Source organism: Histomonas meleagridis (assembly GCF_020186115.1).
Source record: "Histomonas meleagridis strain 2922-C6/04-10x chromosome Unknown contig_51, whole genome shotgun sequence".
Taxonomy (NCBI): domain Eukaryota; phylum Parabasalia; order Tritrichomonadida; family Dientamoebidae; genus Histomonas; species Histomonas meleagridis.
The window spans coordinates 992,317-1,134,510 of record NW_027150894.1 but is presented as its reverse complement, the minus strand read 5'-3'; the positions used below and the strand labels follow the sequence as shown (position 1 = coordinate 1,134,510).

At 30.1% G+C, this 142,194-nt stretch overlaps 45 protein-coding genes across 45 annotated transcripts; 25 read left to right on the top strand and 20 right to left on the bottom strand.

The window, feature by feature from the left end:
- Positions 1 to 3,814: 3,814 nt before the first annotated feature.
- Positions 3,815 to 6,791, bottom strand: GO595_007253 (uncharacterized protein; the record flags this gene model as incomplete). Its single annotated transcript, XM_067920697.1, has 2 exons — positions 3,815 to 4,802; positions 6,109 to 6,791. The coding sequence occupies 2 exons, from the start codon at positions 6,789 to 6,791 to the stop codon at positions 3,815 to 3,817; spliced, it is 1,671 nt and encodes a 556-aa protein (XP_067772772.1).
- A 2,171-nt stretch (positions 6,792 to 8,962) lies between these two features.
- GO595_007252 (uncharacterized protein) lies at positions 8,963 to 10,384 on the top strand (the record flags this gene model as incomplete). Its single annotated transcript, XM_067920696.1, has 1 exon — positions 8,963 to 10,384. The coding sequence occupies one exon, from the start codon at positions 8,963 to 8,965 to the stop codon at positions 10,382 to 10,384; it is 1,422 nt and encodes a 473-aa protein (XP_067772771.1).
- Positions 10,385 to 11,048: 664 nt separating this feature from the next.
- Positions 11,049 to 12,116, top strand: GO595_007251 (RNA ligase, Rnl2 family; the record flags this gene model as incomplete). The annotated part of the gene is made up of 1 exon (XM_067920695.1): positions 11,049 to 12,116. The coding sequence occupies one exon, from the start codon at positions 11,049 to 11,051 to the stop codon at positions 12,114 to 12,116; it is 1,068 nt and encodes a 355-aa protein (XP_067772770.1).
- Positions 12,117 to 13,378: 1,262 nt separating this feature from the next.
- On the bottom strand, positions 13,379 to 19,585 carry GO595_007250 (putative beta-1,4-mannosyl-glycoprotein beta-1,4-N-acetylglucosaminyltransferase; the record flags this gene model as incomplete). The annotated part of the gene is made up of 2 exons (XM_067920693.1): positions 13,379 to 14,502; positions 15,076 to 19,585. 2 exons carry the CDS (start codon positions 19,583 to 19,585, stop codon positions 13,379 to 13,381), a joined length of 5,634 nt encoding a protein of 1,877 aa, XP_067772769.1.
- Positions 19,586 to 22,317: 2,732 nt separating this feature from the next.
- Positions 22,318 to 26,184, bottom strand: GO595_007249 (DNA repair protein rad50; the record flags this gene model as incomplete). Its single annotated transcript, XM_067920692.1, has 1 exon — positions 22,318 to 26,184. One exon carries the CDS (start codon positions 26,182 to 26,184, stop codon positions 22,318 to 22,320), a length of 3,867 nt encoding a protein of 1,288 aa, XP_067772768.1.
- Positions 26,185 to 26,366: 182 nt separating this feature from the next.
- Positions 26,367 to 27,110, bottom strand: GO595_007248 (PSP1 C-terminal conserved region family protein; the record flags this gene model as incomplete). The annotated part of the gene is made up of 1 exon (XM_067920691.1): positions 26,367 to 27,110. One exon carries the CDS (start codon positions 27,108 to 27,110, stop codon positions 26,367 to 26,369), a length of 744 nt encoding a protein of 247 aa, XP_067772767.1.
- A 2,115-nt stretch (positions 27,111 to 29,225) lies between these two features.
- On the bottom strand, positions 29,226 to 30,731 carry GO595_007247 (uncharacterized protein; the record flags this gene model as incomplete). Its single annotated transcript, XM_067920690.1, has 1 exon — positions 29,226 to 30,731. One exon carries the CDS (start codon positions 30,729 to 30,731, stop codon positions 29,226 to 29,228), a length of 1,506 nt encoding a protein of 501 aa, XP_067772766.1.
- Positions 30,732 to 31,050: 319 nt separating this feature from the next.
- On the top strand, positions 31,051 to 31,707 carry GO595_007246 (Leucine Rich Repeat family protein; the record flags this gene model as incomplete). The annotated part of the gene is made up of 1 exon (XM_067920689.1): positions 31,051 to 31,707. One exon carries the CDS (start codon positions 31,051 to 31,053, stop codon positions 31,705 to 31,707), a length of 657 nt encoding a protein of 218 aa, XP_067772765.1.
- Positions 31,708 to 35,066: 3,359 nt separating this feature from the next.
- Positions 35,067 to 35,759, top strand: GO595_007245 (uncharacterized protein; the record flags this gene model as incomplete). Its single annotated transcript, XM_067920688.1, has 1 exon — positions 35,067 to 35,759. The coding sequence occupies one exon, from the start codon at positions 35,067 to 35,069 to the stop codon at positions 35,757 to 35,759; it is 693 nt and encodes a 230-aa protein (XP_067772764.1).
- An 8,690-nt stretch (positions 35,760 to 44,449) lies between these two features.
- Positions 44,450 to 44,980, top strand: GO595_007244 (actin; the record flags this gene model as incomplete). The annotated part of the gene is made up of 1 exon (XM_067920687.1): positions 44,450 to 44,980. The coding sequence occupies one exon, from the start codon at positions 44,450 to 44,452 to the stop codon at positions 44,978 to 44,980; it is 531 nt and encodes a 176-aa protein (XP_067772763.1).
- Positions 44,981 to 45,597: 617 nt separating this feature from the next.
- On the top strand, positions 45,598 to 46,305 carry GO595_007243 (secreted nuclease; the record flags this gene model as incomplete). The annotated part of the gene is made up of 1 exon (XM_067920686.1): positions 45,598 to 46,305. The coding sequence occupies one exon, from the start codon at positions 45,598 to 45,600 to the stop codon at positions 46,303 to 46,305; it is 708 nt and encodes a 235-aa protein (XP_067772762.1).
- A 222-nt stretch (positions 46,306 to 46,527) lies between these two features.
- GO595_007242 (CMGC family protein kinase) lies at positions 46,528 to 47,475 on the top strand (the record flags this gene model as incomplete). The annotated part of the gene is made up of 1 exon (XM_067920685.1): positions 46,528 to 47,475. The coding sequence occupies one exon, from the start codon at positions 46,528 to 46,530 to the stop codon at positions 47,473 to 47,475; it is 948 nt and encodes a 315-aa protein (XP_067772761.1).
- Positions 47,476 to 47,667: 192 nt separating this feature from the next.
- GO595_007241 (uncharacterized protein) lies at positions 47,668 to 48,210 on the bottom strand (the record flags this gene model as incomplete). Its single annotated transcript, XM_067920684.1, has 1 exon — positions 47,668 to 48,210. The coding sequence occupies one exon, from the start codon at positions 48,208 to 48,210 to the stop codon at positions 47,668 to 47,670; it is 543 nt and encodes a 180-aa protein (XP_067772760.1).
- A 394-nt stretch (positions 48,211 to 48,604) lies between these two features.
- On the top strand, positions 48,605 to 49,294 carry GO595_007240 (SET domain-containing protein; the record flags this gene model as incomplete). The annotated part of the gene is made up of 1 exon (XM_067920682.1): positions 48,605 to 49,294. One exon carries the CDS (start codon positions 48,605 to 48,607, stop codon positions 49,292 to 49,294), a length of 690 nt encoding a protein of 229 aa, XP_067772759.1.
- A 3,192-nt stretch (positions 49,295 to 52,486) lies between these two features.
- On the top strand, positions 52,487 to 53,173 carry GO595_007239 (33 kDa inner dynein arm light chain, axonemal; the record flags this gene model as incomplete). Its single annotated transcript, XM_067920681.1, has 1 exon — positions 52,487 to 53,173. The coding sequence occupies one exon, from the start codon at positions 52,487 to 52,489 to the stop codon at positions 53,171 to 53,173; it is 687 nt and encodes a 228-aa protein (XP_067772758.1).
- An 83-nt stretch (positions 53,174 to 53,256) lies between these two features.
- GO595_007238 (uncharacterized protein) lies at positions 53,257 to 54,780 on the top strand (the record flags this gene model as incomplete). The annotated part of the gene is made up of 1 exon (XM_067920680.1): positions 53,257 to 54,780. One exon carries the CDS (start codon positions 53,257 to 53,259, stop codon positions 54,778 to 54,780), a length of 1,524 nt encoding a protein of 507 aa, XP_067772757.1.
- A 282-nt stretch (positions 54,781 to 55,062) lies between these two features.
- On the top strand, positions 55,063 to 56,885 carry GO595_007237 (uncharacterized protein; the record flags this gene model as incomplete). Its single annotated transcript, XM_067920679.1, has 2 exons — positions 55,063 to 56,108; positions 56,873 to 56,885. The coding sequence occupies 2 exons, from the start codon at positions 55,063 to 55,065 to the stop codon at positions 56,883 to 56,885; spliced, it is 1,059 nt and encodes a 352-aa protein (XP_067772756.1).
- A 1,470-nt stretch (positions 56,886 to 58,355) lies between these two features.
- Positions 58,356 to 60,188, bottom strand: GO595_007236 (leucine-rich repeat-containing protein 74A; the record flags this gene model as incomplete). The annotated part of the gene is made up of 1 exon (XM_067920678.1): positions 58,356 to 60,188. The coding sequence occupies one exon, from the start codon at positions 60,186 to 60,188 to the stop codon at positions 58,356 to 58,358; it is 1,833 nt and encodes a 610-aa protein (XP_067772755.1).
- A 7,235-nt stretch (positions 60,189 to 67,423) lies between these two features.
- Positions 67,424 to 68,059, bottom strand: GO595_007235 (Pre-mRNA-splicing factor CWC24; the record flags this gene model as incomplete). The annotated part of the gene is made up of 1 exon (XM_067920677.1): positions 67,424 to 68,059. One exon carries the CDS (start codon positions 68,057 to 68,059, stop codon positions 67,424 to 67,426), a length of 636 nt encoding a protein of 211 aa, XP_067772754.1.
- A 1,272-nt stretch (positions 68,060 to 69,331) lies between these two features.
- On the top strand, positions 69,332 to 70,597 carry GO595_007234 (Clan SC, family S9, unassigned serine peptidase; the record flags this gene model as incomplete). Its single annotated transcript, XM_067920676.1, has 1 exon — positions 69,332 to 70,597. The coding sequence occupies one exon, from the start codon at positions 69,332 to 69,334 to the stop codon at positions 70,595 to 70,597; it is 1,266 nt and encodes a 421-aa protein (XP_067772753.1).
- Positions 70,598 to 78,835: 8,238 nt separating this feature from the next.
- GO595_007233 (CAMK family protein kinase) lies at positions 78,836 to 80,719 on the top strand (the record flags this gene model as incomplete). The annotated part of the gene is made up of 1 exon (XM_067920675.1): positions 78,836 to 80,719. One exon carries the CDS (start codon positions 78,836 to 78,838, stop codon positions 80,717 to 80,719), a length of 1,884 nt encoding a protein of 627 aa, XP_067772752.1.
- Positions 80,720 to 83,690: 2,971 nt separating this feature from the next.
- On the bottom strand, positions 83,691 to 85,064 carry GO595_007232 (uncharacterized protein; the record flags this gene model as incomplete). Its single annotated transcript, XM_067920674.1, has 1 exon — positions 83,691 to 85,064. One exon carries the CDS (start codon positions 85,062 to 85,064, stop codon positions 83,691 to 83,693), a length of 1,374 nt encoding a protein of 457 aa, XP_067772751.1.
- A 7,641-nt stretch (positions 85,065 to 92,705) lies between these two features.
- Positions 92,706 to 93,332, bottom strand: GO595_007231 (uncharacterized protein; the record flags this gene model as incomplete). Its single annotated transcript, XM_067920673.1, has 1 exon — positions 92,706 to 93,332. The coding sequence occupies one exon, from the start codon at positions 93,330 to 93,332 to the stop codon at positions 92,706 to 92,708; it is 627 nt and encodes a 208-aa protein (XP_067772750.1).
- Positions 93,333 to 93,826: 494 nt separating this feature from the next.
- GO595_007230 (coiled-coil domain-containing protein 42) lies at positions 93,827 to 94,777 on the top strand (the record flags this gene model as incomplete). The annotated part of the gene is made up of 1 exon (XM_067920671.1): positions 93,827 to 94,777. The coding sequence occupies one exon, from the start codon at positions 93,827 to 93,829 to the stop codon at positions 94,775 to 94,777; it is 951 nt and encodes a 316-aa protein (XP_067772749.1).
- A 2,652-nt stretch (positions 94,778 to 97,429) lies between these two features.
- GO595_007229 (small GTP-binding protein) lies at positions 97,430 to 97,987 on the top strand (the record flags this gene model as incomplete). The annotated part of the gene is made up of 1 exon (XM_067920670.1): positions 97,430 to 97,987. One exon carries the CDS (start codon positions 97,430 to 97,432, stop codon positions 97,985 to 97,987), a length of 558 nt encoding a protein of 185 aa, XP_067772748.1.
- A 460-nt stretch (positions 97,988 to 98,447) lies between these two features.
- GO595_007228 (Act1p) lies at positions 98,448 to 99,566 on the bottom strand (the record flags this gene model as incomplete). The annotated part of the gene is made up of 1 exon (XM_067920669.1): positions 98,448 to 99,566. The coding sequence occupies one exon, from the start codon at positions 99,564 to 99,566 to the stop codon at positions 98,448 to 98,450; it is 1,119 nt and encodes a 372-aa protein (XP_067772747.1).
- Positions 99,567 to 100,604: 1,038 nt separating this feature from the next.
- On the top strand, positions 100,605 to 102,248 carry GO595_007227 (Ser/Thr protein phosphatase; the record flags this gene model as incomplete). Its single annotated transcript, XM_067920668.1, has 1 exon — positions 100,605 to 102,248. The coding sequence occupies one exon, from the start codon at positions 100,605 to 100,607 to the stop codon at positions 102,246 to 102,248; it is 1,644 nt and encodes a 547-aa protein (XP_067772746.1).
- A 368-nt stretch (positions 102,249 to 102,616) lies between these two features.
- GO595_007226 (uncharacterized protein) lies at positions 102,617 to 103,783 on the bottom strand (the record flags this gene model as incomplete). Its single annotated transcript, XM_067920667.1, has 1 exon — positions 102,617 to 103,783. One exon carries the CDS (start codon positions 103,781 to 103,783, stop codon positions 102,617 to 102,619), a length of 1,167 nt encoding a protein of 388 aa, XP_067772745.1.
- A 2,282-nt stretch (positions 103,784 to 106,065) lies between these two features.
- GO595_007225 (coiled-coil domain-containing protein) lies at positions 106,066 to 107,691 on the bottom strand (the record flags this gene model as incomplete). Its single annotated transcript, XM_067920666.1, has 1 exon — positions 106,066 to 107,691. The coding sequence occupies one exon, from the start codon at positions 107,689 to 107,691 to the stop codon at positions 106,066 to 106,068; it is 1,626 nt and encodes a 541-aa protein (XP_067772744.1).
- A 93-nt stretch (positions 107,692 to 107,784) lies between these two features.
- GO595_007224 (Bromodomain containing protein) lies at positions 107,785 to 108,234 on the top strand (the record flags this gene model as incomplete). Its single annotated transcript, XM_067920665.1, has 1 exon — positions 107,785 to 108,234. One exon carries the CDS (start codon positions 107,785 to 107,787, stop codon positions 108,232 to 108,234), a length of 450 nt encoding a protein of 149 aa, XP_067772743.1.
- Positions 108,235 to 108,588: 354 nt separating this feature from the next.
- GO595_007223 (uncharacterized protein) lies at positions 108,589 to 108,984 on the bottom strand (the record flags this gene model as incomplete). Its single annotated transcript, XM_067920664.1, has 1 exon — positions 108,589 to 108,984. One exon carries the CDS (start codon positions 108,982 to 108,984, stop codon positions 108,589 to 108,591), a length of 396 nt encoding a protein of 131 aa, XP_067772742.1.
- Positions 108,985 to 110,088: 1,104 nt separating this feature from the next.
- GO595_007222 (uncharacterized protein) lies at positions 110,089 to 111,573 on the top strand (the record flags this gene model as incomplete). Its single annotated transcript, XM_067920663.1, has 1 exon — positions 110,089 to 111,573. The coding sequence occupies one exon, from the start codon at positions 110,089 to 110,091 to the stop codon at positions 111,571 to 111,573; it is 1,485 nt and encodes a 494-aa protein (XP_067772741.1).
- Positions 111,574 to 112,819: 1,246 nt separating this feature from the next.
- GO595_007221 (uncharacterized protein) lies at positions 112,820 to 113,701 on the top strand (the record flags this gene model as incomplete). The annotated part of the gene is made up of 2 exons (XM_067920662.1): positions 112,820 to 113,015; positions 113,100 to 113,701. The coding sequence occupies 2 exons, from the start codon at positions 112,820 to 112,822 to the stop codon at positions 113,699 to 113,701; spliced, it is 798 nt and encodes a 265-aa protein (XP_067772740.1).
- A 413-nt stretch (positions 113,702 to 114,114) lies between these two features.
- Positions 114,115 to 115,293, bottom strand: GO595_007220 (Actin family protein; the record flags this gene model as incomplete). Its single annotated transcript, XM_067920660.1, has 1 exon — positions 114,115 to 115,293. The coding sequence occupies one exon, from the start codon at positions 115,291 to 115,293 to the stop codon at positions 114,115 to 114,117; it is 1,179 nt and encodes a 392-aa protein (XP_067772739.1).
- A 515-nt stretch (positions 115,294 to 115,808) lies between these two features.
- Positions 115,809 to 116,201, top strand: GO595_007219 (dihydrolipoamide acyltransferase; the record flags this gene model as incomplete). Its single annotated transcript, XM_067920659.1, has 1 exon — positions 115,809 to 116,201. The coding sequence occupies one exon, from the start codon at positions 115,809 to 115,811 to the stop codon at positions 116,199 to 116,201; it is 393 nt and encodes a 130-aa protein (XP_067772738.1).
- Positions 116,202 to 116,596: 395 nt separating this feature from the next.
- Positions 116,597 to 118,336, top strand: GO595_007218 (F-box only protein 11; the record flags this gene model as incomplete). The annotated part of the gene is made up of 1 exon (XM_067920658.1): positions 116,597 to 118,336. The coding sequence occupies one exon, from the start codon at positions 116,597 to 116,599 to the stop codon at positions 118,334 to 118,336; it is 1,740 nt and encodes a 579-aa protein (XP_067772737.1).
- A 673-nt stretch (positions 118,337 to 119,009) lies between these two features.
- GO595_007217 (uncharacterized protein) lies at positions 119,010 to 121,379 on the top strand (the record flags this gene model as incomplete). Its single annotated transcript, XM_067920657.1, has 1 exon — positions 119,010 to 121,379. The coding sequence occupies one exon, from the start codon at positions 119,010 to 119,012 to the stop codon at positions 121,377 to 121,379; it is 2,370 nt and encodes a 789-aa protein (XP_067772736.1).
- Positions 121,380 to 122,000: 621 nt separating this feature from the next.
- GO595_007216 (Transcriptional repressor tup12-related protein) lies at positions 122,001 to 123,272 on the bottom strand (the record flags this gene model as incomplete). Its single annotated transcript, XM_067920656.1, has 1 exon — positions 122,001 to 123,272. The coding sequence occupies one exon, from the start codon at positions 123,270 to 123,272 to the stop codon at positions 122,001 to 122,003; it is 1,272 nt and encodes a 423-aa protein (XP_067772735.1).
- A 987-nt stretch (positions 123,273 to 124,259) lies between these two features.
- GO595_007215 (uncharacterized protein) lies at positions 124,260 to 124,607 on the top strand (the record flags this gene model as incomplete). The annotated part of the gene is made up of 1 exon (XM_067920655.1): positions 124,260 to 124,607. One exon carries the CDS (start codon positions 124,260 to 124,262, stop codon positions 124,605 to 124,607), a length of 348 nt encoding a protein of 115 aa, XP_067772734.1.
- A 211-nt stretch (positions 124,608 to 124,818) lies between these two features.
- GO595_007214 (60S ribosomal protein L18) lies at positions 124,819 to 125,379 on the top strand (the record flags this gene model as incomplete). Its single annotated transcript, XM_067920654.1, has 1 exon — positions 124,819 to 125,379. The coding sequence occupies one exon, from the start codon at positions 124,819 to 124,821 to the stop codon at positions 125,377 to 125,379; it is 561 nt and encodes a 186-aa protein (XP_067772733.1).
- Positions 125,380 to 125,708: 329 nt separating this feature from the next.
- On the top strand, positions 125,709 to 126,158 carry GO595_007213 (cupin domain-containing protein; the record flags this gene model as incomplete). Its single annotated transcript, XM_067920653.1, has 1 exon — positions 125,709 to 126,158. One exon carries the CDS (start codon positions 125,709 to 125,711, stop codon positions 126,156 to 126,158), a length of 450 nt encoding a protein of 149 aa, XP_067772732.1.
- A 248-nt stretch (positions 126,159 to 126,406) lies between these two features.
- On the bottom strand, positions 126,407 to 127,561 carry GO595_007212 (pecanex-like protein 3; the record flags this gene model as incomplete). Its single annotated transcript, XM_067920652.1, has 1 exon — positions 126,407 to 127,561. One exon carries the CDS (start codon positions 127,559 to 127,561, stop codon positions 126,407 to 126,409), a length of 1,155 nt encoding a protein of 384 aa, XP_067772731.1.
- A 2,367-nt stretch (positions 127,562 to 129,928) lies between these two features.
- GO595_007211 (ribosomal protein L21e) lies at positions 129,929 to 130,414 on the bottom strand (the record flags this gene model as incomplete). Its single annotated transcript, XM_067920651.1, has 1 exon — positions 129,929 to 130,414. One exon carries the CDS (start codon positions 130,412 to 130,414, stop codon positions 129,929 to 129,931), a length of 486 nt encoding a protein of 161 aa, XP_067772730.1.
- A 2,111-nt stretch (positions 130,415 to 132,525) lies between these two features.
- On the bottom strand, positions 132,526 to 133,281 carry GO595_007210 (40S ribosomal protein S3a; the record flags this gene model as incomplete). The annotated part of the gene is made up of 1 exon (XM_067920649.1): positions 132,526 to 133,281. One exon carries the CDS (start codon positions 133,279 to 133,281, stop codon positions 132,526 to 132,528), a length of 756 nt encoding a protein of 251 aa, XP_067772729.1.
- A 664-nt stretch (positions 133,282 to 133,945) lies between these two features.
- Positions 133,946 to 140,057, bottom strand: GO595_007209 (AGC family protein kinase; the record flags this gene model as incomplete). The annotated part of the gene is made up of 2 exons (XM_067920648.1): positions 133,946 to 135,240; positions 136,907 to 140,057. 2 exons carry the CDS (start codon positions 140,055 to 140,057, stop codon positions 133,946 to 133,948), a joined length of 4,446 nt encoding a protein of 1,481 aa, XP_067772728.1.
- Between the last annotated feature and the right edge of the window lie 2,137 nt (positions 140,058 to 142,194).

The window sequence follows — 142,194 nt, the reverse complement described above, 5'->3', positions numbered from 1 at the left end:
TCTAAAATTTCATCTTTACCATTAGTTTTTACGGATAATAATAAATTCTTTAATTCTGGTGTCTCTGCTATAGCTGGTGGAGGTAAATGTCTAATTAAAATCAAAACAGAATTTAATGTGTTTTGGAATCGATTTTCAATTGATAAATTTAAGAACCATAAAATAATTACAAATATTAATACTGTCAAAAGTATTAAAATGAAAGTTAATCGAATAGTAGTTATATAATTATTAAAATAATTTGATAACATCGAAGCAGAACTTGTAAAACCTCGATGAAGTTCAGCTATAGCTAAATGTAATAGACTTATATAATTTTGTGTTAAGAAATTAGAAGTATCATCATTAATAATAATTTTAGCATAAGATAAATATAAATCAAATAAATGTTCAAGTGAATTACAAGTGAAATATAAATGAATATTATCTGAATCAGTAGAACTACATTGGAAATCTAAATGTAAACTTTCGATTTCTGATACAATCGAATAAATTCCACTTGAAAATTTGGAATGAAATTCAGTAAATTGATTTGAATAATCATTAACTAAATTAATTAAATCTTCATCAGTAACTGTTGAAAATGATATCGAATTTATTTTATTATACATTTTAATTTGGACAAAACTTAATATTTCAGTAATTATTGATTCTCGATAAGATCCATATATCGCTAAGTTAATGATATTCATAGATTTGTTTAATTCACTTCGAGTAATTATTACAGTAATTACAAATAATACAAAGAATAATGCAAAGATAATACCAAATGCTATCATATAACCAATTAAATTACCTCTGTTCTTACTAATTCGTGATTTGTTTTTAGTATTCGATTCATCATTTTCATAACATATTGGTTTAGATGCAGAATCTTTATATTCTGTTGATAATGTATCAATAGCATTAAAGAATTTCTTTGTTGCACTATAAACTATATAAAACTGGATTAAACAAACAGGTAAAGCTATAAGATAAGCATAACATCCTAATATAATTATTATAATGTTTGAATAACTTGATAATTCCCTATTATACATTTCAGGCGCACTCATTAAATCATCAATAATATAAATAGTTTCTCGATTCATACTTTCTTGTGAAGTTAATATTACTTCGAAATTATAATCATCAACAATATCTAATTGATATACATTAGTATAATCCCAAAATATATTTAAGAATGCATTCCGTAATGATATATTTACTCCTACTTTAGATATATTATTTAAAGTTAAAGCATCTAATACACCAAATAAATCATCGCCTTCTAAAAAGTATTTTGTTAATGAAGAATATATTAAATTATTATTATTAATAATTATATCACTCCAATATTCATAAGATGATTTATAATCATTTAAATCAATTGCTAAATTATCTTCATTTATTGCTTCTTCTGTTAATAAATTAACATAATCATCCATTGTAAATAATATATTTGTTAAATTTGCATTCTTCAAATATATTATATTCTTTAAATATGATAAACCTGTTTTAATATTAGCTATAGCATCATTTCGTTCATAAGAACCTATCATACCTTTTAATATTGTAGTTGCTACGAATATTAATACTATACAAACTATGATCCATACTATGAATATAATAATTTTTAATATCTTAAAGATATTATAATAATTTGGTGTATAATTCTTTGTAGCCTTTTCTAAATTATAACGTAATCGTGGCATTGAAAATAACTTAGAAGCTATAGTTAATGATTCACCATTACCAATTTCTTCTGCTAATTTTTGTTGTACACTTTCCATAAAAGTTGTATGTGTAGTCGATGTAGACATTATTGTAGATAATATACTATCAACATCAGCTTTCTCTAATAAGTTCCCATTTTTATCAACAATTTTCTCATAATAAATACGTGGATTTAAGATAACAAATGAATGGAATAATTCATCATTACCTCCACGATAACCTTTGTTAAGTAATTTACTTTTCATGTTCCAATAGACACCTTTTTCATATTTACCCAAACATTCAATTAAAAATCGTGAATACATTTGAGCTAATCGTGGATCACTTGGATAATGTTTAAGGATTTCTTTCCATTTAATTTTAAGACTTTTTAAGTTCGTATATAAAAATGTTAATGTGGATGGATTTAATATGTTTTCTCCATCTGCAATTTCTTTCCAAAATTGTCGTACAATATCAATTGAATTATTAGTTTCGATTTCCATTTCATTTATAAGTTGTGTCATTCCAACTGTTTCAAATGTTTCACGATTTTGTTGGATATGAATTAAACGATTCCGTAATAACTTTAATAATAATCCAGGAGATGCATTAATCGATAATGCGTCAATACATTCTTGTAATTGGATTCGATTCGATGGTATAATAGCAATTAATGCGGCTGATTTGGCCCATAACATATCATTCTTCATTTGCTTACAGATTTGGATGGGTATAATACCATTAATAACTTTCATGTGTAAATTAGAAAATCCAACATGAATAATGGAATTGGCTTGAAATAAAGACGTAACTTTAATGTTCTCTTCTTCTTCATTTAATAAGTTTAATATCTTTTGTGACTTTTTCCCAAAAAAGATTCGATAGAATATGAACGATACATTAGCAATAAAAAATGCAATGATTATTTTGATGTAATCCGGAATGTGCACATACAAAGCAATGATATTGATGACATTATACCCAATAATCGATGTCGGAATTGACGCAAATAATGAATTGTTAAAAAGGCTCAGAAATGGAAATGAGAGAACATAATACAAAGAAATGATCGCCCCAAAGTCTTGGAAGATGATTATGATGATTTTGAACCAACTTTCAAAAAATACTGAAAATCCATTTCCTAATATAACAATGCCAGAACAAATATATAGGTAAGTAAAACATGAGCTGTCATAAGGATTAAGATGTGAACTGGGTGTAAGTGACCCATTGAATATTTGTGTGGTATAATATACTAATAAGATACTGATGACTAAACATGGAATAAAAATTATAAAAAATGCTATGGCAATTGGGTTTTTCTCGGGTAATGATGAGAATGTGGAAGTGAACGCAAATGTTAATGGAATTACTTGGAATAATAAAACAATGTGACAAAAGAATTTAAGAAAAAAACTCATTATTGGCTTCAACGTGCCTTTAAGTTTCACCCAAAAATATATAAATATTATGTATACTAACATTACAATAAAAATACAAAATGGAACTAATAGTCTTACAATGCTAAGGTTGTTTTCAGGGCCATATTGATAAAGTGCAAAAAAATCAAAATAGAACAAAATTCGACCAATTATATTATCTGAACTGAAAAAACCTGGAAAAGTTGCCCAAGGTATTAAAGGAATAAATTGTAAGATAACAACTATAGCTTTTAAGATCATAAGATATTTGTCTTCAGCACTTGGTGCAACCAGTTGATCAAATAATAACGATAATGTAAAAAAGGAATCCTTCTTTTGTGTAGTTTCAAGGTCAACTTCACTTATCAATGTGTTCATTTCTGAGAATGAAGTCTGTGCTAGAATAGAACCTTCTGGTGATTGAACCTTCATTGAGTTACAATAACGTTTTTTCGTAATTTTACAGTTTTTCCATACAAAAATTTGTGATAAAGGTACTTTTCAATGGAATTGTTTGTGGGCTCATGATCGATCAATCTTGTGGTCTGGCTGCAATATTATAAAAACAAATCATTACATGTAATTTTCTATTAAATGATAACATATTTTTGAATTTAAAAATGAGATATAGTTTTGATCAGAAAAGATTAAATTTTAACGAAAAAAAATACTTGTAAAGTTAAAAAAATGTTTAATTAAACTTGTGCGTACATCATTAAAAGCTCAGAATCTTGTCTCCTCCTTTGACAGAAGAACTTGAATAAAATAACAGCTAACAAAATAATAACAACAACAACAAGGATCACAACAATGATAGTTGTCGCAGAAGAACCACTTTTTTCAGGAGTAGAACTTGATGATGATTCATCAGATGAAGATGAAGAAGATGACGACGAAGATGATGATTCGGGTTCTGGAGTTGGCGTTGACGTTGGCATCAGCTGCCAGCAAAATTCAGATGGTCGATTCTCGATATCCAATGTTTCATCGCCATTTTCGAAAACGCAGTTACTGTTTATATACACATATGTGGGGAAAGTGTAATCAGTTCTCTTGTGGCTGAACTTGCAATTTGCAAACATTGCATATTTATTGATAACATTCTTCGAGTTATCGTTAACAAAATAACAATAAGTGAAATCACTTTCTGTGTTACCGACATACAGAAGGTATTCGGTACCTTCGTTCTTGACGAAGTTAATTTTGGTGATTGCATCTGTAGATTTATAAATACAAAAAATGTTCTTGCATTTGCATTGTGAAAAAATCGAAAAGCTGATGGAATTTATGGTGTTTCCTTCAAAAATATGTTTTGCATTTGGAAGATTAATGTATGAATAATTACAAAATCTAACTTTGAGATTAGAACTTGAAAAATAGGTAACGGAATCACTGTCTTGAGAAACAGAGTTTGAGAAGTAAACATTTTCAACTGTTGCAGCGTTATTCAATGTTGTTTGGCGATAATATCCAAATGAGTGCGAGCTAGCACTACAACCATCAACACATGAAAGTGTAAGCTCAAAGTTAGTGCATTGGATATAGAATGAGCCACCAAGACCTTCTGATTGACAATTTGTAAATCCGGATTTATCAATGTAAACGGAATAAGATGCTGAATTAACTTCAACAGCTCCACCATTAGCAGCAGAACGACAATTTATGAATAGGCATTTGGAAATACTAAGTGTACTAGTTAAATCGCGAAAAGATTTTCGTTCAGAAATTAATTGCCCTTCAATGTTTTCACTATCAATACGTATTGGGGTTGATAAAGAATTTTGAAATGTTGTACTAGATATTTTTTTTAATGAATTAGAATTGAATACAGATGAATATAAAACGTTCGAAAAAAAAGAATTAAATATGGAATGCTTAATAAATATGTTTCTATTTGATGCCAAAAATGGACTTCTTGAAAGGCTTGTTCCTGCAAAATAGAGAATTGTCAGATTCATTAAAGAACTTGTTGAACAAATTCAAATTTTACTTGTAAAGTATATTGAATGTTTTATCAAGCGGTTCCACAGAACTTGTTTGACCATATATACATACAATTTCATCATTTTGGGATGTCTAGACAATTTCTTGAACTAGTCAAATTCAAAGTTTACATAATTTTTATATGCTTTACTTATGTGATTTGAACTAATATTTGGTCAAGAACCAAAATAAAAAGTGTATTTGTAAAGTTATGAAATGTTATTGGAAAAAATTCATTTATCTTCTCTAATAAATAGAAGATTAAAAAAATTTCATCTGCATATCTTTAACATGAAGGAGTAAATAAAATTTGCAAATTTTTAAAGCTTATAATAGAATAATTTCTTCGTTCAAATTGACTAAAAAAAATTAACTGATATGTCAATTTCTAAACAGAAAATGAAATCTGCTTCAAAAGAAAACTATCGAGACGAAAACTCAAATATACAGATAGGCGAAAAGAAAATTTGTGCAAATGATTATTGGAAGCAAATTTCAGAATACAGTAGTCAATATCTTCAATATAGAAATGAAATCAAATCTTTACAAAAAAAATCAAATTCTAGCTCTCCGCTACTGCTCTTTCTCATGGCCATCATTTTTGTTTTTGCCATTGCTTTGAAATTTTTTGATATATCTTCTATTTATTCAAAATAAGCATTTATTTTCCATAATTTTCGATTAAAATTGCATTAATAAAGTAATAGATACTCTGTTTATGTTTTTTTTTCTAAAACAAATATTTAAAATAATTCGTTATTTGCCGTTTTTTCTTTTGTCTGCTTTAACTTTGGGAAACTTTTTACTGTTTTTGGGTAAATTTTATCTGCATTAAGATTAATCTTTCTCTGTATGTTTATAGTGTATGTTTTTCATGAAAAACAATGAATTATTTATTACTCAAATTTTGAAAATCTTTTTACCTAAAGTTTTAAAGAATTGTGAAATTAGATTTGACAAAAAATTCATATCTTAATAGTTAAAGTGTGCTAAAAAAAATATTTACTTTTTTTCCATTGCCTCTCTTTGGTCTCTAACAATTTGTGGAACCGCATCAAACTTATAAAAATCTGAAAAAGATGTTTGGAAGGCTTCATCACCTACTGTTATCAACAAGTGCATTGCTGGTGTGAAGAAGTCCTGTGTTGTGGACCAAAATATTGGTGGATCTTCTCCAGGTGGAATTTTTGTTAATAGAGGCTCTTTATCTTTGCTTAATTCTGGGTTTTCTAACTCCTCTACTTGATACCCTACATTATCTAAAGCACGCATATTGATGTCAAATGTATATTGTGGGAAATTGTATAGTGCAGATAATTGAGAAAATTCATAATCACTACCACGGGTATCTTGTCCACCTTCACATAAGATTGGCGAAACAACGCGAGAGCCAGCATCTGCTTTTACACGCTTAATAAGACCTTCAACTTCATTGATTTCAGCATCCATTCCAATAAGCATATTATTCCAATCAATAAGCTGGGTCATACAGCGCTTTGAAAGGCTCATTACATAATCTTGAATTTGATTTAGATCTGTCTCTAATTCATTTTTGATACTTTGTGTATTAAATGGTTGGTTTGCATCAAGTTGTGCCTTTAGAGCGTCTCCATGTTTATTAATATTTTTAGATACTTCTTCAGAGTTAGATAAAAGTTGGTCTATTCCTTCATTGTTGTTTTCGCTCATCTGTAAACTTCGAAAAGAGAACCGAAATAAAGTTCTGAAAATATTCAAAAGTGCTCAATGTGATTGATTTTCTTATGCAAATTATTTTTTACTGAAAATATTAAGCTTGAAACATATTTTTATTTTCTATCAGGCTACTAATTAAATTCCTCAAGCCTTAATGTGTATATTAATAGCACATAGCTTAGATAGAATAACATTATTTATGATTTATTTTGAGTCCACATCGCTTTTTTCCCTCTGAGGCGAAGGAGATCGAGATGAATAGCTGGGTGGTGATCGGCTCCGTCGCCGATAACGTGGTGGAGAATCTCTTCTTCTTCTCGAAAATGTTCTGCTGCTTCTCCTCCTTCTTCTATCATAATCAAAATCGTCATAATCACTATAATCATCCCTTCTATGATATCTTCTTCTTCTATAATAATCATCATAATCAGAATAATCATATTCATATCTCCTTCTCCTCCTTTCTGGTGAGTTTGATCTGCGGGAGTATCGCCTTGAAGATCTTCTATCATCACGATCTCTTGAAATTTGATTATTTTTTGTTATTTCAATACTTAAAGTAGAGCCATCAATTTCAATACCTTGGCTTCCATCGATGGCCTTTTGAGCGGCGTCTTCTTCTTCATAATCAATAAATCCATATGATCTCCTTCCATAAGCTCTGGGAATTCTAACTTCTTTAATTGTTCCGTATGTTGAAAATTTCTCTTTTAGCATGTCTACGCTTGCTGTCTTTGGTAAATTGTTAAGATAAATCGAAGACATCCAACGTAGCCTTTGAGATTGTAAAGCATTCAAAAATCATATCGTTCATACCATTGGCATTCAAAAATATTTTTCAAAACAACCAAAAGAAATTAAAAGTGATTTGATCTGTTCCATTGAAAATTCAATACCTTATCACAGTTCAAAAAATGGGTGATACAAGCCCACATGTTCATTCGTTTTATATAATGATGCTGGTATTAATAAGATGCAAATGGGTTCAAAATAAAGAGTTTTTGTTAAGTTTTAATAGAATTTAAGAATTATATAAAATTGATGAAACACCTTTTTTTTTTCACATGCCAAAGTATAAACTGAAATAGTTAACTATTCACTTCTTTCACAAAAAGATATTGGCATTAGTGCTCAAGGTATTTTCTCGTTTTATTTTAATGGTTTACATTATTTCTCAAAATATCGATTAAACATCACTTATAATGGTATCTTTATATGTTCACACTGAAATAGTGGCACTTCTTCTTGAACAAGGAATTAATATAAATGTTATAGATATTTATAATTTTTATTTAATACACTTTTTGACAATATGACATATTCAAAGAATGCTTAAAATTTCTAAAAAAAAATTCATAAAACATTTGTAGTTTCACTCTGAAGAATTAAATCATAATAATATTTTTCGAACCTAATTTAGTTGGCATTGTTACTAAATAAGATAATCAAAAGGAAGCTAAATCAAAAGCTTAAAGAAAATTTAATACAACTATATTGTTAATTAGCAATTTGATAAACTTGGAAAGAATTTAAAATTTTAATTATTCAACGAAATTTTTAATCTTTTATTCTATAACTTGTTGTATACTTCTAATTTTTTTTAATTTATATGAGTAGTTAACATTAATTTGTAGTTTATATTTTTACATGATTCGATGAACCTTCGATAAAAAATAAATTTAAACGTACGAACCACATTAATATAAGAACGTTATTCCGTGAACATCTGTAAAACCAACTTCAAAAGATTGAGAAGATAAGCATAAAAAAAAGGTTGCTACATCAAACTCGAAATAATCTCATTCGAATTTAACAATTGTGGGAAACACATAAAGTCTTTATAGAAAAAATAGATTAATCAATTCTTACAAATAGTTAAATTCCTCAATATACAAATGTATAAAAAGGGAAGCCATACTTTATATTTTAATTAATCTCAGATCACTACAAGATTTTTGAGAAAAATTCGATTTGTTATCGTTTTTGATCTGTAGAAAATTTTTCTGGCTTTTTGGCATTTTATTGAAAAATTTGTGCCAACAAACCTTTTTTTCAAAGCGTCGCCACACAAAACGAAATTAACGTACTATGTAGCTGCCAAAATTCTGACGTAATTTTCTGTGTTTACATTGTTGATGCTGTCAAAAAGTTGGCACTTTTACAATATGAATTTCCGCAGAGAAGAAGTAGCCAACTTCTTTTTAGGAGCCGGCTCTATAAGCGTCATTCTAGGCGCATTAGGGGCTGATGTAATGATCCAGTTCTTCATGAGCGAGAATCAGTATACAGCGTTAAAGTACGGAATTAATACCAATGTCCATAATATAGCAATTGCCTCCGTTTGCGTATCAATTGCTTCCAACGTTTTAGCAATTATTGCTATCTTTACGAATTATTGTGTTAAAAAACGTAAACTTGATGTAACGTTCAACGTGCTCAATTTTATCTTATTGATATGTCTTATCATATGTATGGGTGTTGCGATTGAATGGACAAAGTATGGTGGTTCTGTCGTACCTCAGTATTATAATTATTACAATGATTCTGATTCATTTAAGCAATATGTTGATAATTACAGCGACTCTTCACTTGCTACTTTAGCAGAAGCTCTTGGAATGACTTACCCAGAATTCCAGGCCAAACATCCTGATTTTTATGTATCCTATATATCACCAGATTATACACCTGTTTCTATTGGCTCATGTATGGTTGATCTTACCAACTCCACTTTGAATTCCACCAATCCATGCACATATTCTGTTGATATTACAACATGTGTTGGTGGATGGAACAGCCGTTTATTTTCACAATATCTTTGCGAAGTCTACAACAACACAATCGAAGAAGCCTCTGACATAGCTGGAATGAGCACAGTTGAGCGCGACAAATATTATGCCGTCAAAGCCCGCGAAGATGAAACCATATATTCATTTGCCGGGTTACACTATTACGACATCATCTTTATCATTTATCTTGTTCCTGCTATTGTAGTGATTATCGTTGCATATGTCTGTGTCCTTTCATTAGAGAATTGTTGTGCAGCACGTAAATCGAAGTCGGGCAAATCTAAACCCGAATCTGACTCAGAGAATCTTTTCATAACTGATCTCGACGAGAAGGAAGATAAAAAGGACAATAAGAAGCGCGAAAAGGAAGAGAAGAAACGTGAAGCAGAGGAGAAGAAACGCGAAGAAGCAGAACGTAAGAAGCGCGAAAAGGAAGAGAAGAAACGCGAAGCAGAGGAGAAGAAGCGCGAAGCAGAAGAAAAGAAACGCGAAGAAGCAGAAAAGAAACGCCAAGAAAAAGAAGCGAAGAAGAATAAAAAGAAAGAAAGCAGCAGTAGTAGTAGTAGCAGCGATGATAACAATGGCGCTGCACCGCCACCGCCTCCACCTCCACCACCCGCAATGCCAAAGTATAAAGAGGACCCGCAGCAACAAGAAAGTGAAACCACTGAAACACAAACGGAAAGTGACGAAGGAGATGATGATGATGACGACGATGACGATGGAATTGAAGAAGAAGGAGGTGAGGAAGAGGAAGGTGACGATGATGAATCTTCATCAAGTTCGAGCTCTTCTGATTAGGAATAACTAATTTAGTTTTGAGCATAAAATTATTAGTGAAATATTACTAATAAATGATATGGCCGCTTTATATTTTGGATTATAAATAGTTTTCAAAACTACGCAATAATTTATTTTATATTTGTATTCGGACTTACTGTTGCTTACCATTGTTCTTGATTTATATATTGTGTTAATTTCTACAAAATCATTGAAATATCATTGAAGGAAATAGATTATACTTATTTACAACAGAACTTATGAATGTACCTTGGAAAGGTAATATATACATATAAAATTCCTTCTCGAACAGAAGGTATTGATATTAATGCAAAAGATATTTATTTGTTTTATATCTTATTAATTTTTTTCTATTTTGGAATTTCATAAGAATATTTGGAAATTATTTAAATATTTAGAACAGCACTTATCATTAATTTAAGCTATATATTTTATAAGAGTGATTCAAGCAAGAAGCAAAAATAAATATATTTCAAAAATTATTTATATGTTATTTGAATCTATTTGATTCGAAAGAAATCACATGAACATTCTATTTGATGAGTTAATGATCGAGCAAAAGAAATATGACTTTGGGGTGCACCATCACACAGTTGTAATTTTATCGTATCTAAAAAAGTGAAATGATGATGTGTCGACACATATCACATCACTAAATTAAAACATGTCTGAAAAATTCTGCGCTTATTCAGAGATTGAATTAGTTTCAAGGCAAAAGTTTATTGATCTCATCAAAGAAAAAGGGTTCACAGACCCTTCGATTCAATGGACTGCAAGTATTAAAGTTGATGGAGCACAATTTTCAATTTATGTTTATCCAGATGGGAAAATAAGATATAGTCGTAGAAATGCTTTATTAAAAGAAAATGAAGGTTTTTACAATTATCAAGAAGCAGTAAAAGCTGATAATCTTGAGCCAAAATCAGTACAAATCCGGAATATACTTATAGAGAAAGGGTTAATTACCGAAAGCTCCACAATTATTATTTGCGGTGAGTTATTTGGGGGAAGTTATAATCATCCTGATGTTCCCAAATCAAAATTTAAGGGAATTCAATCAAGGATTCAATATGCCCCTGGAATACATTTTTATTGCTTTGACATTATGATTGAGAAAGATGGTAACTTTGTCTACATTGATGATAATATAGTAACTGAAGTTTGTAATGCCGTTCAAATGACATCTCATTATGTTGTAAAGATTGGTACATTTGATGAATGTATGGCAGTTCCTAATAATACACCTGATCCAATTGGTGTTGAATATTATGGACTTCCACCAATCGAAAACAACATCATTGAAGGAATTGTTATAAAGCCAGTCCATCCTATTGTATATGATGAACAACGAATTATTTTGAAGAACAAAAATGAAATATTCGAAGAAAAAATCAACAAGAAACACGAGAAGCCAAAGAAATCTGATCCAAAGTCAAACTTCACTGAAAAAGAATTGGAAATTTACGGAAATAAAATGGAATATGTAACAGAATCTAGAATTTGTTCAGTCGTATCAAAGATTGGAGAAATCACAAAAAAGGACTTCATGAAACTTAGAAACGAATTCTTGAACGATGCAACTAAAGACTTCTTAAAGGATTATGGTGAAGAGATCGCTAAACTTCCTAAAAAAGAATATGACCCTGCAAAGGTCGATAAGATCTTCGCAAACGATGTTACGCAATGGATACGTCCTCATTTCGCAAAATATATGTCAGCAGCTGACAAATAAGTTAATAATAAATAAAACGAATGAATACCTCCTTCTTGTTATGTTCAACATTTCAGTTTCTGATGCAAAAACTGAAATGTTTTTTTTGGAATTTATATAATATAATAACGAGTAATACAAATTTCCATTTTTTGATGATTCATAATATAGTTATTAATTCTTTTTTCTTCAATACATTTGAGAATTTCGTATTTATCTTTTTTAATATAAAACACTTCAAATAATTATGTAATGTTACTTGCAAATATTGAATATACATTGACTTTGGTTGTGCTTCTTCTAAAAACATCATTTCGATGAAATTCAGTTGATGTTTCAAATGATGAATGATTTTATTCACATAAATGATTGATTTCTTCATTTCCACCTGCCACTACTTATTGGCCTGTATTATCTATTTTAACACCATCCATAAGTAAATATTTAAAGCAATGAACTTATGAAAAAAAAAAAAGCTGAATAATCAATTAATGTTAACAGTGTGTTGAGATTGAAAATTCAACTTGGGTGTTTTTAATAGCTGTGAGTAGGGAGTCAACTCTAAAAATGTTTAATTTTTAAAAATAAAAAACTTTCTGACAAACTATCATATATTTTTCAATGGTGTCCAAATATTTACCTGATATGCACATATACATTTTAATATTTAAGAATTAAGAAATACCATTTCCTATATAATGGTTCTTAATCCAGCGAAATCCTTTGCGATGTCATTATAGTAATTTTACTTTTAAGATAATTAAGTACACATTGACTAATTGTATCTGTTAAAATAAGAACTTCTGCGTTATCATATATAAACTCATCAATAACTTTGGATTCATTCAACAACATCAGAAACATAAGAATCTAAAAGTAAAGAAGTTTTTATTTGATGTTTTTTAAGTTCTGCATGAAGTTCATTAATATATTTCATGCAACGTGAAATAACTAAAATTTTATTTCCATATAATTCAGCAATTATCTAAAGCTGCCGAAAATTTATATTGAAAATCTTTAACAATTACATAGTATGTGTCATATCCTTCAATATCAAGGTAAGAACGAAAAATAATTTGAACAGGATCATTTACAAATTGTTTAATTACATTATATAACTCAATATGTGCACGTTTATAACTTTTTTGTGCTTGAATCAGTTGCTACTGTTCTTTTAGATATCCGATTAACCAAAAGCAAAATTTATTCTTAAATCAAATTCATCTCGAAAACTATCAGTCCAATAATTTCAAAATATGTTTATTTATATATACAAATATTTTTTAAATTTTCGCGTCATATCTTTTATCATAACCCATATTCTCAAACAGAGATGGATATCTTTCTTTATTACAGTTTAGGAACCAAGGAACAATAAATTGATTTTTACCAATTTCGTTATCCTTTAGCAAAGGGAATCTTTCCGAATAATATGAAATTGTTCTTTTCTTATTATTATTTTCTATTTCATACAAACTCAAACCTTTTTTCATTTCTTCTCTAATTTTTATCAGCGTTGCTTCATCATATTCAGTTTGAGCTATCTGTTTAATAATTCGCGCAGGCAAATATTGATATAACGATAAATGTATTCCACCCAACAAATAATTTTTCGATTTCCCTCTCATTCGTGTTGGATAACGTTTTTGGCTTTTAGCTTGCGCAAATGTGAAAAAAGTTGGGTCACCAAGTGTATCAGGATGTCCTTTAATCGGGAAGTCGGAATAAAACTTCCTTTCCATCATTCCATGCGTAAACCATACGCCGATGTCAACAGGCCCTTTTAATTTGCATGAACGTAATAAGTGTAAGTTGTGTATGCTACAAATTTCATCAGCATCTCCAAAACCAATAATATCATCATCATCAAAGAAATTGGTTTGCGAATTCCATTCAAGAATTCGACGCCAACGCTCTTTCTCTTGATATTCTTCATTAAACCATATGTCAAAATTATGATTTTTTTTCATTTCAGTATTATCAATAAGAAAATGGACAACTTTATCTTTAAATACAGAAAAACGTGGCGTGTTACAGACATCTTCCCAGATAAGCGGCTTAAGAGTTCCTTCATTATGAGCACGATTGGATTCGATTATAAAGATCTTGTCAACAACTGGATAAAGCTCATTTAAATGTATCTCTAAAACATCTACATCAAATCCAAGTTGAATGGCATGCGCAATCTTTGAAAATTTTGACCGCTTTTCACCTGTAAAAGCACGCGGATAAGCGGAACAATTGATATCAGAAAGATTTGGAAGAATCGGTGGCGTACACTGAGGATTAATTGGAACAGATGGCTCAAGCTCAGTAAACTTGGAAATATCAGTATAAAACTTGGATCTAAGATCTTCTGGGAATTGGTGAAAAACATAATAACGATTCCATGGATACCCTAGTACTACTTCTGTAAGCGACCTAGGTTTTGTTTGATTTAAAGATGATAAAGTACTCCCATTAGTTTGTTGCTGAACTTTGATGATTTCGAAATTTAGTAAAGTATTTTTATCTGCTAATTTTTGAATTAGTTGAAAGATGAAGCAAATGTGAACAAGATTAAGTATTATTAAAAAAATTTGATTTTTTGCCTTATCCTTTGTTTGCACTTTGGATATTGGGCACCCGGGAAACCAACAATAACTTTTTGATAGAATGGCCGTTACAATTTCTCGGGCACTCCAAAACATCACCGCCACTTTTTGCTTCCTGAACCGATCAGTGGACTGCCCCATTAACCGCTGTCAGAATTTGTTCTTTCAATTCATTCGGTTTGATACAAAAAGTTCTCTTGTGATTTTGGTGTTTTCTTGAAATAGAAACAAAATGGTTTCGTGGATGTAGCACTTATTATTACATTTTTTAATGCTTCAGAAATGAAAAGTTTCTTGTAGCTATTAAAAAAGAAATTTTCAGATGCATTGAAATATATTTATTTCCCAAATGTAATTTGGTTACAAGAGCTGTGATTCGAGCACACTGTTCTGGGAGAGCTCCAAGTCCTTTCTCCTCTTGCGAATCAATATAAAAGCAACAACTGCACCAACAATAATAAGTGCTCCAACTGTACCACAAACGCCGCCAATAATCGCCTTTTGCTTGGATGAGGAGGAAGAGGAGGAAGAGGTGGGAGTAAAGGTGGGCTCAGGCGTTGCAGTACCTGGTGTTGGAGTAAATGTTTCTGGTGTTGGCGCTGGAGTCACTGTTTCAGTTTCTGTCTCATGTGTAGTTTCTGTTTCAGCTGTTGTTTCTGTCTCATGTGTTGTCTCAGTCTCGTGCGTTGTTTCTGTTACAGTTTCTGTCTCATGTGTTGTCTCAGTTTCTGTTTCAGCTGTTGTTTCGGTTTGTGTCTCGTGTGTTGTTTCAGTTTCGTGTGTAGTTTCTGTTTCTGTTTCATGTGTTGTCTCAGTTTCTGTTTCAGCTGTTGTTTCTGTTTCTGTTTCAGCTGTTGTTTCTGTTTCATGTATTGTTTCTGTTTCATGTGTTGTTTCTATTTCTGTTTCATGTGTTGTCTCAGTTTCTGTTTCAGCTGTTGTTTCTGTTACAGTTTCTGTTTCATGTGTTGTCTCAGTTTCTGTTTCAGCTGTTGTTTCTGTTACAGTTTCTGTTTCATGTGTTGTCTCTGTTTCAGCTGTTGTTTCTGTTTCTGTTTCAGCTGTTGTTTCTGTTACAGTTTCTGTTTCATGTGTTGTCTCTGTTTCAGCTGTTGTTTCTGTTTCTGTTTCATGTGTTGTCTCTGTTTCTGTTTCATGTGTTGTCTCTGTTTCTGTTTCATGTGTTGTCTCTGTTTCTGTTTCATGTGTTGTTTCTGTTTCAGCTGTTGTTTCTGTTTCATGTGTTGTTTCTGTTTCATGTGTTGTTTCTGTTTCATGTGTTGTTTCTGTTTCATGTGTTGTCTCTGTTTCATGTGTTGTTTCTGTTTCATGTGTTGTTTCTGTTTCATGTGTTGTTTCTGTTTCAGCTGTTGTTTCTGTTTCATGTGTTGTTTCTGTTTCATGTGTTGTTTCTGTTTCATGTGTTGTCTCAGTTTCTGTTTCAGCTGTTGTTTCTGTTACAGTTTCTGTTTCATGTGTTGTCTCTGTTTCAGCTGTTGTTTCTGTTTCTGTTTCAGCTGTTGTTTCTGTTACAGTTTCTGTTTCATGTGTTGTCTCTGTTTCAGCTGTTGTTTCTGTTTCTGTTTCATGTGTTGTCTCTGTTTCTGTTTCATGTGTTGTCTCTGTTTCTGTTTCATGTGTTGTCTCTGTTTCTGTTTCATGTGTTGTTTCTGTTTCAGCTGTTGTTTCTGTTTCATGTGTTGTTTCTGTTTCATGTGTTGTTTCTGTTTCATGTGTTGTTTCTGTTTCATGTGTTGTCTCTGTTTCATGTGTTGTTTCTGTTTCATGTGTTGTTTCTGTTTCATGTGTTGTTTCTGTTTCAGCTGTTGTTTCTGTTTCATGTGTTGTTTCTGTTTCATGTGTTGTTTCTGTTTCATGTGTTGTTTCTGTTTCATGTGTTGTCTCTGTTTCTGTTTCAGCTGTTGTTTCTGTTTCATGCGTTGTTTCTGTTACAGTTTCTGTTTCATGTGTTGTCTCTGTTTCTGTTTCAGCTGTTGTTTCTGTTTCATGTGTTGTTTCTGTTTCTGTTTCAGCTGTTGTTTCTGTTACAGTTTCAGTTTCATACTTTTGTCTAATAGATAAGACGAGTGATTTGTTAACGAATTTCATGTCTGTATGAATGCTCGGATCGCAGTCGATGCATTTTTGATAGAACTCATAAACGTTTTCAGCTCCGGATAGCAGATCTATATTCACGTCAACATCACTCAATGCTTTATAAGTGTATTCTACTTCATATTTTGCGATTGTTATTTTCACGTCATCATTGATTTTTACAATTGGTATTGTAAATACGTCACCAGCATATACATTAATAGTAACATTATCATTATGATCAGCAGAACCATAACTTGAAACTGTTACATTACCACAATGATTTAATTCCAATGACTTCCAATTACCATTAATTGAAGCGCCTTCTTTAGTCGTAATGAAATAATTTGGGTAAATGTAACTTGTTCTAAAAGTCACAAATTCATTATCAACAGAAGTAATATTAGCATCAGTTATATAATTTGTACCACCAGTTAAAGTTATATCTCTCGCAGTGAAAGGATATATATAACCAGTAACATTTGTCATTCCATAATACAATAAATAAGTTTGCGTTATACTATCATCGATAGGAAGACCTAAAGGGAATCTTCCATCAGATTTTGAGATTACTGATGTACGATTAGCTTCATCACACATAAATAAATAAGTTTTTTCTTTATTATATGGTGAATTTAAGATAAAGAAACAAGTAGTAGAAGAGTATAAACGATAAAACATTAAAGAAGGATAACTTTCATTATCTGGAATATCGACTAAATAATGTTCTACAATATTAGCTGAGGTATAAATAAAATAATTCGAAGCTTTTTGTAATGTCTTTTGATTAATTGTTATATAATCATTACTTAGTGTTAATGAATATTGTGTTTCAGGAATATAAAGTAATAATGCAGGAGCATCGATGTTTTTGATATAAGGAGCATCATAATAACCACCTGCAACCACACTTTCATTAAATGTATAATTGCCATTTAATGTTGTGATCGTGTCTAAGATACCAAATGCAACTCGCATTTTATGAAGTTTATTTTCGGTGAAGTTAAATTCCTTAAAATGAAATGTTTTCATTACATTATCATTAACTCCATTCGAAACAAAAAGTGAATGACAAATTTTATCGACATTTGTTGAATCGAAAATTATTGAAATGACATTTGTTTCTGCATCTGGATCGAAAATTGAAGGAGAAAATGTTAAATTAATTTGATTCTCAAATGTTTCATTTGGAAATGGTAAAGGATTTAAGTTATTTGATTCGAAATATATTGTAACACCTTTTGTATTTTTTGTTACATGTTTCCACCATATAGGATCTGCATCACTAATGACGTCAGCATAATATATAAATGGATATGTTTCTTTATTCGTATAATATACTCTTAAATATGTGTAAAATGGATTTTCCAAAAGTGTAATACTCAATTGATTATCATCAATGTTTGATTCATAAATAACTCGTTCTTTTGTAAAGACATTTGATTGCTTAATTGACCATGGATCACCTTTTTCTTCATCACCATCAATTATGATTAAATACTCATTAATTTGTAATGAATTAGTTGCACTTATAATTACATATTTCAAATTAACATATTCATCATAAGAACTTGGCTCAAATGAAACAGGCGCATTATAATTTATATCAAGATTATCGATTTTAACTGACTTAAATTGATATAAATTTTCTTCTTTTGATCTTTGAAGATTTGCATATATATTTAAATAACTAGTTTCAAGACTTAAATTTGTTAATGGACTTCCGATATAAAACGTTGATGTCCCTTTAAGTGTTACTTCACAGTCACATTCGATTATTGAATTTTGTGCGTTTTGCATCGATGTAGTATAAATGTTGACTGGCGAATTACTATGTATCGATGATGGTCCTGAATATCGAAATGAAAGTGTATGGATTTCATTTATGGTGGAATTATCAATAAATGTAAGTGAACAATTGTTTAGAATGATTGCTTTAAGTGTTGCTGTGCTTTGTGATGTTGAGATATATACTGATGACTGACATTCAAGTGTAAGAGAATTGGTATCTCCAGGTGAAAGTGTTAAGTTACTGTTCACGAGATTGTAAGAGTTACTGCTAGCAGTGCTAACATTGGTTGTGATGATATTGGAATTATTGGAATATATGTTCACATGGGCATAACAAGGAATAATGGAAATATGCTCAAAGGTGGTGTTATTAATGTATATATTTATGTCGGATATTCTGGGTATTGATATATTTAAAGTTGATATGGAGTCAAAAATAAATGTTACATTACCAAAGAAAACTTCTTTGAAAACTAAGGGAAGCGTGCTAATGATAGTTGTGACCTTGGCAGTGATAATATTTTGATACATGATTTGGCCAATAGCATTTATGGTAAGCTCTTCAACTTCAATATGGCCTGAAATTGATGTTAGGTCATTAAAAATGATTTGGTCGGCTGATAAAATATTACTTTCTGATAAAATAAGTTGTGAATTATCAAGTGTAATAGATTTTACGTTGACCTGTGTTTCAGAACTTTCTTCAACATTGAACACTACATTTTTGAGTTTAAAGATCGATGTAGTTTTTGATAAAATATAAGTGAATGAAATTTTTGGCTTATCTTGAACTAATGAACCATCAACTGTGAGTTCAAAAGAGAAGTTTGAGTCAAGGGAGAAACCTGAGTCTAATATATAAAGTTCTACAGTTGGATTTATCTCATTTCGAATTTCGTCAAATATTGTAACTTCCTGCGATCCACTTGGACAGCTTTCAATTGATGCGCCTTTATAACAATAACTAGATGATGATGAGAAAGCAAATAGAGTATTTAAAAAAAGGAACATGAAAATTCCTTTTTGCTTTCAAATGGTAATTGAATGCTTATCACGTCACTTTCTGAAATTTGAGAAAAATAAAGTTCACATTATTTTGTATAAAATTAAATGTAAAATTAAGAAATTTCCAAGGTTCGTGCAAAATGATAGAAAAAAGCCGACCATTTGAATTCAAATGATTACGTTCGTTTAATCGCTGCCTTTTCTTTCGTTGCAAAACATCAGAAACCAAATCGTTAGGAATGTTCTCTGGGCGAAAAGATATTAAAGATTCACATAAAACCTATAATTCAAATTGAAATATAAACAGCCCCATCATAAGTTCAAGATTATTTTTTTATCGAGCGAACGCAGTGAGTAAAGTTGAGCCATGCAGTAACGATAAGCACACACCTGAGCGAAGCGAAGTGGAGATGTGCTGTGTGTGTACTTTAAGCTTTTTCTTATTGATGCAACTGTTGACTTTGATTGCAAAATGATCAATGCAAGTTTTTGATTAGTCATTCTTCGATTATTTAAAGTCATTATTTCGACATAGGACACAAGCTCTTTTGTTTGTTTAGAAGATCTTCCAAGTTTATTCTTTCCCACAAAAATATTTTCTCCATTTCCTAACATGTTGCGAACCTTATTTACAGTTTTGTGATCTACCCCAAGTATCTTTGCAATTTGCTGATTTGAAAATCCTTTACTTATCATTATTAAAATCTTTGTTCTTTTTACATGTTTCTCTGAAGAAACCTGCCCCATTGTCAAATAACTAACTGTTCCTATCATTCGAGAAACTTATTTGGAACCACTTTAAATCAATTCCGTAAAAATTTTTATTTATATATTCATCAAATATAAATGAAAATAATATTTTCATATATGATATACTGATGTACCCATTTTTGAATGAAGATTTCCACAAAAATTAAATAGACATTTTTTTGATTGAAATTAATATTCATTAGAATATATGTATAAATTATATATAGATAATTTAAAATATTAATAAAAATAGTTTCATCTAAGTAATGATTTCATTCAGTTACATTTTCAACGCTATAAATTAAGTGTTCATTGGATTAATGCATAAGACTAACATAATAAATAGCATACATTGATTTTTAATAAATGCTTTCAAACATATCTCAATATAGTATTTATTATATTTTATTTATCAAAATCGATTGATGTTGCAAAAAGAAATAAAATCATAAGGGAAATATCTTGGTTAAAATAATGAAGTTTTATCAAGCTTTTAGTATTATGGGTAATTAAAACGTAATTTTGCATATATAATTGTTATTGAAATTATGGGAAAAAAACACAATGAATTTTTGACCTCAATCATTTTGATAACAAAATTCTTGTGTATTTATGTATAAAAATGCAAAATGTTTTGAATTTTAGAAAAATAATTCATATAAATTATTTATTTATATTTTTCTAATATATTTATTATGATATAGATATTTCCTTTTTTAAATGCATGTGTGAAAGCTGTTTTTTTTTTTATTCTAATAAATTCCAAATTATATTTTATGATTTTAATTATTTGATATGAAATTCATATAAATTATTTTAATATCATTTATATTTATATCAAGGTCATCTTTTGAAATTAATTTAATAACATTTATTTTTTCATTTTCAATTGCTTTTATGAGTGCTGTTTTAATAGATTTAAAGAAATTTTAAATATTATGTCGAAATTCAAAAAATTTTATAGATATATTAATTAATCAATATATATATTTATAGTATTAATATCAATATTTTTTTGTTTAAGTAATATTTTAACTATTTCTTCATGTAGATGCCCAAATTAGTGCTGTATACTATGATTTAAATAATCTCCAAATATTATTTTAATATTTTAATAATATTATTATTTTCGATCACAAAATGATAAATTAAGTCATTATGTTATTTATTTAAATATCTTTAATGTTAATATTAATTCTTTTTTGTTTAAATAAAATTTTAACTATATCATTTTAACTATTTTCTGATGCCCATATTAGTGGCGTTTTAATTATTTAATTTATTCATATAATATCCAATAAAATCATAAAAATATTTGCTATAGTCAGGAAACGTTTTGAAGACGATACAGAGCTTATACAGGGTCGCAAGAAAAAACGTTTATACTTTCAAAAAAAAGTGGAAAATTGAGATATTTACATAAAACCATCATACGAAAAAGTGGCATTTTTATTATTTTTGATATCTTACAATTCCCATTTATAAATAAAATTAGCTAAAACAAACTTCAGTTGCTTCCTTTGTCATACAGAGGTAACTTTTTTAAGATCATCATATAATCAAAACTAGGTATCATATTTATACTATATGATCTCTTGAATTAAAATTAGTTACATGTAAAAAAATTTATGGGAAAATAATTTTTAATGAATATTTCACATCCCAAACCTATGGGTTGGAAATTATTTAAAGTCACTAATCCCACAAAATTTTGGCTCTTAAGCCCAAGAAAAGCAAGAGAAATAAAAACGATAGAAACAAAAAACAAACTCAGTGAAACCGAACATAACTTTAAATGTCCGTTTAAATATTTAAATAGCACTTTTTATGTTAACCGTTTCGTTGTGAAGTTGAAAAGTACTTTTTGAATGAAACTCTCAATTTCAAAATTTTACGTGCGCTGACAATGACGTTAAAATTTTAAGAGAATCATACAAAATTTAAATTGAATATTTTACACAATCGTTATTTTAGGGGGCCCCAACATTTCACTTCAACACATTATCGTTGACTCTTGAGATCTGACTATATGTATGTTCTCCATCAGACCTTCTCGTGATTTGGTAAAAGTGGTTAAAGAATCCTGACTGCATCAGTTGTTCCACGAATTGGTTACAATGTGTTATGATAATAATTTGGAAAGGCTTTCCTGCATTTTTCTGTCTTGACTCCACCAATTTTATCAATTCCAATGCCAAGTTTTGCATATTTGGCTGGTCCAAATTTGTTGTTGGCTCATCCAATGCTATAACTCCGCAATTGATTGAAAAAGTTTCCGCCAATGCTAAACGTACGATGATCGACGCCAAAACTTTTTGACCGGCCGAACAACGATTGCACATATCCAACGTTATTCCGTCTTTGTGCATTACGACTCTATAATTATAAGAAGCTCTTCCAGTTGCAGCGGGCTCCGCTTTGATTTCTATACCGTCGATATCTTTACCGAAATAAATGTGGTCCCATAACGATTGAATTGTCTCGTTAATTTCGTCCATTTTTTGTGAATGGAATTCTAATAACGTTTCATCTAAAACTTTGGAATATTTCGTTACGTCTGATATTGACATTATAGTTGCCTGAAGTTTAATGTTTGCAGCTGTTAATTTTTCATTTGCGTCATTGAATAGTTTTAGTTCTTCTTGATTCTTCTTTAATTCGGACTTCTCATTACGTAAAGAAGTTTGGATTTCGATTAATTTGTCATGCATTACTTTATATTCTTCTTTTATTTTTGTTATGTCATTAAATGAATTACCTCTTAAGATTTGATTTAATTCATTGTTATAGACTTGAATTTCATTTTGGATTATATCGAATTCTTTCTTTTCATTTAGATAATTAATTTGATGAATTATTGACGTTAATTGTGTATTAATATTACCAAAGATTTCATTATTAATTTCATGTTCTTCTTGATTATTGATATTAATATTGTTTTGTAATGTTTGAATTTCTGTTTTATTTTGATCAATTTGTATCTGTAGTTCATTAATTTGTTGTGGTAATTCACCAGAATTAATTGTCGATAATTCTTCTTGTGATTTACGTAAAATATTACATTGGTTTTCACATTCATTTAATATAAGTTCATAACTTCGTAAGATATTTGATTCGGCTTCGATCTTTTGACTATTTTCTTCTTCTAATTGTGAATGACTTAAATGAATACTTTCACGTTCTGTTTGTATTTGTTCGAATTCTTTTTCTAATTTTTCTTTTTCGTTTTTAATATAATTAATTTTTTCATTTATTTCATTATAATTCTTTTGTTTATCTAAGTTCTTTTGTAACATATGTTTCAAGTTTTGGATTTCCGATTTATTCTTTGAAGTTCGTTGTACATATAATGTATATTCATCTGTTAATTGTTTATGTTTCATATATAAATCACTTTTAATTGATTCCATTTCATTAACTTTATCAGTGATTTCTAAATATGATGGTAAAGAAGAATCGAATTGTGATGATAAATTTGATTCTTCAATTAAGTTATTATTTAATTCATTATTATTATTTAAATATGATTTAATCTCCGGATTTAATGTACGTAATAATTCAAATGAATCATTAACGATATTTAACTTCTCTAAAATTTTTTGCTTTTTATCTTCTAAATTCTCTAAACTTAATTTTAATTCATTGATATGTTGTTGTAATGATTCTCTTTGTTCAATGTTCTTCTTATATTGTTCATATTCTGGTTTTAATAGTTCAAGTGTTTTAAGTTCTTTCTCTGTTCGTTTTATCTTCTTTTCACATTTCTCTAATTTCGTTGGTAAGTTTTGGATATGTAATGAAATTTTATTCTTAATGAATTCGATTAATGAATTTTCATCATTAAATTTTCGTTCACATAATGGACACCAATGAAGTTCATTCGCTTCTTTTTCGAAATTCTTATAAATTTCTTCACTGTTTTGAAATCGAGTAAGTTTATTTTGCGCTTCTGTTAATTCTTGTTTCTTTTGTTTATAGACATCTTCAAATTGATCATCTTGAATAAATAATTGTAATTTCGATTCCGTTTCTTTAATTTGTTTATCACCTTTAATTAATTTGTTTTGATAATTTTCAAGTTGTATTTTGTTTTGCATAATTTCATTTGATATTTTATCACTTTCTAATTTAAGATTTTCATATTCCGTTTTTGTTCCATTATAAACTTTATTAAATGTTTCTTCAATATTATCGACTGTAACATTACCTAAAACTTTCTTAATGTTTTCTAATTGCGTTTCGATTTTTTCTTTTAATGTATAAATCGTTGATTGTAAAAGTGAATACTTTTGTTGAATTGTCGATTGTAATGTACATTTCTTTTGTAATTCGATATATTTATTAGTTTCAACTTTAATTTGTTGTTGTTGTTCTTCATTTTGTTTAATTTCATTTTGAATTTGTTCTTCTGATTTTGTATTACTTATAAATGTTTTATAATCTTCTTCTTCAATATTAATTTTGTTTTGGATTTCATTAATTTCATTTTCATCATATTTTTGTTGATTTAAATCTTTTAATTTATCATTGATTTGTTGTTCATAACTTTTAATTTTACTACTTACCTCAAAATATTTTCCATCAATTCGTTGGATTTCTTTTGATAATTTCTTTGCACTTTTTTTAGTTTTATCTTCAAATGAATCGAATTCTTTCTTCTTCATTTGATATTCTTCTCTTTTCTTTAATAAAACTTCTTCGTAATCTTTCGATTGATATTCTTTTTCAAATTCGGCTAATGTTTTCATATAGAAATCATGTTGCGCTTGTGCGCCGCCCATTAAATTCTTTTTAATGTCAAGTTCATTCCGAAGGTTTTCTGATTCTTTCATTAATTTTTCAAGTTTTCTGTTTTGTTCGACATTAGTATATTTAATTGTTTCTAATTTTCTTTTTAATTCTTTTTGTTTCGTCTCAAGTTCTTCTTTAAGAACATAACATTCATCTGTCGTATGTAAGTCGCCAATGATTTGTGACTTTTCTTCATTCATTTTCTTTAAATAGATTTTGGACTTCTCTTCATTAGCATTAATTTTCCCTTTTAAGTTATTGATGGTTTCACTATGTTGATCATATTCATTGATCTTGTCTTGATAATCATCATGTCGAACTTGAAGATCAGATTGTTCTTCATCAAGTTTAATAATTCGTTTGCGATTGTTCTCAATCTTAGACTGTATCCGTAAATAACTTTCTTGGTTCTTAGTTTGGATACTTGACTCTTTTTCATATGTATTCTTTTCTTCTTTAAGTTGCTTCTCAACTTCTTTAAGTGCTTTCTTTGCTTTCTCATACTTCTCTGCTCCAAATATTTCATCAAATCGTTCTTTAAGTCGTTTGGCAGAATCTTCTAATGGCCAACATGAGTTTTGTTGATCACAAAAAATTACATTTTCTAAGATAGCTGGTGAAACTCCAAGAAGCTGTGGGATTTCAATGTTGGATTCTGTTGAATTTGCAGTCTTTTTAATGGGCGTTGTTCCATCATGATTATCAATTGTAATATGACATGCTTGATTACCAAATGTTGCCCCTGTTTTCTTAAGTGCTGTCTTTACTAATGATGCTCCACGTTGTACTTTGACTGTTTTTCCTGTTGGTGATTCGAATTCTAATGAAACTTCACCATTAATTCGATCTTGATTCCATAAATGTGGATCTGCAACTATCTCCTTTGAACAAACACCAACTGTTGCATATTTTAATGATTCAATGATTGTTGTTTTTCCAGTTCCATTTTCGCCACTAATCAACGTAACAGGCCCATCAAAAGTTATTGTTTGTGTAGAAGGATCTTCTGGATCAGGATGATATGAACGAAGTCCTTTGATTTGCAGAGAAATTAGACTCGACATCCAAAATGAATCAAAAAAGTGAACCTAAAATTCAATGGTAAGAGTGAAGTCACTTTTTTTGATGCGGCTTTAAACGTTCATCGATGTTTCCTGATTTTGTTTGATAAAAAAATTAAAAATAAAATTAGAGAGAAATGCGATTTATTTCTAATGTATGTTCTTCTATTTTAGTATTAAATATTTCATGGTTTTTCTGATACACAGCACATCCAAATTCGAGTGCCAAATACCTTGAAAAGAGTGCGAACAAGAGTTCTGAAGTCGATGTAATGTGACGAGGTATAATAAAAGGTAAGCTTTTTTCCATAAAATTGGAATTCTGCACCAATTATTTTCATCGGCAAAGCATATTCTATGACTTTTGCTTGGCACAACTCAAGTGCTCTTAACTCTCTTTCTGCTTTTTGTTGGAGTTGATCAATTTCATATTGTTGAGCAATTCTTAATATCATTTTTGCTGATCTTTGATCACGTGGGGAAGGCTTCGTAACTATTCCTACTACTACTCCAATATCATATCCACGATCAGCCTCAGTTAAAACATAATCACCAATTTGAATTTTTAAATCTTGGTTTGTATAAAAGCAAGAAGATCTATACATGTTAAATTTAACCGTATAGTAACATGATTTTGCATAGTTGCCATCTGTTTCAATTTCACCTTGGAATTGAAAATCAGCATGTTGATTTAGATCATCATCATCATTTGAAGGAAAGTCCATATTTCGAGCTGAAACTGGAAGGGAACTTACTTGCCTTGAAAAATAAACATTTGGATTTACAAGTGTGAATTTTTTTTTTGGAAATTGATTTGTTTCTCCATCTTCGCACATATCTCTTAATGTAGATGGAAGTAACGCTGACATTGAGTGATTCATTTGAGGTTCATCATTCCCCGGGGAGTCGTTCCAATTTGTTTGGGTCATTTTATCTGTGTGCTCAAACAAAACGGTTATGTTTTTAATTCCAATTTTTTATTTTTTTGAATATTTTCCATTCAAAAAATTCAATATAACGTTTTTTAGAATAATGTTTTTGATGATCTAATTTTGCCAATTCTTTTGAGATTTTAATGTGATCTCATCATTTACGAATTAAATTTGATCTAAATATTGTGGAAATTGTTTTAGCAAGTCGAAAATTCTTTTTGTTCTCCTAAAAACGAACGTGGGAATGGCCATTAAAAAATTTTTTTACGATTTTTTTCTGAAAAAATAACAACTTTTGTGAACAACGGTTTCTTCACAAAATTTCTGTTCGACCAACGTACCGGCCGAAATTCTGGGGTCGATGTTCAGGCAAAAGAACACGGAAAGTCCATGTAAATTAATTTATAAGATGAATGTTATGAATGCCATTATAAACAAATGATGTTGTTTTAAGAAGTGAAAAAACATGTGGTTTTCAACCAAAATTGCCGGAAAAATCAGTCAAAATATCATATTACACTTGAACGTATCAAATGAACAAATGCTATTGGTTTAAAGCTATAAACAAGCATACAATTGTGTAATGTGGTACCTATGCATCATATTGTAATTAATGAAATCATTATTTTAATCGTAGCTCACGCGTCACCTTTTCGAAGTAAAGCTTAAAATGAAAAGCCACAACCTTATTTTTTACCAATAGATGTTAGTGCATTATCAGATACTAAGAGGTCTTATCCGAAGGCTCCTTACAATCGATCCTGCTGAGTGACATTTCTTTTTACAACAAAAACATTATTTATTTTCATTGGAAAAGATAAAATTATTTTTATCTCATTTGAGATTAACATTAATGATACAAGCGAATTCGCTTTAACAGCGCCACCTAAAGCTATTGGTCATCATTGGAAGATAATTTCAAAATATTTTACTGAAAGAAATTTCATTTACAATGCAAAAACAGATGGTTTACTTCATTGCGAAGAAGACAAGGAAATTGTCTTCAAAAAGAACTATAAAGTTTGTTGGAAAATAAATTAAAACATAAAAAAGATTTTAGAAACTATTTCGACATTAATCTCCTTGTCAATTTTAACAAGTTTACAAAAATTTATTTCAATTTTCAATCTGTTGTAATGTAAAATTATTTGAATACTGTTTAAATATGTATATATATATTGAAAGATTCGGATGTATAAGATTTTGTTTATTATGATATTTGGGTATATTTGCTTTTCATGAGACATTTAACTTTGAATATGTTAATAGTCAAAAAAAGTTAGAATGTCACTTTTTAGTTATCCCTTCCGAAAGTGGGAACAAAGAACCATCATCAAATATTGTTCTCTCTTAGGACAAGGCAGTAAACAAATATATGATAATTTGGTATATATGTATACCACATATATCAATAGCAATAAAGTATATTCAAAATCCTAGGATTTTTGATCAAAAATTGGCTTCATAGGTTCAAAAATTTAATTTTTCATGTATGGGCGAGGAACTTACAGGAAGACCCACATTGGACCTTGATTCTTTATTTCGAACTACCTCCAAAAGTTCCCATAATCTTCTGCAAAAAATAGCACAGAACTTCTACATCTCACATCATATCGTTAAAAAAATCCTTCAAAAAGATCAGCAGATGATAAAATTTCCAAAAAAGTTAGTACCGCATGAATCTTTTAATTATTCTTCACATAATGATAAAATTTTCATGAGTTAATTTAGACAATGGTATGTTTTTTATTTAGGTCAACAATCAAAAAAATTTAGCGGGTCTTTAAGAGGCTTTGTCACCCCTTGCAGACATTTTTGTTCCATATTATGGAGTTTAAGAGCACATCCTTTTTGGACTTAATTCAACGCCTTATTTAAAAATATTATTTTGATATATAAAATCATAATAATAAATATTAAATAAATTTCTTTATCATTAATATCAATTCCTTCAACATTAAACGTAATACTGCCGATGAAACATGTTTCATATCTTAACACTATTATCGGAACTCGATGTCGTTAAGATCATTTCAACAGATGATAATTTTATTTGCTCGCTTTAAGCTGTTGTAATTCTTTTGACATTTTTTCAGTAAAGACGATTTTTTTTCATTCAATTTCCTCGAATCCATCAGAAATTTCCGTATCGTTCTCAATTACGATTATTTCTTTTTCTTCGATTCTATTTTCGTTTTCGGTATTATCGATTGATATTTCAATTACTTCGTCATCACTATTATTCAATTTTTCAAGTTCTTTTAATCTTGCTTCCAAAGCTGCGATACGTGATTTATATGAAACTACATCAGCCATTTCATGTGCATTTTTGGCGATTTGGTTTTGTAATGTTTCAATTATTTTTTCGCATTCGTGAATATGATTTTGTAATTCTGTTGAATCATCATCAATAAAATCAACAGAATTCATTTCTTCCAAAATTTTAATCCTTTCTTTTAATTCGGCATTTTCCGTTTCATTTTCATTTAGTTTCTTTTCTAATAAAGAACACATTTGCATCAAAACTTTTATTTTTTCATCTTTCGTTTGTAATTGTATTTCATTCGCTTCAATTATTTCATTTTGTTTATTTATAAACTTTGTAAGTTCGTCATTTCCTTGACAAGCTTCTTTATATTTTTGCATTGTTTTTCTTGTTGCTTCTTCAAATACTTCAATTTTCTTCTTTAGTTCTGTTTTTAAAATTTGATTTTCATTTGTTATCTCTAAGTTTCGTAGTTCAATTTCAGTTATCTTTTCGGATCTTTCATGGAAATCTTCGATTTGTTGTATTAAAATTTGGTTTTGCTGTAACAAATCTTTTAACTTTTCATGCGCAGTCATGATTTGCTTGGTAAGTGTTACATTATCATCATGAAGTTTTATGGATTCTTCTGTTGTCGTTTCTTGATTTTTCATAAGTTGTTCCATTTCTGATATCTTTAAGTTGAGCTTCGATATTAATTTTTCTTTTTGCTTATTATCTTCTTTGATTTCATCAATTTGTAATAGTTTTTGAGCATATTCCGAAAGAGTTTTTTTAAGATTTGTGTTTTCTTCTGAAAGAAATTTGTTATTCTGTTTTATGTCTTTTGATTCTTCGATTGTAATACATTTTTTCCATATTTCATTAAGTTCGTTTTCAAGTTCTTCAGTACGATGAATAAGTGACTTATTTTCGCTTTCAATTTTTAACTGTGATTCAGAAATTTGTTTGTTTTGGATTTCTAAATTTTGATTAACTTCTTTAAGATTGGAAATTTCATCGAGTAACTTCTTGTTTTGATCTAGCGTGAGTGAGTTTTGCTTTTTTAGAGTGCCATATTCGTTTTCAAGTTTTTCAAATTGCTCTTTCCAAATATATTCCATTTCACTTTGGAGATTATTTTCTATTGATTTTTTATTTTCTTGTTTCAGTTCTTCATTTTCCACTTTGATATTTTCTAGTTCAATTGTTAAGTCTTCCTTTTCGATAAGAATCTCATTGATTTTATCCTTTAATTCTTCAATTATAAAAGATGATTCCTCAATTTGTTTTTTCATGTTTGCTATCTCTGTTTCGTATTTATGATCAATATTATTGAAGCTATTTGCTTTTGTTTCTTCATCTTTTTCCATTTGTTTCTAAACGGTCGTTTCAATGCAAACAAACAGAAGAGGAAGCATAAGCGACACAATTGATATATCAAAGACAAAAGCAAAATCATTTCCAAAAGTTAAACAACCAGATACTGTTATAAGTATTGATGCATCACAAAACTTCATTCAATTTTTTCCAAATCTCGAAGATTTTACAAGTCTTCAACATTTAAATCTTGCAAAAAATGAGCTCACAGATCTCTCAAATCTAGGCGAAATTTTGCATCTCAAATTTTTAGATATCAGTAATAATCATATTACTTCGATCGAATTCATAGAAAAATTGCCAAACTTAGAAATGCTAAATGCTTCATCTAATGAAATTCAGTCAATAAGCTGTGCATTTCCACCACATCTTTTAGAATTAGATTTATCCAATAATCAACTTTCATCTTTAGATTTTCTTGAAAATGAAGAAAAGGTACCAGTTGATCTTGAGCAGCTTAATGTAAGCGGCAATAAAATTCGAGATTTAATTGAACTCCGTTTCATTTCCCTATTTCCAAAATTACGATTTTTAAATATTGGCCTTTTAAAACAAGAGCAATCGAATCAAATTCTTGAGTTTGTAAAGCATCTTTGCCCATCGCTCGAGTTTTTTGATGATGCTGATTGCTTCGACTTTGATGGAAATGACTTCAAAGAAGACGAACTGCTTCCAATTCTTATTGGAGGCTCGGAACAACGCCTCCAAAAGTATTTGTTTAGTAGTGACATCATTGTGAGCTGGGATAAGCCATATTTCATACCTTTTAATGATGCAAATATATCTGATTCAGCAGAAAAAGTCAAAAAGTTGGAGAACCAAATTAACACCATTGAACGCAGAGCACAAGACACAGATTCGTATGAGCAGCTGAGAGATGAAATAGCGACTTTGAGAGAACAGATGTCGAAATTGGCGGAACTGTTATTTGTGCATGATCAAGCGCTGAGAGAGATATGGAACAAATAGCACTGTTGTTTAAAAGGTACTTTGTTTTCTGAAATATTTAAACGCGACTATTTTATATGAATAAATTATTATATTAATTATCTTCTTGCTAAATTATTTTACTTAAAAAAGGAAATATTCATTTGTTGAAGATACAAATGTCAAATTCATTGTACTTTTTTTAAACAAATTGGGAAATTTTTTTTAATTTAAGCCAAATGATTTAGACCATATTAATAATTTTTATAGAAAATGAAAAATATAAAACAAAAAGGTAAATACAACATTTACTTTATTGCTTTAAATCCAGAAATTATTTTATTTTTGATTACAAATTTTAAGTGATAAATACTTTTTGTAGCAAAGAATTACTTTACATGAAAATTATTAAAAACAAAATCGTACGAAAGTTTTTAAAATAACAATTACAATGCTTCATTCATTTTTTTGATTTGATCTATGACAGACGCAACTGAAATAATTCCGTAATCCAAAGAAATCGAAAGTTTCAACTGCGAAAATATTTTCAGCACTCTATCCAACGAATCTGTACAAGTTATTGGTGACTTAGCGAACACCGGAATCAACAAAGTGAAAATATCATCAAATGATATTTCCAAGAAATTGATATCATTATGAATTTTTCTTATTCCGTTTTCCACGTTTTCTATTGCAACAAACATTGCATTTCCCATATCAATAGGATTTATATAGAATTGCAGCATAAAAATTTGTTGTGATGCAATTTCAAATGATTTAATTTCTTGAAAAATTTCATCAAATGTTTTCAAATAATTATCTGTTCCTATAATTTCTTCTGTAACTTTTAAATCTTTGGGAGTTAGCTCAATTATATCTGTACATTTTTTAATGAAATCTTCTTGATTTTCATTAACAGAAAATATGTTTTCATTTTCGGTATAATATAAATCAAAAAGAATTCTTATGGATGCACATCTTAAAATTAAAAATAAACTTTGGTTTTCAGCAAAATGATCACTTAAAATGCTGAAGAACGTTAAGATAAAAGTGTCAAAATTTTCAAAGTCAAAATTTTCTATGTCTTTGTTTGGTTTTGGTGGCAATGTTCTGTTCGAAATCGATGACTTCCCTCGAGTAGTCTGAGCTTGAGCCCAAAGTAAAGTACCAACTGAACTAGCACGCGAAACTTTAGGCTCATTAAATATGTTGTGTGAGATGATTGTTGGATATTGTGGCATTTTAGAAACAATTTGTTGAAATTTGAGAATGAGATTATTCCGAATACAATAACAATATAAACAATCATCAAAAGAAGACATTGGAACATAACGTTTTTTAATATCTACAAGTTCACTAACTGATTGTAAAGATTGAATAAGTTCTTCTGTATGAATCATAGGAATACGATAATCATCTTTATGAAGTTGACAATAATTCTCAAGTGATTTCATCTTGAATTTAAGTTGAACATGCTTGTTGGTTTCTTCGCGTGATTTTAATGATTCAAGAAATTTGTCATATTTTATCATATAAGGAGAATTGTTTTGAATGGATTGGCTCAGGAAATTTTCAAACTGTGAAAGTTTTGTCGAAGCATTAGCATAATAATCATGTAAAGATCGATGATATTTTAGTGATATTTTTTTGTATTTATTTAATGCAAAAATAACTTTGTTTTCAAGATATTCTGATATTACAATTTTTGAGATTGTATGTAAACTAATATTTTCAGCTTTCATATCTTTATCAAAATCATTATGAAGAATTCGAAAACTTTCCTGATAGTTTTTCATTTGTTTAATTATTTCGTTGGATTTCTTACCATTTGGAGGATATGCTTCAAGATAATCTACAAATTGCAAATCAAGTGGAGCCTCAACAGATTTAAAAATAAATTTTCGCGGGATTCTCACAGATTCACGAGACCTCTCCTTTTTTATTGAAAAATTTCTTTTGGCGACTTTATGCGCCAAGTTCATTTTTTTTGTCTTTCTGTGTAAAGATATGAAATTCCACTTTTTGTATGGTTGGATACAATCATCGAATGATTCAATTTGCTGAATCACCAAAAATTTAATTTGGGAACAACAACTGAGTTTATGAAAATAAAATGTGCAAAATTAATAATCTAGAAGAATTAGGAACTAAATGTATTCAATCAAGTAATTATGAAATTTTGTTATATTTAAAACAAAAATTACAGATGAAATTATTAATGAATCCGATTCATTAATAGTTATAATTTCAAAATATTATATAATATTTCTTAAAATTATTTGATGTAATATTTGTAAATATAGTAACAAATGGATTTATTGAAATTTCAATTGATATCAATATTATATGTTTTTAATTGTAATAAATAATTTATGTGTACAAACATTTTTTTGTTTAAAAATTATTTAAAACATCTATCTATTTTATATTTTATTAAAAATCAATATAAATCGTTTTTAATTTTCATTTTTTTCTTCTTTTTCTTCTTCTTCCTCTTCTTCTTCATCTGATTCATCTTCTGTTTCGCCCACATTAAGGAACTGCTGGTGCACAGAGTTAAGCATTACTGTTCGCAATGTGTCTTCTGTTTCTTTTTTAGCTTGTTGAAAACATTTGAAATATAAAATTAAATTAAAAATTTGGATCAAAAGAATGCACAAAGATAAAATAAATTGTTTTACATTAAACAAATTATATATACTTGATCCAACCCAAAATATGGATTCAAAAATTAATGTAGCCCAAAATAAATTCGAATTAATCGAAAGTGGTACGAATGGATCTCCTTCAAATGAAAAAGTGACAAAATTTGAATTTTGCGCTTCAGTTGGTGATTTAAGACTCCATGTAAGGCCAACAAGTTTATAACTAAAATATCGTCTACATAGAAATATATCAAGAAGTACTAATAAAATTGATAGTAATGAAAATATGAAAAATGGTAAATATGAAATTAAAATACTATGAAAAAAAATTGGAAGTAGTTTGAAAGTTAGATAAAGAATTAAGGTCGCTTGCGTGTTGTCACCAAGTTTTGAATCAATTAATGTTGTTTGATCATTATCTTCCATTTGTTGAAAATTTTAAAGAGTATTCACTGCATAGTTAAAAAATTGACATATTTTTGTTTCTTTTGTACTTGATTCGTTTTTCCGTAAAATAAGTAATGAACAAATCCTATGTCATTTTGGTCCTTAAGGCACTTTAAAAAAAATAGAGTTTTTCAAAAAAAAATTGGCATATCAATTTATTTCTCATTTTGTCAAAAATTAAATTTTTAAGAAGCTCAATAAAAACTAAACACGAAAAGCGAATATCAACTTATTTTATTGGGAAATGTTCAACTCTTTTCTTTTTGCTTGAAATTGGCCAAAGAAACTTGTGCGTAAAAGTGACAATCGATGTTTCCTTTGTTTTTTTCATTATTCTTACAAATAATTTCTTCTAGGCGTACAATATCTCAGATTTTAGTAGGAAATTGGAGTGGTGAAATTACTTATTCTTCTGATAATTCAAATTTTCCAATTGATTTTATCATTTCAGAAAAAGAAAATCCCAATCATTTACAAGCATCTTTTGGCAATGACACAGCATTGATTAATCTTAGCGACAAAGATTTATCAGGAAATATCACATTCTATGAAAGTGTTTATTATTTCAATTTTACATTAAAAGCACCTCCTTTTGTCTCAAGTGACATAGATCTCGAAGAACATGGTCTTGTTCATGTTCGAATTGCATCATATGAATCCATGCATGTTACATATACAGATGGCGAAAGAACATTTTCAACATTTATCAGAAAACAAATTTCCGAAAGTGAATCGAAATCAAACATTCTGAACAATTGGAAGCCAATTATATTGGTTGCGTTTATTGGTTTACTACAATGGGGATATCAATATTTCACAAAACGATTCACAATCAAAGAATACAACAGACAACGACAAAAAGAAGCGAAGAAGAAAGAGGACGAAGAAAAGGAAAAGAAAGAAAAAGAAGATAAGGATGGTGAAGAAGAAGAAGAACAGAAAGAAAAGCCTGAAATAAAGCCTCCAGAGCCAAACGCAGAAGGAAAGATAAAAGCAGATTAAATTTTAGAGCTAAAAACTATCAATAAAATCTAAATCATGAATTTTTTTCAAAATTATAATAATGAATCCACTAGTAAAATTTGCAAAAAACAACTAATTTAAATTATATATAATACTTTTTAAACAAATTATACAATTGGTTCACTGAATCTATGTAATTGAGAATTGAGGTTTGGCGCAATAAACGAAACTTGTTCCCCACGAAGAAACATTAAATCATATGACTTTTGAGTGACTTTTCCATTTTCATTTTTTTTTTCAATTACTGGACTAATTATCAAATTCGTGGATTGATCACAAACTCTGAGACAACCTTCATATACAATTTCTTCAGGTGTCATTATGACGACGTCCTCTGATGTTAAAATTTAAAAATACGTCCAATGAAGTCAGCTCCAGACATTAAGTATATTTTAACGGTCAATCATTATTAGGAGCGCCCCATAACACCGATCATTCAAACGGTCAACAATTCGCAAAACAGAAAGAGACCGTTAAAATGTATTCTATTTTAGTTTCCAAAAATTTTTAAATTAAAAATTAATAAATATAAATTTACATTTAATAAGTAAATAATTTTAATAACATTTTCCTTTATAATTCCTTTTGGTAATTTTTCAATTTTTCATTACCAATTAATTTTCTATGATTTCTTCTAATTTCAGTCAAATTATAACTAACAGTAAAAGTCATATTAGCAATGTTATTTGCTTCCTCTTCCAAATCCTCCCATTCTTCAATGTATTCTTTTGCCATTTCAATTTTTGGCACTTTTGTCTTTGGGTTATTTGCCAAATCGATAATCAGCGCGTTATCCTTATCAAATTCGCTGCACCACGTACAGCACCACAACCACTTCTTCGGCAGTGACATAATTGGTACTACATCTTGTAAATCATTAGGCAAATCTTGATCTAAATTTGCCAACGATTTAGGATTTCCAGCCAACTTATTATAATGTTTCCTTAACTTATCACCAGCGCTCATTCTTCTGAATCGATCCAAATCTACCACGAACATTGCCGAGATATGATAATTTTTTCCGTCCAATCTCTTTTTCCAATATCCCTTATTCCAGAACTGATATTTCCTCATATCCTTTCTATTGCTACAGAATGGCACGAAAGCGTACGGGTTTCCTTTTAAGTTCATTTTCATCAATTGATACAAATCACCTCTAACCACAGCGTCAGCGTCAATATAAATCACACGCGACAGGTTTGCTGGGAACAATGCGTCCAAGAACAATATTTTATACCCCCAAATTACTTTTTGTCGTTCATTCTGATTTTTGATCCAATTTGGCCAATTATAATGTACGAACTTATAATCAAAATTATATTTCATTTTCATTGTTTTCAAGTCTTTTTTGAATGTTTTAGACAGAAAGTTATTTAAGAACCAAAAAGTTACGTTATGTTTTGTGTTTTTCATCACTGATATCATCATAATTTTTGCTAATTTCTCATAAAGTTCACCGCTAATGACAACGAAAACGTGAATTACGCTGTCAACGATTTCATTTTTCATGTTTTTTGAAGATTTATTAATTGTTTCGATATATAAATTCATCCAAGAAGGTATAAAATTATAAACAATTACATTATTATTATTTATAATTTTATATAAATCATGTGAAACTTTATTCAGTTTTATGTTCCAAATTCCAGGATTTACATTAAATTGGAAATATCCGAAGTTTTTTAATGAAATTGTTTCTTTTCCATTTAATGTTAAATCGATTAAATTCATTGGAACATATTTTTCATTATCGAATATTGAGCCTTCGATTAAAATGGAATTTAATTTATATTTTAGTAAAATATTTCCAGGATCAAATTTTATTGGTATAAAGTTATCGATATCGAAATCACATTTTTTAACATTAATATTCCAATTTATAGGTTGATGCATTATAATTGAATAAATAATTTTAGAGTTAAAACGATTAAATATAATTTCATTATCTTCATTAATTAAATATTTATGAAATGAGTTTAATGTTAATGGGAATTCTTTTAATTCTTTATTAAAGTTAATATATATATTAATATTAAATGATTTTGTGTTTTTTAAATAATTAATTATCGGTCCAATAGTTTGGAAATTTTTATTGAAAGGATTTAATATAACATTATAATTTAATAATGAGTCTTCATTATTATTATAATTATAAAGGATTGGTAATGTTTGATTAAACAAAGAATTAATATTTATTGGATATCTTTGGATATTATTATGCGTGAAATATCCATATAATAATGTTAAATATAATGAAAGTTCCGAATAAAAGTTATTATTAATGTTATCAACATCATTTAATATGACGTCATAATTAAATTCGATTTCTTCTTCTTTAAAAATGTTTTGTACAATCGATGTCGATCGATGATATTCCCATTGATATAAAACATTAAAATCTAATGACGTCCATTTATATATCGAATTTCCTTTAAGTCGAATAATTCGTCCATTTAATATAATTGTAATTTCATCAGATTTAAGTTGTATTAAATCATAAACAAATTGCGGTGCTTGTGGATTCATTATTAATGTTCCTTGGAATCCATTACAAAAAATCGCAATGCGTGAATCAGTTGTCATCTTATCACGTATAAATTCTTCCACTTCAGTAATAATATGATTTGATTCTGGTGAATTTGTTAAATTTTCTCCAATGAATATGAAAAATGTCGAATGTTTGATTACGTTTTCATTCGTTGTGGTATAATTATATCGAACTTGTTTGGCCCATAATAAAAATTCTTTTTGGATATAAAAACTTTGTGTTATTAAATTGATAAAATCAGATGATGTCTTATCAGTTCGTTGAATTATTGGATTATATCGTGGAAAAACATCATCACCATCAAAGATGATATCAATAGTATCTTTGGTTTTATTGTTAAATAAATGATTTGTAACTAAATTTCGTAATCGTGGTAATGATTTTATATAATATTTATCGATGTTTAATTCACCTCTTTTACCTGAATAGAAGCGGCCGTTAAAGAATAGACCGGGACCGTTTATATTCACTTTTTCAATATAATTACGTAACCGTCGAATATGTTTGGATTCTCGACTTTTGGGACTAAATAATTCATCAATGTTTTGCCATTTGGGTGATGAAGATTTGACCATCTGTTGATATATGGTTCTGTAATGGGTTTCTTTTAGCTTTTCTCCTTTTTGAAGAGATTTCTTAGTTGACAATAAAAATTGATGACCTTTCTCAACTCCATACTTAAGTCGTATATGTGCCCATGCATATAATACTCTCTTAGCAAATCTTGAATTATTTCTTGGGGTTACAATATATGAAAAACGAAATGGAACAGCTGTTCGAACTTGTTCATCCATCCACTCTAATGATTTCATATCGGAGTTATCAATGGGATCAATCAAAAATACGACATTAAAAAGATTTCTTCGAATTTTTTGGGGAATATCAGACATTAAAGAAGAGAGAGAAGTTGTCCAATTTCGATATGCATTTCCATATTCAATGTCATTTAACGAATACATAAAAGACGATCGACAATCAATAATATATTTGGTTGGAGGAATTTTGGCTGGCTGAGCATGAAGAGCTTTGCTTAGTGATTTCTTGGACAATCCAAAGTGTTCTGTAAGGATTTGAGCAATTCTAAGCTCATCAAGAGATTCTTGAATAATATGAAATATGTCTGGAGTTTTAATAATACGTCCATTAACATAAAGTGAGGTTGCTCCAGGAATAACGTAATCAGGTTTAGACATGATTTTAGATGTTAAACTTGGTGAATATGATACTTTAGATATATTTGATGCAAAAAGTGGAAAGTTTTGTAACACTTCAACTAACGTAGAGAATGGATCTGATGTAGATTTGCAGAATTGGATAAGTTGTGAAGGCAATTTTGATACTTGAGGAATTGATGATCCCGGAATTATATGCTTTTCTTTCATCAAAGGAGTGTCTTCGGACTCAGGACCATGTTTTATGTCTTCTTCTTTAAGGGTTGTATATGTCATTGAATAATTAAATGGTCGAAGTTCAATACCATAACCTCGAAATCGAACTGGCTCATCTGAAGGCTTTCCGATTGGTCGAAATATAAAGGAATAATATTCATTGTATTTTTCAATAAGGGTGAAAAATTCATAAATTGTGGAATTAGAAAGAGGTCCATAAATTATAATTGTATCTCTCATATCCCCATTCCTTGGTTCGAAAGGGAAAACAGTTGGACGACTTTTTTTTCGATTTTTAATCTCATTTTCTAATTGTTGGATTTGAGAATATTTTGTATCTGAAAGAATAGCAAAAATTTCATTAAAATCAGATGTATAATTTGAAGCTATTTGACGAAAGAATTCAATTCTTGGCGAATAAGCACGAGTTTCTAATGAAAGACGAAGTAATGATCTAAGTTCATCAGATAAAAAATCAAGAGAATATTTGTAAATTTGATCTATAGTTTGAGGTAAAACGTTATCTTTTTTAAGTCCTTGAATAAATGTCCAATAAGCTTCTCCATTTGCATCTGCGATAAAAACAACTGCTTCAGACAAAAGAGGTGTGTCAGCCCATGTTCCGTCAAGAGAAATAGTTAAGTTTCTGTCCTTTAATATTTGAAAGTTCCCTAAAATCCAAAAAACATTAAACAGAAACATTGCGCATTTTGTAAATAATTCAAAAAGGGTGAACGTTTATTTAATTGAAAGATGCACATTCATTATTTCATCCTTAAGGATAATGAAATAAAATTGTATGAAAACACGATAAAATGAGTTGATGAATACATAAAGATGGGGATCTAAACCATTCTTTGAACCTGCAAACATTCTCTTGCTGCGTTTGCATATATACATCAATGAAATAAGGAGCAACACCGAAAATTGATAAAAGAGTTAAATTACTAAACCTATGTTTATTAAGAAAGAAAAGATTTCAATTTAATATGTAAAAGTATTTAAAACAATAGAACAAAGAAAAATTATTTCACGTTTAAGAAAATTATTTATGAAACTGAGAATTAACCAGTTATATAAATTAGTAAAGCACAAAATAAAAATAGTATTTACTACGAAAAAGTTTACTATTATAATCTATTTCTTAGATTCATATTTTATATTGGGGTAACAAACTTTTGCTCCTTGAAATCTATTGCAAAAGGATCTTCATCAATTTCTTTTAATGCAGATGTGCCAGTAAAACTATTAAATTCATTTGATTTATAATCATAATCTTCGACAACTTCTTCATCATTAATTCTTTTTCTATGACTAAAGTATACGCTAACAACAATAATTACAATAATGATAACCACAACAGCAGCTGCAATTCCTGCAATAATTCCAATACTAAATTGTTCTTGTTTTTTAATTGTTGTTAAGATTTGTTGCTCATATACATAGAAGTAATTTGAATAATATTGTTGATATGTAGTAAAATGCATAATAGTATAATTATAAAAAATAAGTTCTGTATTAGTATAAGTTAATGTAGAATTTAACATTGATAAAATATAAGAATTTGAAAGATATGTATTTTCAAATGTCATAGATTGAGTAATAGCAATTGTATTTGTTGCTGATTGTACATATGTTACAACAATTGTATAAGTAATTTCTTCTATTTCTTCATTTATTGATTGTGTTGGTGTTGGATCTGGAACTTCAATTTGTATTAATGTTGGTTGATATGATAATTTATATGAATTTGATAAAATAAATGAATCTATCATAGTTAATGTAGGAGAGAGAGTAAGTGAATTTGAATTCATATTTGAATTAATTTGTATTAAATTATTTGATAGTGTTAATGATTGCGTTTGAGTCATTACATTTGATTCATAATATTCATAACTATCTGTTAATGATGGAGATATTGTTATTGATGAAGTTAATGTGATTGTTTCTGAGGGGAATATATTGTTTGAATATGTAAGCATTGATGACAATACCGGTGTATTTGATGGTGTATTTGTTATTGATTGAGTTGGCGATAAACTATAAGTTGATGATAAAGTTAATATACTTATAGATGAAGATACTTCAATATATGATCCTGTTAAAGTATTTGTTTGTTGTACAATTTCTGATAATGAAGTTATTAATGTTGGAGAATTTGTTATTGATGATGTTATTGAACTTATTTGTGAAGTTATTGATGTCTTTACTTGGGTGCTTGATTGAGAAAATGTATCACTTTGAGTATTTGTATATGATTGAGTTGTTGTGCTTATTTGTGACTTTGTTATTGATGAAGTTAGAGTTTGAGTTATTATATATGTATTCGATTGGTATGAAGTACGTGTTAAAGATTGAGTATTTGATGGAACCATTGTTTTAGAAGATGTTTCACTATTTACATATGTAAGAGTTTGAACAACAGTTGTTATTGAAAAATAATAAGTATAATATTTCCATGTATATGATCCTGTATCAATAAACACTTTTCGTTTAATTCCAGAAATCATTGATGGGGGAACACCAGATCTTGCCTTAATATTTTTGTTGTCTTGTAAAGGAGAATATATTAATGTCATTAACTTATTATTTCTTTTCTTGTTTGCTTTATTTCCCATCATCACCATAGTTGGTATCAATACGGGAACATATGTTGATGACCTGGATATACTAACAGTTATTGAATATGAATCAGTGTATGTTTCACTTAATGTTACTGATGATGTATATGAGGTTATGTAAGTTGTGGATGGTACATATACTGAAGAATATGATGTGGTTACTGTTGATTTATATGTATTAGATAAAGTTGGTGTAATTGCTGAAACATATGTAAGAACAACTGTTTTAGTTAGAGTGGTTGTTGTTGTTTTTGAATATGTATATGTAATGGAATTTGTTAAAGTACTAACAAGAGAAGGAACAAGTGTATATGATCCAACATAAGATGATATCAATGTTTGAAAACTTACAATTGTTTGCGTTGTATAAGGAACAGAAGTACTGACTAGGATTATTGAATTTGATGAAACATATGACAAATAACTTGAGCTTGTATATGATGTCACAAATGTACTTGATTGAATATATGATGGAGATGATGTAACTGAATTTATGATGGTTTGAGTGTATGAGGTCAAATATGTATACGAAGATATATATGTGATTGAAAGTGAATATGTATCAACATTTGTTAGAGTATTTGAAGGAACTTGAGTAGAAGTAAGTGATTTTGAAATTGAATTTCCTAATGAATAACTTTCCACCATTGTATTCGTTCCTACAAGTGTCTGCGAAGGCATTTGAGTAATAGAAATTGTGTATGTATATGACGAAGATAGTGTATTTGAAGGAACATATGTTTCTTGAATTGTCGGAACATTGGAAATAGAACTTGAAAATCCTAAAGCATTAACCTTAGTAAATGACAATTGGCTTGTGTAACCAATAAAGAATATGGAGATGAAAAATATTTTGGCGCACATGAAGTGATTTGGAAGAAGGATGTTTGAACAGCTGAATTGAATATAAATCAAAACTCATGTAACGTTTTCAATTGATTTCACAAAAGTCTGTGAATTTTGAGAAGTATACTCGATGTTGTCAACGATAATTTTTGGAAAAATTTTGAGGTTTTATCCAATGACCCTATAAAATGGGTCATGCTGTATTAAAGAAAAGGTAAATTAACCAATTTTTTATGAAACATTTCTCGAGTCATGGTTCATTGTTAACAAGTCTTCCATTCCTTCTCTTTCAATAAATTTCAAAATTAATTTCAAACATTTTCCAACTAATTTTTATATAACATTAATTTACAATTTTCTTATCATGTGGATAATGAAATATCATTTCGATGGGATTGAAAATAGAACTTTAATTTTTTGAATTAATTTAAAATTTATTAAGTAAATGAAATTCCATTAAAATATTATTTCCAATTGTTTGGATAGATGTAATGTTACACTCATTTTCACCAATAATCATATATGATTTCCAAAACACAAAACCAAAAAGTTTGTGAAACCAGAAAACGTTATCGTATTGACACTTTTTGATAAAGATAAAAATCTCTGGTCAACATCCAACGCTCAAATGTTCAATCACACTCCTCATGATGTTGCTTCCCACACCCTGAATCTGCAACATTACATATTATCATAATTATATTAAGAAATCTTTTTTTGGATCCTGAATCATTCAGAACAACATTCCCACTTCATTCTTATGTGCTACCAAAGTTATATTTATATCAATGGGTTAATTTTCTTTTTCCTTATTTTTCCAATCAACATGAAACAATTTTTTAATTATTTTTTGTGAGGAACCATCAAAAAAGCAAATGCTTTGTGTTTTGCTCATTCCAAAATAGAATCCTGAATTTTCGTGTTTCCTTCTGAAAAATTTACAACCAAATTATTTCTTTGTGCGTTGGATTCAAATTTCTGTTTTAACTCAATACTTTCTGAAGCATTAAAAAGTTTCTTTTATTTACGTCAAATAACTTACGGTTATTTTCTTCTTTCTTTATCTGTGTCACTTCATCTTTTTAATGAACGGGAACTTCCAGACAATTGTTGTTGATAATGGGTCAAAGTTCATCAAGGCAGGCTATGCAGGATACGAACAGCCCACTATAATTAGCAACGACGACTGGTCATCCCAAATATCCAAATAATCAGTTGCCCAATCAAGGAGTATATATTGGTACTGAAGCTGAATCTATATATGGAATGCTCAATCTTTACCATCCAATCAGCCATGGACATATTACAAATTGGGATGAAATGGAAAAGATCTGGAGATGTAGCTACATCTTTAAAAACCAACTTCAAGTTGATCCACCATTATCCAATGTATTAATGTCCGAGCCAATAAGTATCCGAAATCATTCAACATCCAAATTGCCCATTCGGAATAGTGAGATGATGATGCAGATCATATTTGAAACATATAACTTCAGAGGGTTTTTTATTCTGTTGCAACCGAATCTTGCATTGTATGATTCATGTCGTACGTCTGGTATTGTTTTAGAGTCTGGCGATGGAATTACGCAGGTTTTCCCAATGATTGAAGGGCGCATCATGACAAAAGCTTTGGCATGCACCAACCTCGCAGGGAGTGATGTAACCACATATCTACAAGAAGAAACAATGCGAAATCAAACAATTAATCAATACATCCCGAAGTCATACTTTAATAGCATCAAAGAAAACCATGCGTATGTTGCACTTGATTATAATTTGGCGACAACAACAACATAATGCGATCTCTTGTTTACACAATCTGATGGAAGTACAATCAAATTCGGAAAAGAACAATTTCAATGTGCAGTTACATATCTTAATGGATTTAGTTATGACGGAATTGATCAAATTGTTTTTAACTCTATAAATGCTTACGTAATAAGCTTTATTCGAATATCATCCTCACTGGTGGTAACACTATGATTAAAGGATTCAAAGAACGCCTCGAGATGGAAATTAGAAACTAGGCGCCTAAAGGAACGAATGTTAAAGTTGTCCTTTCACCACAGCCGATGTATTCTGACTGGATTGGTGGTTCGATATTTGCAAGTCTTGATGTGTTCCCTCAAAGAATTATTACTCGCCAACAATACAATCAAGCAGGAATGTCTATTCTCAATTAAGAAACACCTCTGTGTCCTCTTCCTTAAAGAATTGGTCAATAAATCTTTAATGATCTTAATATTTATGATGTGGGACAAACAAACGATAAACAGTTATATAGAAAGTTCCATCGTTCTAAAAAACCAATTTCTGTGTGAATGCGAAAAGTGTCATGTTTTATAAAGCTTTTGTTGTATGCATTCAAATTCAATGGCTTCGGTTCAAAATTCAGATTGAGACTGTTAATTCGAATGCTTTTCTTCTTTCTTTCCCTTTCCTGCGAATACATCCAAACAAATGGCCTTAAAGGCGAGGCTTTAAGGCAGAAACTCAAGAAAGAATATTATGCACATACCGTATTCTCATATAACACTGCTCGTGTCTATATGTACAATGATGTTGACTGTACTGATGGACAAATGTTTTTGATGTACTCTGGTACTACATACCCTTGGAAATGTGGCAGAACTGAAAAGCCATCTGCAACTGATATCAACTGCGAACATAGTGTTCCTCAAAGTTTCTTTGATAAGAAGACCCCAATGGTTTCTGATATTCATCATCTCTATCCATCTGCTTCAAAAATCAATAGTGCAAGATCTGACTACCCATTTGAAGAAGTTGATTATAGTGAATGTATGAAGTTCTGTAGGGACCTGGAATGTTCAAAAACAAGACCATCAAATCCAGATGATTATTCTTGCTTAACATACAGTAGTTCTTTCATGCCAAGAGTTGAAGATCGTGGTCAAATTGCTCGTGGCATTCTTTACTTCTTCACAATGTATGACAACTATAGGTTATCTGATGTCGGAAAACTTAATACCTTCTTGAAATGGAATCGAGAACATCCACCAACACAACAAGAAATCACACGTAATGATAGGATCAACCAAACACAAGGAAACAGAAACCCATATGTTGATGATTATACATTAGCTGATCAAGCATGGGCTTAAAAATATTTGACTTATCGAATCTTTTTGTTATATTAAATTTCGAGAAAAGTGTTAATCGTAGCGTTTCTTATTTTTATTTGGAATTTGTTTGCTATGGAAATCTATTTCATGAGTTGTGGGTTCATTTCCTTCAATTTTGTAAACCACTCAACTGGCTTAGCCCAAAAACTTTTTGAATAGTTTATTTGAGGATTTTGGCCAGAATTTTTCTTCTGAGGGCTAATGGAAAGAAGAAAAAAGAAAGGCCCCAACCGAAAACGTCACATTCCAGAATACTTACCTTATGTCTCGTACTTAAAGTTTGATGAATGCATTGGTCATGGACATTTTTCTCATGTTTATCGTGGAACATATCATCAAAAAGAAGAAGTTGCAATAAAACTAATTGAAAGAGGAAGTGAATACCTAATTAATAATGAAGTTAAAATTTTGCAAACACTCAAAGGCGCACCACATGTTGTTCAATTATATGAAGTAATCGAAAAAGAAGAAACAATGTTGGTCTTTGAACTTCTTAAAGGAATCGATCCCAACCATCTCTTTGAACAATTTACAGTAAATCGAATACGTTTTTTAATAAGATCTGTTTTACAAGCACTTGACGCAGCACATTCATTAGGGATTGTTCATAGAGACGTTAAGCTCGGAAATATTCTAATCATGCATAATTTCACGGATGTGAAGCTCATTGATTGGGGTTGTGGATGCTTTGCGAATGAAGATATGTCTTCAAAAGCTGGTTCAAGGCATTGCAGGCCCCCTGAAATGTTATTGGGGTACACCAATTACGGTTACGGTTGTGATGTGTGGGCGGTTGGAGTGCTTATCTTCTACATTTTGACCCATGGCGATATTCCTTGGAAAGCTAGGTCAAGCCCTCAAACACTTATAATAATGTCAGAATATTTTGGTGGTAATGAGTTGGATAGAATTGCAGATCAAATTGGAATTCAAATTGATGATGACATTGATGATGAATTCGTTGATGAACCAATCAAATCACTGGAATCTGCCTTCGCACCAGAGCTTTCTCAAATTGTGGATGAAGGACTTGTGGATCTAATGAAAACATTGTTGAATATTGATTACACAAAAAGACCAACTGCAAAAGAAGCACTCAATCACCCATTCTTAAAGGATCAAACAAATCCACCAACAATAATCAAATAATATTATTAGGTCCGAAATAAATAGACTTCGAAATAACATAATTTGATACAAAATCGTTCACCACAAAAACCTCTTTCACCAAAGAATGAACCATTTGTGGTTGGTTCGATTTTTTGAAAATAAATTTATCTTTGATATTTATCGAAAAAAGCCCATTTAGATTTATTGGAAATTTCTTGAAAGCGTTTAAAATTAGCAGTAGTTGTGTTCATGGAGTAAAGCAGGAATCTTATCAACAAATGTTGCAAATCTTCTGTTGATTTCGACTGGAAGATCTTCGCTGAGCTGGAATGCCTTCTCGAGCTCTGCTCTTATGGACAAATAAAAATCAAGATGATCTTCTGCGAACTTTTCATATAATTGTTCTGTTAAAGATTGAAATGTTGAATATAATTTTGGTATCTGATCTTCATCCTCAACTGAATAAAAGAGACCAACTATAATATCATTTTTCATTGTCATTGCAAGATTCAAATTTGTGTTTTGAATACCAGCATTTGAATGTCGACTGACTTGGGGCATGGACTCTTCTCCAACCTTGAATGAAACCTGCCTTAGGCTTTCATTATCAAATTCTTTCGGAATCGACATCAATGTTTGGAAAAGTCTTGCAATTGCTTTATCTTCTTTAATATATGTCCATTCTGGTAGAGCATAATCGGCAAGGACTGTTCCACTGATGTTAGAAGCAATGACAATTCGCAAAATTTGGAAATCATTTTCGTGATTATTCATTTTTAATTTGAGTTTTGAAAAAGCAAAAAATTGACTGGGTTTGTTTCAATGTAAACATAAATGAAGAAGAAAACAATGGTTTTGAAGAACATAATTCTAATTATAACAAATGGATTTTCGGTGAACCTAATGAAAATATAAGCTCATTACAAAAAAATCTAGATTAAAATATTTTACTTCAATTTTCTATCTATTTTTAAAATCGAAAATTTTTCAATTTTGAATTAAATTGGATCAAGATCCCCAAAAAATAATCTTTTCATGAAAAAATTTGTTATAAAGCTAAAAAAATAATTAATCTCCTTTCTTCAATTTCATATCACATTTCTCTGAACAAATGTTTGCTCATCTTAGCTATAAAAAAGATCCACAAGTCAAAAATTATAAGCATGACATGTCGTGCTATGCACTGAATCCTCTAAAATATCGACCAACACCAGAGCAAATCACACAAACTCGTGCATGGTATTATTCAGAAAAAGAAAGAACCACTCCAATGCAACCTCAAGCTGAAACTCTTCAGAATGATACCATTGAAGAATTTGAACGCGTTCTTCGATCCAACTCTATGACATTACGATATGATCGTTCCATTATTCATCAATGGGGTGTTATTACAACACGTAAACACAAACTAGGCGATCCTTTGATTGAGTATGTTGGTGAATTAATCCGATTATCAGTTGTTGAAAAAAGACAAAAAATGTATGAACGCGAAGGTAACAATGGATCATATATTTTCCGTCTCTCTGATGATGTTTTTATTGATGCCACTCGGGTTGGAGGGAAAGCGCGCTTTATCAACCATAGTTGTGATCCAAATTGCGAAACAATTCTTGAAGAATTTTTTGGAGAGAAACACATAATAATTTGTGCAATTCGCGACATTGAACCCTATGAAGAACTTGTTTATGACTATAAAATAGAGTATGAACCAAAAGAAAAGCGTATAAAATGTTGTTGTGGTTCTCCAAGATGCAAAGGATGGCTGAATTGGAATGAATCATTTGACGAGGAAACAGAAACTGTGAAAGCGCAAAAAAGAGAAACTCCATATTCTAATATTAAGATATGTGATAACTAAATATTTTTGTTTGTTTCATATAAATTTTAGTGAAGAACATATGTAAACAATAGTATACAGGTTGCTGTTTGCAATTAGTATATAGAACGCGAGAACTTGGAATAAAATTTCAAGGATTTATGGTGGTTTACGATCAAAATCCAAACAAATGAAATATTTATAAATAACAATGTCTTCTCCAAAAAATCAAGGAAAAGAATACTTAAACATAGTAGTATTTATTGAAGACACCATTTTCAATTTAAGAGAAGAAAATATTGAATCATCCCTCCAAAAAATCATCTCATTATTTGATGGAAATAATCCATTTTCTTTTTGTTTTCTCATATGTAGAATCACATTTTCTTTTTATTATTCCCGAACATGTGATGTAAATATGCTTCTACACTTTTTATCTGAAGTTGGTAAGCATTTTAACAAAAATGGCTTAAATATCTTTGATATTTTTTTGTTTCTTCTAAATACATTTTTTTCTCATAAAGGGGCACATTACCTTCTCGAAATGATGGTTGAAAAGAATCTTATTTCTTCTAAAGTTATTGAAAATAAGAATTCATTATATTACATTCATTATAAAACAGAAAATGAAATTAAAGAATTAAATTTTATACAGCCAACGATGGATGATTTTTTTGACGAAGATAATATTGAATCGATTTGGTTTTATCTTATTGTAAATCATAGTATTCTTTCTAAGAATAATTGGGAACTTCATAAGAAATATATGAAAGAAGGAATTAATCCAAATGAAATTTCAAAAATAATTCGAAATGATGAAATCGAAAAACTTCAAGAAATATCAACACAAAATGATTTTGATATTAATCAAATAATTGAACCATCTCCATATGAAAGATGTTCATTTATTAATCAAAATAATGTTTCGTTAATTGATTATGCAGCATTTTTTGGATCTATTAAATGTTTTAAATATTTAATGTTAAATGGCGCTAATACATCAAATACAATTGTTTTTGCTGTTGCAGGTGGAAACATCGAAATTCTTCATCTTTGTGAGCAAACGCATGAGTTATATGAAGAATTATGTAAATTTGCAATTATTTTTCATCGAAATGATATATTTTACTATGTTTATAATAAAATTGAGGTTAATTATAAGGTAATATATATGAGTTTATGTATTTCTTTAAGTAATTATGAGATTCTTTCGTTTTTTATAAAAGAAGAATATAAAATCAATGATATATTAATGCATAATTTAGTTGTTAATGGAAATATAAATCTTATTGAAGAGTTTAAAAATGAAAATAATTTTCCTGATTCAATGTTCGTATCAACTGTAAAATCTCGGAATATTGAGCTAGTTAAATATTTTATGAAGCAAAATAGCTATGATATTAATGTAAAATATATTAATTATTTTTATTTATAATTTTAAAATAATATTTGGAAATTATTTAAATTATTTGAAACAGCACTTATGATTGCATCTGAAAATGACCAAATAGAAATAGTTAAATTGCTTCTTGAGCACGAAGGAATTGATATTAATGCTAAAGATATTTATATGCTTTATTTTATATTTGCATTAATAATTTGATAATTCAAAGTAATATTTGGAAATTATTTAAATTATTTAATACAGCACTTATTAGAGCATCTTGGAATGGTAATACAGAAATAGTCAAATTACTTCTTGAACAAGAAGGAATTGATATTAATGCTAAAGATATTTATATGCTTTATTTGATATTTATTTTAATAATTTGATATACCAAAATAATATTTGGGAATTATTTAAATTATTTAAAACAGCGCTTATGTATGCATCTTCAAATGGTCATACAGAAATAGTTAAATTACTTCTTGAACAAGAAGGAATTGATATTAATGCTAAAAATATTTATTTGTTTTATTTGATATTTATTTTAATAATTTGGTATTTCAAAATAATATTTGGAAATTATTTATATTATTTGAAACAGCACTTATGATTGCATCTTCATATAATAATATAGAAATAGTCAAATTACTTCTTGAACAAGAAGGAATTGATATTAATGCTAAAGATAATTTTTGCTTTCATATTTTGGTATTTCAAAATATTATTCGGAAATAATTTCAAATTTTTAATTCAGCACTTATGTATGCATCTTCAAATGGTCATACAGAAATAGTCAAATTACTTCTTGAACAAGAAGGAATTGATATTAATGCTAAAAATATTTATTTGTTTTATTTGATATTTATTTTAATATTTTGATATTTCAAAATAATATTTGGAAATTACTTCAAATTTTTAATTCAGCACTTATGTATGCATCTTCAAATGGTTATACAGAAATAGTTAAATTACTTCTTAAACAAGAAGGAATATTGTGTACCAATTGATATTAATGTTAATATATATTTTTAGTCATAAAATCAAAATATCTTATTTGTCATTCTCTTACTTATATCTACACAAGCAAAAAAAAAAGACCGCACGAGGGCAGCAGCCAAATAAACTCAGAAAAACTAGAGGGAAATGTGCTCAAATTTTGTTTGCTTTTTAACGGTTGGATTTTTATTTCAATTTTCTGAACTTTTGCTATCGGAGTTCACATTTCATATCTTAAATATCCGTTAATCAGGGATGATATAGCACTTTTCCATATAGAAATAACATTAAATACTTTATAAAGTATTCAAATTTCATTCAAAAAGTTTAACTTTCTTTCTCCCATGGCGGAGGCAAAAATGGACTTTGGGAGAAATTTGCTAACTATAATCTATAATTTAATGTACAGCAACACAAATTTTAAATTAAGGAAAGTTTATAATAAATTTAAAGGAAACAAAATACAAACAATCAATTCCATCAAAGACAAAAGGAGAATCAATAGATCAATTACTTTCGACACAGCAAACCAAGAGAAACAAAATTTGGTGTATGAAGAAGATTTTAAATGGGAAAAATTGGAAGTGTACACTTAAGGGGGGTGGAGGAAACCGTCAAAAACGATACTGTAAATTGAAACAATAACGATTATAATCAATTTAAATTCAAACAAAATATAAAATTATAATATCTAGAAATATAACAGAAGAAATTCAAAAATACATTATGTTTGGAATAAACAGCTTTGGTTTATTACCATATTATTATTATAAAGAAATCTTTTGAAAATTGTTGTTTCTGAACTCTTTTTAACCGTTTTTGCTTCCAGGTTTGTACGTTTTTTGCTTAAAATGAAAGAAAAAACAAAAGAAACCCTCTTGAAATATGATGTTCCAGTTTTGGCCGCGTCTGCAATGAAAAAAACGAAGAAAACTGAGCAAACAAGCGATTCACTTACTCGTGATGTTTTAAATTCAATTTTACCCCCACGTGAATTCACAGAAAATGGACAAGATTATATTCAATATGTAAGCTCAACTCCAGCATCTAGAACAGATGTTATCCATCTTCAGCAAGAACTTGAAAAAATGATATCTCAAAGAAAAGCACGTGAGTCAGGAATTTGTCCAGTTAGATCACAAATCTATGGACAATGTTTTGATGAAATCATACGTCAAGTTACCATTGATTGTTCAGCTCGTGGATTACTTCTCGTTCGTGTGCGTGATGAGCTACGGATAACAATTGCCGCTTATCAAGCACTCTATGAATCTGCTATAACATGGGGCATGAAAAAAGCAACACAAGTTGAACAAGGCAAAGATGAAGTTGAAGCAGAAAATATAAAATTGAAAGAAGAAAAAAGTCAATTAGAACTTAAAGCAGCAGAACTTCAAGCAAAAATAGAAAGCATTGAAAAAAGAGAAGAAGATTACAGAATTCAGAAGGAGAAGGAACATGCAGATGAAGTCTCATTTCTCAAGAGACAAACAGCCCAATTAAAAGCCCAGCTTGAGCAGATGCTGGCAGCAAAATAAATATCAAACACTTTTCATTAGTAAATGTTATTTTTGTTAACGGACACCTTTACAAAAAACCATCATTTATAAAAAAGTGTCAAATGTCATTTGGTGGCACAACAGCCTGGGGCCAGAAAACCACAAATCAGTGGGCAAACGCAACAAATTCTTCCTGGAACTCTAACGCCAAAGATAACAAAGAAGGTTCTCGAACCTCTACATCAAAATGGGGGCAAAATACAACTTGGACTTACGGCCAAAGTGGATTTGGTACTAGTACCCAAGGTGGACAAAAAAAACAATCATTTGCCACTCAAAAAACATTCACAAAGAGTAAATTAGGTGGATGGGGTGTAAAAGTCGAACAGCAAACAACAGGTTATGGAACGACTGGATTTGGTTTTACAAGTTTTGGAACGAATGGTTTTGGAAAGAGTAATTTTGGTACTACAAGTTTTGGAACGAATGGTTGGAAAGCAGGATCTACTTTTGGGACCCAACAAGATTTTCAGGTACCAATAACAACCAAAGGCTTCCCATTTAAAGAATCTGAGCAAGAAGATGGTCAAGAGAGAAATCGAGTAGTTTATCATTCCAAACACATTAGTGTCCTTGAACTGTTCGCTTGCTATACAGTTGAAGAACTTCGATTTTATGATTATGTCAAAACGGGAAAACTTAGTGCACCTTGGCAGGCAACAACAATAAGTACTGGTCTTGGAACACAATTTTCTTTCGGGAAAACAAGTACAGAAACAGGTGGCCTAGGATTTGCCCAACAAGCTCCCGCTGAAACTGTATCCAAATTTTGGTATAATGTTCCAATTGAACAATGGAAACAGATTCCAGATTTTTCGAAAAAAGAAGAAAAAAAGGAAGAAACGTCGACAAATTATTCCCAAACGTATGGAGATCTTCCACAAAATCAATACACAACTCTTAGCCATAGGTCTGAAATCGAAATTCCAAAGCCGCTCGAAGAATATACCCTAAAAGGATTCAACAAATTCGGGACAATCGGTTATCAGCTTAGTCAACGTGCGCCACCAAAGAGTAAAACTATTGGCGCAGACAAATTGGATACATCTAGCTCTGGAAATGCTCAAGCCACAACAACACTGGGAACAATAACAAGGACAACAACTCAAACCACAAGCGCCAGAACAAATCAAACACCCCTTGATACAATCTCTTATTACCCACAAGGAGCACTTCAATTCTCCCAAAACCAGCCATTCATTGTGAGCCTACAAAAGAATCTGAAAGATTCCGATTTCTCTGTCTCATTGCTGACAACAATGACATTTTTGTCAGATTTCAGTTTACAAAGTGAAGACGATAAAAAAACGTTTAAAATAACAGCCAAACAACCGACCAAACAGGAAATAACCGTAGACTTTTCTATTGAAAAAGTGGAGCTAGTTCCAAAGAATAGTATTGTATTTGTTGATACTAGAATAACTCAGCAAAATCAAGAGGAAGAAAAAGAAGCAAATATAGCATTCGAATTAATATCTAAGAGTGAAGCTTTGAAACCACAAATACTTAAGCAACAGAATGGTTCAGTCGTTATAATGACATATACAAGTTGCCTCCCTATTTCAATCATATTTACAATCAAATAATTATAAAAATAAAATGTATTTTTTTTTTTAATAATTATTAAAATCAAAAGTAAAACATTATATCTTTAAAATTTCAAAGAACTACAAAGATATTAATGGTATGCGAAGATAATCTTTCATGAAGTTCATTTGGTAAATATTTTTAATAAAATTTATGTTTTCTTGTGGTGATCATTTCTAGCGAGAAAATTAAATGTTAAATAATCGTTTCCATTGAAAATGATATCATAGAATAGTCACTTTTTTATCGTCGCATTGAAACAGTTAATAAACGGCTATAAAATGGATTTGCTGCTCTCTGAAGTAATCCAGCCAACAGGAGCGAATGATGCATGTATAATACAATCTTTCATGCCTACTTTAGATGTGTTAGCAATTGCACAAGGAGATAGAATTATTATTTATCCAATGGAAGATGGATTTATTGGAGAACCAAATTCTTTTCAAGTTTATGGTGAAATTGAAAAAATAGTACCAATTCAAATGTCATATGGGGAATCTGGAATGATGTTAATTTTAAATGATTTAAGAACTTGTATTTTACAAAATGATCCTGATTCAGATTCAATCAAAATTAAAACTTTAGCAACTGGTAATTTAACACCAACAAGCAATTTCCCTCGAACACCAATTAAGATAGCAACTCATCCAACAGCAATTGTTATTAAATACACAAATTTCACAATTGAAGTTTTTCCAATTTCTTCACATTGTACACTTGACCCTCCACTTCCAATAACTATTGGATGTAAACGCATCATAGATTTTGCATTTGTTGGCCCAACATCTAAAGTTACCAGACTTGCAATTTTATCTGAAGAATTTAATACGCCACCAATTTTACGTGTTATAGATATCGACCTTATGAATAGTTCTTTCACATCTGACCCTTCTATGGACGTTACTTTACCCAATGACACATACAAGATAATTCCATATGATCCAGAAAACTCATCATTAATCATTGCCTTTTCATCTCAGCAAGCCATACGCATAATGTATGATGGTTTAACTCCCACCACAACCACTGCTACTATTTTCACTCCATATCAAATAATTGATATGTTTCCGATGAGTCACAATTTTTATGTTTCCATTGATTCTCATCTCACGATGAGGTATGCTAAAATTGAAGAGCAAGGACCTGTTCATTTTGTTGATTTTGGAATATCTGTACCACAACCAATTTCTTCGGTATCAATTTCATCATCTCTTGCATTTATTGCATCAAATGATAGTGATTCTGTTTTATATAATATTGATCAAGAATCACTTCCATGCACTGTTCGTGAGCTCGAGACCTTCAAAAGCACAGGTGGCACTTTTTCGTTTGAATATTTTGATAACAAAATTTTTACATTTTATCAAAGAGCAATATCAACCTCAGAAAAAATGGTATCGTTAAAACAGTTAGTGAAAATAGGGTGCCCCAATTGCACCAAAGTTTTTACGTTTGAATACAATGGTTTATTATGTTGTATTGTAACGAATGGAATAATTTCTAATATAATTGCAATGAATGATATTGGTGAATTTTTTGAACTTAGTGATTGTCATATTGATTATAATCTTCCGACAATTGAATTTTTGCAAATTGAAGATAACAAATTTGTTCAAATCACAATTAAAAGTATTATAATATTTGACAATAATAATGTTATTACAACTATTGATATTCAAGACGAAATTATATCAGCTTCAATCACCAAAACGAATATAATATTATCGTTAAATAACTCGATACTTATTTATAAATTAAATGATGACAATATAATTTTATTAAAGACATTAACAATGAATGATGAAATATTTAATAGCGTCACAATATCAGACAAATATTTTGTATATTCGACAACTTCTTCTGTATATATTCATTCATTAGAAACATATCAACAAATTTCCCAAATCGAAATTGAATACACAAAAGAAATGTTATTACTTAATAATAATCTTTATGTAATTAACATATCGAATAAGATAATAAAAGTATTAATTCCAACCAAAAACATAACAAATTTATATAGCGAAGGATTTTATAGTTCATTTACTAAATTAACAAATAAATCCGCAATTATTTGTGGCTCTAAACCAGTTTTAATTCATAATGATGAAATAATTTCAATTGATTCGCCTTCATTTATATCAGCTTCTTATATTGATGGACAACTTTTTGTTGTTGATTCTGATTCATTAATAATGACAATGTTATCAAACACATTAAATTACAAAAATATTTTTTACGCTAAAAATGGTATATTTAGAATCCATAAAATTGATAATTATTATCTAACTGTATATAAAGTAGATAATAAATATTATTTCTATTTGACAAAGAACTTATTCGAAGCAGAACATAAAATTAAACCTTTTTATAAAATAGAAAACAATAATTATTACGCAGGTTTCCATTCGGAGGGCCCCAATTTTTCAATTTGTTCTAATCGTATTTTTGTCAGATTTAGAATTGTAAATGGTAAACCAGTCAAATTGGGTGAACATCAAACGTTTAAATTGAATTTATTCCGATCGGGGAAATTCAAAGGTTTTGTGTACTTTCAATTTGAAAGAGAAATTCAGTTTGGGGCCGTTAATTATAACAGTGAACAAGTTGAAAATATCTCATTCACCACATTGAAGTTTAATTTAATTAAACGAATTGGAACTAGTAAAAAGTTATTTATTATTAGTTCTGATTATGATATTTATGTTTATAAAGAAGAATTTAATCAATTGATTCAACTTCCATCATTTAAATCTCAAGAAAAAATTTCCGCAATTTCAGCATTAGATATGTTCATAATATATGGAACAGAAACAGGTAATGTTTATCAGCTAAACGTGGTTCAAGAGTTTAATACAAATAATTACGCAACTGAAATCGATAACCAATTTAACATCGGCGAAAAAATTACAAAAATAGATTCAATAGGAGACCGTTTAGTTTTGATAGGAACCGATAAAGGAACGGTTTTGACACTCGAAATAGAAAAATTTGATTTCGAATTTAAAGAACTTTATCAAATATTGGAAAATAAAATGAAATCTGTTGGAGGATTCAGTAAGACTATGCAGAGGTGCGTAATGAGAGGTAGGTGTATAGCAGCAAATAGACAAATTATTGAAATCGATTTTATAAAAGAATTCAGAAAATTACCAAACAATGAAAAGAGCGAATTACTTAAAGGGACTAAATTCACCGTGGAAATGGCAATGGAAATGACTTCGTTTGTAGATTTCAAGATATAAATTTATCAATAAATATTTTGTTAATTTGTATAAATCGATTTTTATTTATTGCTTCACAGACAACGCATTTATCATATTTCTTCGCATGAGTTACCTTAAAGAGTTTTCGTGAATATCCTGGAAAATTATTTTTTTTTCAGGAAAAGAGTCTATTTACGAAATCACTGCCTATTCGTAACACATCGAACATGTTTTTACTAAGAATTATGTGAACAATTATTCTGAATTAAAATTTCATAAAATTGCTTCAATTGAATATGTTATTAATAACAAAAAATCTTTATACAACAGATGACATATAATGTAAAGCACATTCATTAATTATTTATTTATACATTTTTTGCGTTGTTATCCTCATTTTCCAACAATTTATTTGTGATCGCCGGCCAATTTTCGATTATCCCGTCCGAGTACAAATAAATTTCCGTCAACATTGGGAACACAAATGACTCCAAAACGCATTCCGTGCCATCTCCGCAGAGTAGCTCATACAGTTCGCGCACCATTTCGCCGCAAACTTTCTTCACTTCTTCATCAAGTGGCGGATCTGGACTTTTATACTTTTGGAACAAAGAGCTCTCAAACTCGACCCTGCGAAGGGTTGTGTTGCCCCGAAGGTGTTGGATGATATGGTTCACGTCAGAGCATGTGATCGATCCTTCAATATGTAAATTTTCCAAATGACAATTTTGCTCAAGAAGAGTGCCGATAAGAATGGCAAAAAGATGGAGAGTCATTTCCTGAATCTCTTTACTTTCAAATGTGATGTCAATTGATCGCGGACATTTATCGATATCATTGACAAGAAACTCAAAATAACTTTGGAATGATAATAAATTAAACCGGTTCCGATCGAGGTTGATATTATGTATGTATGCACCTTTTTCTAGGAACTTAAGAAGGAAATCAATTGTCGTAGAATGAAGATCATTATTAGAAAGATTCATTTCAAGGAATTCACCAGGATCTAGATGCTGTAGAAATTGTTGGATAACATCATCGCCAAATTTCATATCATGAAAATTGATTTTTCGAAGATGATGGCCATTGAATTTAGAAATATTAAAAACCTCAGCAAGGAGAGCTCCGGATAAAACAGGAGACTTCCATTCGAAAACATCTGTTGGTGATTCTAATTCAAATTGGGGAATATGTAAAAGCCAAGTGTTTCGGGTATAACCGAAATCATGAAGTGAAATCGTGACGGTTTTTTCAATGCCATTAAGTGACTGTTTAAGCTCTGAAATCGATTCTGGACTCAAAAAGCCGATACGAACGTCATCAAGAAAACGATTCGCTTTGATGAGCTCGATAAGAGATTTAAGATGCGTTGACCAAGTAATTTCTCGAACACTTTCCCAAGATATCGGAAGCTGATTGAAATTAAGCGCATCTATTAGAAGCGTCGTTAAAGGTTTTCCGCAAAGAATTAAAAGTAGTTCATCTAAAAAAGCTTCGTTTACTTTGCAGCCACTAATGCTTAGCTGAACAAGGTTCGGAGCGGAGTTTAAAAAAGTTATCAAATTTTGAATGTCAATAATGTTGTATCCAATGTCAAGCATTGTAAGTGTTTGACATCCACGAAGTTTCTCAAGAAGATAGTTGGTGCCTTCTTGCCAGATTTGATTGTCGCTAATGCAAAGAGACTCAAGTTGAAGATTTGGAAAAAGATTCCCTAGTGCAATAGCACCTTTGTCATAAATTGTATTGGAATCAATACGAAGATGCTTTATGTTTGTGTTTTGCTTAAAACCTTCAAAAAGTTCGATGCTTGATAGATCATCAATTTGACATCCAACAAGACTAAGTAATTGTAATGGTGGATTTTCTGAAATTGAGTGAGATAGAGTGCGACAGCATTCAATATCTAATAAATTATCGTCTACATAAAATTCATATAATTTTGAACTTGCAATAGCATCAAATATTATTTTTGTGCTATTATGATTCATGTGACATTGAATTACTGAGAGAGAAGTAAGGGAAAATTGTGGATCTCGTAAATTTGATGCAATTAAATTTGCACAATTTTCATCAATATGATTACTTGAAAGATCAAGATGTGTTACATTCTGTGTAAATTGATTTTGGAGGAATTTGAGTGTTGATTGGCTGAACATATAACGATTTGAGGCATCAACAACGTTTTGTTGTTCATCCATATCAAAAAAGTGCCACTCTAATGAGCGATTTGTTGGGAAAAATGCCCAAACAACGCCCATTAGAACAACGTTACATTAAAAGAAAAACTTTTGTAAAACCATTTATCCCAAATCACACTAAAAAAACAAAGCAAGTTATTAAAAAGATAAAATCCGAAATCCAAATTGCACCAAAATCATATTCATTCCTAACATGCTCTATTCTTTTTGTTGCAACATTTTTTTACATTATTTTTGCGAAGCAAAAAAAATCATCTTATATTCAAAAACCAAATGAAAATTATAAATCATCTTTTTTGCTCGAAAGTTTCTTTATAAATCTTGAAAGCAAATGTCCTAAGATTACTTATGTCAAATCGGTGCTTGCAAGCTTAATAATTGTATTTGAATGTGCAATTATTTCATCAGGATCCAATAATATTTATCAATCTTTTCTTTTTTCACTATCATCACTTTGTGATTCTTTCCTTGTGAACACGATTACACAATCTTATTCATTTTCTTTTCTTCTATTAATTTTTATCATTTCAATATATCTACTCACATCATTTACACATGTACAAAATCGTGCCTTGCGGCTTTTATGCTTTACAGTTTCTATCCTTTTAGCCTCTATTTGTGTTACTTTTAGAATTGAATTCTTTATCATGTTTATACCAATTCTTGGAATATACATAGTATCCATTAATTCTTTGCTCTCTATACTTATTCCATTGCTTTCTATCTGTTTAAGCATTGGATTTATCATTTTTGTTGATCAAAAGATTGGAATTCCTCAAATTGTTATGAACAAAATCGATGCGAAAGAACTTATAAAATGTTTTATCGAAAACGATTTTAATTCATTAATAGTTCCTTTATTGATGGTCCCGATTTTTTGGCCTTTTATGACTTCTTTTGATATCAAAGGCTTTGCTTTTGTTTTGTTTTTGTTCTTTGCTGTGATTTGTGTGTTTTTGTTTTCGATTTCATCTCAAGATGATACATGTTTAATGAGAGCATTGATCGGAAGAATATTTGTAGCAATTGGATCCGGATTTGTATTGTGCCACCAAACAAAACGAAGAAGTTTCGTTCTTGTTTTAATTGTTTTGGTTGTTACGTTTTTCAATTTTTATTTCTTGAAAATGAATTTGTTCACTTTGGCGTCAGAAGTTAGAAAGCATATAAAATATTAAATATTATGTTAATGATTTACTTTTATTTAAAATAATTTCATATGAAAACATGCGAGAAAAGCAAAAAGGTTTTTATGACATTTGATGTGAAATATAAATTTTCATTCAAAAAACCGTTTGGTAAAATTTTGGGGAAAATGCTTGAAAATGAGGAACTCGATGATATAAGAATAGATAACAACGACATGTCAAATATATATGATACCAAAAATAGACCAATATTTTATTCAATAGTGGCAGGAATTTTTATTTCTGTCATGATAACATTTTTTTTCAAAAATGACAAATCAACAATTTTTGCACTATTATTTATTTTGTTTGTTTTAGGAGCCACATCTTTTTCAACTGTGTTTATTTCAAATGACAAAAACTTACGAAAATTTGCATTTAATATTTTTGCTTCTTGTATCTCCGCCTGCATTACCTCAACCATTTGTTATTTAATTTTACTAAAATAAAAACAAGAAGTTGAAATATCGGAAAATTCAAATAATATATCAAGTTAAAGTTGATCTGTTTTCAAGAGACTGGGCTAACACTTTCAATAAGAAGTAGCGTGTTGAGAGTATTTTGCAATGTTGGTGAAATTTTTCACATTTCTCATCAATAAATTTTAGTAATTTACCACCACTCAAATACACATATTCTTTTTAATTCAAATACGAAACATAAAAAGAGAAATGTGATTTCTAATTTTTTGTTTACATTTAATATAGATTTAATAAAAGAATCGCTTTGTATAAATTCTTTTCTGGAAAAATCAACGAAAACTGAGTGTCAAAAAGCGCAGACTTGTGCTTTATTCTCCGATTTCCTGATGGCGTTAAAGAAAATGAGGGGCTTTGGGGTATGTTAATATTGGGAAGAAACGAAATTAATGCTGTCAACAAATATTAATCAAAGGCTTGTAAAATTGTATGTTTTGTTCCCATTCAAGTGCTATATAATGTGCAGTTCATGCTTGACCAACGAAAAATAATTCTGTCTACACTTCAATGTATTTATTATTATGGTGAAACATCAATTGATAGCAAGAAATGCATTTGATTATATCAATGCAACATCAGTTATGACAAGGGAAACAATATTCATGTAACATTTGGAAGTTTAAATGTTAGATTTGATGAGGGCAAAGAGAAAAAATATACTAGAGAGTTAACTTATTCATGATGAATGAAAAAAACATTTCATATATTATAGTACAATGAAATAAGAAACACATACACCACATACACAACAAACAGTACAAACTCAAAGTTAAAACAGAGCTCTTTTATAAAAAATGAAGCTTATGTAAGTTATACAAGAACATTAAAAATAAGTAAAGAAGAAGCCGAGAACGCAAATGAAAGTTTGCAAAGAAGTAACACAAATTCCTTGTATACACACGTAAAATGTTCGATAAGTTTTCTTGTATTCCGATATATAGATCTATATATTGATGTTTTATTCAAAGGGTTTAAACATTTGGAATAAATTCAACGTCAAAATCATTTTCAAACAGATATTCCCCAATAGTGAAATCTGTTGTGTTCTTTGATGTTAATCTGTTAGTATTATTATTTTCAATTTCTTCGAAAGAACTTTCTTTACTTATTTGTTTCTTCTTATGAACATAGATAAACATGATGACAAATGTTGCAATACCAAATGGAAAATTCAAGAGAATGACTTTAACTTTATTAAATCAAATTAATATTCTTTTGGATATTTTAATGTATTACATATATGAAAATTTTAAATAGCATAAAATTGTGGAAATGATTCAAGAACATCACAGACACATTTTAAATTCGATTCAGTGATTTTAATTAAAATTTTTGTGTTTTATTTTCTGTGTTAATATAATTATTATTACCAAACAAATTATTGAAACTCCTAACTTTTAAATTATTATTAAAATATCCGTTGGTTAAAATTGATTTAATACAGATAATATATTATATGATTTTAATGATGTTGGAATAAATGTAAAAATTTATCAATAACATTAAAATAAAAAATTATATTTGTGAATTGAATTCATTTTCTTTAAAATCTTTCGCAAATGGATCTTCTTCAATATGTGACATTCCAATCCCTATCGATAATATATTCGTGTTTCCTTCTTCTGTATATTCTTCTTCTTCTTCATATTTCATTTTTAGTATTTGATTTCTTTTTATTATTACAACAAGTAATGTTATAACAATCAGAATAATTATGATAATACAAACAATTACAATAATTATTAATTCGTTATTATCGTTATTGTTATCTTCATTCATATTTTCATTCGAATAATATATTGAATAAAAATTGGAATAATATTATTCATAATAAGTCGAATAAATGATAATTGTATAATTATAATAAATAATTTCTGTATAAATATATCGATATTCTGATTCAGTATTTGTAATGGAATATGATTTGATAAATGTTAAATAATATGATAATGTTTTTGTAAATGTTAATGAATATGTTAAAGTATAAATATTCGTGAATGTTAAATCTGGATCAATATATGTAAATATATTTGATTTAGTAAATGAATTTGATTTGGTGAATGCATACGATTGTTTAAATTTAATGAAAAATGTATTCGATTGTGTAAATGTTTGTGTTGGCCAAGGACATTCTTCGTTCGTTGTTCCTTTGATTGCATTCAAATCTCCAAATGTGTCACTTGAATATGTTCCCTTAGTCATAATTGATGTCGTTGCAATATCATTAAATGCATTTCTTGCGATCGTTGATGGTGGTGTTTCACCATAATAATAAATACATTGAAGTGATGAACATGATGAAAATGCATAATAACCAATTGATTGAACATTTTCTCCAATAAAAATCGCTTCAATATGTTCACAAGATTGAAATGAAGAATCACCAATAGAAGTGATTGAATTTGGAATATGAAATGTTTGTGATGAATTTCCAATTGGATATGTAATTAAGATCAGTACATCATTGAAAATTGAGTGTTTCGTTTCATATAACTATGGGAAAATGTTTTGTAGCTGAATGTGTATGTAATGTTCCAATTATGATCATATCATTCCATCAAATATTTCTTCATATTCACCTTTAGTTATAATTATTGCATCAAAATGACGAAATGATTAATATCCGAAAGTTGTTTTTCTGTGCTGGTGTCCCAGCGGTTTTGGGTTAAAAATTTCAGTATAACTTTTCATAGCATTTCAATCCTCATTGACGCAACACTCAATTTTCAATGAAAACTTGCGTTGCATAAAATGAGGGGGTTCATTTTTCTTCCAAAGAAACGAAATTAATGCTAACAACCAATGTTATTCGAATGAATGTAAAATTGTTCAATTTGCTCCCATTCATGTGTTATTTAATTTACAGTTCAATCTCGATTTATAAAAAACAATTCTTTCATCATCAACAAAATCAAAATATACCCACGTTTTTTTATCAACAAAACCATGCTTTTAATCGTTTCTCGAATAAAAAGATAAATTTGAAAAAATATGAGATCTTATTTTTTGATTCTTTGAAAACACAAAAATTTGGACAAACGATCATCAATTTAAACAGTGTTATTTCATGTAATTTATATTGTCCTAAATATAACATTAAGAATTCGATAAATTTGTTTGATGGTCTTCAAAAAAAAATTCAATTTCAATTCCAAACAGATTTAAAAAGTAAATTATTAATATGTATTACAAATAAAATGAAATTCATAAAATTTAATCTTTCTTTGAAAAATTTGTTGAATATTTTTAACAATAGAAACAAAATATTATCAAGTAATATATTGTTTATATTTATTAATATTTTATTTTCTTTTAAAATCATCAATTTTAATTTATATTATTATCATAAAAAAATATCTAATAAAAACAAAAGAAATATTTCATTTTTATTTTTAATCTTTTTCATCAATACATTACAAACATTTGATTCTACGACAAAAACACTTACAATTACACAAACGAGTGAATTTACGGTAGATTATAAAGATGTAACGGAACATATTATAATTTCTGATGTTGAAGAAATTAAATCAAGAGCATTCCAAATATGGACTAAATTATTAACAGTGCAAATTGGAGATTCAGTCAAAACAATTTTATCAAGTGCATTTATTTCATGCACCAAATTAGAAATTGTTGAATTTGGGACAAATTTGGAAACAATATCAGAAAGTGCATTCTCAAATTGCAAGTCATTAATCAATATCACAATACCAAAATCAGTTACAAGTATTGGAGATAATGCATTTCAAGGATGTACTGATCTTGAAACAGTAATTTTAGAAGAAGGATTAACGATACTTGGAAATTTTATGTTCCAAAATTGTGGAAATTTAAAATATATTTATATTCCGAGTTCTATTTCTTCAATCGGATCAAAACCATTTCTTAATTGTGATAATCTTCAATTTATTAAAGTTTCAGAAGAAAATTCACGATTTTCTAATTATGAAAATGATGGAGTTTTATATGATAAATATATTACAAACTTAATTACATATCCAATTGGAAATTCATCACAAACATTTCATATTCCAAATTCAATCACTTCTATTGGTGATTCTTCATTTCAATCTTGTGAACATATTGAAGCGATTTTTATTGGAGAAAATGTTCAATCAATTGGTTATTATGCATTTTCATCATGTTCATCACTTCAATGTATTTATTATTATGGTGAAACACCACCATCAACGATCGCAAGAAATGCATTTAATGATATTGCAACGACATCAATTATGACTAAGGGAACATATTCAAGTGACACATTTGGAGATTTGAATGCAATCAAAGGAACAACGAACGAAGAATGTCCTTGGCCAACACAAACATTTACACAATCGAATACATTTTCTATTACATTTACTAAAAGCAATATATTTACTAAATCAAATATATTTACTAAATCAAATATATTTACTAAATCAAATATATTTACTAAATCAAATATATTTACTAAATCAAATATATTTACTAAATCAAATATATTTACTAAATCAAATACATTTACTAAATCAAATATATTTACTAAATCAAATACATTAACTCAGAGTAACACATATAATCAATATGATTCATTTACTAATTCTGATTCATTTACCAAATCAATTATGTTTACTCAATGTAACACAAATAATCAATCAAACACATTTACAAACTCTAATTCATATATCCAAAGTCGCACATGTAATCAGCCGAGTGTATTTTCTGATTCGCTCTCAATTGATGTAGCATTTTCACATTCTTTTGTTATGAAGAATTCATATTCTGTTACGCAAACTGTATCTGTTTACACAATACATATTATTCATTCACTATATAATTCTTATCAAACAAACATTATTTCATATGAGTACACAGTCATCTATTACACTTCTCTGTATCAATTTTATTCTAATTTCTATACAATGACTGAAAATCATCTCGGAAACAACGAATCGATATCTACCAATGCATTGATTGGAATTATCTGTGGTGCAGTTGTAGCTGCTTTGTTAATTGTAGGAATTATTTATTTTGTAATTCAACATCAAAAAAATTCTCAAACGAAAACATGTTCGATTCAAGAACATACAACATCAGTTGACTCGAGATTTGTAGAATTTGACCAAAATATGGATGAAAATGTTATTAATGATAATGATCAATGGATTTGATTTATAGGAGTGCACAAGCGATTTTCATGACCTTGTACAAAATTATTAGATCTTCAAATAAAAATGTACATAATATAAAAAAAATAGTATATCACATATATTGTTTAATGTGAATTGATTAAGAGTTGAATACATGTAATGTATTCTTTAGAAATGTTCAGTATGCTGAACTACTCATGTTTTTCTTCAATTTAACATGTTTTTAACAAACCCAAATTAAAGTTGAAGTTATTTTAGAACATAACACATGACTTTTAAAGTCCAAATTTCTTATTAAAAGTGTAAATAAAAAATAAATATTTATTTTGAATAGTTTACAAAATTTATTATGTGAAAACCCATTCTCTACCAGATACAGTGCTGTAGACTTTTAGTGCTATTGAGTTCTTCAAGAGAGTGAACATTTTCTTAATTTAATCATCTACCTGTTTAGTTTTTGGAACAGAATTAAAAATACCGTCGGTGTTCTTCCCACATATGGCACATGTTGGATCACTTCTGTATCTTTCTATTGCGCACTTGCTACAAAACTTATGCTTGCATTTTGTGATGACTGGATCTGTATAATACTTTTTACAGATTTGACATATCTCTAGTTGTGGTATTGGTTTTGCCTCTAAATATCCCTTCTCTTGTAGTGCTTTGAGTGCAAGTTTTCTTTCATATTGTTCTGAAGAAGAAACATCATCTCTTGTATGAAGAAATTTACATGCTGCCCCAAAAGTACAATATCCTGTGTCATGGTAGTCTTTGCATATAGGCATCTGATGATCAAGTGAAAATTCGATTTTTCTCCAACCTGCAGTTTTTGAATCAAGTGTTATAACCCTAGCGTCAAGTGAATCTTCTTTGTTCTTTAATAACATGGATTTTAGCTCTTTAGATGATTCTTGTTTATCAATTTTAGCCGTATCTGATATAACATTTATTGTGTTTGCAGCTTGTTTTTGCTTTGGTTTTTGCTGCGGAAGAGAGATAGTTGTTGTGGGTTCTTCAGTATTAATTTGAGTTACTATTTTTTCATTTGTAGATTTCGTTCTTTTTTTCATGAAGCAAAACGTTTTGTTCAAACATAGCTTGTCAATTTGAACAGGGTACCCTGTTGTAATGACAGACCCCCCCTGCAATGACTTGTCCGTTAATTTTTTTTTTTTTTTTTGACAAAAATTTAAAGGTTGTTGAAAAAGTAAATTTTTTAAAAAGTGTTATCACTTGAGGACCAAATACAATGGCTGACGAAATCTCGCTTAAAGTCATTACCATTGGCGATGCAGGAGTTGGGAAAACATGCCTAATTAACTTCGCCGTCACAAATATATTTCATGAGGACTATATGCCAACAATTGCTGCAAATTATTCATCAAAAAAAGTCGAATGTCAAGGACAAATAATTGATCTACACCTTTGGGATACTTCAGGAAATTATAGCTTTCAATCCTTGATGCCAATTTATTATAGAGATTCTCAAATAGTCCTCATATGTTTCGCTCTTAATGACGTAGGTTCTTTTGTTCATGTTGATAACTGGTACGAAAAGGTAAAAGAGCATGTCAAAAATAGTTATATTTGCTTTTTAGTTGGTCTCAAATACGAATTAGAAAATTTGATTTCATTTGAAGAAGCTGAAGAAAAAGCGAAATCCTTGGGCTGCAGCTACTTCCAAGTAAGTTCAAAAATCGGATATGGTGTAAACGAACTTTTTGATGCAATTGCTGAAAGTGCTTTACAAAAACCAGATTCAAAATATGCCGAAGAGAAGAAGGAAAAAAATGTTGATATAAATGGAGAAAAACCAAACGAAGAAAGGAAATGCTGTTGAATTCAACAGTAACTTTTTGAATGTAAACGATCTTTTTAATTCAATTTTATAGTCAATTTTTTGTAAACAAATCATGGCTTATTTTCCGAATTTTATACAAGAAAAAACTAAGTTCTCGAAAAATTGTTTAATGTAAGTTCTCTAAATTGAACAAGAGATGTGTGAATTTATTTTTTGAAAAATTGAAATAATCTTTTTTTTTTTTTGAAATTTAATTCCTATGATTTTAGCGTCTTTGCCTTTTGTCTTTTTTGGCTTTGTTGCTTTGGTGCCCTGATCTTTGATTATCTACAACATTTGTTACTTCAATTAATTTTTCCAATTCCTGTATAGAATTTTTGTCCTGGCTCAGGAATAGATCGAGTCCTTTCATTAAAGCCTCATTCTTAGGTTCTTGAAATATGTGACATTCGATATTTCCAGCAGACATTTTTTGATTTTATTGGAAGATGGCACTTTATGAAATAAACTTCAGAAAATTAATAAACGTCTTCAGAACAACATGAAGCAAGAACAAATTCCTCAAAAAATTCTCACAGCTATATTAAAACCACCTCAAAGAAAATGCAACCCAGATGAAATACCACTTCGTTTTGATGGAGACAAAACAAAAACTTTTTTAAGACATAACATAAATTCCCAAACCAAAGATAAAAGACAAATTATTGGATCATTGTATCACACATCTAAAAAAGGACCAAATGATGGAGGTCCATGTCTTTTTTATGTTCATGGAATTTGTTCGAATCAATTAGAAGGACAATATCTTATGCAAAATATTTGTAATCATGACATTTATCTATTTTGTATTGAAATGCAATACTGTTATTCTAAGAGTGGGTATATTTCATATGGTTCTGAAGAAAAGAAAATAATTGAGGATTCCATTGATTTTCTCCAAAGTTCTTATAACTTAGGGCCATTTGTAATTTGGGGGAGATCTTTTGGTGCTGCATCTATACTTCTAGCAAGCAGTTCACTTATTGTTGGAAAAGTATCAGATTCATCATATTCCTCAATAACTGACCTACTTCAGCACTACTCAGAAGAATTCAATCTTCCATCCGAATTTGTACCTGCTGCAGAGTTTTTCATTCATAATAACACAAATTTTGATCCATCATATTCTCCAATTGAGTCTGTTAAAATTCTTGATTGTCCAACTATTTTTGGGCACAGTGAAACAGACGAATTTATTCCTTTTTTCCATGGCATCGAACTTTTCCAAAATTGCATTAGTCCTATCAAATACCTTATTTCGTTCCATGGTGGTCACAGTGATATACGTGATGATGAATGGCTTGAGCTTGCTATTACATTTGTTCTCGAGCGCTTTAATATTTTTGAGAAGGTTACATCTATCGTCAAACCGCCTGAGTTTGATTTTAAAATTTCATCGATTAAGGATCTATTTAATAGCTTGGATCAAATCATTGAATGTGATTTCATGCGTGAGTATATAAAGAAGAATGAGTCACGTCGGCATAAAAGGAGAAGTAGGCATAATTTTCAACATGCTGAAATACTTAAAGTTGACAATGAGACACAAACATATGACTTGTTTAATCTTCCGCCACTGAATGTGTCCAGTCACACCCCACATCCATCTGTTGTACAGCAGCAACAACAACATTCGGATGATTTGTTTGAGCGCCTTTTGTCGACAGATTTGGAAACACAAAATTCTGCAAAACAAAACGAACAGAATCATTTTGATTGCTTAGAGCAATCATCTTCATCTGGAGATGCATCAGATGAACCATTATAAACAAAAATAGAAATACATTTTTATTTTTAAGCATAAAAAAATTTATAAATTAATTTTTTCAATTTTTGGAGTTGTTATAATTGAAAAATAATTTTTATTGATCAATAAATTGTTTAATTTTCATATTCATGCTTCATTATGAAGTTTAGCTATTTCTGTAAAGCCTTCCTTCTATGCCATTATAAGTCCTGCTTGAAGTAAAGATTATAAATTCTATAAAATATTTTCAATAAATTTCATTTGCAACAAAAAAATTTCTTTAGAACTTAAATCAAATCCTTTTTGTGTAAGAATCAATTTAACTATTTCAACATTGCCATTTTTGTTAATAATGATGAATAAAATTATTTATATATTTTTCGAGTGAAGTAAGCATTTCTGCTCGATAGTTTGACTTCTAGAACTTTTGCCTCCTTTGCTGTTATAATTATAAGTGCTAATATGATTAATATTAACACTTATCATCGAAAAATAATTGCAAGCTTGCAAAATTCAATGATGAAGAATCGTTTTTAACAGAAGAATCTTGTCGTTGTCAAGTGAAAAAATATATCGTTTCTTTTAATTATCGACGCGAACGTTTACACTAAGGGGGTGCCAGAAAATATTGTGTAGTTTATATATTTCCCAATTTACTGCGGTTATTGCCGGTTTGGTCGTCCTTTAGTAAGAATGCGTGGAAAGTGGTTGAAGAAAAGAATGCGGAGACTCAAAAGAAAGAGGAGGCAAATGAGGGCTAAGGCCAGGTAAGCTTATGACATAAGACACTTATTAATTTGCTTTCAATAAACAACATATCAAACATTATTTTTTGTTTATTAAATATATCAATGGTAATATAATAGCTAATAACTTTAACCCTAAAAAAAAACTATTTCCAGAGTTTTTCAGATTAAATACAACTTTTTGATTTAATTATTATCTCAATACAACACAATAAATTTGTTCCAAAGAAAACGTAAACATTATGTATTCTATTAAATTAGTTTTTATTTATTAAAAATTTTGGATATTCATTTTTCATATAATTATTTTGGAACATTCTCATTTTGTCGAGCGCTACTTCAATAGTATCGCTTAGTTTAATGTTTTCTAATCCGAAGTGAATTGACTTGGAGAACAAATTTGCCTCTCGTAAACTAATTTGGTTTGGCGTGTACATAATTTCGCTTACCGTTTCGTTTTTACCTTCACCGCTAATTCCGAAGTGTACCAAAGTTAGTTGCTTAGAAATTCCCTGATTTGTCGATGAGCATTGAATCCATACATCATCGAAAGGTCCTCCAAGCTTAAATTGCCCAATGTTAGTAAGCAACATCATTATCCCCGGAACCTGGTTATTTAAATCAGGCTGAATGTTAAGTGATTTCAGAAATCCATAATATGTTTTAAGTTTCAAATGATTATTATAACATTCACGTGTTTGCTTCATGAGCTCTTTGACTGTTGATTTTAATGTAACATTTGCTGTGATGGGAACTATCGACATCACACAACCGTTTTCAAAAGTCGGGGTGCCCTTCATAAACGGTCGCAAATTCATTATCGTTTTGACGCCGACTTCTTTGAAGCGGCCTTCATATGCGGATGCTGTTAATATCAATTGGGCATACAATGAATCAGATAAACCAGTTGGACGTTTTAGGGTTTCATCATAACATTGAAGAGATTCAAGATTTGACTTATCATAGGTGCGATGGAAAAATGGATATGAGGTTAGAAACGTAGGGTCTTTGCTAAAGAATCGTGTTAATGTTGAATTGTTAACATCATTAACTGGAATTAATGTGGATTTGGAAAATTCTTCTTGGAAGATTTCAACACCATTATGTAACGTGAAGGAATATCAAAATAAAGATTATCACTTATGGTATTAAACATATTAAGTAAACAACCACCATCACTTATGGAATGATGTGAGTTAAGAACAACAGTGTCGCTGTTGGCACCAATTGTGGCCAGTGTTCGACTAGTTTCAGGCGTGTAATGTATTTCCATATATAAAGAAGCTTCCCTTAAATTTTTAAAACCATCTGGCAATCTATATACCTCTGGCGATTGTTCATGGGGAATAAAGTTATCGCCATCTAATTTCAATCTTGTGCCAATTGCTAACTTTTTAAATTTATCAACAACTGGACCTACATAAGATGGATCTTTCAGATGTACAGCAAATTGTAGGAACTGATTTGAATCAATGAACCATTTATCATATGTTGATGCTTTAGTTATCATTGATCAATTTAGCTCACCATGTAGGGCAAGTAAAGCTATGAATTAATTTTTAAGCATGTTCAAGTTTTTAACGGTCGTTGTTTTACAAATTGTTCAATGATGAAACTTGTTTCGATAAGATTTTAGCAAATTAAAGTTTTGTTTATTTTATACTTTGTGGCATGGGTTTGATGTCCTTTCTTTTTTCTAACAAAGTCATTAAATTGATCCAAAAAATAATGCAAATTATTGAATGCATTTCTCACATTTTCATTCTGATTGACTCCTTCATTAACAAAATTATTTATTAAATTGATGTTATCAAGATACAAGATCACTTAAAGAACCCACTGACCAATCATTCAAAAATTTGTAGCCATCTAACGAATAAACAATTGAAAAAAAGAAATTTTGAATTCAATTTTCTGTTGAGTTTCCTTCATGTTCAACAGTTCACCATTTATTTCAAAATGAGCAAAAGAATCAATATCGAGAATGCCAACGAGTTAATCCAATCAATGCACAACGACAATGTTAAAAAATTTAAGAAAATATTGAAAGAATACTTTGAGCCAAATTTGATCTTAATTGATCCAAAATCAGATCCTTCATTAAAGTTTCTGAAGTTCAATCCATATCTCATAGACTTAGTGGTTTATTTTAATGCTTTCAAGTGTACTATGTATCTTCTAGGAAATCATTCAGATATACAACATGTTGATGATCATGGCGTTCTTTCATTTTATTTCAATCACTCCTACATTATGCAGCGCGAGGAAGTGATATACAATTGTTTACTTTTCTTTGTACATTAGGCTATGATATGTTTTTTGAAGATAATAAAAATCGTACACCATTATATTATGCCATTAAACATAACAATCTTCCTGTATGTAAATATATATGGGCAAATGGCGGGAATACCAATCATTTCAATTATAATGGAATACGTCCACTTCATTTAGCAGCTAAAAAAGGAAATTTAAGTATGTTAGATTTCATAATTCGAACAGGAATTGATCCAAATCAATATGATGATAATGTTTATTAAATTTTTTTGGAGTTTTTTCCTATTTTTATACAACAATCTTTCATCAAGCTGTACTAAATAACAATAGTGAATTGTTAAAATGGCTTTGTGATAGTGAGATAGAACAAATTCAAGATAAAAATGGATTATATCCAATCCATGAAGCAGTCAATATGAATCAATTAGAATTAGTGAAGATCATGGTTAATAGTGATATGGAATGTTTACATTTTCAAGACAATATTTATTTTATATTTTCTGAAAGGGTATTATCCACTTCATTATGCTGTTATCAAGAATTCCATGGATATGATGACATTCTTACTCGATGCAGGATCATTTGTTAATGAACCTGATTTTTCAGGAAAGACAGCTATGCATTATGCAGCAAAGAATGGAAAAATAGATAGTGTTGAATTACTTTATGATTATGGTGGTGATCCTTCAATACCAGATGATTCAGATATTTATTTGAAAATTTTATGACTCCAATGAATTATGCATATCTATATGGTAGATATAAATGCGTAGATTTCTTCGCTGATCTTGGTTATGAAGATGATAACATAGAAATGATAAATTCGTTATACTATACAGCTTCTTCTGCAAAAAGATATATTAAGAAAGGTTATCTTCAAAGATTAGTTCAATAAATTGTCTGAATATTTTAAATTTAATTAAAATTGAGTATGTTATTTTCCATTATTTTGAAGTAAATTAATAATCTCTGTATGATTCTTTTCAGTTGCATGAATAAGAGCTGTTTTAAAATTTTGGAATATAATCCAAATATTTTTGAGTAAATTTAAATAATTATATTAATCTTTAATGAAATCAAATGGATATCTTTGATTGAAACATCGATTCCATTTTGATTAAGTAGTAACTTTATAGGGTGTTCAAAAAGTCATGACCCCCCCTCCTATCTCAATGAATAAACAATTTTAGATATTCTTGTTTATTTATGTGATATAGTATTCTCCATTGTTTTCTATTATCCACTTCAATCTTTTGATCCATTCCAAGAACACGCTTTGAAGCTCTTCAAAATTGACGTGTTCCCATGCCGTTAAAATTTGAGTTTTTAATTGATGTTTCGATTTTATCTCTTTATCTTCCAAATATTTTTTTAAATAACCAAATAACCAAAAGTCGCATGGGCTGATGTCAGGAGAATAAGGTGGGTGCGGAATGGATTTAAGCTTTATTTGATTTAATTTTTGTTGAACTAAATTTCCTTTGTGAACTTTACAATTGTCCATATGAATCATCATTTGATCTAAGTCCAATTGATCCTCATCCTCATTTGTATTTTTAATTATTTCTTCAATAATATTATCGATGAAATAGCGTTGATTATATTTTTTGCCTTTTGGTAGAAAATCAATGCATAATAGGGAATTTCCATTGAAGAACATTGTCAGCATGATTTTTTTCACTGTCAATTTTCTTTTGGGTACGGGTTGGCACTTCATCTCGTGATGCTGCATACATATAAGAACTTTGATAATTAAAATAAAACCATGACTCATCCCCAGTCATTATATTAATGAAATTTTTCTTTTCCGCTTTTTCTAATATTTTTAAAATTGATTTTGACATATCGACTCTTTCCAATTTTTGTTCTTCCGTCAAATCATGGGGGACCCATTTCCTAGTGAAGCGCCTCAACCCCATGTCCTCATAAAGAACTTTTAATACAGTATTTGGAGTCACTGATAATTGCTTTGCAATTAAGCGGGCTGAAATAAATGGTTGCTTTTGAAGAATTTTTGAAATTGGATGAACAAGATCAGATGGGGGTCTCCCCGTACGTTCCTCATCAAGGCATGAAAAGTCACCATTTTTGAATTTTCTACACCACCTTTTGACTGTACTTATATGAACTGTATTATTTCCCAAGACAGTGAACATTTCTCTGTATATGGCTTTGTATCTTTTTCCTGAGAGGAAGAGAAATTTAATAATGAATCTTTGTTCGACGGCATCCATGAAAAAAAGTGACGGTTCTTCTCAAATTTTTTTGCGTCACCAAAATTTAAATTAAATTTTTCTCGATATGCAATTAATCAAAAATCACATATTTCACATATATAAGATCTTCATTAACTATATTTTAATATTATATGAATATTTTATTTATAAACTAATCACAGCCCATAATAGGAGGGGGGGTCAGGACTTTTTGAACACCCTATACTATTTCAACATCTCCTTTAAATGATGCTAACATTAATGCAGTCCAAAATTATTATAATCAATACCAAATTAAATTATAAAATATAAAATTTAATTAATAAATATTAAATACAAAAATTTAAGATCAGTATCATTGATTTTAATTTCCTTTTCATTAAGAAGTATTTGAACAATTTCAATATACCCATTATAAGATGCATTCATTAGTGCTGTTACATATAGATTAAATATATTCCATTTGTTATTCTAAAAAATTAATTATATAAAACAAATATTAATATTAATAAAATAACACTCTTATGGTTAATATCAATTCCGTTTTTAATAAGAAATTTAGCAACTTCAACATGGCCATTTTTAGACGCCCAAAAAAGAGAATTTTCATAATATTTTGAGAAATTTTAAAAATGATATTGAAATCCAAAATTAATAATATAAACATCAAACAAAATTATCAAAAATTTTTCTTCATTAATATCAATTCCTTCTTGTTCAAGAAGTAATTTAACTATTTCAATATAACCATTAATTGATGCTAATATTAGTGCGCTTTCATATATTCAAAATAAATTCCATTTTTTCATAAAAAACAATGTATGAAGGAAATAAACTATAAACAAAATAAATTAATATTTTTTGAGGTAACATCAATTCCTTTATGTTTAAGAAGAGTTTTAACTGTAGATACTTCACCATATTTTGATGCAATCATAAGGGATGTTTCAAATGATCACAATAAATACCAAAAACCACATGCAAATTCTAAATTATTGGAAAAAAACAATTTATATAATAAATAAACATCTGCATAATTTATATCAAATTTTTTAAATTTTAGAAGTTGTTTTACTATTTTTGATTTACCATAAAATGATGCATATAGAAGTTCATTTTGAAAAATTTTGAACAAATTCCAAATATTATATTAAAATATTCAAAAATTGACAAAACAAATTTTAATTAAAATAAATTGACTATTTTATTATTGAGAACAATTCCTTTTTGTTTAAGAAGCAATTTGACCATTTCTGTCTTACCAGATTCTATTGCATCAAAGAGTACTGTTTTAAATAATTTTAATAATTTCCAAATGTTATTTAGATATCTCATATTATTAAAACAAATACAAAATAAAACAAATTAATACCTTGAGCATTAATATCAATTTTCATATTTTTAAGAAGATATTTTGCATATGTTATATTCCCTGTACTACAAGCATTAGGAAGGGATGAATACTTAATTAATTCCTTTGGATCAAAATTCTTTATAAGAAATATGTTGGAACTTTTTATAATTTCTTGAATAATATTTTTATCAATACATACATTTTCATCTAATAAAAAGTTAAGAATTTCGAAATTATTATTTTTGATACATGATTTTATTAGTTCTTTTACATCAAAATTTTTATCAATTGTGTTTTCATATAGATAATGGAAAATATCATTTCGGTGATATTTAATTGCAGTTTCATATCCATTTATAAATGCTGAATGATTTTGTTCACATAAATGAATGATCTCTAAATTTCCACCAGCAACTGCATATTCACCTGTATTTTCGATATTTGCACCATTCATAAGTAAATATTTAAAACATTTTACTGATCCATAAAATGCTGCATAATCAATTAATGTAACATTTTCCTGATTAATAAATGAACATCTTTCATAAATTGATTGTTTAATTTTTTGATTAAAAACAAAATTTGTTTGTGATGTTATTTCTTGAAGTTTTTCTATTTCATCATTTCGAATTATTTTTGGGATTTCATTCGGATTAACACCTTCTTCTATTAATTGTTTATGAAGTTCCCAATTATTCTCTTTTATTTGCTTCAAACGATTATAATATTCAGAACCAAATAAAAGATAAAAGTTATTATCAAATTGTTCATCTGATAAATGATGCACCAATAAAAAATATTTTTTCTTATTAGCTGCTATTTTTTTAGTAAAGAACGATTTTAAACGTATTAATTTCTGTTCAACTAATTTTTCAAACAGATAAAGTGCTTCTTTAGAATTTTCTTCAAAAATATATACAGAAAAATAATGTAAGACATTGTTTTTATTATTTTCTAACTTATCAATTGTTTTTAGTAGAGAAAAATAAATATTATAGTCTTTGCTTTGAGAAATAAAAGAAGAATATATTAGGTTATATACAATGTAATTGCAAGAATGAATATATTGTGAATCAAATAAATCCATTAAAAATTTGGCCGAATCATCAATATTATTTTCTGTTAATTCAAAAACAATTTTTTGGAATTGTTGAAGTATTGTAATATTTTCTTTCAGTTTCTTTGTTGTTTCTTTCATAACTGTTAATTTTCGTACGTTAATTTTGGCATTCAATAGTTTATTTTATCCAAAAAGTGACATTCGATAAAATTTTTTTATTCGTTCTTGCTTAAAATAATATACTGTATAACAGTATAATGAACTAAAGCCTGAACTGGAATCACAATAGAAACTATCTTTGAGTTTAATGAGCTAAATCAAGATTTTTCTCATCATGATTTGTAAAATCTAACTTTATAAAATCTCTTATATAAGAGTATTTTAAAAAAATGGCTAGAAGGTCATTTAATTTTGTAGGGTCGATTTTATTTTAATGAAATTATCCAAGTCAAGGACTGATTTGCCAAAAAGGCAAACATTTGAATAAATGAACGATCCTTTCAAAAGTTATTAACGATAGAACTTATTGATCCAAAATGTCTAAGAAAATCTTGAATTGAATATTCAATTTTTTTAAGCAATTGTTTGGACCCTATTTGAAAACAGATGAAAAGGTCACGAAACTCTTCGCATGATGTTTCAGGAGGTACTTGCAGATCTGGTGATATTCAAGTTACAATACAAGAAAAGATTTCAGATTCAATTTTTTGCAAGTGCTTCAATTGTATCGATAACCAAAAATCACAACATTTACTAAAAATCTACACAATTGATGATTTTGAAACATACGACAAAATGAAGTTCAGCATTGAATTACAAAGTAAGTTATCACATCCAAACATTGCTCAAATACATTCAGTTTCTTATGAAACAGGAAAAATATATGTTCTTATGGAACCTTGCTCTGGTACTTTAAACAATTACCTTTCAAAGTTTCAATCAATTGGCCTTTCAAACAAAGATATTGTTTCCATATTTTCAGACATCGTCAAGGCAGTAACATATATGCACGAGCATGTACCACCTGTTATTCATCGTGGCCTTAGTCCCGATAATATTTTTTTATTTTCAGGTTCTTGGAAGATATGTGAATTTTATTCAGCAACTACCACTATTTTCCATACAGAAGAAGCAGATGAGAGGATGAAGGCATCTAAAGATATTGATCAAAGTACATTAATTGAATATCGTTCTCCAGAAATGGTTGACCTATTTCGTGGAGAAACGATTGGCACCAAATCAGACATTTGGGGCCTTGGCTGTCTTCTCTTTAGGTTATGCACATTAGTTGATGCTTTTCCAAATGCAACCAATATTCAAATTCTCAAAACTGATTATAAATGGAATCAAACTTGGCAAGTTGATGAATTTTTTGTTTCCCTTGTTTCACAGTGCCTTCGGCAAGATCAGCAACAAAGGCCAGATGCTAATCAGATACTTCAACAAATTTTTTTTGTTTTTGGTGAGAACACAACTCAACAAAGAAATCAAGCACAGGCACAAGCACAAGCAATCTATCCACAACAAAATAATGCTAGCTTTGATGTTAGTGGTTATGTAAAACTTTTGCTCAGCATCAAACCACCGTTTAAAGAATTCGAAAGTGACGAAAGTGACATTGAAATGGACGATGGCGAAACTGAAACTTCAGAAATTCCGGCGACAATACCCAAAGTCGATTCAAAAGAATTCACAGAGTTTGTTTTTGCCGAAGACGATAACGAAACCGTTACCACAACTCAACCAAACGTAATCAATCTCGATGTAACAATTGAAGACATGATTAATGAAATCTTCAAAGTTGAGCCACAAAAAGAAGACACACCTGATTATGTTTCTATGATGCAAGCCAAACCAGAACAATTATGGCATGAACTTCTTCAAATGAATTCCCTTGATTTAAACACAACCTTGTTTACCTTATCAATCAAATGTCCAAACTTCACTAACTTCATATTACATTATTCATATGAAAGTGGCATACAAGGAATACGAGTATTAACATCTTTACCCGCACTTCCAGTCACACCACTTAATAACTACCTTAAAGAACGGAGCTTATTTTCGAAGCGTTTCCCAATGTTTGAAGGAAACTTTTCGTTATCAGAATTTACAAAACAAAATAAGGAAAAACCTCCGCCTGTTGGCACCCCTCCGATCTCATTAGATGTTGTCCGGTCTCTCCAAAATTTACTAGAAGTCCTTTTAAAGGCATTTTATTCTCATCCGACACAAATCCTTGCATTGAACGGCGTCTCATTATATCAAGCGTCGTCATATGTCATCGCAAAGATGAAGCAATTCAAAGTAAATTTGTCGTTTTTGGAGACCACAATTATTCCATTGAACAGAAACCAGCACATGCTGCTGAAAAAGGCTTTCGAACAGGCAGCAATGAACGTGCAGTTCCCTGCAGAGCCATTCGACTACAATGACCCAGTGATCATAAAGAGACTTCGCGCGCCACAAGCAAAATGCATTTATAAATAAATGTTTTCTTATTAGAGATATATCCGGTGATTACTTCTTCTTTTAAGTAAAATATTCATGCAAAACAATTTTTAATGAACTTCAATTAGTTAACATATTATAAAATACTTTAACAACACTTGCTAATGATTAATACATGAAAAAAATCATTTATTTCATTTCAATATTCAGAATTATAACAAGTATCCCCGAAGTACAACAGTACTTAAAGTTGTTTTGAAGGATTTAAAGATGAAGCAAAATGAAGACAATGATAATTTTATATGAAAGATATTTTTTTTAATAAATTTAAATAATTATCTCATTATTATATTATAATATTTTTATATAAGATATTGTATTCAATAATTATTTGAAATATAATATATTATTAATTACATATTTATACAGTTTGTATCTGAAGTGATCAAATTACATAGAAGTATATCGTATGAGTAAAGCACACAATCGAGCGACAGACCGAAAACTTAATATTATATAACATGTAGATACTTTTGGAAAATAGAATTTAAATTTTTATTCATTTTCTTTTTTATTTAACTATAAATGTTAAAATCAAATTTAATTTACAAAAGAAAATATTCATCGAATAACAAAAAAATAAAATTTGCTTTCAAATACATTTTAGTTAGCTAAATAGTTTGGGTCATTATTTCTGATCATTTGCACCAATTCTCTAAAACTTTCTTCTACTTCTTCGTCTTCAAAATCGCCAATTGTGTTGAAGATACTTTCGAACACATCGTTGTAGAACTGCTCGAAAATTGGATTGTTTTCCAAAAAATCATTTTTCGCTAATTGGAAAACGATGCTTTTAAACCCCAACAAAATAGTCAACGAATATTCTTTACTAATGTTTAATAGTAATTGGTTTGCGAGTTCAATAATTACATTATTATTTGCAAAAAAATCGGAAATTTGTTCCCAAATTGATGGATCACATAATCGAGAAAATAAAACACCAGAAGACTCTTTACATGATAAATCACCTTTTTCTAATAAGATAAAACTTATAATTAATATATTATTATTAAGTATGAAGTCTAATGTATTCGGATATGATTGAAGACTATAACTAATAATATTCAAAAATAAACTTCGATTCCTATAGGCATTAGCTTCTGAGAAAACTTTGCTTTCAAATGTCTTTTGAAATAAAATTGATAGAAGATTTGTTTGTGTAAAATCATATGGCTCCGGAGGTTTTGTAAATATCTCAATTATTCTGAGAAATGATTGTAACAAACGGTCGTCATAAAAAAGGGGTGCCCCGTTTTGATGAGCCTCCTCAAAAAGTGGAAGAACGGGTGAAATTTCACTTTTGAGACTTGGGCATTTGTGGAGAATACAAGTTAAACAATCTAATGACTTAGAAATAACTCCAATTAATTTGTCAACTAAAAAACCTGGATTAATTACGTTCTTGCATAAATCAATGATGTTTTGGAATAAAATTTCGTTATATGAACAATGTCGAATCATTAATTCAAATAAAATGAATAAATTTATCCAGTAATCAATTGTATTTTCGTTGGGACCAAGGCTTAAAGATGCTAAAAAACCAGATTGAAGATTGTCAAATAAACCAAATGTAATTAATCTATCACATATGATTTGGCCAGAATTAAGTAGATTCTTAATCATTTCACACTGCCAACCGAAAAACGGCGATCGATACATATTAACAAACTCTTGAATGTTTGCCATAGAACTTTCAATAAAAATATTTGCAATTAAAGGATTATTATGAATTACCCCATTGAGAAAGACGTAAACGCCTTCTTCTAGCTCTGGATATGCACGCAGCCGAAATATATAAAAGAATTCTTCCGATGTTATATGGCAATTATAAGATTCAAACTTATTCATTTTGTGAAACATATCTTTTATTTCCTGGAAAACATTTCCCCTTTGATCTATATCAGCAATTTGTGGGATACTATCTATTTTGTTTTTGAGATTCTTAAACAAATAATTTTTTTTGTGAATGAGTTCTTCAGAGGTACCACAATATAAAGAATCAGAATCATCATCAATTGGGCTTGACAAGTTTTTGATTCTTTGCTGATGAGAGAGAGGAGAACTTTTGAATTTCAGTTTCATGATATTCTCATATAAACTGTTATCAAGACTTCCAACGAACATAGTTAATCGAATACGATAATTTTGAACACAAAAAGTCGGAAGCAATTTTAGTAAAAAATGAGGGATTATGTGATTTTTTTTCCTTTACCAGTTGTCCTTTGATAAAAATTATAGGCACAAGAAATAATAGAGATATAACTAATAAGTTTATTCTTAGGCATAAAGAGGATCTGGCTATGTTTGACTGAAAAGTTTATCAAAACACGCACATCAGCAATTTTTAAAACACTAAAAACAATATGAGGAAGTTTATCATTATCTTCATCAATTTCAAAAAATTATAAAAAATAACGCACATTCGAAAGAAATGAAAATTGGTTTGGGACATTTTTTTTTTCTTTTTCTATTAAAGTTCTATTAATAGCTAGGTTATATATATATATATTAAAAACATTAGGCCTAGAATTCTAGCCAAATACAATGCTCAATTTTTTTAGAAATACAACATTTATCAGCAATCTTTCCTGATTTATGCTTTTAATTTTTATCTTTTAATGTATAAAATGTATGATTATATTAGGATTAAAAAATATCGTAGGAGCAAAAAAAAACTTAAGAGCGAAATTTCGCAAAAAAATGATTTTTATATTAGAAATGTAAAGTATTCAAATGAACACCTTTTCGCCTTGTTTTTAATCGTGGATTTCACTTTTTGAATCGGTTTTTATCGTTGCATGTTAGGTTTACCTTAAAAAATAGTGGAAATATATTTTGATCGTTTGACGCCAAATTGCCACACCCCCAGCAAAGAATCAAACATTTTACAATTCCTAACAACATCTTTTTTACATATCCACATGCAGCAACATCATACATATAATTTTAATCAAATCAAAAAGTAATTGAAATAATATCTATAGCAATTCTCGTTCATATCATTGAGCACTAATCTTCTTGTAGTTTGCCAATCATTATAATCCCGTCTATGATAGAGCGCTGATATTGCGCCCGCTTGCGAGTTTGCCATTCTAAATATACCGGGCGATTCCTTTTCTATGAAGTAGCCTCTCTTACAAGTCGACGCCATTACCAAAAACGAGAACGAAGAACGAAACGTGAGCAAACATTGGTCTGCGTACATCAGGAACAGCACGTCCACTTGCGGCGAGTCATGATCGAAGTCGGGCTTCTTAATTGTGTTTGTTAGAATGGTGTTATTTCCGTAGACTTTCAGGAATTCCGTTTCCATTTCTTTACTGTCCGAAGTGAACGCGAATATCGTCGGCCTTTTGTTCAGTTGGTCATTCAAGAACGGGACTAATGTTCGCATGTTATGGTCAATTCCATATGTGAAGAAGTGTCCGGGCTGTTGGAACCTTAAATGGATACCAAATATCCGAATGTTCTTTGGTATGTTTTTATATAGCTCAAATATGTATTTATATTTGTCATCGCTATACTTAATCAAGAAGTTTGTTAAGAAATATATCGAATGCATTCCGAAATGTCGAAGTGCAAAATCTGATAATTGATAATGGACATATATCATTGACGAAAATAAGAGATCGCGAAGATAAAAAGTTTCGTTCGAATGATTAAAGAAATTAATCGAATGAAAGTCATTAAGTGTCTCGATTTTAAACTCGTTACGTGCCGAAAGAATTTGTTGCGTTTCATTCGTAAGATGGATGACCGGATATGAAAAGTCATAAGCACTTCCATGATCTGTGATGACTTTCCCTTGATACAAATGATTCCCTTCGATGACAATGCTTCGATTCGTCATCACAGCTAATAAGAACATAACGACGTCCATGCCAATACGATTGCCTAACCCATTACTACAATGTAATATATGAATATATTTTCTGTTTTGATACGGAATTTCCCCAATATAATTAACCCATTGTTGAATAACTCGCCATGAGTGAACAACTTGTGAACATGTAACTTCGCTCTTTTCGGAAGTACATGGAACATATGCTCGTGACCATGTTGGTAAGTGTAATTGGTTAATCGCATCTTCAAGTTCTTTTGATGTGTATTCAATCGACGAGAAAGAATCCATAGAAATGATACTTGGCTCTTCTGATGTCATTGCATTCATTGTGATATGTACTTCGGTCTTTAAAAGTTGTTGAATGTATAAATAGAGATTAGTAAATGTACAAATTAAAATCAAAATATCAAGAAAATACTTGAAGAATAAAGATACGCGCTCAGAGTTTGCGTGTTGCAATAATATTGGGGGCGTCTTCATTATTTGTCGTGTTGATTATAATTTTTTTTTCTTTGATTTCTTGATCTCTTGAGAGTGGTTCCGACTAATTATTCTCACAAAAAATAGTGAAGTAAAGTTAAGAATTTTACTTAACGTTCATTCTTTTTTTTTTTTTTTGACTCAGAGCGATCAGGACAATATTTCATTAATTTATCGAGATCACCGCCAAAGCTGCTGCTTAAATCTTTGAGTTTTTTGTCTCCTTTCTTTGTCCAAGCACAATATTTTCTTCCAGATTGATCCATTTCTTGTCTTCCTCATATATGAAATTGAAAAGATGGATTCAATGTGATGTCCTACATGCTGCCACAGCATGATTATTTTTTTTTATGCTCATTTCCAGAAATTCCTAATTTAGTTCGTGAAGGCTTCAAAAAGTGGATCCTTCTCAATGAAGTGTAAATATAAACATTACAATTGAGAATAATATTATTTAAATTTTCTTCATAAAAAGTGCCATCAAGCTCGGTGGTGTTTTTTGAAAACCAGTCATCATGGATATGATTAATGTTTTTATGAACTCGCTTTTGTGTAACCTAACAAAGTTACCCTCTTAATGGCATTAATAAATTTACATATAGAATCATGGTTTTTTTATGCTTTCATTCTTAGTACACCAGAAGATGAATATTTATTTTTTGATGTAAAACATTATTTAAATCAAGCATAAAAAAAATTGAACATTTTTTCATCTTTATTTTCAAATATGATTATGATGATTTGGGTGAAATGATACCAAAGTTTTATTGAGATTCTTATGCTTAGTTTTGAGAAAAAGTTGTAAAAATTTATACTCCAGTCACTTTTAAAAAATATTATCGCGCCACTTTTTCAATTCAAAACGATCAAAACAAGGTACCCTGATGTCTTTCCAATTCGCGATTTTTACGACCGTTAAAAACCGTTTCTCTCAATATGAATACTTTCTGTCTGAAAGAAAATTAATGAATAAATGTTTCATTCATAGATTGACCAAGACTCTTGGATTATATTGGGTTGCAGGTGTTCCCATGCCCAAACCATGCATTGTGCTGCTTGTAATTTGGTAAATTTTTTTTCATTGTTTTGATTGTACTCTTTTCGAAACAGATAACGTGCTGTAGCCTTCGAACACCCGAAGGCCCTTCGATCTAATGGTTGAAATTCATCAGTCATACCGGGTGGTATGAAATATAATTTAATCTTCAGAGTTTCTGCCAAATCGATAATTAATTGACATTTGTGGGCTTTATATGAGTCAAGTAACGAATGTATAGGATCTTCGTCATTGAAGTGTTGCCGGAGGAACAGTAAATACTCATAAAACGTTTCCTCAGTGGTCCATCCGTTTTCTGAGTGGGTGGACATGTGAGGTGAAACATCACCAATTTGTGTTGTTTTTACAAGATCAGTCTTTCCTTTTGTTATAAAGTAAAGGGGAATTTTGGTTCTATCTGAACGTATGCTCGCCAGCACAGTTATCGATGCCTTCGGTGAAGAATTTAAGTTGATCGATATTCCATCAGATCCTTTTTCTGCCCAAGTTACCATACCATTTGGAAAACACTTCCAGCATGTTTCATCCACATTGACAATTCTACTATGATCAACAGAAGTAAGAAGGTTTTGTATTGTATCGATCCAATTAGATTTTTCTTTATCAGTCACATTTGGTCTCCTTTTAGGATGTAAAACTCAAGAAGATAGATGGTTTCTCTTCTTAAAATCTGCGATAAATTGGTGTGAAACTAAAAAATCTTTCGTTTTTTTAAAATTAGTTATATCTTGATATTTTGTTAGATATGCATTCATAGCGATTATTATGAAGTCTTCATTGGTAAATACAAAACCTGGTTGTAAAAAACAACTGACAATAAAATCCTTAATTGATTGTTCTTCTATGTCTGTAAATATCCTATGACCACTTCCATGATCATTATTCCATGGTCTCCAAGCAGGATTATGCTTTAATATATCTTTCCATAATCTTAGTGTGGAATCAGGAATTTTACTTGTTTGTGCAATCTTAGAAATTCTTGGGTATCCTCTTGAAATTTGAGTTATAACACATTCGAGCATTGGCCTTTTTTTGTAATTCGTGTAGTCTTTATGGGGTTTTCTTGGAAATATATTGCTGTGCATTGTGGCCACACTAGGCCGTTTACTATTTTTTGAATACTATAAACGGTCGTAAAAATCGCGAATTGGAAAGACATCAGGGTAAATTATTAAGAATGATGTTCCGATATCTGTCCGTGTTGGATTGACTCTCACACATACGATATAGCATTCAGATCTCGTTTTGAATCAAAAAAGTAGCGCTACAAAATTTTGTAAACATAACAAAGCATAAAAGTATTTTTTGTCACTTAGGAGGACGTTAATTTTATATAATGGCGTGCTTTGGGATTCATTTTGGTTCAAAGTCATCAATAGCTTATTTTTCCAAGAGAGACTATTGTGTTATTAGTGATGGTTATCAATCTCGATGTATTCCTTCAGTTGTCTCTTTTTTAAAAAAAGAGATAAGATTTGGTAAATGTGCATTAGATACTTCTTTCATGAATCCAAGTGCTACAATTTATGATTTGGATATAATGATTGGAAGAAAATTTTCTGATCTTTTTATTCAGGAAAAGAGAAATGAGTGGCCTTTTGAAATTTCAAGAGAAGCGAATGATGAAATTATTATCAAAATTCCGTTTTTACAAGATTTTAAACCAGAAGAAGTCTTAAGTGAGTTTCTAAAATATCTATTAAATGTAGGTAACTGTTACCTTGGAAAACAGAGAACACGCGATACAGTGATATCAGTTCCAGTGCATTTTAACAACAATCAACGCGAAGCAACTCTTCGAGCTGGCCGTTATGCAGGAATAAATTTTATTAAAATTATTAGTAACCCAACAGCTGCAGCTCTTGCGTATCATTCTCATTTTGATCTCTTTAAAGAAAAGAAAACCTTTTTAATTTACGATTTACTTAATGATGATTTTACAGAAATATCACTACTCGAAGCAAAGAATTTATCATTTAACATCATTGCATTTGATATCTGCACGAACCCTAATAGAGATATAATTCGAAATATAATGGATCACATTCTTATAAGAACTCATTCAGAACATCTAAGATCTATACCAAGAATGATGAAATAGCTTAAAAGAAGTTGTAAAAAAGCATACAAAATACTTTCGATTCAAGTTCAAACTAAAATATACTTCACTGAAGATATTGAATACCATTTAACAAGAGCAAAGTTTAATGAAATTAATAAAGATGTATGTGAAAAAATAATTGAAAATATCACAAAACTACTTGAAAAAGCATCTATATCGAAATATGATGTGGATCATATTATCATTGTTGGTGCGCAAGCGAAATATCTTTATGAAATAATTAAAAATTATTTTGGGAAAAACCCATTCCTACAAATTGATCCCAAAGTGACTATTGCAATTGGCGCAGCATTTGCATGCAAACAAATTAAAAAAGGAAAAATAATATATGAAAACATAAACACAAATACACTTCGTGTTCCAAAAACAATAACAATGAATAATACAAACGAATGGAAAATTAATTTAATTATCGAATATGAAATCGAAACATTTAATGTTTCTATCGTTAAAGCCAAAAATCAAAAAATTGATATTGAATCAGAAGAAAGTGATATAAATATAAGTGGAAAACATATTGACCAAAATGTTATGGATTATATCATTAAGAAAACGCATAATGAAGATCTAAAACTTAATTTCAAAGAGATGAACACATTTAGAAGATTTTGTGAAACAGCAAAATTTGAACTTTTGTATCAACCCAACTTGAAAATATTTATTGGAGAAACAGAATATGTATTAACAAGAGAAGAATTCATTCAAATCAATAAAAATTTGTTTGATAAAATTATGATATTAATCAAAAGAATACTTGATACAGTGCGTGTATCACGAAATCATGTAGATAATATAATACTCGTTGGAAATTGTTGGGATATTCCAAAAGTTAAAGAAATGATCAAAGATTATTTCGGTAAAGAACTTATAGTTGGGATCAATCAGCATAATGCTCTTGCATTCGGTGTTTCTATGTTAGCTATGAGTAACCAAGATGATGTAGCAGAAAGTGATAACATTGTAATAATAAATAATTAAAAAGTTAATAAAAATTTGGAGTTGATATCGGGTATAATTTGTATATATATTATATATTTTTAAAAAATTAATGAAATGAATTCATAAAATTAAAATGCATTTGAGTTATATAAATAACTCGTTTATATAAAATGCTATTTTGTGATAGTAAAGTAAAAGCAAATATGTACAACACGATTATTAATAATTTTATAATTTTTTTTCATTTTATTAGATCTCAGAAAAACGAAACTTTGTGTTCCTTTTTTGATATACAACTCGATTATTAATAATATATATTTTGCAAAAAATAACCTTATTAAATAGTTTCTTTATGAATAATGAATTATTTGATAATATCATGATGAGAATGTATATTTTTCATATAAAAACGTGCAAGATATACCATATCCAATGTGAGTTCCATTATAAAAATAACACCTTCCAAATCAAGAATTGAATAATAAATTACAAAAAGATAATTTTATTGTTAAATTGAATTAAACAAAGGAAAAAAAGAAAACAATAAATTTTACTCAGATATAAATGAATCACAAATACTTTAATATTTAATTTCTTTCTCGATCTTGTCCAATATTTGATTAATATCTCTAACAAAAATTTCTTTTTTCATTCTTGCATCCACAAAAGGTGTCAAAGCAAAATCATTTCTTGGAGATGAATTAGCACTTTTAGGTGCATTATTACTTGATTTCCTTTTCTTATGTTTCCTTGTTTTTGATGTTGATGATCTTCTTCTTGTTTGTTGCTTTCCCACTTTTTGAATGATCTTTATCGCCTTCGACAATTTCTGTTGATAATTGGCCTTGTCACTTTTCAGATCATTTGTTAACGTATCCAACCGTTTAATTTTACTTTCAAAATTTTCAATTTTTTGTTTTTCTTTTAATAAATCGAAATAATCATCGATAACAATATCCATATTTGATTGTACTAAATTCAATCCTTCATTTCTTTTCTTTATAGAATCAACTAAATATTCACTGTATTTAATTCTAGATTTCATGATTGATTTTTGTAAATCATTTAATTTTTTGGAGGCACCCCAAACTTTTGAATACAATTCAAAATCATTTGAATTTTTATCGTTTTCAATTTTTGCCAGTTCACTTTTTGCCTCATTCAAATTTTCTCTTTGGTATTGAATTTCTTTACAAATTTGAAGCGAATTTTGCAAAATTTCTTCGTAATTCCCTTTAAACTGCAAATTGTTTTGAGTTTGGAAATAAAACGAAATTTTTTGGATGTCATTTGATAATTTTTCAACTTCTTCATCTAATTCTTTGATTTCAGTTTTTTTATTTTCTTTAATTATTTTGATTTGTTTCATGACGATATTCAAATCACTTTTATCTTTTTTGTTTTTGTTTTTATTATTTTTTTTACTGATTTTTTTAAGTTTATTTAAGTTCTTCGATTTATTTATAATGGTTATCTTCGAAATTGTTTTGTTTAATAATTGGATTTCATCATTAAGTTCGAATATTTTACTTGATAAATCAATATTAACAATTTCGTTATTTTGTAAGTCAAATGATAATGAATTACGATTCGATATAAGTTGTGACATTTCATTATTAATGTCTTCTTTAAACGGCGACTTCAACTTTTCGTAATTTTTGATTCCTTCTTTTATGTAATGAGACAAAAAATTGATATACTGCGAATGATTATGATAATTGGCGTTATTCGGTGAGTCCGTGAAGATTTGATACGTAAAAACTTTAGTAAATTTGCTGTCAACCAAAAAAAGTGTTTTGTTTTCAGATGTACAAAACTCATTTGAAATGAATCCGTATGTTGGTATGAAATCAAAAATTAATGGGATCCATACATTGTGCGTAAACTCATAGACCCATAGTTTGTCATTGTTAGGAGAAAAGATGAAAAGCATGTCAAAAATAAGATTGGCATAATGATCATACTCACAAAAATTGTCAAAAACACTGTCTAACTTCGTGCATGTGTTTTGTTGGAGTTCGAAAGTATAGAACTCAAGCTTGTCATGATTTGTAGTTTTGCCAAAAATTGCAAATTTTGAATTTGTAAGACATGTAATGGAATGATCATAAAATGTTGGAAGGTTTGGAATCGAAATGTTAATCGTTTCTTGATTGGTTGTATCAATTAAATACATGTCATTAAGGTGATTATTGTCATTATTCCTTCCTCCATATATTAATATGAAACCTCGATCATCCCACGCTGCTGCATGATATGCACGAGGCGAAATTTTGCATGCGACATAAATCCATTCACCTCTATGATATATCCATAAATCATTCTGAAAATTACCATTTTCTATGCCGCCAAAAAAGGCAACTCCCATTGGGGTAGATATCATTGATTGACCTTCACGCGTACAAAATGGTAATGGAAATATTTGCTTCCATTGAAAATCAGATGAAAAACACCAAAGCTCATTTGTAAGTAAATAAAAAGTATCTTCTGATATACACATAGAAGGTTTCGTTGCTGATAAAGTTGGTTGTTTTCCTGCGCATGAAATTAATTTTTCTGAACGATCTGCCATTTGGCGGCGACATGTGACATGAAAAATTCCGTTATAATCATATAACGATACAATTACAAAATGTCAGTAGAAGAATGGATAAATTCTCTTTCACTATCAAAAAAGGTAAGGAATATGGCACGAGATTTTAGCGATGGAGTTTTAATGGCAGAGGTCATACATAAATTTATGCCCAAATTAGTTGATCTTCATAATTACTCACAAGCACTTCGAGTTGACACAAAAATATATAATTGGACAACTTTAAATCAAAAGGTATTTAAAAAAATTGGGATAACACTTGATAAATCAACAATTGATGGATTGGCAAATGCAAAACCCGGCTTTATAGAAAAAGTACTTTCTGATGTTAAAGCTAATCTAACAGAACCAAAGAAACAAACACGAACTGGAGAAAGAAAAACAGCAAAAAAAACGCATAAAGAATTACCAATGACTGATGAAGAACGAGAATTACTTGTCCAAAAGATTATAGAAGGAAAGAATCAATCCGACCTAATTAAAGCATTGGAACTTAAACTTTCAATGCTGATGGAGTTAATGGCAATCAAAGATGCCAAAATCATAAAACTTATGGAGAAGAAAGAAAGAGACAAAAAGTAAATCCATAGCTTTGAGTCCATCGGTTCCTTTGTAGAGGTTTAAATCGCCAAATTTTCTTTAGATAATTTAAAGTATGGTAAAAAACAGACTTTCCAAATTATAATTGATCGCAGTTACAAATGGCGATTTCAAAATTCCAAATAGAATATGTTTACTTAAAACTTTTTTTGTATTTCAAATTTTAAAATTCGATTAAATTTTGAGCTTTAATTGTGAAAACGACTCTTAACTCAGTAAAACCCTTCTGATAAGTGAATCATTTGGATATATTTAATTCGCTTTTCTGTAAAAAAAAGTATATTATGAGATTTAATTAACATTTATTTATACGATAAAGTTTGATACCATTTATTTACCACCACATAACCTATTAATAAGCTGTGGTCCTCCACCATATCTATTATATTGATGGACAACACTTGGTATTGTTGTTCCATCAGGTCCCAAAAATCTGTCATTTTGTATCTTAAATTTTCCTCGCGAACAGTAATGCATTGTCAAAAAGGTCGAGTTGCATCCGAGATATTTCGGGTGAATTCCGTTGTTTTCGAAGGCTTTAGTATGTAAAAGATAGTTATGATACGCTTGGTCCAATGAGTGACGACCATTTAGCCAGAATGGTTTATGGCCGAGCAAAGTTTTGAGATATATCTGAAATTGATTCATACCTCCAATAAGAGTTCCGGAGCAAGAAACAAGGTATTTGCCAAGAGACTTCGATACAGATTCATTATATGCACGAACAAGCCAACCACTGTTCCACGTCGAATTCATAATTAATGGTTGTTCCATAACAAAGTAAAGATAGTTAGGATCGATATCAGGAGTGAATGGATCTGCTTGGAAAAATACGTCAAATGAGTCAGTGTGAAGGACTCGATTGAATTGAAAAGGAGTCTGTGATAAAAATTGGTTGTACGCAATGTATCGAAGTGAGTGGGAGCTGATGGTCAAAAGGTCGTTGGTGTAATTCATTTTGAAAAATTGAGCGCCGCAATCTTCAAATTCATTTATAACTTTCTTTGAAACTGTTAAATTGGTAACAAAAACAACAGTGGCTTTACAACCTACGGTACGAAGTGATCTTAAAAATGATTTAGCGCGATATTCACTTCCAAAAACACCAGAAAGAATCAAATCTTCTGGAGAAGAATTACCATGAGAATCTGTTAAAGAACTGCAAAACGAACATCTTTCATAAATGCGGCTCCAATTTATAATTGGAGTATCCTTTTTTATTTGTTCAAATTTGATTATTTCAAGTTGTTTTGGTTTTAAAATATAAATCCATACAAAAAATTGTAACAGAAGATAGAATCCCAAAAATACAAAGAGATTTGGGCTTTTGGTATGAACTATATCTGTGTTTATAAATCCCTTTTTGTTCATAATGTAAAATTCTCAATCATTGGACACTTTCCTATCGTATTTTGTACGTTACTTGTCGAATTTTTGGGACCAAAAATTTCATGCAAAGAGTTTTAGCTAGGAGGCTTTTAGGACTTGTTCCAGAGAGCAAAACTGGTCTCGAACGCTTAATTGATAAAAAGCGCGAGGAATATGATTTGCAAGTTAAGCTTGATGCCAAAAAGCAGCAACATGAAATCAAAATGAAACAATATCGTGCGAAAGCAGAAGAGCTAGAGAAAAAGCATCTTGAAAACCAAGAAGAAGTTAACTCTAAAGATCAATATGTAACTGATAATTGGAATAAACGTCAAAGGGAAGAAGAGCGCCTTCAATCCGAAGAAAAGCTTTTACTTTCAAAGCAAGCAGAACTTTCTCATCTTATTGAAGAACATTCTAAGTTGATGGAAAAAAAATCTGCCATTGAATTAAAACTTCAACAATCACTTCCTTACAAAGAATACCTCGACTCTGTCTTTGAAGCAGCTCCTGAGGTTGCTAACAACGGTGGCATTAATGAAATACAAGGAATTGTTACGAAATATGATACTTTAACAAAATGGCGTAGTACTCTTCATGTCAAGCTTATGCGGTCCAAGAAAGAGCTTCAGCGCCTTAAGGACGCTATGCAACTATATGACGAGTCCTCTTCAAAATGTAGTGTTGAAGTTGATTATCAGCTCAAATGCATTGCACAAGCCGAAGAAGAGAGTTTTAAAGCATTTGGAAGACAGCGAAATCTACAAGAAACCCAAGCAAACCAAAACAGAGCAAAGGCTGAAGAAGCTGCGACAATTCGACTCGCGATCGAAAACATGTATCAAAAGGCATCAAATGGAATCTTGAGCAAGTACAGAAGAAGAGACAATGTCGGAGACGACCTCGAGGAGAAGTTTAACTTCGTGAAGAGCGTTATTCAGGACATGATAGATATTGACGAAGCCATTCGAAGCCCAGAACGGCAAACATCGAGGCCAATGACAATGCAATCTATGAGCAGAAGGAAAAAGTAATTTATTGTTTGGAATAAATGTTTGTGTATGTATTATTTAATGATAACACACAAGAAAAATTGTGGCTTCTCTTATACTAAGTAATTTCTGAAGATAGAAAATTTTAATAAACTTCGAAATTAATATAATAATGTGATTAAATAAAGGTTTTAGCATGAACGATAATTCACTCATTATATAAAAGATTGAAGTCATTAATGAAATACTCTCATTAAGAAAGAAAATGATTTTTTATAAAAAATATCATGAATTCGAAAATTATTCGTGCTCTCCTTATATTAGAAGTTGATTATACATGTAGAATTATTTGTATTTGTATTTTACCTCAAATAATACCAATTAAAGTATTTTGATGAATAGTATCTTTCCAAACCAGTGTATCAAGAAAATCCATAATTCCCAAAAGAAGCGAAAATCACTTTCAACGAAATTAATGAAGTTCACCCACAAAAAGCATAAGATTGAATTACATAAATACAACAAATGAAATTAACATGTAATGTTGATTCTAACATGTATCTCAATTACGGATTCAGTAGATGCAGAGATTCTACTTGTAAATGTAATGTCATGTCTAACTACGTATCAAATATTTCTAATGATTGCAAGAAAAAGAAAAAAATAAAGAATTTTTTGTGTTTTATTTTTTGAGTAATAATTCTATTTTATACTAAAGACATGAAGTAATAAAAAATAGTTAAAGTTGAAAAGATTAATAATAATTTAAAAAAAAAAATATAATGCACAAAAAATGCGGTTTTTTTTTATTTTTTCAATGATTTTTAAAAATGCATTTCTTGTTATTGAAATTAATATTAATGATTAAAGAACAAATCTCAAAGAAATTTAATGTTTATTCTAAAAATAGAAAATGGCTTTAATATTGCATCAGCTAATTTAATATTTCAACAAAATTACATTTGCACAATAAATTTATCTTCTTTGAAATCATCAGCGAAAGGATCTTCTTCAATTGTTGACATAGATATTCCTGTTGCAAATGTATTTGTGGTTTCTTTTTTGTTTTCATTTTCATTTTCTTCTGAACTTTCGTTTTTAATATTTTCTGATTTTTTGTTTGGAATTCGAATCAATAATACAACAAGTAGTGTTATAATAATTATAATAACAAAAAAACAATTACAATAATAATTGTCGTTATATTATTGTCATTACTGAGGAATTCATTTATATTAATATATGTATAGAAATTTGAATAATAATTATAATATGTTGTATAAATAACAATTGTGTAATCATAATAAATAAATTTAGTTTCAATATATGAAAACATTGAATTACTTAAAAATAATGAAAATGATATTATTTGCGTTTCATAAACAGTTAACGAATGGGTAATAGATACTGAAATGGTTATTATATAAGAAAATGATAAAGATAAATAACTTTGAAGTGATTTTATAAATGCATTGGACTTAGTGAATGTATTTGATTTACTGAATGAGTTTGATTGAGTGTACGTATTTGATTTACTAAATGTATTTGATTTAATGAATGTATTTGATTGTGTATATGTGTTTGAACTTGAAAATGAATGTGTAAATAATGGTATGCATTCTCATCCTTCATAATCATTCACTGCAAATGGACCAAATCTTTCATCACCATATGTAAGAACTGTTGCATTAACTGAAGAATATGCACTTTCTCCAATCCATGGCTGTGAAGACGGTACCGTAATAATAAATACATTGAAGATTATAACATTGCGAAAATGCGCCATTTGCAATCACTGTTAATCCTGTGCCAAGTGTTAATATCTTTAACCCATAACAACCTGAAAAAGCTGAGGATCCAACAGATTGAACTGAATTTGGAATTGTAATATTTATTATCGATATACAATTTGAAAATGAATTATCTCCAAAATTTGTTAATCCTGTGCCAAGCTTCAAAATTGTCAAATCATAACAATTTGAAAATGCTACGGATCCAATGTTTGTTTCTGAATTTAGAGTTCCCATTTAGATAAAAAGAGGAATGGGGGAAGTCACAGTTAAGGACCCCTCTCTGAAAAAGTTTGTAATTGAACACCATTCGGTCGTAAACTACAACGAACCAACTTTATCTGGTGACAAATTGTATTAAATTATTTTATATTCTAAGCTTAAATAGATATTTCAACTATCTTCAGCATATCAGTGCTTACTCAATTCATGTATGTTCATCTTACATAATTTGATTGATTTCTTGTAAAAATTAATATTTTTCAGAAAAGTAAAGTATTGAAACATGTTTTACAAACTTATAATTCGATCATTTTCAAGTCAAAAAACAACTTTTTCATAGGGGTTTTCCTCTGTTTTTTTTTTTTTTTAAATTGATACAATATATATATATATATATATATATATATATATACATAACACTTGTCATAGTGGCATACTTATGTAGTAGATTTTTACAAAGGTGATCATGGAATTAACTTTGAGATATAACTATTTTTTGAATTATGCAAATTTGAATAAAAAACACACAAGCAAATATCATACTCGATGATTTTCAAGGATATATGATAGCTTAAATTTGGGTTATAATGTATTAAATCCTCAATTCAGCATTTTTCGTTTTGATAAAATAACCGTCAAACGGGTTGCTTTTGAATCGAATGTAAAATGTTCAGGCAGAACAATGGATCGGAAAGCTGTGCTGATCGGTCCAATTGCTGTTGGAAAAACTTCACTTTCGAACAAAATTCAGTACAATTGTTTTTCTTCTGATTATCAATCAACTGTAGGTGCAGGAAATTATATATATCAAACAACAATTAATCATCAACAAATTTCTTTAAACATATGGGACACTGCAGGAATGGAACAATACAAAGCCCTAGGTCCAATTTATTATCGAGGAGCTCACGCAGTTATCTTGGTTTTTGATTTGACTCGTGAGAATACTGCAAAAGAGCTTAAAGGATGGTTAAGCAACTTCACAGAATCGATAAAGACAGAGTTTTATGGGATAGTTGTTGGGAATAAACTCGATTTGGTTCAAGATGAAAATTCGGAGTTTATCTTATCAATGAAAGAATGGGCAAAAACCAACAATTTCGACTTTATATTAACATCTGCAAAACGAGGTCTTAATGTTACAAAGCTTTTCGATATGGTTGCAGAAGGTGCATCAAAAGTTTCAGATTTTGATAAATCTGAAGAAATCGAGCAAGAACAGAAAAAAAGTTGTTGTTAAACTTTAGCTTTCGTATGTAATATTTGTTTTTTATAAAGAATGAAGAAAATTCATTTGCTTCCACTCTTTAATCCTTTAAAAATATTTATTCAGCAAAGAAGCATTTCATATAACGCCGATAGCTTTTTTCTGTGGAAAACAGTTTCCTGATCATTTAATTTATCTATCGTTTGTCCTTCGGTTTTTGGGACTAACAGCAAAAAATAATCATAATAATAAAAAAGATTTGAAGATCCTTTACAATAAATATCTTTACTTTATGAAGATGAATTTGATCTACATATAGATTTAAATCTCGATTTTGTGAATATTCAAACGACTTTTGGTACACTCATCTAAAGACATCCAGTTCGCCAACCCGATTCATTTTCGAATGCATTACGACTTAATAAAAATTCTTGATCACTAATTGCGAATTTTAATTGATGAAATTCTCATTAACGTTTTCTTTTTATTATTATTAAAAGCACTTCAAGTGCATAATTGAAGGTCCGACTTCGTCATATTCTGCCTTAGTGATCCACGCCTGACTAAATGTTGCAAGTGACACCAAGACAGAACCTCCTATCCAAGCAGCATTTTTCCTATTTGGCAAAGCGATTACATTAACCTTTTCATTCTTTTCGATTGCAGAAATATCTTTTTCGAGTCTTTCAGCGAATCCTGGAAACATTGAATTTCCTCCTGTGAGCATAATATTACCGAACATTTGCGCTTTTAAGTCATCGCATTTATCGATTGCGTTGAAAACAAGCTGTGGGATGCCTTGGGATTCGAGTTGAAGGAGCTCCGGCTCAAAAAGTGGTTCGGTGCATTGAAATTTCTGTGATGTGATTTTGATCTCCTGACCGTTCCTGAGGACGAATGGCTTCTCGGATGCGTTCATTTGCTCTATCTTCTGCATTTCTGCATCAATGTCTGTAGCTACGTAACAAAGCTTTTCTTTGATGTCACGAATGCTTTCACGTTCATAGCCAGATGGAAGTTTAACACCGGATTGAAGAATGAGCTTCTTAAGATAACCATTCAGCTGACGTCCTCCAACTTCAAGTTTGGATTGAACATGTGTCATGCCAAAACATTCAAAAACTGGGAGAATATGTGTAAGGGTTTCCCCGGAATCAATAACTGTGCCTGTGGTGATGCCAGCACTAAAGAGTGAAAGAACTTCGGGATATGAAAGATAAAAGGCTGGTATTTGAAAAGTTTCCATCATTATTTGAAGAGTCTTCTCACGTGCTGGTTTGGTATTATCTGGTGATTCTGTCATTAAAACTGGGTGTTCTTCTGGTTTCATACAAAGTTCATTTGTAAAGATATGATTCCAAAGTTTTTCCATATCATCAAAGTTTGTAATAATTCTGTTTTCTATAGGTCGCTTTAATAAAATGGCAGACAGGTTAACAAGTGATTCTGGGCCAATAAAATAATTTAATGAACCATCAGAATTTGTTGGTGATGTCGCACCTTTGGTCCACCCAACAACTGATGGAATCACGCATGATGGTTCTATATCTCCACCAAGACCAGCACGAATTGTATATGCCCCATTATCAAAAACTAATGTGCTGACTTCCATGTTTTGCTCTTGGGTACAAAAAGTGTCATTGCAAAGAACGTTAATGGAACTCTCTCTTCAGCAGTTACCAAAGGGAACCAACTTAAAATATAAATACACAACCATTCCAATTGTATCTTAGGGTAAAAGTAAAACAAATGTTTAAGAAAAATTTATTTCTTGTAACACAGAACTACTCGCACACGTGGGTTGAAAACATTTTAAAAATTCACTTTTATGTGGCCAGTCACAACTTGACACAGCATTCTGTAAGATCACAGCACTGATGTGACACCTTTGGTCGCGAATCAAATTCCAGCTTCTTAGTGGACTCCCAAGGAATTGGGGCGCCCCATATGAGAATTTTTGTCATTTATCGTAAAAATCCGATACATTAATAAGCATTCAATTTTTTGGTCTCACTCTGAATTGAACTCAAAAAAAGTTGCCACGTCTCCAAGTCTTTTTTTGAAAAATTTCGCATGTTTTTCATCAGATAGTCACAGAATATATTCGTCTAACAACGTGTTAATACATAAGACACGACAAGGACAATTCTGGATTGAATGTTTGAATCTAAGAAATTGGAATTTGATTCGCGACCAAAGGTGTCACATCAGTGCTGTGATATTACAGAATTTTGAGTCATAAGTGGTTATTTACGATAATAAAAATTTCAGAAATGCACCATAATAACCGAAATATTTGCCCAAATTATGCATTCAAATTTTATCGTTCGTTTTTCTGCAAAATACTATTTTGTAAATTATTGAAAAACACGCTTCAGAACGAAACGGCATTTTGATTTTGGAAGACTCAACACAAGAAAGGCAAAACAATATCAAAATTCTTCCATATTTTTTCTCACACTTTTTAAGCTTTATTATAATTGCAGTAGTTATAATTGTTGTTTTTTTCACGACTGGAAATGTCAGTGTCACTCCAATTAATTCAAAAGTTAAAACAGAAGAATTTACAGAAGAACCTTATTACTTTGTACAAATTTCAGATACGCATTTTACACAAATTCCAGAACAAGTTACTAATGTCGAAAACTTTATGAAAAATATTTCAGATAAAATAGATCCATCTCTTGTTGTATTATCAGGAGACATTACAGACTCATCCGCAGGTAGTTCATTCTTTCAGATATATTCATCAAATTATCAAAATTGGGTTTTATATAACAATTCTAGATATGAGTCAGGTCTTGTTAAAGAAGGAAGGGTTCTTTTAGAATATCCAGGCAACCATGATTATTTCAAAGTTGCTGGTGATGATACGCCATTAAATTATTACAAAAAATTTGCCTTTCATAATGAACTCAGTGAAACAGGCACAATATTTTCTATCAACACAAGTATTGGACCAATTAATTTTATATCATTTGCAGTATTACATCCACCACTCCCAACCACACCATTTGGATCTCTACCACAAGTTCACCCAGACGATGTTGATTTACTAAGACGTAGCATTTATGATAATGGTACGAATATAATTGTATCACATTTTCCAGTATCGACAATCTGGGAACGATCCGCACCAAATGGGGAAAGCTTACGTTCAGTAATAACACGTTCTCATTTGTATATTGCCGGTCATACACACCCTCGATCGATAGATGTTCAACATGTGAATGATACATTATCAGTCATATGTCCAATATCACGTCGTTATACACATGCTGGATTTATTACCATTGAAAAGAATGCCATTGCATATTCTGAAATAACGCCAGCAGATGAAAATATAATTGCTGTCACATATCCAACCCCATTAAATCAAGTCCATAAGCATCAAGTGTTTAATGTGAACTCATTTCCAGTTCGAGTTTTAGGCTTTTCATCATCAGTTTTAACACTTGATTTATATATTGATAATGTCCTAATTGGAAATATACCAATGACTCGACAAATTAACAACAGGACAAGACTTTATTCATTAAATGTAACAGTTGAAAATGGACGACATAACTTGCGCATTGAAGGAGATTCTACAAAAGAATTTGAGTTTTTTGTTGGTGAAACTTCACCCGTCATAACCGAAAAGATATCGTTGAATTTCGGTATCGTAATTTTCCCTTTTTCAATGATCTTTTTAGCCATTGCATTTGTTCGTATAATACCATATTGGATACCACTTAAATCGAAACTTGATAATTTTAGTGATTTTATGTTTTATTCTGAAGGAGAATATACAATTTTCCAACAATTCTATTTGGGCTTATTACATTTTTGGACACGACCTCGAAAGTTACCATTACATTTATATCTGCTGTTCATCTTCTTGTTCTGTTGGATCTATATAATACCATACATAGAAACACAGGTCGAACATCTTGTTGCAGTTATTTGGATATGGGGTTATAAAGCTGGAGATTGCTTAAGCTTTGACACAATGACATTCGCTGTTTTGATGTTTTATTACTTAATGTTCTTTATTCAATTCTTAAACATTGCAGGAATTTGGTTCGAGTCACAAAAGTTATGCATCTCCCAAATCATCGAATTTGTGATCTCTTGGATATGCGTGTTCATTGTGACTGTGGCATGGTTCGTAATCGGGTATTTCCATGGTGGCGCGTTCTCGATATTCACATCCGTTTTTACCTACTTTTTGATTATTACATATGTTTGGGTAATTGTGACATTAGTGAGGTCTAGAAATATTAAAATTGGAGGCAAAGAAGAAATGCCTTAACGAAAAGTTCTTCATGTGTTGCAAATGTGTTCAAGAGCGAACCATTCAAATATAAATTTATTAAAAAGTTATTTTGTTTTAGAAAAAGTGGAAATTGAATTGTAAACGATTTTGAATGTGCGATAACATCGTCAGCGGTTTGTTGAATTTCGCAAAATAATTTCATGAAATGCCAAAAAACGCATAGTTAAAGAAATTCTATCTAAGCAATGCATAGGCATTATCGCTACTGAAATATAGAACACATATTCTATAGTGGACAACACCAAAGATATCTGAATCAAAATGTGTTTTAGTTTTTCGAGATTAAGTTTTAGGGATAAAATCATTTTTAGGAATGCTCAAACAATTACATATTTTCATTATCTTTACTTATCTTTTTGAACATCATCACCACTAAAGCTAATAATTGCAGACAAACAATAGCTTTCTGCCTCTTCCCATAATATGTGGTATTTTCCTCTTCTTTGTTTTGCAGCTAATACTTCATTCTTATAATCTGTTGATTGGAAATATCTTTCTAATTTTGCTGATAATGGTAATACTTGTTCATACTGACCCCATTTAGCAACCTCTTCATCACATCTAAGAAAACCAAAGTAAATAGCCCAACTTACTGCTGCAAGACCTCTTTCATTTATGTCCTTATTAAGGTCCTCGGACATCTTTTCAAACATTCCTTGATCGTCAGGATCTAAAAACAAGAAATTTTCATAGAGAAATGCATTATGGAAATGTTCTGGTACGTTTAAAATTCCATCACGCTTAGCACTTTTCGATAAAGTTACCAAAAGGTTGTATGCTTCACGTGCAAGTCCTGTTCCTGGGTAATTCTGGCCTGGCAGGCGTGGCCTCTTGGCGGAGAACTTGGCAAATGGGTTTTGAAGTGCAAACCATCGGATATTTAACATATTAAGATCTTCTGGTAATTTTGAATGTACAATTTTTTGACCTGGAGTCTCGTTTTGGCCTGCAGACTTAAGGCGAAGTGGTCCTTTTTGTGCTATAAGAAAACCTATGAATTTTTCTTTCTCTGGAAGGGATTTTAACCTCATATAAGCATAATGAACAAAACAATCTGAGAGATCAAGCTCAATGTACCAATCTTTAAAGGGGCCTTGACTAAGTAATTCGCCAAGTTTTGAGTTTTGAATAAAACCGGTAATATCTTGAGCTGTATAAAGATCAAGAAACTTAGTACCTCCTCTTTGGCTTCCGAAAGCAGAGTCTATTTCCATGTCTGAATCGAAAATAATATCATCTGGTTTAAAATCTGGAACAACATAATCAACAAGAGAGGTTAGACGTTCTCTTAATCTTATTTTCTTATCAATAAAATCTGATATACGAGCGGTAAAATTCATTTGATTATTATCGTTTTCTTGGTTTGGTGAAAATTTATTCCATGCAGAAGAAAAAATTTTAATAAAACGATCTCGCATAGAGCACCCAAAAGAAGATAGAGAATCAGCAAAACTTACAGCGTCAATTGTTTTTTGTTCTGCTTGAGGATCCTCCGATTGAGGATCTTCCATTGATTTTGAAAAGCGTCAAATTTTTGATCGTCACTGTTTACACTTTTGAAGTCAATCATTCGATCAAAAAAGATCGTAATTTTCGCTATTCCCACAAAAATTATATGTTTTAAATATGTTCATTTACTGAGAAAATGATTTTTGATGATTTTTGAAAAATATTTATATTTTAAATTGATGTTTATAGATCGAAATTTTGTTTCTTTCGTTTTTTGTTCAAAAAACGATCACTATTTGTCTAAGTTAGGCAGAATTTGTTAACAGCCAACTTTGGAATTGAATCAATATCTGGCCAAACACCAAAATAATATCGTTTTTTTGATCGAAATACAATTTTTTTACTGGTTCATTGAACTTTCAATTTGGCAAATCGTTACTTTAATTCAAATTTCTTAGCGAACGAAAAATGATCATTTTTATTGAAATTCCAATTACAGATCTCGCTGATGATTATTTTTCTATTTATTATCCAAATTTATAAAATGAATAACCATTAGTGAAGGATATAGGTGATACATTTTCCTAAAATTTATATTAAATAAATTTTAATGTGAAGCTAATTTTGGTCAATTTATAATGAATCTTTAAAACTTTTTTATTTAAATACAACATTAATACTGATTTAAATTTTCATTTTCAGAAATTAACGAAAGAATCCTCGACGCATATTGAGCACTTTCATCTTCATTTGTATTCGAAATTATTTCCAATTGTTGAATTACATCATTTTGTTTCAACAGCTCAATCATTTCATTTCTAAATGATATATCCTTCGACAACACATCCAACACACAAAAACATGAATCATATATCAAAATATTTTCATTTCCCGAATCAATCAATGAAAGAATTGTTTTAAACAAGTCGATATTTAATATTTGTTCCACTTGTAATGTTGTAAATCTTGTGAAACAAATTCTTAGCAAATGCAAAATTCGCTCTTTTAATTTAAAGTTCATATTTTCAATTATTTCATTAAAAGGGAAATCCACGATCAGTTCAAACAATTCATTAACATAAGCACTTGTATTTACTATGAAGTTTATAATTAAATCACAAAAATTAGTTATATATTGCAAATTATTCAAATCAAAATAGATTTTAATCTTTTGTAGCGATTTGTATTCAATGAAATAAAATATGATTTGATCGCCAAATGTACAAAATTTGGAGAAGTAATTTATGATGTTAATTTCAGTATCAAAACATTGGCTTTCGCCAACAAGATTTGTTAAGTAAAGAATTATTTCGCCATCATTAAGCATTGATAATACATCTTCAGTTTCGACAGAAGCATATGATAATGATGAAAATCCGCAATTCACAATGTCAACGTTCGGATTTTTTAACATAAGCGAAATGAAACTTAAACTATTTCGTGAAAATTGTGGATGACATTGACCTTTTTGAAGAGATTTTAATATGAGAGTAGATGTGAAAAGTTGCATATCCTCAGTGCCATCGGAAAGAAAAAATAAAATTTGAGAAAATAAATCAGGATCTTTAAATAATAAGTCGCGAAATTGGATATCACGTGAACAAAAAATTGAACAGATTTGAAGAGCAAAGCATAATTGCTCAGCATCTTGACTGCTAGTCATTATGCTTTTTAGGCCTTCATGAATTTGAAGTTCAAGAAATTTTTCATCAAATTCAGAATCATTAGATATTAAAATAAATATAAAATTAAGAGAGTTTGTACACGTCACTTCGCTGGTTAATGTTTTTACAAGACGTTTTATGTGATTAGGTGTTAAAACGTCATTTTGAAGGATTGGATTAACATTTATTTCAGATAATGAAATTAACTCAAATAAAGCATTGTTGATTAATTCTTCATTACTACTTAAAAGGAAAGAAAGATTTTTTTTAAGTTTCAAATCAAGAGATAAATCGTCATATGATTTTGGACTTGTTTCCAGTTGAGTTAGTACTCTATTTTTAAACCCCATATAAAGGGGGTTTGTAAAATGTTTTGATCTATGTTGAAATGAATTGTTTTCTTTAGGGCTTTTTTGGAGCGCATAAGAAATCATTTCCCATTAAAACCCCCGAGTATTTGGTCAGTTCATTTATAAACGGCCAGCACTTGAAATTAAGTCACTTTTTTATTTATTTTGATGATGAACAATTACAATGATTGAATTCTTTATAAAGAATTTTGAAGAAAAGTTTTGATTACCAAATGTAATTCATTGTTATATTACGAAATTATTGTATTATATAAAGAAATATCTTCCAAACAATTTTAATAATTTTATAACCAAAAGATTTCAAACTGTTCAGCCGAAACTGATTTGTGACGGCATATTTACGCTTGGTCTGAGCAAAGCCATTTTCTGTATCACCTCTTGTGCATAAGCAGAATTCATTAGTCCGGCCTCTCTTAACGCGTTCTCTACCCTTATTCTTGGGTCCGCCTCGATAACGCTGCTTGCAAATGAAGTTCCAACAAACATTGGCCTTGCTTCTTTTTCATGCAATGCCTTTCTTCTTATTTCATTAATCTTTGTTAGCCGCGTTGGATCAGCTTCAAGTTCGTCAAGCCCAAACTCATCGCGTACGCTCTTTGCTAGCTCATCTAATCTCTTCTTCCTATCGATTTCACGTTCGATCTTCATTTGCTCTTCTTCTTTCTTCTTCCTAATCTTTTCGTTATTGATTTCTCCGCGTTCGGAGACACGTTTCTTGATTTCCTTTAGTCGAATGCGTTGATCAGCTTTGGCTTCATTCTCCGCAGCACGCCTTCTCTGCTGAATGAGAAGCTCTTGTGCTTGTCTCTTTTGTTTCTCACTTAAAACATGTTCTTTAAGTTCATTAATTTCTTTAGTACGCTTAATTTTGGCTTTGAGTTCTTTTTGTTTTCTCAAATTTTCCTCTTGTGCCTTTTGTTCTGCTTTGATACGGTCTCGTTCTTGCTTTTCGTGACGACTTATAGCTAATTGGGCATTTAGTTTTTCTTTTTCTTCAGCAAGAGCTAACCGCCGTTCCTCGGCAAGTTGATCGTTGAGCACTTTTTCACTTTTGAGTTTATCGTCTTTAACGGCTTCCTCGCGAAGCTCTGAAACTCGTTTCCGAAGTTCAGTGCGAAGTGCTTCACGTTTCTTAGAGAGAAACTGATGCTTTATTGTCCATGTTTTATGTTTAATAATTTCTTCTTCAGTTTTGTCTGGAAATTCGAGATTTGCATTATTTCCACAAAGAAGAAAACGTTGATGTTCAAGACCATCCCAACCACCATACTTTTTATCAGGGTCATAGCCATTACAAATTTGCCACTCATCAAAAGACTGTTTAAGTTCTTTTTCAAGATTTATATATTCGGAAATTTGGTTAGATATTGTTTCCTGCCACTCAGGAGTTAGATCACTGAGATCAAAGCTGATTGTTTTAGGTTGGGAATGGATTTTAGTTGAATTGACAATTTCAACAATTTCATCATATGATTCAGGAAGAGATAGAGAATCAAGGTGAGCATTAAATTGAGATGTCAACGTATCAAACATTTCTTTTGTTTGTTTAGTTCGCTTTTGTTTGGACAAGAGAGTTAACCTTTCTTTAAATGCACTACATGTATCATAGTCATCATCACGCTTTGATTTTAAATCTGCGTCAAGCTTTAGAAGAGTTGGAAGTTCTTGTAAAACTCCAGCAAGATCAATAATCGATGAAGTCACAGTATCTTGAGTATTTTCAACAGCTTTAATTAGCTTTTTGAGTTCGCCCATATATGATTTTGATTGTTTTGCAATTTGTTGACGTTGTTTTGATTGTTTTGAAATTTGTTTTAATTTGTTTGCAGTCAAAGCGGCATCCGAGGGCTTCCGTTGCATTTCTTGGACGCATTTAAGCATTGCATCAATATCGCCTTTAGGAATTTTTTTAAGTTCTGGAAGCCCTCTTGTCATTTAGTTGGCTCAAACAATGGCAGGGGCACCCCGTTTACATAACACAATTGTAACGGTTTTGTATTAAAAAGTTCAAATCCGTTCGAACTTTAAATGCTTTCAGACTACGACAAAGATTGGTGCACTAGAATCCATCAGGAACTTCTCAAAAAACCAATATCAAATCCTTTTAAGATGCCCGTTGACCCTGTTCGTGACGGTGCCGAAAATTATTTCGAAATTGTTAAGAATCCAATGGATCTTAATACCATAAAAAACAAAATTCATGATAACAAATATAAAACAGTAGAAGAATTTGTTGCAGATATCCATCTAATTTGCGACAATGCGATTAAATTTAATGGTGAAAATTCAATGTTTGCATATATTGCAAACGATTTAAGAACATGGATTGATGAGCAATTTAAAAAGAAGCCAAACTCACATGAAGAAGAGTGGCATAACAAATTAATTGAAAGCGTTGAAAGACTTTATGAACATGTGAAAACATCTCCAACTGGAATGAGCGATCCGACAGTTGCAGCGATTATAAACTCTGTGTAAACAATTTTCCCATGAGTAAAAGATATTATTGTTTATATAAAAAAGAATAATTAAATTATCTTAAAGACTGTTTTTGTTTCTTTATATTTTAATCTTATAAAGTCCTTATGTTGTGCGTAACCAATCACTTGTGTTTAAAGCAATTTTGATTGATATCAAAAAAATATAATCATTTTACTCTATTTTTATTTCAAACTATAAGAAAACGATATTCGACATTATTTTACATTGTTATAAAACTTTGGACTTCTCAGTAGTACTGGATTTGCATTAGCAATTTTCTGAATGTCTTCTTAAAACTTAGTTGAAAAGTCGTGATCAATTTTAAAGGGCATTGCAAACATCAAAACGGTCTTAGAGATTATTCTTAATATTTTCAATAATTTGAAGTTCTGTTTTATATGCATAATCTAGTTTTGCCAAAGTCTTTTTTTCAAGCTCAGAAGCATCTTCCATATGTTTTGTATATGCATCTTTGATTTTTTCATAATAACTTTCAAGTTTTTTGTCAATAACATCTTCTGTTTTTTGTTTAAGTTCAGGTGGAATCAGCAATTCCGTTATTTTAGCTAAGTTGTTTTTTTGTTCTTCGAATGATGCTGAAAGTTTACTTAATTCAGAGATAGATGATTTCAATTTTTCGATTTTTTGGTCAACATCCTCAATCTTATCAATAGTTTCCTCGAGCTCACTTAGAGTTGTTTCATCGCAGAAAGCCAGCAAAAGATTGGATGAGTCCAAATCGCTCATAATTGATTTAAACGGCTTCCTCTAGAAGGGGTACCCTGTTATGCATCGGATATGGAAAATCTTTCAAATTTTTTGCATGGTATAGTCTCTGGAATTGGGTTATTTCCAAATTTAACTTTCTTTTGTTTTTTCTGAATCGATTCACGTTTATGCTTGAAATGAATATTTTAATATGTTAAACAAAATAAAATGATAAAAAATAACAACAGATATTTATTAATAAAATATTTTTATATAATTCAATTTTTAATGAAAAATGCATTTATTTTTTTTTTTAAAAGTTCTTTTAATTTTCAAAAATGTATGAGCCCAAGTGAATACATTTAAACCCAGATATGAATTACATTTAGCAGATATGTGTTGATTTCTGTTTTCAACCACATGGTTCATTTGAAAAAATTATTTTCTGAGGGATTTACCGTTTATTAAGGGAACTTAACTTGGAAGTTAGAGAGTTTATTAAAATCCCCAAAGAATTTTAAACTTACCTGATAAATGAATCAAAAACAAAACAATTATTTTAATTGTGTATCATGTCTTTTCTTTTCTTTTGTAAAAAATGATTTTGTAAAAAGATATTTTTATTTTCGTCTTTCCAAAAATACGTTTAGATTTTTGATTTAAATAGTTTACATCTAAACACAACACACCATTAAAATGATCCCTGCTAGGGGTCTATTTCCCACAAACTCACATAGATTGAGACCTGGAACTTCAAACAATCAAAACAGATTTCCAATGCAGAAAAAAAATATTTTAACGGTTGGCAATAATAATATTCCAAAACACCAAGAGCAAAATTTATCACTGGCCAATAGAGCCCCCAATACATATAAATTGCAGCTTGGCCATTTACCTAATAATCCTAATGACTTTCTTGTATCAATTATTTCCCATTTTCGTGAATGTCAGCAAATCACTTCGGTTTATTATATTCCATTTTATACCGATTGTATTTTCATTGAATGTGATGATGAATCAATAATTAAATCTTGTATTTCATTTTCAGAAGTTCAATATACAATTATACCTGTGGATCCAAACAGAGACTTTCCTAATATGTATAATGGTACTATTTCACTTAAGCCAGGGTGTTTAGTCAGAATGATCGATGCCGAAAATAACGGCAAACCAGCTCAAATTGTCCATTGTTTTCCCGCCGACAACAAAGCCTTAGTCAAATTTCAACCTAACATAGATTATGACAGACTTAATAATTTACATCTCAAATCTCAATCACAATTATATCTCAAATTACCGCCGAATTATCGTGCGCCGTTGACTTTTTTTGATGAATCCAAACTCAATGAAATTGGGGCACAAATTACGAATGAACTAATCGAACTCGAAAAAGGTGTTTATTTGCCTGTTAAGGAATGGGACGGCAAACGCTTTTACGGGAAATTCCAAATTAAGTTTTTGCCGTACTCAGAACTTTTAAATACAAATCTTAAATTTACCCAAAAAGAAATAAATATATTCCAGAACAACGTCTTCGGGTTTGAACAAAAAATAGAACAATTTAATGATTACTCGAAGTACTGCATTGAATTGAAAAACATTTCCTATAACACAAAACATGTTTTTGAAAATGGAGAAAATAATGATTTAAGACAACATTTGGAAGAAAAGGAAATTAACAATGAAATGCAAATGAATTCCAACACAGAAAATAATAATTATACGAGAAATAGCATAGGAAATAATATCAATAACAAAGAAATTAATAATAATTCAAAAACGATTCAAAATGAAGCAAATAATAACACAACGGATCATATCGAAGCTAAAGCAAATTCCAATAATAATAACAACAACGGTACAACTCATCGCACAGAAACTAAAGCAAATTCCAACAGCACAGCGCATCATACTGAAAAGAAGTTGAATTCCAATGAGGGAAATAACAGGAAAAATCGCACTGAAAAGACAAACAACTCTAATAACAATAATAATAACAATAACAGCGCATCGCATCGTGCCGAAAAGAAGGCGAATGAAGGCGATAACAACGCAAAGAAGCATACAAAGCACAAACAAAGCGGCAAGTCCGTCATCCAAGTCTTTTCGAACGACTTCATATATGAGCCGCGTGTTGGCGATCTTGTCCATACGCAAGGCGGAAGTTACGGTGTTGTTACGCAAAAATACATATTAACCACAGCCGGCTTACGGATTCCTATTGAGAATGTCCAATCACTTGTGCTCGACGATACTAATGCTGTTGACTCAAATGGCAGAAGAGTTAACATCGGCGAAATTGTTTTAGTGCTAAATTCAGATGAGCAATATAATGGCCAAAAGGGAACAGTTCTACATATATTTTTGAAAACGTTTTTTGTTAAAGTTGGGAATGATATCATTGCGCTGAACTCGAATCAAGTTGAAAAAGAATCTAAACTTCCATCTGATATCATTGGAGAATTGGTGGTTAAAATATCAATGGAGAAAATTAACGAGACAAAATATAGAATCGAAAAGATGAACATCGATGGAACAATTGAAGTAAGAGGACCAAAAGGGACTTCACTTATCAGATGCGAAGATATAGGAAAGAAATGGAACTTCGCATGTAATGTCGGAGTGTAAAAAATAAGTTTAATGGCGAAAAATAGTTTTGTTAAATATTTTATGAATAAAACATTTTATAAAGGATTTGCTTATCATTGATTGACAAATTCGAATTAGATAAATTATTGCTTTCATTAGTATTATTTTTAAGTTAATTTATTACCTTAATTAACTTTAATAAGTTAACTAATAAATTAATGATGTATTAACATATAAATTTAACTTGATATTAATATTATAACATAATCAAATGTATTACATTATTCTGATTTCTTATTAAATATTTTTTTTTTTTACATTTTTGAAGTAGTAACATTACGAAAATTAATTATTTCTCATACAAAACAATTAAAATAAATTATTTTGAGAAATTATTAAATTTTTACCCAGAGGATAAACATGCAAAAAGTGGGAAACATATGTAAAAGGTTTCCATTCTTTATACATTTCAAAAACACCCATGGTCTAGAACAAAGTGCATTGAAAATATACTATCATTTACAAAACTTTGGGTAAAATTGAAACAGTTTTTACATTGATTCCAAGAACTAACTCAAAGAATGAATGTTATGTGACCATAATTAATAAATCCAAAGAAAATGAAGTTGGATCATTATCAACTAATTTGTGGTTTTGGCTTTTTGCGTATTATGTCATCTATATGTATAAGAAGGATGTTTCTGCAATGTAATGTTGAAAGGGCAACGGATATGATCCCATTATCCCCATTGGTATAATATAATAAATAATGGTAATATAAATGATGCGAATTGAAAGTTCAGACATTTTTTGAAGTTCAACACATGGTTCTAGAACTCTATAACTTTCACATTCAAAATTTTCAAAAAAGGCATTATTTATGGATGTTGAATTTCTAATTGTACTTGAAGCTCGGCTTCAACTTTCCTTCTGTCCCAGTAAATTTACTTCTTTTGATATTTTTGCTGCGATGTATCCAAAAGAATTATTGATACACAAACAAACGCTGGCAAGCCAGTGTCAATTAACATTAGTATTTAGCTTAATGAACATTTAAAATAGGATGAATTGGTTGCATCACCAACATGAAAAATGAAACTATTTTGAAAGCCCTTTCAAAATTGAGAACAAATTTTATTTACAATTTTTTCAATGAGACTATCAAAAGTGATTATTGGGGTGCCCTACATCAACGACACTTTTGCATTTGAATTAACGGTGGACCGTGATTTTGTCAATCTGACAGGTTTTGAATGAATGCCGATCCTCTTGTTTAATTTTCAGAATGGGTGCTTTTCTTGGGTTTGTTGGATTAGCAATCTCAAGCTGTCCAGGTTGTGGCCCTGGGACATACTGTCCATCAGGCTATCCAGGAAATTGTTTTAAGTGTCCAAAAGGTACAATTAGTGATGGATATGGATCAACGAAATGTATGAAATGTCCTCCAGGCCAATATAACGACAAAGAAGGATCGAGGCTATGTCAAAAGTGTCCACCAGGAACTTATTCCAACATTACAGGTGCCACATCTTCATTAGTGTGAAAAAAATGCCCTCTAGGTACAGTAAGTAGCAACCAATTTGGAGGATCAAGCGTTTGTATTCCATGTTCTGCTGGCAAATATAATGACGAGATCGGAGCATGGAAATGCAAGTTATGCCCAGCAGGAACTTATTCCAACATTACAGGTGCCACATCTTCGCTAACATGCAAGAAGTGCCCTCTAGGCACAGTAGGTAGCAACCAATTTGGAGGATCAAGCGCTTGTATTCCATGTTCTGCTGGCAAATATAATGACGAGATCGGAGCGTGGAAGTGCAAGTTATGCCCAGCAGGAACTTATTCCAACATTACAGGTGCCACATCTTCGCTAACATGCAAGAAGTGCCCTCTAGGCACAGTAGGTAGCAACCAATTTGGAGGATCAAGCGCTTGTATTCCATGTTCTGCTGGCGGATATAATGATGAGGTTGGAGCGTGGAAATGCAAGTCATGCCCAGCAGGAACATATGGCATAGCCAACGGCGCTTCTTCAATCAATTTCTGCTACAAATGTTCGCCAGGAACTGTATCAGATAAACATTCAACAGTTTGCGTTAAGTGCGGCAGCGGATATCATCCAAAAGCAGACCAAACAGGTTGCGAAAAAGACTTGGGCTCTTACTAATTGACCTAAAGGGATTAATAAAAAGTGAAGAATTCGAAATGAAATGTTTTGAATGATTTACAAATCGTTTTAACGGATTCCATATGTAAACAGATCCACTAAACCAAATTTGCAAATTTAGAAACAACAGGAAGATGACGTATAGATTTATCTAACAATAAACAACATGAAATTTCGAAATAATTTTGCTTTCTAGAAGGTAAATGATGAAACGGTTTTGAGTTTGAATGTGAATCCGATGATTTTTCTTTGATTCGTTCCTATCGTTGGTAAAAATTTCACTTTCTTTAAATAAACATTTTGTATTATTGTCACATGTTTTTAAATTAAAGATGAAACGAAAATGAAAATTTCTTTCAAACACAAAGAAAATACAAAATCAAATTTGAGCCAATGATTTGACACCGTTTAGTTTAGGCCGTGCTTTGCCAATACTTTGCTGCTCTGTCAGCTCCAATTTGTTTGAAATCATCTTTGCTGATCCATGAATTTGATTTGTCAGCAGTCAAATTAGCAAGTACAGTTGCACCGAGATATACCAAATAACGGCGATTTGGTGGATCTTCTACCTTTATCTTGTAGCTCTTGAGTTGTTTTCTGTCATTCTTGAGGACATTCTTTAATACTAAATTCTTAAGATCATTCTCAATACGTGTAGAAAGGCCAGGGAACATTGTGGTACCACCAGAGACAACAATGGACTGGAAGAATTGTTTGCGGAGGTTGATATCAGCTTTCATGATAGTTTCGAAAATGAGATCAGAAAGTCCTGGGGTTTCAAGACCAAGTTGGTATGGCTGGAAGAGAACTTCTGGTGCTTCAAAACGCTCACCGGAAACTTTGATGACACGTCCATCTGGTAATGTGTATGGAACAACATATGTTGTTGTTTCCTTAGCAATACGACGATCCATTTCGATATCTGCTGAGATGAAACACATCTTTTCTTTGATTTCACGAACAACATCGAAATCTGACGTCTTATGGAATGTATATCCACGAAGTGTAAGAAGCTTAACCATATGTTCAGTGATGTCACGACCTGCAATATCCATACGACCAACAAGATGTGGAAGAAGATAGTTCTCACAAATTGGCATAATATGTGTAACACCATCACCTGAGTCAACAACAACTCCAGTAACTAAACCTTGGGCGTAAAGAACAAGGATAGCTTGTGGTGAAATTTGGATTGCTGGGAAATCATATTTTTCGAAGAAAATTTCCATCATCTTCTTTCTGTTCTCGAGTGGATTAAGTGGTGCTTCAGTAACAAGGACTGGATGTTCAGAGCAGTTAATCTTAAGTTTGTTCTTCCAGATGTATTCAAGAACTAATTGTTCATCATCCCAGTTCTTAACAACACCATGTTCCACTGGGAGTGAGAGATCAAGGTACTGACGTACATCATTGATTTCATCACATATCATTTGGTCCTTAAGCTTAGCACGAGAAAATGATTCATCTGAACGAAGGATTGGACGACCGACAGTGTTTGGGAGAACAAAGTCGGGGATCTGTGACGTGCTCATACCGACTTTAAGGAAACCTGTTCCAAGATCTAGGACAACAGGAGTTTTGTTTCCTGACATGTGAAAAGTGTTTACTTTTTGAATAAAAGGGTGGGGGTTTATGTGCCATTTCATATCACATTACATCATCATGGGGCATTGCTGGACAGGCAAAACTTTCAATAGTTTTTTGAATTGAAACCACTTTGAATGGAAATTTCAATGCTAAATAGACAGTTTTTCAGGTAAAAACGATATTTTAACCCTTAAATTTTCTATCGGATTTCCTTTTTTTTATCTTATAAATCAAGCTTTTGGCGATAATTATTACTTAAAAAACTAAAGGAAACATCTTTTTTAGAAAAACATCAAATTATCTTCGATAGTAAAAATTTTACTTAATAAGAATTCATTTATGAATTAATTTTTTGTTTAAAAATTTTATATATATCTTTTCCTTTATTCACTTATCACAAGCGAGAGATCAATGCAATGGTATTTTGGGAATTTTCTTTTAATATCAATTTTTTAGTATTTGAAAAATCGCCAAAAGTACTTTTATTGTACAATTGTTTTGGGGCGCCCTATTACTGTAAATGCAAACTTCAGTCGGAAAAGCATTTCTAAAAGTTACACATGATAACCTTGCAACAGTAATGAAAACAGGGAGTGTAAATGTCTTATCGACATCTGTTCTTCTAGGACTAATGGAACAAGCAGCATGTAAAGCTCTTGAGGAAGTATTTGATGAACGAACTACAATTAGTTATAAAACAGATTTATCACATAAAAGGCCTTCCGCTTTAGGCGCAAAAGTCACTGCTGTTGCAAGAGTCAAAAAAACAAGTAAAGATCTTGTTGAATTTGAAATTGAAGCCTTTGATGAAACAGGACTTATTGGAACAGCAACGCACATAAGGAAGTTTATATCACAAGACGAGTTTGAAGAAAATTGTTATAAAACTGCAATCAATGCAAAGAAGATTTAAAATATATTTTCACATATCATATATTTATAAATATCGCATACAGCCTAAATTGTGTTTAAAGTTACTACGCTTTGTTTTTCTTAAAAAACCAAATCATCCCCATGTTCATGAACCACAAATTTTCGTTTTTTTTGTTTTTTAAAAGGTTTACACTTTTTTCAATGAGTCGTTGATCACTTTTCAATACTTTATTCCAACGCATCAAATGAAGAAAAATCGATTTTTTTAAATTTATATTAATTATTAATTAAAATAAATTGAACTATGTCTTAGTTTTCATACTACCTAAGCAAATATAAAATTTGTTTCACATAATGAAGTCTTTTTTGTAAGTTGGTCATATCCAAAATTTTGTGATTTATGACACTTTTTTGTTCGGCAACAAAATCCCTTGAATGAAAACACAACAAAACTTAACACAGACAAGCATTGAATTATCAAGTGTTTTCCCTGGGATTGATGAGATCGAGTTAGTTGAACCATTATATGATTTTTCTGGGAAGCAAATTACTATTCAAAAAGCGCTAAAAATTACTTCTAAAATTCGATCGAAGATCAAATGCTCACGAATTCTTGTTACAAGTGCTGATGTCACATTTAACAACATCGAAATCGAAGGTTCTTTAGTATTACGATTTGCAAATAATGTTGAGTTAGACAATGTTCGTATCACAAATGGTGGTAGTGATTCAGGTGCTGCTTTTGTTATAACATATTCTCGTGATGTCAAAGTCAACAATACTGAAGTTACAGATACCAAAACCATCGGAATTTTTATCGAATTTAACTCCAAAGTTAATTTCCGTAATCTCATTGTTCATGATCTTGAAGAGACACTTGTTAACATTAGTTGTTCTTATGCAGTTTTTGAAGATTGTACATTTTACAATTCACATGAGAATGGAATGCATGTAGTTCTTCGATCTGTTCTCCGTGTTTCCAACTGTACCTTTCATGGCATTACCTATCCCGCCATCTTTGTCATTGATTCTCGAGCTGTCATTGTTCAATCACACATCTACGATGTTGAACAAAATGGAATCAGTATATTACATGCTGACAAAACTATTGTTGCTTATAACCATATTCATTCCATTAAGTCCTCATCCATCTCATTAACCAATCAATCGAATGTCGAAATCTTTAACAACAACATTCACGACATTGCCGGCAATTCCATATATGTTTCGGAAGCATCTGAAGCGACGATCATTTCCAACACCTTTAACAACGTTGACTTTCCATCAGTTGCAATACTTAATAATAGTGAAGGCCGCATTGAACAAAACACGATCACGAACATTAAGCGAAGTGGTGTTTGTATTCGTAATGCTCAAAGTGTCACAATGAAAGATAACATATTATCGGACATCAACGAATGTGGGATATCCATTTCTGACACCAATGATTGTGTTATTATCTCTAATTTGATCTCCAATTGTAAAGTTGCAGGTGCGGAATCATTTAATAATTCGAAATGCGAATTCGAGAAGAACAAATTCTGTAATTGTGGACAAAGTGCATTTTTAGCATATGCAGGCGGAATAATTAATGGTCATAATAATCAAGTTGAACATTTGAAGGAAGCCTTTGTCCAAATGAAATGGAAAGGCGGCGGAAACTTTTTCGATAATAATATCATTGATTGTCCCAAACAATTTTCATGTGAGAACAACTCGTTATATTTCTTTAAGAATAATGTCATCGATTGTGTTAAATGTGATGACGTTACTAATGATAAAGATAAAGTCGAAGAAGGTATGAAATATGAAGAACTGGTGAATGATTATGACACAACAAAATGTTTGAAGTGTAAAGTTAACCCGAGAAATTACTTCTTCCAATCTTGTGGACATAGAGTATACTGCGGAAAATGCGCAAAGGAACTGCTCGAAAGTAAAGGAATGTGCCCGCTATGCAGATTTAACGTGGAGAACATAACAGAGGGTTACCCGGTGAGCGAAGACGAGTCTTGTCTGATATGCTCCGAGAAAAAGGCGGACTCCATTGTGATGCCATGCGGGCACATGGGTTTCTGCCACGAATGCTTGAGCACGTGGTTCACGTCAAATACAACGTGCCCGTACTGTAGATCTGGGAATTCGTATTTTAAGAAAATTTTTGTTGATTTTTAGGAGTAATAAAATAAATAATTAAAGAAAATAGTAAATAAAATATTTTGTGGAAATATTAAATGTTTCGGAAGAAATTAATCAATAAAATTAAATGTTTTTTAGGAGTAATAAAATAAATAATTAATAAATAAAGTAAATAAAATATTTTGTGGAAATGAAATAAGAAATGAATCAATGAAATTAAATGTTTTTTAGGAGTAATAAAATAAATAATTAAAGAAAATAGTAAATAAAATATTTTATGGAAATATTAAATGTTTCGGAAGCAATGAATTCATGGGAAATTAGATATTTTTATTCATGATAATTAAATTAAATTTTAATTTTAACATTAATTTTTTGGGATATGTATAAAAATAAATATTGTATGATTTTCGAAATAATATTATAATGAAAAAACAAATGATAAAAAATGATGAAACAAATAATTAACAACGAAAATTAAGTATATATTCATTGTTTATACTTAAATATTATCAAGGTGTCATAAGAAAATATATTGAGTCAATTTTTGTTGAAAAAGTTATTTTACTTTTATAATGTTGTATTGGCTGAAATACCATTCAATTTCACACATGAAATGACAAAATTTGAATTAAAATTTCGGTTGTTATTTGTTCATACGGTTTTACATGTGAAAAAGTGTACACTTCACCATTCACTTCATTTTAAAATGTCTTTGCCTTTGGTCGCATATGACTACTCTGGATCAACATGCGGTTGTACTTTTTACCATGATACAGTACAATCGCTACTCAAAAAGTATCCAAATTATGATGTTATTTACTGGAGTCATGTTTTAAAAGTCGCATCAAAAGAAGAATTAGCTAAGACTAACAAAGAGAGGAGAGGATCGGGCTGTACAGAGCCAATATTGGTTGCAAAATATTGTGTTGAGAAAGAGTTTACTGGAGATTTAATTTTAATAACAGATGGACAAATTCCTGAAAGTTCAGTTCGAGATCTCGACAATTATATCAAAGAACATGACTTTCATGTTAATCATGTTGATTGTTATCTCATTCAAACATGTTCAGACAAAATGGATGCGACTGTTATAGCTCCATTTCTTCGAGGCAATCTATATGATGTTTACTTATATCCAAAAGGAGAAACGGAGTCTTCACATATTATTTCAGGAGGGAAAACATCACAAGAATTTATTGAACAAATCAGATCGATTAAGACAATTGAAGAATTTGAAAAATCGTTTGAAGAATTATTTTCGTTGACTATTACTTCAGCTTTAGGTAAATCAGATTTATCAATTAAAGATGAAATTACTCGTCTTCAAAAGCGCTTACTTATGGAAATGAAACAAGTTCCCGAAGGCTTCGATATTGATAAAATGGAGAAAAGTTTTTGGGAAGGAAATTTACCAGAGATGATACGACTTACAAAAGAATTAAATGCGACATATCATCAAAAATATGATAACATAACATGGCCACCAAAACTATTTCATTTAATTCGAATGTCCAGTGGCAATTTAAATTCTGTTTTTTCATTATCAGCACTTGGTTCCAAATTTAATGCTGATCGAGTTCGTCGTGCAGATGTTATTGAGAACATTCAAACGAATGAATTAGAAATACTTGAATTAAGTCAAGAGACAATAACATGTCCAATTTTATATGAGGATGAAAGTGATATTGTGTTATTAATTTCTAAACCAGATAAACCAATATTAGAAGGAGAAGATTCGAACATAATTAACACAATAATTAACAACCCATTAAATGCAATTCGATATCCACATATTTGTGAAAAGATAATCAATTGTCTTGATCATCCCATCTCATTAAGAGCTTATAAAGAAGCAGAAGAAACAGGTTATCCAATTGAAAAATCACCCATAACACGTCGTGAATTAATTGGTTGTTTATCATTAGTACAAAATGAAACCCATATTAAATACACTGATAAAACTTTAGCCAATTTATTATTTGCTGGTAAATCAGTTGGTTACTTTGATTTATGGTATGCATTAATCTGGTATTTAATCAAAGATCGAAAGATCGAATATCTTCAAGAAATTATTCCACAACTTACTGAACAATTACGATTTCGATTTAGATATCATAAAGGTACATTTTTCTTAACTAATGTTCCTTATTATTGCATTACTCATATCCCAATTGGTATTGCATGTTGGTGTTCATTATGTTCAAATGTAATTGGTGTTAATGAAAAAGAAGCAATGAATCATATAAAATCAAATGTAACTTCAATTCCAATTCTTCAAAGTATTATATCTGAACTTGGTTATCCGATTCCACAAGAAGCTAAAGACTTCTTAAAAATAGCTCGTACATATTTACATATTAAAGAAGCAATTCGTAAAAATGACTTCGATAAATTAATGCCAATAATTTTACTTGCACATAAATGTATCGAAATTGATACTTCTAAAGTTGATCATAAGAAATATAAATACGTTCCGAAGTATATTCCAATTGATGGAAATGATCCTGATGAACAACAAGTTAAGAAAGCGTTATCATTGTTACCTTCATTTTTCTCGGAGCTTACAATTGATGAAAGAAGAGTTGCTGCGAAACTTGTTGAAATTGGAGATATTAATCAAATTAACATGAATGAATTCAAGAACAAAATTAATGGCATAAATTGGGGATATGGATTAAATGATTTTCGTATCCCTGTTGTGAATATATGTCCAAAAACTTGTCGGCCGTATTATAATTTGCCTCAAAAATCGACAACGTGGTTGGAACAATCAGAAAAAATATTCGGACCAATCGACCAGCAAATTCATATCCATTTTCTATATATACAATACGTGCTGAAGTATAATCAATTCCCAAACAAAGATGAGTTTTTGGTGTTCGTTTTTCACCAATTTATTCCGGAGAAAAAGCCAACGCTTCCGAAATTGATCGGAAAATTTGTAGATAATGTATTGGAAGGTTATGGAAATGTTGTAGAGAAATATCAAATTACTCCCGAATTGATGGTCGAAAGGTGTAATAACTCAATACCAATTGTGCGAAGAGAAAAAATCGAAAAAAAATATTTGAAATAAAAGTTACTTTTTTATTTTTATTCTCGAAACAAATTCTTTTATAAAATGGAAATTTCGGCCGAATGGTTTTGAGAATGGCCTTGGGAAACGAATTGTCGTTAAAAGTTTTGTATGCTTTTGTTTAATGTTCGATTCGATTATCAAAATATAAATACCTTTTATTGAAAAAATTTTTGAGGAAAATGTCAAAAAAATGTTTTGAAGAATATAAATAATAATATTAAAATAAAAAAAATTTTTGAGGAATATGTAAAAAAATGTTTTGAAGAATGTCTATTATAATATTAAAATAAAAAAATTTTGAGGAAAATGTAAAAAAAAATGTCTTAAAGAATATAAATAATAATATTAAAATTAAAAAAATTTTGAGGAAAATGTAAAAAAATGTTTTGAAGAATGTCTATTATAACATTAAAATAAAAAAATTTTGAGGAAAATGTAAAAAAATGTCTTAAAGAATATAAATAATAATATTAAAATAAAAAATATGTATATGCTTTTTCCGACACGTGTCTACATTTTGCTTTCCATTTATTTAATATGAAATAATATTTAAATGTTTAAGTTTTATTCTTTCCATAAGATCCTTTCTCATACAATAAAAATCAACAATACATAAGCTTAAGGTATATCATATTCCCACAAGCAAACATGCGCATCTCCTGAACATGTTGCTATTATTTTCTTTGTTGGGTGATGTACCAACTCGAATATAGTGTTTTTATGTGCCCGCATCGAGAACAACAATTCGCCCTTTTTATAGTCCCAACCTTTAAATGTCTCATCTTTACTCCCTGTGAAGCAGATCGATGACAGCGGAGAGAAGCAGACAGATAATACCATATCTTCGTGCTCATGTAAAACGTGTTTACATTTCGCCACGCCAATAATTGACCATATTTTGGTGGAGTTATCTTTCGATGATGTTGCTAAAATACCATCAAATGGAGAAATGGCAACATCAAGAAGATACTTGGATTCTTCGTGAGCACGGAAACATGTCAGTGGCTGTGAAAAGTCCATGTCGGAAATCCCAACGCTACCGTTTATGAATCCAACTGCAATAAATTGATCATCGGCATCTTTGGCTAATGCTAAAACCATGTTTGGATTCGCTTGCCCAGGTGTACCAACTTGATCGTTGATGACTGTTTTGATGAGTTTCATGGTAACTAAATCCCAGATACAAACTTTCCCATCAAAACCCCCAGAATAAAGTCGTCGGGAGTCATTGGAAAAAAGAAGTGAAGATATCCGGTTCTCATGACATGAAAGACTGGCAATAACCTTGTTTAATAGAATTGAAAAAATTATGATGTTGTTTTGGGGATCGGCAACAGCTAAGTAATTGGAATCAGGACTAATACGAATAGAACGCGGATAATCTTCTTTGGTAAAAGTATTGGTAAAAATATTGAAATATGTATGAATTGTCCCTTGTTCAGTATTGACAATAAAAACGGACTTGCAGTTACTGAAAGCAATAAATTTCCCACTTCCATCAAAGGCAACCGAGCATATGACTGAATTTGTCTTGATAGCATATTTAAGATGAATTTTGGTATTTTCTGGAGTAACTTCATAAGGAATTGTTGTAATAGAAAATACTTCAGGTGGAAGGGGTTGTGCTGGGATAAATGTCACCTTTGGAATTGGTTGTTGTTCTTGTTCATCAGATGTTAATTTAGAATAAATTGTTTTTGCCATCTTGAACAAATACCTGATAGCTTCATTTTCTTTTTTAAGTTGTAAAAAATGGATAACAGATTGATTATGAATATGTTGTAATGAATTAATTTCATTTGTAAGCTTTTTAATATTTTTCGTAAGCCTTTCAAACTTCTTATCCATTGCTTCTGCCTTTTGTTCAACGAGTGATTGCTCGCTTAACATGTTAAAGAAGTTAGGATTTCAATGAGTTTATATGAACGAGAATTCTTCACCAAACTTACTGTCAAATCGATTTGAGAAAGATGTGAATCGGTCAAATTTCAATTCCTCGGAACGCCTTTTTAAAAGCTTTCTTACTTTGGCAAAAAAAATTGAGAACCTACGCTAAATCTTTCAAAATTGAATATTTTAACAATTTTGTTCTCAAAAAATTTTCTTCCTAGAAACGTTTCTAGTCAAAAAGTCGAATCAATGTTAAATCTCTTGCATTTGCAAATTGCTTTGAGTGTCGTAAGACTTTTGACCCTTATCCTTTTTTACACATTTCATTCCGAATGAACACGCGTTTACACCCAAAGAATCCCTTCCTCGCATTTTTTTTTAAAAACAAACAAATTTGTTTTCTGTCGTTTAAACTGGTGGAAAAAAATCGGTAGTATCGGTATCACTTTTTGAACGTAATTCTATTAAAACCGATCAAAAATACTTCAATTTTTTACAATCAGTTTATTTTACTGACTTCACTTTTTAATATAATTTATGTGATATGACAAAAATCATTTTTCACAATTTGCTCTCTTTCGATATGTTTTCCTAATGTCCTCATATTATTTGAAAGAACAAATAATATTAAAGGAAAAATAAAGGACAGGCATACCTTTTAAAATATTTGACAATGAGAAAAAAAACATATAATTAAAAATTATGATATCAATAAAAACATCACGTTTTCATGATCCTGAAACATGGTGATAAAAGCTCTTTTCAAGTATTAAGTTTTTAAAATTTGATGAGAAAATTGATACTGAATATCGATTTAATGCCAAAAACATAACTAACGCTTTTAACAACAAGCCTTGATGACTAAGTTCCTCGTATCCTTGATTCTTGTTTTTTGATGGAACATGTGATTATTTTTTCATTAATAATTAATAATTCAACACAGTTTCATTTTCACAATCTCTGTTTGGAAGTTATGTGTGGCCAAAAATGTCTATCAGCGAACAATTCAACAAACTACGCGCAGAATTAAAAGATCTTCAAAGCAAAAACATACAGTTCGAATTAGATTTACAACAGCATGAAAGAGTTCTTGAATCAATTGCCAAACTTCCTGATGATCGTAAATGTTACAGACTTGTTGGTGAAGTATTGGTTCAAATGACAATCGGAGAAGCCAAGCCAGCTCTTGAACAACAAAGAGCCTCATTAAAAGAGCTCATCCAAACTTTCAATGCAAAAATTAAAGCAAAGGAAGAAGAGCTCCTCGCATTTCAAAAGGAGCATAACATTCAAATTCGGCCATTAAGTGAAGTACAAGGAATAAACAATAAGTGATTTTCTCTTTTTCCAAAAATCAATCAATTTTTTTTCTATTTTTTAAAAGATTCTTTAAAACACAAAAAGCAAGGGTGTTTCAAGTTTCTTGCTTAAAACACTTTCTTTTTCTTTAAACTAAACATGGTTAATAATATGGTAACCGTTAATATGGGGCACTCCAAAGTTTTACGCTGATCGATACAAACCGCTTTGGCCGATCCTTTTCCGAATGGGTGTTGATATAGATCACCGTGTTTCCCGCAAATCAAGGAAGACTCCAAAGTCAAAAAATGTTCAATTGAACATGTTATTTAGACTTTATAGTTATCTTGCCCAACGCACAGGAAATGATTTCAACAAGAAGATTGCCCATCGCATGTGCCTTTCTAACACTAACCGTCGTCCATACTCACTTTCACGTCTTGCTGTTGCTCTTCAAGGTAAGGAAGACGACACAATCGCAGTTGTTGTTTCTAAAATTGTTAATGATGAACGTCTTTTGACTGTTCCAAAAATGAAGGTCGCTGCTCTCAGATTCTCAGAAACAGCTCGCGCTCGTATCCTCGCTGCTGGTGGTGAAGTTATCACATTCGATCAACTTGCACAACTTCGCCCTACTGGTGAAAAATGTCTTCTCCTCGAAGGTGACCGTAAGCGCCGTGAAGCTTGCCGCCACTTCGGTGCTGCACCAGGTGATGATAACAGCAAAACACGTCCAAAGGTTCGTGCACATGGCCGTAAGTTCGAAATGGCTCGTGGCCGCAGGAAGTCCAGGTTATACCACGTTTAAACGAAAAATATCTTTTTTCTTTTATATCTTCAACACTAATAATTTTTTATTGCATAACCAAAAATTTTTAAAGCATTACATTGAAAATGAATAATTTTAAATTCATTAAATACAAGTGTTTTTCCTTCTTATTTATTTGTAAAATATAATTTCAACTTCCCACATAAATTTATTTATTGATAACAGAATCATAAGCAAAGGAAAACAACGTTTCTTCTTGCATAGAAATTTTAATTCAAAACGATTGCCCAACCAATCGTAAACTTTTGAAAAAACATATCACATTTTCTGATTCAAGATGGAAGAGTTATCACTTCATTTTATTTGTAATGTCTATCAAAACAATATCTGAAGGAAGCAACTACACTGCTGTTAATCTTGGTCCAGCATCTGAAATCGAAAAATATGTTTTCACTGGCTTTGGACAACCAATTCCAGGAAAAGTTTTCTTGCAACAAGCCCTTCATTTAACAGGATCTGAAATTTCATATACATCAATTCCTGCTGGAGTTCAACTTTCATTCTTCCATTCTCATAAGGAAAATGAAGAAGTCTATATAGTCATCAAAGGAAAAGGTGAATATCAAGTTGACGATAATGTCTTCCCAATTGAAGAAGGATCTGTTATTCGTGTTGGTACTGGAGCTAGCCGTTGCTACAAGAATACAGGAACTGAACCTTTGGTCATAATATGTATACAAACTAAGGAATCAAAAGAACCGCTTAAAACTGGTCACGATGCAGAGTTCCTTCAAACCGAACCAAAATTTACTAAGTAAAAGCAATTTAGCTCATTTTTCATTTTAATTTTATTTTTGTATTCAAAATTGCAGTTTTTTTTTTTTTTTTTTTTAACATAATTTATTCTTTTTAGTAATATTGAGGATGGGAAATGTCTTTTCACGGTCTATTTTCAATCCATTAAACATTATTTTTCGATAAATTTTAATTATTTAATTCTCATCTAAAAATTGTCGTATTAGTAAACGATTCGAAATTATTATAATTTTTATTATTTACAATATGTTTATGTGAACGAATCCATTATTTCACTAACATATGCGGGGTACCCCACTGGGAAATCGCACGACTGCACTATTGTGTTATTAAAGAAACGCGAATTATGTTGTATCGACATTCTTTCACTTGCACGAATTTTATAGAACAGCAAACCGGTTGTTTCATTATTCCAAATTGCTCTTATCCACTCGTGTTTCATTTGATATACATTCCATTTTTTGACGCAAAACGAAAACCTCATAATGTAATATATGTCTTTAATCTTTTCGATTGTAATAATTTTCTTTTTACATTCGATGAAAGTATTATAGAACAACTTCGAGTCCATTGTTGTTACAACATAATCGTCATCGAATTCTTTAATGTATTCGCAGATTTCTTTGTTGTCACTGTCAGAGTCAAACATTCCCGACGATGCCATATAACTTAATCCGACTCCAAATCGAATTATCTTTTTAATAAGTTTTAATACTTTCGTTGAATTGTTAACCCATGAAAACTCATCGCGTAAATTTAAATGTAATTCGTTCTTAAATGAGCTTGTTAAGTTCGAATAGTTTAAAGAGCCATTTACATTGAATAAATGCGTGGAGATAATTCCCCATAAAACTTTATATAGTTCAAGTTCTTCTTCGACATAAGGAAATGAAAAATATTGAAAGATTTTGTTGATATATGAATTCGAAAATGTAATTAAGTTATTCATATGTTGAAGAAAGATTTGATCAGTGATTTCATTATTGATAACTTCGCGGCTAATGTTCTCTTTGTGCTTAGTGATCATGTAACATAAGGAATATAAAAACGAAAGTTTCAGAGTTTTTTGCGATGCGCCAACTAATGCACCGCGTGAAAGATTTGTCTTGGTGATATCATACATTGGTAATGGGATATCCATCGCACGAATATCAACAACAAAATGTGTGGCGACTTTGGCAGCTTGGAAATTAGGAAATAATAAATAACTATTAATAAGTTCATTAAGTCGACGTGCTTCACCTCTATGACAAGATGTTTGACTGTTATATTCTAGGCCTCGAAATTGGATTTTATAGCAATTTGGTTCAATTGCTATGACATGAACAAATGCTGATAACTCATTTGACTTAAAGAGAAAAATATCACCAGCATTAACAAGCCCTAATTCCCCTCGTTTACACATCGTCGCAAAATTTTTCCGAAGGGTACTACACACCGATAAATAAACAGGAGTCTCAATGGGGTGCTCCGAGGCACCCCTGGTGAGTAAAGTTCTCAAATCTTTCCTTTCAACAGGCCAATTGAAAAAGTAAAATGGCCTTGGTGACGAAGGACAGAGAAGATAACTTACACCAGAGAAAGCTAAGCCTGAAGATCCGGTGAAAAATGACCAAATCAATGTTGGCATTTTAAATAAGAAGTCAATGAAATGAAATGATTGAATTAATGAATATAATATATTTAAAATTAATGCAGAAACCCCATCCATTTCATCATCAAGATCCGTTGGATCACGTGAGTGATACGTTAGATCTAACATTGGCAAAAATGTTTCCAATTTGGCTACAATCAAAAGTGAAAGTGCAAGATTATTGACATTGTTTTTCAGTCCAAATTCATATGGAAATGTAATAACCGAAAGAATAACAGCGAAAGCAAAAACATGTGATTCACTTTGTGATTTATGTATCGCATGAGTGATTATAAATGCAAGACATATAGTATTGATTTGATAATCACATAAACAAGATGTAATAAACATAGATGCTATAACAAAAGAAGAAATTGATCTTAGTAAAGGCTCAATTTCAAGTTTTGGGATGAAATTAATATGTAAAAAAAAGTACTTGTGGCAACATGATAAAATTGGAATTAAAATTTCAACTGTAACAAACCAAATGAGTTCAATCCATTTGGTAAAGCCCCACGCATTGTGAAATAAAGAGATTGTTAAAATTGATGAAATGAATGAAACCACTGACAACAACAATGGTCGTTTAATTTTAAATCCTGCAAGATTCGAAAGAAAAGTAGCTATTGCAATTGCAATTGCCAAATTAAATCTTGTATTAAAATGTGTTAATACAAAATACGACAATAAAACAGTAACGGCACCTCTAAGGAACTGCACAATCATATGCGAAATTCCAGAAACACCATTCTGACCAAAGACATATCGATTGAACGATTCCACAAACGATACAATAACGGTCACGGGATGCCCCAGAAAACCGAAAATTATCCAAAACGGCATAAATAATAAACCGATTCGACATAACGTGCACACATATGAAGACAAAAGGTTGCAATCAATTGTCCAATAAGAAAAAGGAATTACTAATGTAGGTATTAGTGTTCTTATTTTAAGCGCTCCTTTCCAAAGAGCACAAATTAAAGAGATAGTAAAACATCGTGTAGATGAATTCCAACAATCTGGTACAGATGTTGTATAAGGATCAGTACTTGGCCATTGCAATATAGAGTAAAAGCTAAAACCGCAAATAATGCCAATCCACCACTTTTCTCGGGAAAGGAATTCATCAGATAATAATATGACAAGGACAGAGGAAATAAATGCAAAAATAGAAGCAAAAATAGCAGACTTTAAACTAAACTCAGATGGAAAGATGTTGAAAGTTTTGGGAGAAAATGGAAGAGGAATAATTTTGCCAAATACAGATATTGCTTTAAAAGATTTTGTTCTGACAGGAGCCCTACCAACGGGATCTCTATATTTTCCTTTGTTAAGTTCATCAATAAAATTTAAAAGAGCTTCAGTATCAACACCAGATGCGATACAATCATTAACAAAACTATCCAAAGTTGATTTTTCCATTTGTTTTAATAAAGCACCTCGTAAAGCCCATATGTCATCTGAAATATTGTTTGGTTTAATAAGGGAATTACTAATTGTAGATTGATTAACTTCAATTGTATGATTTGAAATAAAGCTCATAAGCCATATAAATAACTTGATCAAAGATATTAAAGCTGTTATAAGTGATGAGGCAATAATTATTACATTTATTGAATGATTTGAATATAAAATGAATTCAAAATAAAAAATGAATCCGACAAAGAAAAGCATTCGAACTATGGTAATATGAATTGAGTAATTTATGAGTATGCCGCCTGCAAATGAACAACAGATGGAATTGATGATATCCATCCAGATTTTGGCACTTTCTATTCCAACTTTTTTAAAATTTGCCATGTGAAACGAACAAAAATGTGTAAAACGAAACATTTCAATAAAAACTTAACAAGAAGAACAAGTTATTTAAACATCATGCATCATAACATGTCATTGCATGTTATGTTATTTATTTATAAAGATGAATAATGATTTTTTTTAAAGAAACTCGAGTTTCTTAATTCCTGCCCTATAGAAATGTGAAGTGAAATTTCACTTATGCAATAAATGAAGTAAAGTTGAATGAGAACTTAATAAATTTCATTTTTATTGACAAAATAAGTCTTAAGAACGCATTTTGCAAAATAATTAACGACCATTAGAAGATTCATTAATATGAAATATTTAAAATATGTTTTACCAAGTTTCACGGAATGGTGTGAAGCAAACAGCCTTTATAACTTCTGGCTTAACAACATGAGCTTCCTTTGGTTGAGCAGGGAGGCGCTTGAGAGCTGATTTATCAAGTTTGATGCCCTTTTCTTTGGCTTCTTTCTTAAGTTTTTGTGTTTGGATAACACGGTTCTTGAAATCATCTCTGCATTTTGAGTGTTGGATGTGTTCGGTACGAACATATATGCGCTTTGGTGCAATGTGATTATTAACACGACGATAAATCAAAAGACCAACTGCATGTGGTGAAACGTTCCAAACTGTTCCTGTACGGCCATTGTAAAGACGGTGTGGCATACCCTTCATAACGGCTGAATTTACATGAACATCAACAATATCACCAATTCTGAAAGTACGAAGTTGTTGTGATGGAGCTGGCATTCCATGTTTCCTGAACTTGCGAGCGAAAACATAGCGTGTTCCCCAACGAAGACCTGCTGTGTGACCCATTCAGAAAGGCCGACCAAAAACCGCACAATAAACCGTCGTAACGGCCATTAATCAGCTGATTAATCAGCTCAAAGCTTTGAGCTCATGTTATCATTAAATGGGTCATTCAGTTAAAAATGTTTTAAGTAATATATTTTATTTCTATAATTAATGCCTTCCAATACTTGTATTTACACAAGCAAATAATAAATTAATATAGTTGATATATTATATAATTTGTTGGAATAAATGTATAAATTTATCAATAACGTTAAAATAAATAATTATATTTGTGAATTGAATTCATTTTCTTTAAAATCTTTCGCAAACGGATCTTCTTCAATTTGTGACATTCCAATCCCTATCGATAATATATTCGTGTTTCCTTCTTCTATATATTCTTCTTCTTCTTCATATTTCATTTTTCGTATTTGATTTCTTTTTAATATTATTGAAGTATCCAAAAGAATATTAAATTGATTTAATAAAGTTAAAGTGATTCTCTTGAATTTTCCATTTGGTATTGCAACATTTGTCATCATGTTTATCTATGTTCATAATAAGAAACAAATAAGAAAAGAAAGTTCTTTCAAAGAAATTGAAAATAATAATACTAACAGATTAACATCAAAGAACACAACAGTAAAATCTGTGAAATTTCACTATTGGGGAATTTCTGTTTGAAAATGATTTTGTCGTTGAATTCATTCCAAATGTTTAAACCCTTTGAATAAAAAATCAATATATAGATCTATATATCGGAATACAAGAAAACTTATAGAACATTTTACTTGTGTATACAAGGAATTTGTGTAACTTCCTTGCAAACTTTCATTTGCGTTCTCAGCTTCTTCTTTACTTATTTTTAATGTATAACTTACATAAGCTGCATTTTTTGTAAAATAGCTCTGCTTTAACTTTGAGTTTGTACTGTTTGTTGTGTATGTGATGTATGTGTTTCTAATTTCATTGTACTATAATATATGAAATGTTTATTTCATTCATCATGAATAAGTTATCTTTCTAGGTAGAAGCATTTGAGGTGTGGGGGAGTGCATTATCAAAGTGTAAAGTATAATAATTTTCTTTGGGTTTTTACCTTGTACGTATACAATTTCTTTTAATGGGCTAATTATTTTATTGATAAAATACTTTGAGTTAAATTTTTCACCCTCTTTCATTAAATCAACTATGAAAAATTTATCGATATTCCAAAAGATAGTTACCATATATTTTTTTGTATATATTTTAGTATCAATTATTTCAGCTAAATTCTCTTTTGATAGAGACCACATATGCTGGTGATCATATGATAAGAAAAATATGGATTCATCCCCAGGAATGATTTCACAAAAACCCTTCCTCTTATTTGTTTTCGAAATATCAAGAAGTTCGATTGCTTTTTGAACCCTCACTGCTTTCATTTCACAGATCAATTCGTAGAGAACCACTTTTAAATTATAGCTATGGAAGCCTAGTTTTTTAAGGTGATCATTTATAGTGAATCTCGGAATAGACAAAGTTTCACTTAATATGTATGTAGAATGAAATGGCTCCATTTTCAGTGCAGCCATAATTTTTGTATCAATAAAATCTAGAACTGGTCTTCTAGGACTTTTTATATTTGTTATCTCAAATCTCCCTAACTTAAATTGATGAATCCAATATTTCACTGAATTAATGTCAAGTGCATCTTGGTGATAAACATCATCCAATTCCTGTTTAATTTGGCTGAGTTTAAGGCCTTTTCTTTTAAGGAAAAAGATTACTGCTCTTTGTTCGAGTTGCATAAAAATGAAATACGTTTAAAAAAATGACAATATCATTGGTTTATTTTAGCATTTTCTTGCTATATAAAATATCTCTGATCTCAAAAAATATATCATCATTCTTACGATCTTTTGTAGTTTCATATATATTATTTTTATCAAAGAAATAAAAAGGGATCATATTTATGATAAAACATTTCCGTCTCCCCTATACTTGTTCATTGAAATTTATGTTAAATTAAATTTCTAAAATGCAATGAAAAAAAATTATATTGGAATTCTACAGAACAATTTTTTAAAAATTATGATTGAAATAAACACAAACATTTCCTCATATCCAAAAGCATTTGCAAATTGCAATGTTTATTTGGTTTCTTCGGCCTTAGCTTCTTCTTCGACTGGACGTGCAACTTCAGCTGCTTTAGTGACTGCACGACCTTGGTGGAGCTTCTTAAGTTCATCACCAGTGAATGTTGGTGCCTTGATGACTTTGATCTTTGTTACATAGACATTATCGACTTGCATGATAGTCTTGCATTTTTCGACAATAGCCTTTTCAATTGTTTCGTTGACAATTGTTTGGCACAATTCTGGGATTGTGGACTTTTCAATTGTCTCCTTCATAATGGCAATGCAAGCATCTCTGATTTCACGCTTCTTGGATTGTTGAGCATAGCATGCTTTCTTGTTTGGATTTAATTTCTTGGTGAAGCCAATGCTAAAAGCACGAAGAATGTATCCATCTGCTGTACGAACATCAACTTGAGCATTGATGAGTGTGCGATACTTACGAAGAAGTGAAGAGAGCTTATCGTTTGTTAACCTCATTCCAGCGAAAACAGTTAAAACATCGTTGTTTTGAACATCAACAGATTTCCAGCTGAAGAGACGATATGCGTGTGATTGTTCATCAACAAGATCACCATGGGAAAGTTCGAAAACGCGGTTGTTAAGGTAGTCTGCTGGTGTCTTACCACGAGCACATTTGTGTGAAACTGTGAATCCGATATCACGCTTTGAAAAGAAGCCTGGGACGAATACATGACGCCACTCCTTCTTGAGGAAAGTATCCTGCTTTATTTTCTTTGAGGCCTTGCCCTTTTGTTGAGCTTTACCCATTTTCCGAGAGGATGGACCACAACCGTTAATTAACGTACTCCGAATCTTCTTCAAGAATGAAAACAAACATAACCATGTTAATGATACTTAGGGTGCTGAATTAAGTTCAGGAGGAAAGTGATTTTAAGCCCATAAATTGGCACAAAAATTCATAAATAAATAAACACCACTTTTTACATAATTAACTGAATTTGTTTGGGTTGTCAGTTTTTGTAAACAAAGGTACAAAAAGTGGCGCTTTCCAAGCTATTTTCGTTGTAGAATTAACTACAAATATATGTAATCATTTGTTGCCAACTTATCCTTGATGACAATTCCCATTATGTCTTTTGGTTGATCTTTTATTCTATCAAATTGAATTCAATATTTCATTTTTAAGATTAACAGCTATGTTAATCGTATACAAAGTGAACATATCCAGTTCTAATGAAACTTGGCAGTGTTTTGAATCTTGTTGCATTCAAATTCAAAATATTTTTATACGATTCTTAAAGAGAAATGGTGTCCTCCTAAAATGCGAAAGATGTTAACATTTTAGAAGTGATCGTTAACTAATTTTGTCATTGAACTACAAATATTTTTTTGTAATTCTTTTTATTGTAGAAAATTTCAAAAATATTTTCACTAAATCATTTACATGGGAAATGAAAAAATACAACGCAAATCACAAGCTATCGATGACATTTGTGTTTTCCATTGTAAATCCCTGTAACATTTGCTGAGTTTCTGAAGAAATTAGTTCTGGATTTTCATATGATATTGCTGGGCATTCATCAGTGAACTGTTTATCGAACTGCGAAGTGTCGACGATTCCATTTAATTGAGGCTTCCATTGCATTGGAATTGTTTTCAGCAACAAGCCTTTCCAATCGATGCCCTCAAAGAACGGATGTTTCTTTAAGTCTTCGATTTCATTTGGGCCTGATCCAAGTCTTTTCAGCGGATCTCTTTCGAGTAACTTCGATATGAAATCAATTACTTCAAGTGATCCGCCTAAAGGGAAATCGATTGGATCATAAAGAATCGATCTAAACATCGCATCTGTGTTAGAGCTATAGAACGGCGGCCGGCCGTATAACATTTCGTAAGTCAAAATGCCCAGTGACCACCAATCCACAGATTTGTTATATGGTTTGGACAATATCATTTCTGGCGCAATGTAATCTGGTGTACCACAGAACGATGTTGTTGTCGATTCTTCTTTATACATTTTTTCTTTAGCAAATCCAAAATCTGTAACTTTGAGATATCCATCTTCGTCGACTAATATGTTCTCTAACTTAATATCTCGATGAACAACGCCGATGGAATGAAGATAACCTATTGCTAACACTAATTGCGCGACATATAATTTGACTTGATCTTCAGAAAATTTCCGTTCTTTATAAAGACGTGTGAATAATTCGCCGCCAGGAACATATTCTAAGGCTAAAAATAACTTTGTGGCTGATTGAAATGAGTATCTGGCTGACGTTAAAAATGGATGATTTGCTTTAATTAATGTGTTTCGTTCGGTGAGAGTTCGGCCTATTAAATCATACTTAGCTAAAACTCTTTTGGATAACGATTTTAATGCATAAAGTTGTCCATCACTTTTGTGTTTAACTAATTGAACTTTACCAAATGAACCACGTCCAATGACCTTAAGTACTGTAAAGTCCCCGATGTTAATATGTATTTTCTTTTTGCCTTGTTTGGCAAGTGCTAATTCTTTAACCCAATCTTCTGCTTCTTTAAGTGTCTTGAATTGAAGATAATGTTTCTTTTGATTGGTTCGAATCAAAATTACATTCTTACGTTTATTAGTTTGATCTAATATGATTTCTTCTACTTCTTTCATATTGATTATTTTTACATCCTTGTGACCAGGGTTCTTTCGATATTTAAGTTCAGATCCTTCGAGCACAAACCATCTCTTTTTCCATGTCTTGAAAACTCCTCCAGGTTTATATGCATAACCTTGTCGAGAGACACATTCTTCGGAAGTCATGAAACAATAATAAAAATTGAATACTATTCAATTGCTATCAGCTTTGTTGTTTTCATTCAAACGAAATAATCGCCGTTCAAAAATCTAAACGAATAATATTATTCAATTTTGAATGATTGTCCAGACCTACTCATTCAATATTATAATCAGTTTCTGGTCTTTATTATTATGACGGTCTGTCAAATACCAATAAACCGTTTTTTTTTCTTCAGCGTTTTTTTCTTTGAAAAAATAATCAACGTATTTCTGACAGCAGTTACAAAAATTGGCATACGAAGTTACGTAAAGTATATAAAACTAAACGGTCAAAATATTTTGTAACTGAAAAACTGCCCTCTTAAATAAACGTTATTTTGAAATTGGCGCCAAACAGAAATTCAAATATTTCAGAAAATGTCTTAATTTAAGACATTTTTGTTTCCAAAAGTACTTCTGAATTAGTACATTTTCCAGTCGTAGTAGAATAAGTAGAGAAAAAAATAAAAAATAAAATTAGATTTGAAATAGATTAATTTAAAAAACTTAAAAATAGCACGTATGTGTGAAGACGTAAAGGTTAAAAGTAAGTTTTTAAAACTAGTTCATTTTATTTAATAATATTAACAAATAGAATATCAGAAATAAAATGTAGCAGGTCCGATTTCTTCACAACTAGATGAAATAAAAAAGGATAAAGAAAAATTAATTATAACTAGATGAAGAAGAGAGTTGAAAATCTTCCTCAGAACTTGAGGTCTGGAATGAGTCTATTTGATATCCAAAATCTGGATTAGATGGTCTTTTAAGTAATTTTCCAATTGATCGTGGGTCTGAATTGAAAACGCCAAAGTAATTCTCTGTTTCATTTTCATTTGAAGATTCAACCTGGAGCCAAATGGAATTCATTATAAGATATGAATTTCAGAGCTTTCAATTTTCTGAGCAATTTCGACTCCTATTGAATTAATGCAGTTCAAAATTCAGCATAAACCGCAAAATCATGCACTTTTCATGTGCTTAAACTAAGGAAATTTCAACATCTAATAAATATTTTTCGTTTTTGATAATAAATTAATTGTATAATTATTAATGTAATCTATATATTCGACAGTAACATTTTTTTTTAATTATATAATCGAATAAATTGATTTTAAATTTGAAAAAAATTGACCCAAAAGCTGCCTTTCTCAATTTGCACTACCAATTTTTTTTCTAATCCATTCAAAATTCAATCGAAAAGATCGGTTAAAATTCTTATCCCCTGCAGTTATATCGTTTACCAGTTTACTAAAAGTGGCTTTATTCTCTCAATTTTGAAAAAATAATTTATTTTCTTTGGACTAACTCTACACTCACACGAATATTAGCATAAAAATCATTTCTTAATTGAAAACTATACAATTTTTAGACTACAAAAAATGGAAAAGCAGTGGTTTTTTTCAGAAAGAAACCATTTTTACCTTTTTTCTTTATTTTCCCCACAAAATCGCAAAACGAAAAACAAATCATTGAACAACCAAAAACTTTAAGTAATTGATAAATTTTATTTTTTTTTATAAAAAAACATTTAATTAGAAACATCACTTGATTGCTTTCCTTTATTTTTCTTCACCACAAATATTACAATACCAACTACAATTAGTACAAAAGCTACACACCCAATTGCAATTCCAGCAATTTCTCCACCACTTAAACCATTACTATCACCATTAATATTATTTGATGGTTCCGCTTGTTCATAAACGAAATCCCACGGCTCAAGTATTTCTTCTTTGTAAACTTTCTCAGGTGTTTCTTTTGCTTCTTCCATTTGTACGAAGTCCATATAATCCAAGTAAAGGTTCTTACAACATTCGCGAGATCCCATGAAGAAATGAGAGAAATTATCATCGAAAGTGATTAAATTCTGATATCTAATTTCGAAGTAATCATTTGAATTATTTACTGGCGGAGGTGTATTTTTATATTTACTCTGATAATAAACATTACCATTACTTGTGTAACCGAACCAAGAAACTTGTTTAGTTAAATTATCACCTTCCGATAAATCACATCTAGCATGGAAAGATATATTATATACTGTATTTAATGGAGCATATAATTGAATTACTGATTTATATAAATATAATTGAGCTTGTGGTACTAATGAGAATTTAAGTGCTCGTCCTTGTTGTGAATTATTATCCCATGAAAGTGTTCGATGAGAAGCTAATGACCATGGAATAATTAATTCTGAGATTCTATAAGTTTTATATTTTGATCTATTCTTAGGTTTAATTGGTTCTTCATAGCCAGAAATTGTTATTGGTGTTATTTGGAATGATGCTGTAACTTTAGATGTAGTTGAAGGTACTGATAATAATATCTTTATAGATTTTGTAGTCTTGTTAACTATAAAAGTACAAAACTCAAAATCTAATGAAGGAAAAGTAATTTGAAGTCCTCTATTAGAATCACAATCACCAATTAATAATGTACCGCCTTTAACTTCGGATTGTTCACCTTCACCAAAGAAATCCCAATCCATATCATCTGCAATTGCTTTAGATTTCCATTCATTAGAATTAAGTTTCCAAGCAATTTTGGATGTATCATTTTCCGCTTTAATTACAAAAGTATAAACAGGTCTATTAACAGTTGTACCATCAATTGATTCATATGATGAAGTAAATGTTAAAACGTTACCTGAAACGGAATAAGTTTTAATGATTTCACGTTGTGTATTAGTTAAATTATAAGTGATTGAAGTAGATGTTTGAGATTTAATATCATATAAAGAAGGATTTGGTATAGTATTAACATTAGGACCTTCTAAATGATAAGTATCAATACCTCCTAAATCACCATCTAAATAATTATAATTATTATATTTCAATAATCCACATCTACCAGATAAACTATCAGAAGTCATTACAATTAAAGAAGAAGTAGAAATGATTTGTCCCTTATTTGAGCTTTGCCAAAGAGGTATATATTCATTATAATGATGATCAATATCATTAGTACATTCATGTCTTCTTGGATAATTATATTTATTATCAATACAAAATTCTTTTAATAAAGAAATTGTAGATGATTCATATTCTTCTAATTGTGGTCTAATAGCACTAATATTATCATCCCATATATAATTATGTGTTCTTGTTCTAATTTTATAAAATAAATTATCATAAACAGATATCATTGACGTTAATACATTATATACATAACGTTCATCATATGTATCTTTTTGACATTCTTCATATGCTTTATCCCATAACCATTTATAATGAATTAAATCTTTCTCAGTAAAGAACCATGATGCAGTACTATAACAAAATGTTAATTGTGTATTCTTGTCTGCTATTTCTTGGATTTCTTCTAGAAATTGATTAATATAAGGCGATGCTCTTCGTCCATAATAACCTGTTAAGAAATCTTTAGATAGTTCTGTTTGATTTCGATTATTATTCCATGCATTTTTGGATAATAAATAAAGTTTATATTCAACCATGAATTGATGATAATATGGTGTGATAATTCCATTTTCACGATACCATGGAATTTCATCAACTGCCATATAACCAACAATCCCTTTGTTTTGATAATAATTAATATTACCTAAAATAGCTCCAAACATTGGATATACCCAAAGTCGTTGATTAATATTTGATGAATATTCCCATACCATTACATTAGGAGTAAGTGTTTTCCAATTATCAAAATCGGTTTTCGCAAGTTGATTTTGTTCATGTGATTCTGTATCTATAGGATGTGAATAATCTAATTCTAATGGTGCAAATCGTACATGTAAATTCTTATGTGGAGTTATACCGTTCGTAGGTGGAGCTCTAGAACACAAATATGCAATTATTCGTAACAATTGATTTGGATATTTTTCTGATGCATATTCAAGAATTCGATTACCAACTTCAACATAAATTCCTGCTAATGTACCATATTGTTCTATCTTCTTTAAACATGATTCACAATGACAATATTCCCCACTATCATCTTGTTCAATATCAATATAATATGGTGGATTAGTTTGACTTGCCACTGACATGAAATAATCTCGAAGTGCTATAAAGCTTTGTTCATTAGACCAACAAATCGCTTTCCAAAAACGACTTCCATCCGAAAGAAGAGCCCAACATTCAGGATGCGTTTCAAGTGTAAGTCCTGCTTCTCGTAAAACTTGTGTAACATATTTCTCAGTTCCTTGTGAAAGCTTTTTTCCATGTTTATCGCCAACTGCTGTTTGACCAGCATTTGCACGAATACGATTAGCATAATCACCATTGATAAAATAGGTTTCTGAAAAGAGGTATTCGCGGAAATAGGTTTTACCTTCATCAGAATATTTTAATGAATCTGATAATTCAAATTTATCAACTTTTTGTGCAACTGTCATCCATGAGGCATAGAAACGGACATTGAAATAGCGTTCAAATAAATCGAAAATACCATATAAAGTTCCACGAGTACCTCCTTTGATAAATAATTTATTATCGATAACTGCGATTTCAAAAAAGTCTCTTGTTTCATCGGAAATGCTTTGCTTAAAATAGTTACGGGATACTTCAGAATCATAAAGAAATATGGATTTGTCAGGAATGGTTCCATTGAAGACCTTTTCATCATACCATTTTAATGTACAACCTGTGGTTTTGTTAAACAAGTCAACAAACTGTTCGCCTGCATATTGGATCCAAGGTTTTGATGATGTAACTGTTGGAAGAATGATTGGTATATCTTCACATCCTGTTTCTTTATCATAAAAAACAACAGATCTTATTGGCAAAATGAGAAAATGTAGAAAGATCATGCAAGCAAAGCTAAAAAAATGGAGTTAGTCCGAAAAACTAGTTTGAACGAAGCATTTGATTTTGACCACTTTACATTTTTGCCCTCACAAAATATTTCTTATGGAAAAGAGGTTTATATCAAATTTCTGAACTTACAGCAACTGTGAACTAAACAAAATTTTTAAAACACAACTGTGAAACTTTGATTTCAAACGTTCGACAACCCCGAAAATTTTAACTTTTTGTACATTAATAATCATCGTTGCAACGATTTGTTTCGAGTGAATCGTCTTACAAAAAGTTTTATCGTTTCCATTGAGGTGGTTGCTACAACAAGGATTCTCAAATTACATCAGAAGAATAAACTTTGGTTTACTTATATGAAAGACGCTTTTGCTATCTTTTATATTCGTAACATAAAATTTATTAAATAGGTAAATTAGATTATTAATATAATTGATTTAAATTGTATCTTATTCAGATGCACCATGGTAATTTGGTTTGAGGGAAATTGGTATCTTGACGAATTTATAATCGTTTTGTTTATTATAGTTATGAAAAATAAAAAAAAAATTATGAACAATGTATTAGTAAATTGATTCATTACTAATATAAATTTATATGAATTTAATATTAAATACAAACTTGAGCTCTGATTTGTTGATTAAAATTTGTTTGAAAACAAAATAATAATTTGAAAATTTGATATATTATATGCTTAAGCATTGCAAAAATTCTTCGAAATTGTAAAATACGAAAATCAAAATGAATTAAATATGTTGTATATTCAATATAATCAAAATGATCAAACTTAAAATCACCAAAAAAAGGTGGCAGTTTATTTAGTGACTTTGGAATAAAATAACCGTTGTTTATCATTTGGAGACACATTGGACGTTAAGAAACCTATTATTGTATTCTGAACATACTTTGTGAAAAACAGCCAAAATAGCGCCATAAATGGATTCGACTGCAAATGGAGAACCAAGGGATATTTTAAATATTTCCTCATCTCCGAGAAAAGAAGAAAGGTCCAATGATGAAATTGATGAACTAAGAAAGCAGTATTATGAAGATACAATGATAATTCACGATCAACTTGAATCAATTTGTCAAAAAAATACAAAACTTTCAGCAGATCTAAGGAAAGTTTCTAGTGAACGAGATGAGCTCCACGATAGGCTTGAATTTAATATACATTTGCTGGAAGAATTAAAAAGATCTTCAGAAAAAGAAAAAAAGGATCTACAGACACAAATTCGCGAAGAAAAAGAAAAATTCAAGCAAAAAATTGAAAGTAAAAATGATGAATACACAAAGCAAATTTCGGAATATCAAAATCAAATTGATCAAAACAATAAAATAATTTCAAATCAAAAAAATGAATGCAAAGAACTACAGAATTCAATCAACAACATCTTGTTAAAAGCACAAGAACATTTTCAATTTCCTTTTAATAATGCAAATTCTCTAATTTCATTTCTCCAAAAAGCAAAGAAAAAAGAAGCACCTGAACCTACATCACCAACTCCACAAGAAACAGACAAATACAAAACAGGCTTTAAAAAACTTAAGCAAAAATTTCTTAATCTTAAACAAAAGTATAACGATCTTAAACAAACAAAACAAGAAAACGAAAAAGAAATAACAGAATTAAAAGCCAAAAATTTAGAATATTTAGATCATCTTTCACATCTTCAAGAATCTACCGAAAAAACCCAATTTCAAAATCAACAAGAATACCAAAAGCAACTTTCAGCAATTGAGCGTATGTATGAAACTGAAAAAGAACATGTTAAAGATCTTCAAGATAAGCTTGAACAAGCAAATGACCAAATTCTTAATGAAAAGAATAACAAACAAAACAACGATGAAATAAATTTATATAAGCAAAAATTAAATGAATTAAAATTAACTTTAAACACATTACAAGCAAATAATAACTCTTTAAACGAAGAATTATTAAACAAGCACAACAAATATAAAACAAGAATTAAGGAGAAAAATCAAGAAAATAAAAAACTTAAAAATGATAATTTACAATTACGAAATGAAAACGAAATTTTGAAACTTGAAATCGAAAAAGAAAATGAAAAAGAAAAAAATTATTTATCACAAATCAAGTCTTCAAAAATAACAAACGATCAATATAATTTA